This window comes from Dasypus novemcinctus, chromosome 23 (genome assembly GCF_030445035.2).
Source record: "Dasypus novemcinctus isolate mDasNov1 chromosome 23, mDasNov1.1.hap2, whole genome shotgun sequence".
In the NCBI taxonomy this organism is placed as follows: Eukaryota; Metazoa; Chordata; class Mammalia; order Cingulata; family Dasypodidae; genus Dasypus; species Dasypus novemcinctus.
Genome location: NC_080695.1, coordinates 64,798,384 through 64,941,373, shown reverse-complemented (window position 1 = coordinate 64,941,373; position 142,990 = coordinate 64,798,384). Strand labels below are relative to the sequence as shown.

Here is a 142,990-nt window from a genome sequence, read left to right as displayed (position 1 = left end):
ACAGAGAGGTTACAAAGAACAGTTAAGAAAAGTATAAGGAAGAGTAAAGCGGGGTGGGAGCAGGGGACAATTGCTCCCTTTTTTGAAAATAAGAATGCGCAGGTTTTGCGGGATTGACGTTTTCGTGGGGAGGAAAGATGGGGGGGGGGTGAGGGGAGAGGAAAGGAACGAGGAGGGGTTACCGGCAAGGGGTGTGGGGGACACGAGGGGGGCGTGAGCAGAGGGGAGGGCGGCCGAAACGCCCGATTCCCCATGCGGAGGGCAGAGAACCCGTACCCACAGCTCGAGGCGACCACGATGGGCCCTATCGATGGCCGCCTCTTGCCACCTTCGTGAGCCACACCTGTGCGTGCCGGGCCTCCTCGGGAAGGGGAGAACTTTGGGAGCTAAACATGGGAGGTGTAGCGCTGGGAGGGACGGGGGCGCCGAGTGGCGCGTGGGCGTGGAGGGTCGGGCTCTGAGGTGGCTAGGCGTTGGTAGTGGACTTGCACGAAGGAGCTGAAAACTGTGTTTGCTTGATCTTTGGCGAGGCGGACTATCCTTCGGACAGCCCAAGGCCCCACTGTAAGGGCCAGAATGAGGACAATGAGTGGGCCTAAAAAGGGGAGAAAGTACGGGAGGAGAGTGTGTAGAAGGCTAGAGGAATAGTTGGCACTCTCTCGCTCTCGGCGGCGCTTGTCAAGTCCCTCTTGGACCTTTCTTAGATTGTCTTTGGCTAGGCCGGTGGAATTGGCGTAGATGCAGCACTCTTCTCCAAGGGCGGCACATAGGCCCCCTTCCTTAATATGGAGGAGGTCAAGGCCACGACGGTTTTGGAGGACTACTTCAGAGAGGGAGTTGAGGGAGTCTTTGAGATATTTGACTGCGTCTAGGAGGTAGGTGATGTCTTCGTCGACGGCTTGTCTGAGCGAGGAAAGGGCAGAAGACTGTGTGGCAAGGGCAGCGATGCCAGTGCCTGCCCCTGCAAGACCTAGGATGAAACCTACTGTAAGAATGGCAGTGATAGGCTCTCTTTTTTGGATATGAGCGGGGAATTTATGCCGTTGAAGGGTGGAAAAGAATTCGTCGTCACTGTGAAAAAGGACTCGGGGGGTTAGGAAAATGAGTAGGCAAATTTCATTAGTGGCGTTGAGCGTAGCGACGCTGAGGCAGGGGGTTAGTCCGGTGGAGGTGCAAAGCCATTGAGAGGTGTTATGAGGGATTAAGAATTTGGCAGTGGTGCTGGGAGAGGAGTAACTAGAGCAAACACTAGGGGAGGAGTGAGGGCCTCGATGAGAATGAACACAGTGTCCGGTGGAAGAAACAGACTGGAAGGTTAAGGGGATAGAAGAGACGTTCCAATTGCATTCGGTAGGATTCTGGTTGGAGGATTCGGTAAAGGAGAGGTTGGTGGCGATAGGTTCATAGAGAGGAAGAGAGGGGGAAAGGCAGAGCCAACAGTTTTGAGTTAGGTTGGGGTGAGACGCGTTTAGAGAGGCGTAGGAGGCATTGATTAGTTTAATGAGGGGATTAGAGTATCGCGCAGGGGGCAAGCGAGGTTTAGGGGCATGGGAGCTGAGGGGGGCAATGGTAAGGGGGGTACCGGGCGAAGGAGCGGGCGAGGTGGAGTGGGGTGGAGAAGGAGGCCGTTGTGTCTTTGGAGGATTGAGAACCCGATTTGGGCCGACGGCGGGGGGGGTGAAGTGGAGGGTGGTCTTTTCATTATAATAAAAAAGGCACCAGGGTCATACTCGGTCATATACAGACGGATCCCCCAAGTGCGGCCTGTGAACCACTGATCTGAATTAGGGTCTTTGACAGAAAGTGTGACGCGGTCCCATCGATTTCCATACTTGAGGGTGAGATATGGGTCCTTGTCTTTTGGGGTTGTAGACAGGCCGTAGGCTATGGTTTCACAGCCCCAGGATGGGCAGTAGTAATGTGTTGGATCATGACAGCCTCTCACTGAAGGGGGGCATATATAGTAACCGGAAAGAGTTCTTCCGTAGGGGCCAGTAAGACCACTGCTAGGGGTGCCTGAGCACTTGGGTCGGGGTGGCAACCTATTACTGATGTATCCCATGTTAAATGTATTTATAACAGAGCCTGAGATTTTAGTATCCGTGTGATCGTATCCAGCCAGCCGGCAAACGTGCAGCGTGAAGGAGGGGGCTCCAGCAGTCACGTTGAAGGCGAGAAGTTTTTCAAACTGCCAGAGGCTGAGGGTCCAATTGAAGGGCTGGTGATTCAGGTTGGCGGTAGCAGAGGAGGCTAGAGACAGCATGAGGATAAGGAGATGAATGAGGTGGGGGAGGGTGGGGGGACGGGGTGTGGGCAGCGCGGGCTCGATGGAGGAGCTGGAGAACTTGCTGCTCAACGGGGTCATCATCTTCAAGGGAGAGACGGCTCAGGCGGCGGGCAAGAAAGCGGCGCCGACGCCGCTCGCGGCGGGAGAGGGCTGGTGTGGTCCCTGCGGGTGATGGCGCAGGAGGGGCAGACTCAGGCGGGCTCGACTGGGCAGCTGGAGGCATCATCTGCAACGACAAGAGGAGAAAAACCTCACGGGGGGGGTGAGGTGCGAAGAGGGGCCATCATTACGGCAGGGGGAAGTCATCAGGGGGAGGGGGGTTGGGAGGTGGAAGGTCGGCAGGGCCGTGTGGGGTGAAGGGCTTAACGAGACGAGCAGGGATCCAGACAGGCTGGGGTGCGGATTCCGGGAAGACGCAGGCAAATCCTCGCCCTTGGGTGAGAAGGGGCGCTGGCCCGCTCCACTTGCTAGTGAGCGGGTCGCGCCAGAGGACGAGAGGGGCTGGAGTGGGCCGGTAAGAGGGCCCCCAGTGCTTGTGGACGGGCGAAAGCCCCTCAGAGTCAAAGGTCATCAGGTTGTGCTGGATGAGCACCTGCGTGACTGTTTCATGTGGGGTGAGACGGGGTTGAGTCTCTCTAGTCTTCTGAACGAGGGTCTTGAGGGTTTGGTGAATTCTTTCAACAAGTCCTTGGCCTTGTGGGTTGTATGGGATGCCGAAGTGGTGGGTGATGTTGTAGAGCTTCACAAACTCGGCAAAGGCAGCGCTGCGATAGGCGGGGCCATTGTCTGTCTTTATGGCCCAGGGAACTCCCATGAAGAGGATGGCTTCCCGGAGCGCTTGAGTGGCATACTTGGCAGACTCTCCCGGGAGGGCGACAGCGTAGCAGAGGTGTGAAAACGTGTCGATGGCAACATGAAGGAATTTCCATCGGCCAAAGGAGGCGACATGAGTGACATCTAATTGCCATCTAGAGTTGGGCCGCAGTCCGCGCAGGTTGACACCCTGGGGCTGGAGTGGCCCCAGGGGCAGCAAAGGCGCGCAGGAACGGCATGCACACACTAGATGTTTACATGTCTCGATGGGAAGTTCTGGGAGGAGTCGATGGAGGGCGGGCGCACCAAGATGGAAGCGCGCATGCAAGGTCTTTGCCTGGTTGATAATGTCTCCTACGGCAGCTGCAGGGCTGAGGGCATTGATGGAAGCACCTTGGGCGGCCTGGTCAGCGAGATGGTTGCCGCGAGCCAAGGGGCCTGGGAGGCCTGAGTGGCTCCTGATGTGGGCAATGAACCAGGGTTGTCGCCGCCTCTCTAAGAGGAGTTGAAGGTCAGCTAAGGCCAGGTTGATGTCCCGGTTGCCGATGCTAGCAGGCGGCAGGAAGGCCGCAAAGGCAAGGATACGAGAGACCTGCAGGCAGTAGAGACTGTCTGTGAAGATATTTACTGGCTGGTCCTGGAGGTATTGGAGAGCCAGAGTAACGGCTTTCAATTCAGCCACTTGGACAGAGCTGCTATGTTGGCGGGTGTGGCAGAGGGGTTGTGTGGAGTTGGGCTTGTAGAGGACTATAGCAAGGCAGTGCTTGGAGGCGTCCGTGAAGGCGATGGCGGCGTTGGGGAGTGGCTTGGAGGACGGGAACGGGAAATGGTCAGGAGCTGCGACGGGGAGCGTGCTGAGGCCTTGTATGAGGCGGTGCTGGGGGAAGTGATTATCGAATGGGCCGGGGAATAGGAGGAACAGCGCCTGCATGTCTATAGAGTTTTTCAGCAAGTGAGTGACCTGCTGGGCTGTAAGGGGCCAAATGATGACATCTGGATGACGCCCGTAATGGTGGGTGGAGCGCTCAACAAGGGCGATGGCGAGCTGCGCGAACAGGACGGATTGGGGGGTGATTTTGCGAAGCTTGCTTTTGGCTAGATGGACCCACAGGAGTGGACCGTCCTGCCAAACGAGGCCAGTGGGTGTTCCACGGGTGGGAAGGACGAGTCCTGCAAATGGCTTGTTTGGGTCTATTCGTTGGAGCAAGCAGTCCATTAGGGCAGAGTTGACACGGCCCAGGGCGCATTCCGCTTCATACGACAGGGTGATCTTCTTGGTGGGTGCCTGTGATGGTGGGCCAGCGGCCTGAAGGAGCCGGAACAGAGGCTGCAGCTGATGTGTGGTGACGGGTAGCGACGGGCGCAGCCAATTAAGCTGGCCACACAGTTGTTGGAGATCATGGAGCGTCATGGTTTTGGGGACGTTTATAAGCGGCGCCATGGGCGTGATTGTCTCTGAGATTTCAAAGCCCAAGAATTGAAACGGTGGGTGGAAAACAGCCTTTTCTATGTTGACTTGAAGACCAATATCTTCTAAATTGGAGAGAAGACTGGCAACTATAGCTTGTAGTTTTGGCTCGCTCGGATGGGCTACAAGGATGTCATCCATGTAATGCACGATAGTGGCCTCGGAGGTTAAGGGCTCAATAGCAGTAGCCACAAACAGCTGGCAGATGGCAGGGCTGTTCTTCATGCCTTGGGGGAGGACTTTCCACTGATACCATTTGGCAGGCCGGTGGTGGTTGGGCTGGGGAACAGTAAAGGCGAACCGCGGACGGTCAGCTGGATGCAGGGGGATAGAGAAGAAGCAGTCCTTGATGTCGAGGACTGCCACATACCAATCTCACGGGAAGGCCGAAGGGTGAGGCATGCCGGGCTGAGGAGAGCCCATGGGTTTGATGTGCTTGTTGATCTCTCGCAGGTCGTGGAGGAGGCGTGGCTTGCCGGATTTTTTGATGATGAAAAAAATGGGAGTATTGTATGGACTGGTGGAGGGCTCAACATGGCCAGCACGGAGCTGCTCTTCCACGAGGTCTTGAAGAATAGCCAGTTTTGGGGCAGTCATAGGCCATTGCTCCACCCAAATGGGTTCCTCTGTGTCCCATTGCAGAGGAACGGGTGCTGGAGGTTGAACGCGAGCAACGGCCAAAACTATTGGGGGGACGGCGATGGTTGCGGGGTGAAGAGAACCGCGCCAGATTGATGTAGAATGTCACGCCCCCACAAGACCTGTTTGATGTCTCTAAGGACTAAAGGACGGAAGAAGCCAGATCGCCCCTCGGTGTCTTCCCAGGAGAAGTCTTCTGCCGCCTGTTGCGAGGTGGACTGGCCGGTGGCACCTATGACCACGGGCCCAGCCATAAGCGGGAAGTCACGAGCCTGGGAGAGGGGGATGCAGGAGATTTCTGCGCCGGTGTCAAGAAGGCCGTCCATCCACTTTCCATTGACTTTGATGGTAATGCGCGGCTGTGAAGCGGGCGACATGGGAACGGACCAGTGGATGCCTACGGGCGAGGTTGGCGCGGGGCGACTGGAGCCTCTTGGTGGCGGGGCTGAGGCTTGCCCCGCTGCCCGTTTAAAGGCTGTCTCGGGACACGGCAGTCGCGGGCCCAATGGTACCCTTTTCCACAGCGTGGGCAGGGGGTGGAAGGCGGCCGGGCGGCAGGAACAGGGCGCGGTGGTGGCACCATAGGCGGGGCTACGGGTTGCGGCGGAGCCGGAAGGTTGGGGCACTCGCGAGCGAAGTGGCCCAATTCGCCGCAGCGGAAGCAGGTGTTGGCTGTTTGGACTGCCGCGACGATAGCCGCTGCAAGCGCAGATGCTTGCCCAGAAACTCCGGAGCATGCGAGGACCCAGTCTTGGAGCGGCTTGTCACGAAGGGGACGAATGATGGCTTTGCAGGCTGGGTTAGCCCTCTCTTGCAGGATGTCTTTAACAAAAGACTCGCGAGCTGCGTTGCCGACAACTCGCCTCTCTGCAGCGGCCTGCACACGAGCTACGAACTCGTTAAATGGCTCTTCGGGTTTTTGGAAAAGCTTCACGAGGGGCTCTGGGGCGGCCGCGGCGCACGAGCGGAAGGCTCGGAAAACACAGTCACGGAGCTGGAGGAAAAACCCAGGCGGGGTGGCAGTGTAGGCGCTGGGATCGCCGTAAGGACCGAACCCAAGAAATGCGTTCGCAGGGTAATGCACACCCTGACGCGCGTTGTCAGCAATCTGATTGTCAATTAGGACACCGAGATGGGCTCGCCAGTCAATGAATTGCCCGGGGGAGAGAACTGCTCGGGCTAGGGAAATCCAGTCGTAAGGGATGCAGCGAGGGATGGCCATACGCTCGAGAATGTCTTGGGCATGAGGGCTGGCAAGGCCATCCTCTTTTATTGCGTTGCGGAGCATTTGGATGTCTTTGGGGGAAAAGGGGATCCACGCTTGCGGGTTTTGCGGAGTGCGAGCAGGATTGAGGGGGAACATCTGAGCCAGAGGCGGAGTGGGGGAGGTGAGAAAGGTGGTGTCGTACGCCGGCGGAGGGGGGTTCGCGGTGCTACCGCTACTGCTGGGGCAGGCGGGGGGTGAAGCAGGCCATGGAGGTGAGGCATTGGCGGTGCCACCGGGCGCCGGCCAGGATGGCGCGGCGGCAACTGTGTTTTTGACTGGCCAAGATGGCGGCACGGAGACGTCACGTCTGACATCACTTCCGGATGTGGGCCAAGATGGTGGAGTGGCCACGTCACTTCCGGGCACAGGCCAGGATGGCGCCGGAGGCTCTTCCGGTTTAGTGGAAAATGGCGGCCGGCAGGCATCCGGGGCGGGACCGGATGGTGACGAGACAGGAAGAGGCGGGTAAAGGCGGGAAGAGGGCGCAGAGGAAGAAGAAGGAGGACGCGCGCCATGTTGGCATTGTTTGCAGGGCGCGGTCGGGGAGGAAGAAGGCGGAAGGTCGCCATCTTGGTTGGGGTCTGGATCAGAGGCTGTGGGGGGATTCAGTTCAAGCGCGGCCTCGAGCTGGGCGGGCAGAGAGCGAGTATCGTCATCTCCATCAGGGTCGCAGGTGAGAGGGTGGCTAGGCTCACAGGCGAGAGCGGAGGCAGGGGAGGGCACACCTTGGAGACAGGCGCGGATAGCAACGAGGGCCGGGATAAGGCCAGGGGGAAACTGCTTGTGCTCGTGCTCCATAGCGGACGTTACCCGCTGAATTAAACATTCATAAGTCTCTGGGCTCCAGAGAGCACAGGTGACGAGCCAAGGGTTAAAGGGTAGGAGAAGGTCCCAGTACCGCTGTAGCTGACGGAGAGAGACTTTGACGTGGTGAGTCTCTAAGAGGGCAGCGAGCAGGCGGACTTGAGGAACCTGACGGGATGAGAGGGAGGCCCCCATCGCGGCAGTGGGCCTAAGAGGGGGGTGAAAGGAGCGACGCCGGAGAGTCCCTACCTTGAGCGGCAGCACGGGAGGACGGCATGGGTCCCGTGCGGGGGTTCAGCAGCGGACTGGCCAAGCGAGGGGCCGTAGCTGGGGTCCCTGTTCGGGCGCCAACTGTGGCCGCCGCTGCGGGCGGGTCGCTGCCGGGGGTCGGGCCGAGCCCACGGCCGGACCGGGGCGGCAGCGGGCGGCTCAAGGCTTGGTGGGGACGCGCGGTTTGATAGAAGAAACCACGGAGACGAGGTCTATGCGCAGGTCTGCTTTATTGAGGAAGTACACTTGGCTTTATAGTGCTGGGTAGGGGAGGGGTTGGGGCTAGGGCGGGCTAGCTACGGGGTGATAGTGGATAGGTGGGAGTGGGCGGATGGCTATGAGGTAGGCAGTGGCTAAGGAAGAAGGCAGATTATATGTTGGCAATGTGGGCGGGACTGGCAGGAAGAACAGCAAGGGCTGCAGGGGGAAGATAACGGCTGGGGGGAGGGGTGGAGGGTGACAGCAGCTTAAACTGTTGCTGAGAAGGGCCAAAATACAGAGAGGTTACAAAGAACAGTTAAGAAAAGTATAAGGAAGAGTAAAGCGGGGTGGGAGCAGGGGACAAGACTTGAAGTTCTGGAGAAAACTATTGATTTAAAACTGGAAACTTCCTTTAGACCTTGATTCCAATGGAAAAACTTTATTAGCCTTCACTAGTCTAGAGCTACGTTGTCATGTAGACAGCAGGGAGTTTGAAAAGTTGTGAAAGGGGGCTAGTGTTTGCCGGGATAAAGTTGATTGCCTCATAAGCTTGTTTGGATTGGGGCTTGTGGCTGGCTTTGTTTCCCACTTCCCTGATGGGAAGCAGGGGCAGTGCCTTGCTCTTCGTGGTGGCGCGGATTTTTTTTGGATTTTGGTGGGCTTCAATCAGCAGGCGCCTACGCCCGCGCCTGCGGAGCGCAGGGAGGGTGCCACGGCCGGGAAGGCTTGGGCCGAGTGCCGCCTGCTGCCCGTTGCGCTCCCCCCAGCCAGCGTCCGAGGCAGGGCTAATTTCAGAACAAAGCCTGAAGTAACCAGACAAGTTCTCCTACTTTCTGCAAGGTCTAACTGCTGCCTGATAAGCTGCATTTGCATTTACAAAGGCAATTTGCTTTACAAAGTCTGTTTCTGTGTTGGTATGCCAAACAGTTTTTCTGCAGCCATGCACAATTTGCCTACCAACTTTGAAAAGGGTTATTCTGGCCCCTGCTTAATATTAGTGAGGGAGGAGGCAGGGCGGAAGTGAGAGCAGTTTAAGATTACAACTTACATCTTCATTGGGAGTTTCTGGGTTATTTTCACAGACCTCATCCTCGGGGGAGGGGGTAGAAGGAGTGGAGGGTTTGCTATCAAAGGAAATTAAACTGAGGGGTAAGTTTGAATGTAAGTTATGGGGTTGCGAGTGATGCTCAGACTTTTTACTGCAACTCGAAGGGGGTTGAGAACCTAATTTTAAAGCAGTCTCCCCTTCTGTAACTAAATTCTTTATATCAGGAGGTTGGGGCTGATTCCTAGTACATCTTGTACTAGCCGCCAGTAGCTAAAGGCGGTGACGGGGGACCCTTCTTTTTTACCACAATTCCTCGCGCCTTGAGTGCTTTCTTTATTTGATTAAGAAATAGATAGTGTTGAGATTGTTCCTGTCCCATGATAAGAAAAGCTTTAGTTTTAGAAAAGTAAGGAGAATAAAGAGACTGAAAGAAATTTTACCTTAAGTAGGTCTTCCCAGGACTCCCTCCTGGACAGGATCCTTCCCGGATGCCTGGACTTCTGCGCCGCTACTTTCGCCTCTGCATCGGCCGTAGTGAAGAGAGCTCTCTATCTTGGTGGGTGCGGCGGTTCCCTCTCACACGCAAGCCAATTGCCCCACGTCGGGCGCCAGCTGTGAATGCCCCGGCCAGCGGGGCAGTAAACGGGGGCTCGTGGTTGCGTGGATGGGAATGGTGAGACAGGAGACGCGAGGAATGACAGCGAGACAGAGTGAGGATCAAGCTGCAAATTTTATTGAGGGGAACAAAGCATATATACTCTTGGGAAGGGGAGGGGTAATAGGCGGGGGTGGAAGTTAGGGATTGGTTATGGTTGCTACTGACGTGTAGGGTGGGTTTCAGTTTCCCCGCCTTACGCCTGCGCACTGCCTTATCAGTCTGGGCAGTGGCGGGAAGATGGACAACAAAGACCTGAAGGGGAAGAAGAATAAGGAAGTGACAGGGCAGATTTGGATTCTGCCGTGTTGTGGAACCTGGCATATTGTGAGGAGCTAATTATAGTTTGCTTAATTGAGAGGGTTGGCTCTTCTCTGGCAGCCGTGCTACTGACTCTCGCTGAGTTCGGCATACATTCTTTTTATCGCTCCCAACACTGGGGGGCCCAGGAAGGGAGCCTGGAGAAGATGCCAGGGCTGAGCCCAGTCTCCACGGAGGTGGGCACGGCATCCCAGGTCGGGGCCCGGCCTCGGCGAAGGGCCCCTCTCCCTCCCCCACCAACTCAGAGGGGTGCTGCCAGCCCCTAGCGGGTGTTGGGGGAGGCGTTGAGCGCTGCCCCAGGGACGGGCGCACTCCTGGCGTGGAGACAGAGGGGCAGGGTGGTGGAGGTGCAGGGGCGGTCCCACCTGGTGAAGACTCACCCCACAGCCGCACAACTTCCAGCACCCCCACACGCGTCCTCTGCGGAGAAAGGTCAGAGGCCAGACCCTGCTCCACACGACGGGAAACCTCCAGTTTTCTACGAACGGTTCAGTGTGGTAGCGTATAGAATGTATATGTAACATAGGGTTAGCTATAAAGTTTTTTTAAAAATTTTTAACCACTTTCAAGCATACAATTCAATGGTATTAATTACATTTACCACCATCCATTCACAGAATTTTTCCGTCCCCCAGACAGAAACTGTCCCTGTTAAGCCATTACTCCCCACTCCTCCCCCCTCCCCTCCCAGCCCCTGGTAACCTCAAATCTACTTTCTTTTTTTTTCCAAAGATTTATTTTATTTATTTCTAGCCCCCCCCCCCGCCCCCCTTTCCCCCCGCTGTCTGCTGTGTCCATTTGCTGTATGTTCCTCTGGGTCTATTGTGTTCTCATTAGGTGACTCCGGGAACTGATCCTGGGACCCTCCAGACCTTCCGGAGTGGGAGAGAGGCAATTACTTTCCCGTGCCACCTCAGCTCCCTGTTTTGCTACTTCTTTTCTGTCCTCTGTGTCTCTTGTCGCGTCACCTTGCTGTGCCAGCTCTCTGCATCGGCCGACACTCCTGCGCAGGGTCACATTCCCATGTGGGCTGATGCTCTGCGTGGGCCGACTCGGCGCACGGGCCAGCTGGCCCTCACCAGGAGGCCCTGAGCATCGAACCCTGGACCTCCCGTGTGGTAGGCGCAAGCCCAGTTGTTTGAGTCACATCCATTCCCCTGAACCTACTTTCTGTCCCCATGAGTTTGCCTATTTCGATGTTTCATTATAAGTGAAATAATACAATGTTTGCTCTTTGCGCCAGGCTGCTTTCGTGTGGCCTAAGTCTTCAAGGTTCTTCCACATTGTAGCATGGGCCAGAATTTCATTCCTTTGTACATCTGAATAATCATCAGTTGTGTGAGTTTACTACATTTTGTTTCTCCACTCATCCAGCGAGGGACACCTTCTGGCTCTCGTGAGCGGTGCCGCTGCAGTGACCAGTGTATTTGTTTGAGACCCTTCTCTTGGGTGTGTACCTAGGAGGAGAATTGTTGGGTCATACGGCGACACTGTGTTTAATTCCTTGGGGGGCCTTTTGGGCACAGTTATAACACACTCTGAGTTTTCCCGGGAGACAAGTATCGCCTGTACTTGGACTGCCCAGGACTACACCAAGAGGCCACTCGGTGAAACCGTGACCCCAGGAGTCACACCGACGTAGCGTCAAGTCACACACACCCGAGCTCCCCCGGCATGTCTGTGTGGGTCTGCGCTTGCAGCTGGCACATCCCAGGGAGCCTGCAACTACAGGGAACTTATTTCAAAATGCCAACGACGAAGTGCCGACAATATTTGGTTGAATATTGTCTTCCGCCTGTTTTTAAAGAGCTTCATCTGCACATACAGATCTGACATACAGTCAACGGCAGACATTTGACGTGCCTGTGAAAACGGCACACACTCCAGACAGTGCAATACCGTCACCCCCAAAACGTTCCTCGTGCCCCTGGCAACCCCTCCTTCCTACCTCTCTCCGCCCTCCCCATCATTGATGCCTGTCACATAGATTGCATTTTCTAGGATTTTACACAAGTGCACTCATTTGGTGTGCATTTCTTTTTTGTCTGGCTCCGTTCACTCCATGTAATTATTTTGAGATCCACGCACTCTTTTGCCTCAATAGGCTTTTCCTCTTCATTGCCGCGTAGTTTTCCATTGTGTGGCCGTACTGCAATTGGTCTATTCGTTCCCCTGCCAATAGGCATTTGGGTTGTTTCTAGTTTGGGGCTATTACAAATAAAGCACATGAGAAACACATACGTACAGCATTTTATAGGGACGTGGGCTTTCCTTTCTCTTGACATTTGTTGCAGCTAGAGGGAGTAAAACACATTCAAAACGTGGCGAGTGTGTTCACGTGCCGTGTAATTGGACTTTACGCTGCTCTTCCTTTATTCTGACGTGCTACAGCTCGGGCCTCACTGCAATTGTTTGGTTTTGTTTTAAATTGTGTGTCTGAGGCTCGGTAGCTCCATGAATTTCACTCCAGGACAGAAGAGGAGTGCTTTCAAGTATCTCTTAGAGAGCGGACGCTGGAGCCGCGCCGAGGGGCGAGGGCAGTCGGGCCGGCGGGCTGCCTGCCCCCCGGGGGACAGCGCGCGGGCCGGTCCCCGCCTCTCCCCGCTTCCGCGTGTCCAGCCTGACCAGCTTCTGGGCTTCTCCCCACCGTCCCGGTCAGACAGACGTTCTGCTTTCTTCCAGGTCTTCGACCACCTTGAGAAGCCGCTTTTGTGTCTTCTGGAAGTTACTTTGGTGAGTGGGGTAAGGAGGGGCGACAGCCGGCTGCGCTGAGCCAGGAGCACGGGCGCTGGGCGCGGGCTGCGGGGGGTCTGGACTCTGCCCCCCAGTTTCCCCACCTGTAGAATGGGGCCACCGCCAGCACCTGCCTCCCTGAGGCCGTTGTGCCGAGCGGATGCGGGTACCTGCCCAGCACAGAGCCGGCCTGTCCGGGCCACGGTTATTAGCTGCTTCTCTAAAAGTCTCAGGCTAGAATCTGGCTGTGGCTCCAGCAACGACAGTCACGGCCACGTCTGACGCCCCTCCGTGTGCCAGGCACGCTCACACCTGCTCCCCGTCACCTCACAGCTCGGCACGGCTCACCTGCGTCCTCAGCACCACCAGAAAGCACCCCGTTCCAGGGACACAGAAACGAGGCTCCGTGAGCAGTGCGACTTGCCCGGGTCGAGCCCAGCCCATCCCACACCCCGAGGTGCCACCTCCCTGGACCATTTAGGACAAAGCCCCCTCCCCAGGTGTCCCCTGCTCCCCTGTCTGAGTCATTTCTTTCTAGATGGTCACCTCCTGTCCTTGGCCCGTCACCGGCCACTGGCCCTCCGCACAGCAGCCCGTGGGGGTCTTTCTAGAACATAAATCGGACCTCAGCACCCCATGCCCAAGCCCGTGCCCCTCTGCTCACTGCACTCCAGGCCCCCCTCGGTGCCTCGGGGCCTTCGCACGTGCCAGGAACTCTGTTCCCCCAGATCTTCCCAAGCTGCCTCCTCCTGGTCCTTACAGCTCAAACATGCCCTCCCCAGCGGAGGGGACCCTGTGCCCATCCTCAATCCAGCCTGAAGCCCCCTCGCGCCTATCCCGTCCCCCGTGGTTGTTGTAAGAACCTGAGCATTCGTTCGACAAGTCTTTATTAAGCACCTACTATGTGCAGGCATGTTGCTGGGGGTGGAGGCTGTAGCCAGGAACAAAGCCTGGCAGAGCTGACATCGTAGGGGGCGAGGGGCAATATTACGTAAGCTGACACGTGAGCCCGGTGACCTGTCGCCCGGGGGGCCACGGCGGGCCTCCGTGGGGTGGCGCATGTGTGAGCTGAGACCTGGGCGATGGAGGCCAGGCATGGGATGGCTCATGGTGGAACATTCCAGCAGGCGGGGACAGCAAGCGCAAAGGCCCCGGGGCAGGACTGAGCGGAGCAGAAAAAAGGAGGTGAGGTTCAAGGTCAGCCAAGGTGAGACTCACTCTTAGCAGGAGGTGTTATCGTTGGACCCACTTTGCAGAGGAGGGAGGTGAAGCTTAGACAGGTGAAGACCCCCTCCTCGGGGCACCTGCAGCCCACCCCTACCCGCCTGGCCTCCGTCGGGCCTTACGACATGGGTGAGCCTTGACGACATGGTGTGGAGTGAAATAAGCCAGACACAAAAACACGGTCATAATTAGAATGTGCCCGTCTCTGGAGTCAGAAACTAGAATACAGGTTACGGGTGGGACTGGGGAGAGGGCTGGAGAGTTACTGCACCACGGGTGCAGGGCGTCTGGGGTGACGGAAGAGTGGTCATGCAAGTGGGGGTGGCAGCTTAGCAATGTCAGTGCGATTAGCACCACCGAATTGTGTACTTGAAAGTGGCTAAAATGGTTAGATTGTATGTTGTGAATATATTATCAAAAAATGTATAGAACTGTTAAAAATAAATAAAAGCTCCCAGGAGCCCCCAAACTGGAAGACAACTGATCCTCAAAGCAGAGGGCCAGGAGGAGCGCCTGGCTCCCCGTGGGAGTGGGGGGGGGCCCCTATGTCCTGGATGGGAGGGGCTGGGGTGCCCCACCTTGCTGTGGGACTTTGGGTGGGTCTCAGGCCTCGGATGCTCTGCATTCCTTCCAGGCTGGACTCTGGGGTGGGAAAAGAGCCCTCAGCCCCTAGGCAGCGTGCGAGCATCAGACCTGCCTTGAAGGGCTGCAGGCAGGGGCGGGCGCCCCCTCGGGGCAGTCCTGCTCCCCGGGTCTGCCGGACCCAAGGTCTGAAATCTTGGTTAGTGCGGAGCCTGGTGGCCCAGAGAGAAAGCGAGGGTGACTCACGGCAGCCTGGTGCTGCCCCCTGGCGGCCATGGCTGGGGTGAGCAGAGCCCGAGGGCGACGGCGGCCCAGGAGCTCCTCATTCATTCATTCATCCATCCATCCATCCATCCATCCTCAGGGCCCCCAGCTCAGACACTGCTGCTGGGAGAAAAGGAGGCAGCCCCATCCACCCCCAAGATGTGGGACTGCCGGTCTCTACAAGGGCCGCCCGGTGCGTGACATCCCGGGAGTTTCCGGCGCGCGGCGGGCGGATGAGTGGAGCCGTGGCGCCCGCACTCCCCGCTCCGCCGGTTCATTCGCTCGCAGTACTTCCTGAGCAGCCCCCGAATGCCCGCCCCTGGGGGTACAGGCCCCCGCGCCTCGGGGAGGGGCAGAGGCGGGACCTCAGACCTCCCAGGCCGCGGGACGCCCCGAAGGGCCGGGGCGGCTGTGGGCGGGGCGGGCAGCGGGGCGCGCAGGCGCGCGGGGCCCAGGAGGTCGCGGCTCCCGGCTGGGGGCTGCTCTCAAGGGGGGGTGGGGGGCGCTGGGAGGGTCAGAGGCGCCCGGGGTGGCTGTCGGCCCGGGAGGGGTCCTCAGATCCAAGGGGCTCAGCGGTGGGCCCGCTCGCGCTTCTGCCCGGGGGGCGGCAGGCGGGGGGTTCACGGAGCAGGAGAGGAGGGGAGGCGGGTGCGGGACGAGGGCCGGGAGCTCGCCGCGGGAGAACCGCGCGGCTTTGCAGCCAGACCTGCGCAGCTTGCGGGGTGAGCACGACCCAGCCCCTCTCCAGGCCCAGCCCCGCGCACCACCTCAGTTACTCACTTCATACTTTAAGGTTTTTTTTGTGGCGATATATACATATAACATTTGCCCTTGTAAACATTTTTAAAATATACGATTCAGTAGCATTAATTATATTGCCAATATTATACTTCCAGTACCACCCGCCATTATCACCCAACACTCACCCCCAAACAGAAACGCCGTCCCCACGGAGCACGGGGTCTCCACCCCCAGCCTCTCGCAACTTCCCATCTACTTTCTTTCCCTATGAATCTCCTTATTTTAGATCTCTCATTTAAGTTGTATCATAGAATCTTTATCCCTTTGTGTCTGGTTTTTTCACTGGGCATGTTCTCTGGCATAATGTTTTCAAGGTTCATCCATGTTGCAGCATGTTTCTGAACTTTCTTTATGGCCGAATAATATTCCACTGTATGGCTAGACCATCGTCTATTTCCCGTTCACCTGTCGAGGGGCCCCTGGCTAGTTTCCCCCTTTTGGCAGATGTGAATAATGCCGCTGTGAATAGTGGCGTACAAGTGTCTGCATTCCCGCTTTCACTTCTCTGGGGTCCACACCTAGCAGTGGAATCGCTGGGTCCTATGGTAATTTTCTGTTTAACAATACATTTTTAAAGCTATTTTCTTTTTAAAGTTAAATGCATTCTTTTAAAAGGGGAAAATTTCTCTCTCTGCCATAAACAGAAGTCCAGAATCATTTGCCAGAAAGAGGGTAATTGTAAAAGTAAATATGCACCTATTACTAAAAAACTGTTTATCCATAGACTGTCAAGTCAGAAGCTCCAAGGAGCACATATAATTTGTTTTCCTTCAACAAACATTGACTGCCTGTTTGGTGCCAGAATTGTTCTAGGCACTGGGAATAGAGCTGTGAACAAAAGAGTAATAACCATGAGTTTTGACAAATGAAAACACTTATGTAATCAAGAGAGAGAACATTTCCAACATTCTGGAAAATTTTCTTGTGTCCTTTGCAGTCAACACCCTACTCCTACCCCAAAGGCAACCACTGTTGGGATTTCTATCACCGTGGCTTAGCTTGGCCTGTTTCAGAACTTCAAGTAAATAGAATCACAGGATAGGTAGTCTTGGACGTCAGGTTTCTTTTGCTCAAAATATAATTGTTTTAAAGATTTATTCACATTGCCAAGTATATCAAAACCTTTTCTTTCTTACTACTGAGTAGTATTCCATTGTACAAATATGCATACTTTATGTTTATCCACTCATTTGTTGACAGATATTTGGGTTGTTTCCAAATTTTGATTGTGAATAATGCTGTATGAATTTTCTCCTACAAGTTTTATTATGGGCATGTGATTTTATTTCTCTTGGTAAAAACCTTGGTGTGGAATTGCTGGAAACTACCAGTTTTCCAAGGTGATGCCATCTTCTGCTTACCTACCAGCAGTGGGTGAGTTCCATTGCTCCACATTCTTGCCATCACTTGTCTTCTGTCTTTTTAATTCTTAACTATTCTAGGAGGATGTGCAGTGCCATCTATGGTTCTTGGTGTGGATTTCCTAGGTGGCTGGCGAGGCTGAGCGTACTTTCCCGTGCTCATTGCCCATCCATGTATCTTTGTGTGTGCGAAGTGTCTGTTCAGGTCTTTTCTCATTTTAAAAACTGGATGGTTTGATTTTTTATTATTGAGTTGAAGGAGGTCCTTTACTTTCTGGATACCTGCCCATTGTCACTTACATGTGCCCCAAATTTTTTCTCCCAGCCTGTGGCTTATCTTTTCATCTTATTTAGGTATCTTTTGAAGAGTAGTTGTCAGTTTTGATGAAGTCTGATTTTTCAAGTTTTTCTTTTATGATTGTGCCTTTTGTGTCCTGGGTAGGAAATCTCAATATGCCAGCAGGTTTGTTTTTGTTGGGTGTTCATGGTGAGAATTGCTTTTTTTTTTTTAATATTCTACTCCCAAGTAAGAACAAATCTGTATGATAACATTTTTCCCTCTGGACATAAGACATTGTAACAGTAACATATGCTGTACATTTACAAGTGGTCTTATGTACATTTCCCAACAATCTTTTTAAGGCAAAATTGTGACCATATGTGTATAATTAAAATCGTTTTTAATCCTTTGCCTATGAAAATATTTTGGGAAAAAACTTGCTTTGTGTATTTAGTTTCTGAAAGATAAAGATAAGTGCTTTGTAAAGAAAAAAAAGGATTGCTTTTTATTCTTTTTGAAGTACTTCCTTTTTAATTAGTAAAAATAATTATATGGTTCCAAAGTCAACACTATAAAGAGGCCTCACTTCCATCTCTGACCTTGTTCTCTGCCCACATGAAACATTTTTACTAGTTTTTACAAAAATTTATCCTATATTTCTTTTTGGAAATTATATACCCTTCTCCCCTTTTTCTTATGCAAAAGGTAGCACACCATATATCTTGTTTTTGTTTGTTTTTTACCAAACTATCCTGGAGCAATTACTCCATTCGAAGATATAGAGGTCTTCCTCATTCTTTTATTATTTATTTTTCAGTTTTAGTTTATTGATCTATGTAAAAAAAAATAGGTCTTAAAAAGTCAGAACAGTAAAAAAATACTGTTTTTAAATACTGTTATGCAAAAGGGCATTTCTGTTTCTGGAAAGCTATACAAATATGCAAAATGGAATACAGTGGAATATTTTTTGCATGTCTTTTTTCTCCAGTTTTTTTTTTTCCAAACTTCATTTCTAATGATACAAATGATTAAGGACCAGTTTAACAAATCATCTTTATGTATGTTTTACATGTTTTGGAATATATAGAAAATATTCCCCAAAATTGTTCAGAAATGTCCTTTCACAATATGAGCAAGAAACCTGTATAAAAGGGGTGAAAGGAGCACCTTTTATGGAATTCTGAAGCAGAATAAAATGACAAAAAAGGATCAATCTGGACTATGGAAATCGTTTGTTCTAAAAAAAAAATCCTACAGTAAATCATAGCTAATTAGTTCCTCCCAAGGAAAATATGAGATAGTTTTAACCTCACATTTAAATTTATTGCAGGTTGGAGTATTTTTTTTAATACTGATCTTATTTTTCTCACTTGGTGACTTAGAACTACCTGTGGAATCCAGATAAAGTTTCATTTTCTAACTTTCACCATTTTAAGATGCACGATTCATCTAAAATGATGTGGTTTTTGCTTTGTTGTTTTGGGGTTCCTTTTGTATCACCTTGAAATACTTTGTCAAACGCGTAATGACTTTGCACACCCAGCTTGCCATTTCAAATGACAGCCAGGGAGGAGTGTTACCAGCCTAGATAAAAACAGCCCATTGTACAATTGGCATGAAAGATAAAAGGACCTCAGTGATATTGTACCTTAGAAAATTCCCCCAGCAGAGTTTGCCAATTACTCAATGGACTGCTTCCCTCTCCCCAAACTGCTACCATAAAGTTATATTACAGGATGCTACAGCAGTGAGTCTTCTAAGACCCATTTTATGGAGCTTATGAACAACATCCCTCTTTGTAACATCCTCAAAACGTTTACACTCATCCAGAACTTCTCTCTTCAAGTACTTTTCCAATACTGTCTAATCTGTCCCTGTGCACGTAGAAGTAGCACGTTGCTGAATGTCAGCTCACGGATTCAAATGTCTGGATGGCGAGCCGTGACGAAGGAGCTTCTCTCCTCACTCTGAACTTGAGCTCTGAAATCTCCCCTCTCCTTTCATCCTGCTGGAAACCCTACCCATACTTGCCACAGTTGCCAGGTTTGCCTTCAACAGCTTTTCTTCTCTTAAAAAGTGCTCGCTACTCCCAGCGCCTTCAGACAGGGTCCACATGAGGTCAGAGCTCGCTGTAACATCAGTGGCCGGAGCGTAAAAGGCGAGTCACCGTCCAGGGCCTTTGTGCTTTGTGTGAGAGTCACTTCCAGGCCCACTTGAGTCTTCTCTTCGACCTTTGGTGCTTGTAGATGGCCCACGGCCGTCTGGGAAGAGGAACACATTTTGGAAGGCCAGTGTCGAGCGCAGCACTTGCTCAGGAAGTCCGACTGCAGATAGTGTTCCAGGCTCTGAATCCTCATGCCAGAAGAGCCTGCGCTCCTTCCTCTCCCGGCTCTCTTCCAGCCGGTGTCCATCGTACCGTCCAGTGGACTGGACCCGGGGACTGTCTGCGTGGAGAGGGAATGGACTGAGAGACTGCCAGAGCAGCCGGCAGAGGCAGAGCGCGCCGGGCCCTCGTGTTCACACGGCCCTGCGGTTATCTGGGTCCCGTTGGCAGAAGGCACTGAAGAGCAGGAAGATGCTTGACCGCTTGGGGAACAGGGAACCCGCGGCCCCGCCAGCCCCGGGCGTCGCCGCCATCCCTGTCCCGGGCGAGGCTGGTCTGCCGGTGCTTCGCCCGGAGGCCGCTGGTACCGAGGCCTCGTGGATGTCCGGGTGATGTGCGGTGCAGTGGCAGCAGCCTTCCTCAGCAGTCGGAGGGGTGCACATGGGTTACGGGGCACCGTCCACCTCATCTTCACGTCAGGACCTTCTGCAGGCTCTTGGGCGGTCATATCCACAGCGGGCTGGGGACCAGGAGGAGGAACTGGCACTGTGCCGCCCTTCAGCGTCATTTTCGTGGACAGAGCTGCCACCCCACGCAGGCTCACCCTCGCCACGTGGCGGGTGCCCGGCGGGACGCTAACTGGGAGACGGCTGCCCCGACTCTTGGAGTAGGTGCCGTTCCAAGCGATCCTTGGGGGCTAGGCTGGGCATGCTTCCTGATCTTGAAGTAGAAACATTCTGCTTTCTGGACCTTCTCCGGCCCCTGGCACCTGTGTCCAGAGTCTGGGTGGCGTGATATGGGTAATTGGTGTCACACGGCCATATCCTGTGCTCGACTGGCTGGCGTAGGACCGGTCCTCCAGGATTTTGGGGCTGCTGCTGCTTTGGGATTTGGAGAGGGAGGAAAACGGCTTATCGTTGTCCATCGCAGACAGCAGATGGGGCGGGGACTGACGCTTCCGCCCCGCTGGCAGGGGTGCTGAGAGGAAGATGGGTTCCAAGTGGCGGCTGCGGCCCCGCGGCCACCTCTGCAGGGTTCTGTGAGGGCTGCTGTGGCCGGTCGCATTTCTCGGGACGGCCTGGTATCCACGGTCATCGGCGGATGACTTTCTGAAATGGACTCGCTCAATACCGAGAGACGCGGGGGAAAGAAGCCTTGGCGCACGAGGGAGTGGACTTGATCGCAGCCCCGGCGGCGGGAACGAGTCATGAGGACCATCGCAGGTGGTAGTTCAGACAAGGAGCTGCTCTCCGAGGGTCACATGCCTTCTGGTAAAATAATTGTGGCCTTCTGGCTGGGTTTCTTCCCACCTCAAATTCTACATGCATTTATTGCATGTTCAGTGTCCTGAAGCTTTCACGGCATCCCTGTGATCCTGCTTTCGTTCTGCAAAGGTCTGGCCCATTGGCAGGTTTTTTTGCAGCCTCAACCAGCTTTTGCTGCATCAGGAAGTTGCTCTGCAGGTCTCGCAAAGCAGGGTCCTCTTCAGCAAGTTGTCGTCTCACTTGGACACAGCTCCTGCACGTCTTCTGACCTCATGTTTCTCACCTCTTTTCAGGAGATACTCCTTCAGCATTTTGCCAGCTTGCCTAGCTTCCCACACACAGATCTTCTTAAGTTCTTCGACTTTTTTCAGTTTTTCCTGCGATAGCTCTACCTTCTTCTTGAGTTCAAGGATTCTCTCTCCTGCTCCTCACTCACCTCTGAATCCTGAGAACCTGAGGAGAGTGAACCCCCGTTGCTTGCGGTGAGGAGCCGCCTTTCCCCCTCCCGGCTCATGGCTTAAGACCTTGGGGGTTCCTGTCTGTCAGATCCATGGCAGCACCCTCTGCGCTCCGGGCTGAAGGAACTTTTGCTTTGCTTCGCTTCCAGTCCAAGTACTGATGTCGACCGCCAGCATCAGTACCCAGGCGGGCTTGACGGGAGAAGAGTTCACACGCCAGGTTTGCACAGAGCCACTGCCCAAAGGTTCTTTTGGACCCTGAAATCCTTTGTGGATCGTGAACTTCAGCAGCTAATTTCTTCTCCCACAAATGCATGTAAGTTCTCCTGCTGTTTCCATTGGAATAATTTCCAAGGCTCCACCTTGTCTTGTAAACCATACCGGCCGATTCCTTTATAGCCGATGCCAAGCCACGGAGGAATTCCTTGTTTATCCTTCCCTGCGTAGTCATGGACTCCGTAAGTCAGCAGAGCTTCTACTATTTTCATGTCCTGGACCACTGCTTGACCTCGAGTCAGACCTGTGATTTTCAAATAATGCTCGTTTATTAGGTCCTCACAATAAGCAATGGACGGGTGTTCCTGAAGGGTTTGGGTTGGAAAGGCTGGTCGTGTGTCTTTAAATCTTTCCTGGCATTTTCATCACAAAGAGTCTGCAGGGAGGTGGTGAGAGATCTAGAGGACCAGAGGCGGATGACTCCTGGCTGATAGTTGGATTATTTTTAAAAAGTTACTGGACAGCTGGAGTAGCTCAGTGGTTGAGCACCTGTTTCCCACGTATGAGGCCCCAGGTTCAATCCCTGGTACCTCCTAAAAAAAGTTATTGTGGTAACACACATATATAACATAAAATTTGTCATTTTAACCATTTTAAGGGTAGACATCGGTGGCATTAATGACCTTAGTGGGAAGTGGAGGTGACTCAACTGATAGGGCGTCCGTCCGTCATATGGAGGGCCCAGAGTTTGATCCCCAGGGCCTCCTGACCCATGTGGTAAGCTGGCCCACGTGCATTGCTGCTGCATGCAAGGAGTGCACCCTGCAAGGAGAGCCGCCCCGTGTGAAAAAAGCACAGCCCGCCCAGGGGTGGCGCCGCACACACGGAGAGCTGACGCAACGAAAAAGAGACACAGTTTCCCAGTGCCGCTGGATAATGCAAGTGGATGCAGAAGAACACACAGCAAATGGACACAAAGAGCAGACAACTAGGGGGAATGGGACAAAAATAACTAAAATCTTTACCAAAAAAAAGACATTAGTAACATTAATGACATTAATTAATTACATTAGTTACCAAATTGTGCAGCCATCACCACCATCTGTTGTCAAAACTTTTTCATCACTTTTTCATCACTCCATCATATCCTTCTGTAAAAGGAGGGGCCAACTCCATAATTCCCTTTTTTATTGTTATTTTTTTAACTTCATTTAATCATTGAAAATATAAGCAACTAAAAAGAAAACAGTTGGGAAGCGGACTTGGCCCAGTGGTTACGGCGTCCGCCTACCACATGGGAGGTCCATGGTTCAAACCCCGGGCCTCCTTGACCCATGTGGAGCTGGCCCACGTGCAGTGCTGATGTGCGCAAGGAGTGCTGTGCCACGCAGGGGTGTCCCCCGCGTAGGGGAGCCCCACGCGCAAGGAGTGCGCCCCGTAAGGAGAGCCACCCAGTGGGAAAGAAAGTGCAGCCTGCCCAGGAATGGCGCCGCCCACACGGAGAGCTGACACAAGATGACGCAACAAAAAGAGACACAGATTCCCATGCCACTGACAACAACAGAAGCTGGACAAAGAAGAACACGCAGCAAATAGAACAGACAACTGGGGCAGGGCGGGGGGGGGTAGAGAGAGAAATAAATCTTTGGAAAAAAAAATAGTTGAATAAAAACATATATTTCTCGGGAAACGGACTTTGGCCCAGTGGTTAGGGCGTCCGTCTACCACATGGGAGGTCCACGGTTCAAGCCCCGGGCCTCCTTGACCCGTGTGGAGCTGGCCCATGCGCAGTGCTGATGCGCGCAAGGAGTGCCGTGCCACGCAGGGTGTCCCCCGCGTAGGGGAGCCCCACGCGCAAGGAGTGCGCCCACGCGCAAGGAGTGCACCCGTGAGGAAAGCCACCCAGCGCGAAGGAGGGAGCAGCCTGCCGAGGAATGGCGCCGCCCACACTTCCCGTGCGGCTGACGACAACAGAAGCGAACAAAGAAACAAGACACAGCAAAAAGACACAAAAACAGACAACCGGGGGAGGGGAGGGGAATTAAATAAAATTAAAAAAAAAACAAAACATATATTTCTCATTAAATGTACTAGGTACCTATAAATTTTTTTTGAATCCTACAATATGTTACACAATATATTTGGTTCATAGTTTTATTTGTTTTGTTGAGATAAAATTCACATAACAAGATTAACCACTTAACCACCTTTAAAATGTTCAATTCGGCCACATTCAGGACCTTCACAATATCGTGCAACCACCACCTCTATCTTGGAATAGATAACGCCAGGATATTTTCATCGCCCCCCAAGGAAATGCTCGTTGAGCAGCGCCTCCCGTCCCTCCTCCCCCCTGCCGCTGGCAGACCCCGTTCACATTTGCCTGTTCTGGATGCTTCGTGTAAGTGGAATTGCAGCACCTTTGCCTCTCATCTGGCTTCTCCCACTCAGCCAACTATTGTCAAGGCTTGTCCACGCTGCTGCATGATTCAGAGCATCACTGCTGCTCACGCGACAGTCGCCCGTGGGGCGGATGGCCCACGGCGTTGCCCGTGACCCCGGGGCTGGCCCAGGGCCGGCCCCTCCTTTGGCCTGTCCTGGACAGCGCAGCTCTGCAGGTATTTGCCGAGTCCACACTTTCAGCTTTGTGGGGCGTCCACGTGGCTGAGAGGGAAGTGGGATCAGGGGCAGGACCCACCTTCAGAGGTTCCTTGGGGCCAGCCCCCCCCCCCCCGCCCTCCTCCTGCAGGCCCACGTCACAATGGCTGTGTCACCCGGGCCGGGGAGGGGCGGGCCGGGGGCCTTCACTGCTCCCACCGGGCAGCCAGGCCTCACGATGGGAATTACTACAGGTGAGCGTCCAGCAGCTCGGACCTTGGGAGCTGAAGCTGCCCCGGAGCCACCGCTGGGACAAGGACGGCACCGTCCCCCGGGGTAAGGGCACCCCCTAGTCCAGGCGCCCCAGGCCAACAGGGGTGGGGTGGCGGGAGGAAAAGCCTCTGGGGCCCCCCGGGAAGCAGAAGAGATCGTGGGTCCCTTGCTGAGCTGGGAGCTGATCCCAGTCCTCCCCCACGTGCCCCCCAGCCCCGGACCGAGGGCGGGAGGGGGGACCTCGGTGCCCTCTTGAATGGTCACGAGGAACTCAACCCAGAGGCTAGTGATTCCTTCATCAGGTGTGCAACCAGCCCCCTCCCCTCTTCCCTCCTGTCCCGTGCCCCCGCCATCCCTGTGTGGCCAGAGAGGAGCCAGACTGCTGGGGTGGGGGCTGAGTCCTGGCCTGCCCTGTCCCGTGGATGCAACCTTGGGAAAATTGCAGAGGTCCCCAAACCCGCTTCCTCTCCTGGAAAAATCCCTGTGGATTTAAAGAGATGATCGACGCCGGTCGGGGCAGTCGCTGACCCGGCCGAGGACTGAGCCCAGAGCTCAGGCCTGCACTCCAGGGGGTGGCCCCGCGTCTGCGCCTGGCTTCTGACCTTTGACCTCCTGCACCAGTGGGCTCGAGTCCAGCGTGCAGCCGGACATGGGGCGGGCTTCCTGCCGCTTGGTTGGACCCACTGCAGGGAGCCCTTGGCTGCCGAGGCCGGGTGCTTCCCGCCTGCCAGGAGCTCCTGTCCCAGGAGGGCAGGGCGGGAGCTCTAGTCCTGGTGGCTCCCGGGGGGACGCCGCGAACCCCTGTCCACACGCAGTGAGGTGCTGGGCCCTTCCCGCTCCTCCCTGGCCACGCCAGGGCCCGGGGACCCCGTGCCTTCCCGGATGGCCTCGAGCCTGTGCAGTCTCTTCCTGGCTCCTGGGGAGAGCGGGGGCGTCCACACGCAGGGCCAGGGGCCGTCCTCGTGGGGCTAGGGGCTCAGCAGCACGGCTCTGGGGGGACCCTCAAACACCCCCTGGGCTCCCCCAGCCCCCCCATCATAAAATTGGAGTCATGCCAAATACCTGTCACTGGGAGGACCCGCCTCCCAGGCCCCTGGCCCCCTGGCCCCTGGCCCCTAGCCACATTCCTCCCAGCCTCGGCTTCCTCTTGTCAGAGGGGGTGTCCCCCCGCCCCCCGTCGGGCCAGGTAGGTGGCGCAGCTGCTACACCGGAAGCCCTTAGGAAGGCCTGAGGGTGTCTGTCCTCCCTCTCCCCCAAGAGCCTCCGACGGACCCTGGGAAAGCAAACCTGAGGACTCAGGCCCCTCCCCGCTTCTACGTCCAAAGCCCGCAAGGGGTCCACACGGGTGAGCCGCCTCCTGCCCGCTCCTGGGGGCTGCACGAGGCCCCGCCAGCCGAGAAAGCCCTCCTCCCTCCTCCCTTCCAACCGCCCCTCCTCCCTCCTTCCCCTGCCTCCTCCATTTCCCCTCCCCCCGCTCCCCTCCTCCCTCCCCCCTCCCCTCCTCCTTCCTCACTGCACCCCTCCTCCCTCCTCTCCTGCACCCCTCCTCCCTCCTCTCCTCCCTCCCCTCCTCCGTCCTCCCTGCTCCCCTCCTCCCTCCTCTCCTGTGCCCCTCTTCCCTCCCCCCTGCACCCCTCCTCCCTCCTTTCCTGCTCCCCTCCCCTCTCCTCCATTTCCCCCTCCGCCTGCTCTCCTCCTCCCTCCTCCTCTTATTGCTGCCCACAACCATCTCCTCTCTCCAATGGTGGAAGAGGTACACAGTAGGTGCTCAGGAAATGTTTGTGGGGTGATGTCCCTACCTCCCCCCTGCCATGGCACCAGCCCTAAACCACAGAGGGGGATGCAGACCCCCAGGACCCCCCTCACCCTACCCAATCGGTTTTTTTAAGATTTCTCCACCCCCCCCGCCCCCCCCCGTTGTCTGCTCTCTGTGTCCATTCACTGTGTGTTCTTCTGTGTCCGCTTCTATTCTTGTCAGCAGCATGAGAAATCTGTGTGTTTGTTGCAGTCATCTTGCTGTGTCAGCTCTCCGTGTGTGCAGCACCATTCCTGGGCAGGCTGCGCTTTCTTTCGCGCTGGGCAGCTCTCCTTACGGGTGCACTCCTTGCGCGTGGGGCTCCCCTACGCAGGGGACACCCCTGCGTGGCAGGGCACTCCTTGTGCGCATCAGCACTGCGTGTGGGCCAGCTCCACGGGTCAGGAGGCCCAGGGCTTGAGCCCTGGACCTCCCATGTGGTAGACGGACGCTCTATCTGTTGAGCCAAATCCGCCTCCCCCCGCATCCCTTTTACACGCCCCCGCCCCTCAGGCTGCCCCGCACCCTCGGAGGTCTGGGCGCTCCCGGGTTGGACTGTCGGCTCCCAGAGGGCCGGCCCGGGGTGGACAGGAGTGAAGAGGCCAAATCCACCACCGGAAGCCAGCGCCGCTGTCCCTAGAAGCCCTGTGAAGCCCTCTGCGGTGCTAGGGGACCCCACGGCCCATACACTGGGTCCCACTCACCAACCGCCCCACAAGGGATACCGATGGGTAGGAAGTCCCGGGCACCCGGAACTGAAGGGCTGCGCTGAAACCCTGAAACCCGAGCCCCAGCAGGGCGTGGCGTTGCCTGGCCTGGGCGCCTGGGGGCGCAGCGGGGTGGGGCCGGGCCGGCTACTGAGCCTGACTGCTCCCGCCCCGCCCCAAGCCCTGCCCCCACAGGCCCGGGGTGGACAGGTGCTGCTCGAGCATCCCGGTGATGACCACCTGCAGCTACTGCGGCAACTACGTCCTCACGGTGACCACCCCCGTCCCGGGACCCTCAGCTGGCTGCTGTGCTCCCTCTTCTTCCTGTCTGGGTGAGCGGCGGGCCCCGGGCCCCTGCTGGGCTAGGGTGGGCTGGCACCTGGCAGGGAGGGGAGACCGAGGGGGCCACTCCCTAATGCATCTTGAGGGGCAGGAGACACTTTTGGAGATGGGGCAGCACTCAGGACAGAAGGCGGGAGGTCCCAGTCCGGGATGGGCACCTGGGGACACTGGGCAAGTGACGCTCTGGTGAGGACGGCCACCGGTGGTTGGTGCTCCCCAGGGCTAAGGACTATGAGGGTCTAGTCACCTGGGGTGCGTTAAAAAGTACAGGTGCCCAGACCGTACCCCCCCGATTCCAATTCACCAGGTGAGTCCAACGTGAGCAACACGGGGGCTAGCTCCTGGGCTGGGTGGGCCTCCAGAGACGCCCGAGGGTGGACCTGGCTGGCGGACCCCGCCCTCATGGTGCTGCCGGGGCTGCAGGTGCATCCTCGGCTGCTGCTTCATCCCTTTCTGCATCAAAGCCTTGATGGACGTGAAGCACACGTGCCCCATTTGCCACCACGAGATCTACCGCTACCAGCGCCTTTGAGCTTCGGAGCTTCGGCGGAATCAAGTATCAGCTAAGTGACCTTCGCGTGTCTGGTGTCTGTGTCCTGTTTGGGGTCCCTCTGGACCCAAGGGATGGGGAAGGGCCCAAGGAGGATGCCAGGGTGTACCCGCCTCCCCTTCCACCGCCTGTCATAACGGGGGGCAGCTTAGCGCTTAGGACAGTGCCTGGAACCTCGCAGGGGCTCGGCGTTTGTTGACTGACTGACTGAATGCATGATGGACTGCCAGCAGCCCAGCACTCCCTTCTCGGGCCCCATCTCTGGCTCCTTCCTCAGAAGCCACACGTCACCTTTCCTGACCACCTCCCCCCAGCTCTGCATCTTGTGAAAATCCCCCAAACTCCCGAGAATTCCTGCTGTCCACATCCTCACCTGCCGTTCATTCATTCTCCAACCCACTCAGGCTCGTACCTGGCCCCTGCCCCTCCAGGCCAAAGGTATCTCACCTGGTTGATCCCGATGGTCTCCCTCTTCCAAGTCCCTCCCCTCCCCTGCAGCGAGAGGCCTCAGGTCCCCGGCTCTCCCGGCACCTCCACAGGGGCTGCTGCTGCTCCAGGCGGTGTCTCCGCCGTCTCTTCTAAGACAACGTCCTCCTCCCCAGAAGGCCCTGTCCCTCCCACGGGCCTGCTCACCGGTGGCCCTGGCACGGGGGCGCTGGCACCACCTCCTGGCTGCCCGCTCTCGTCCCGGGCCCCTGCCCTTCCTCAGCCCCAGCCGGGCGGGCCCGACCCCTGCGGCTCTCTGACCTGCTGTGACGGCCGACTTAGGTGTCGCCGTGGCTGGGTTCCGGTGCCCCAGCGGCTTGGCCCTTTCCTGGTCTAGAAGTGGCCGTGGAGGTCTGTGGCCGTGGTCAGCACCTCCAGCCGGCGGGCTTGGAGGAGAGGAGGTGACGCTGGTAACGCGGGGCCCTCGTCGATCCACTGAAGGCCTTGTGAGCCAAACCAGCTTTCGAGAAGAGATCTGCCTCCAGACGGCCGGGTCAACCCCACCCGCCCTTCTAGGCTGCTGTCAGCATTTCAGATTTGCTGGGCCCCACGGTCCTGTGACCCGATTCCTTGACACGAACCTCAATACGTCCGTCCATACGTGTCCCCCCCCTCAGTCCTGCTGGTGCTCGACCCCTGAGGGCAGGCACCGAGCTGGCTCCCCGCGCCCAGCCTGTCCCAGGAGGGTCCCACTGCCCCTCCCCTCCCAAGCTCCGGCAGGGGCTGCGGATGGCTCCGGCCCTCTCTCGCGCCCTCACTGGCCCTTCGGCCTTCTCATGCTGTCACGTTCGCCCAGGCAGATCCCAGGCTCGTCCCAGGACCTGGGGGCGGCGGGTGGGGAAGGCAGTGGGGGGCCTCGGCCAGGTCTCCCCATGCCTTCGTCCTGTCCCCAGGGGCGGGAGCCCCCAGCTCCTGCCCAGGTGCCGCCCAGGGCACTGCCCCAGGCTGCGGAGGGGGCTCCGCGGGAAGGGAGCCCACGCTCCTGGGTCAAGTGGGACCTGCCACAGCCTGGCAGCGGGAACAGGGACAGGGAAAGGAAAACCCACGTGGCGACTGGGGGATTTTTTTATTTTGCAAAGGATCTTGTTTGGCCCGTCACCTAGTCGCTAACAAGTGTCAGCCATTGGCACGGGCACCACTCCACCTGCCGATAGAATCCTTAAAAGCCCCTGCTCCCTGTGGTTTGGGGAAGGCAGATTTGAGACACCCTGGTCTCCTGTCCATTGGCCGATGTTAATAAACTTCCTTTCTCTCACGATAAAAAAAAAAAAAAAAAGTTTCAAAGACAAGGTGGGAACACGCAGAGGCGGGGGGGGGGGGGGGGGGTGGGGGGGCGGGGGGCGGCGTCTGCTGTGTAGCTCAAGGGCTGGGGACTCGCTGTAATCCTCAGGACCTCCCCAGGGGGGCAGTGTGTCCCCAGCCCACGGCCCTGAGTGGCCGCCCAGGCCGCAGCAGCCTCTGCCTGGGACGCATGAGTCCGTGGGAAAGGGGAGGCGGCGTGCCCGCGACTGCGCACATGCTGGTGTGCACGTGCACGGACGGACAAGCACGTCCTGCAGGCAGCAGGGAAGCCCCAGGAAGCACGGCCAGGAGGGTGCGGGGCACCAGCCGCATAGCCTGAGCACCGGGGTGGCGGCCGCCCCCTGCCATGCCCCCAGGGGCCACTTGCTCCCGGAGGGCACCGAGTCGCGCTAGCCGCCCCCATGCCCACATCCGAAACCCGGACTGGTGTCGGCAGGAGTTCTGGGGTCAGAGTGCCTGAGGTGGGGAAGGTCGTCTCACCCCCAGCAGGCCAGGACGGAGGGCAGACGGGGCCCCAGCGGGGCAGACAGGAGCCACCTCTGCAGTCGGGCTTCGGCCCGCCCGTTCCCACGGCATTGCCCGACCTTGCCTCAGTTTCCCAGAGGCACTAGGGCCCCGGGCCCCCCAGGCCTGCAACCAGTTTCTCAGGCCAAGCCACCGGGCCCTGCCCTGGCCGACACCGCCCGCCTTGGGCGGCTGGATTTAGGCCCCCGGGCGTTGATTTCGGCTGCCAACTCCCAAAACGAGGGAGAAGTCATGCCGAAAACCCAGGCGACTCCACGTCTTTTAAAAACCCCAGGCCCGGGCCAGCCCGTGGGCTCAGGGACAGCTCGCCTCACTGGCTCTGGGTCTTCTAACACTCGAGGGCTCACTCCGAGGGCGGCCCCCGGCCCCTCCCCAGGATCTAGCAGTCAACGAGGCTGGGTGCACGGGGGCAGGGGGCAGCCGCCCCGAGAGAGCAGCACTGGGGGTCCCAGGAGAGAGGCCCGAGACCACAGCCGGGCTGCTCGGTCCCCGCGCCCAGGTCCTGGTTGGCTCCAGGGGTGCCCAGGGGCCTCATGCCCTCAGCGTGCTGCCCGTGCTGCAGGGCACGCGCCCTCGGCGGCCGCCGTGAGGACTGCTCCCGGGCTTCCTCAGCTATGCTCACCCCCAAGCCAGGCCCAAGCCCAGAGACGCTGGGCGCCTGGCCAGCTCATCACGGTGGGTGGCAGTGTCTGGGAAGCCTGCAGGCGGGGGTGCCAGAGGGCGCGGCGCCGCCATCAGGAGCCACTGAGCACCCCCGGCTCCGCTTCCCAGCCCCAAGGTCTCACGGAGGCCCGAGTGGGCAGGCGAGGAGAAGCAGCCTCAAACACACACACGCCTGGCACGCACACACACGTGCACCTACACACACACCTCGCCTGGCACGCGCGCACATGTGCACCTACACACGCCTGCATGCGTGAACACACACACGCACACCACACCCGCCCCCCTTGCCTGACGCCTCTGCCTCCTCCCTGCACAACCCACTGGTAGAAATGAGGCTGGGGGCTGAGCGGGTGGCTGTCCTGGGGTGGGAGAGGGCACGTGGGCCGGGCTCAGGGGGGCGCCGGCTGCTCCATCTCCCAACGTCTGATTATGAAAAACTACAAACACGGCAAAGGTGAGAGCCGCGCGCGCCCGGGACGGTTCCTGCTTCCTCGTCCGGAGCAGGCAGAGGGTCAGTGCTTCCGAGAGGGGCGCGGCTGCCCCAGGGTCACTGCCAAGAGCCTTCCCCCATGAGCCTACAGAGAAAGTGGATTGGCCCGCGACCCCAAACTGCACCTTTTCACCCGAGACACCTGTATGTCTGGGTGAGCTGCCAAAACGGGCTCCTTTTCCCTCGACCGCGGGGCAAAGCGGGTGCACCTGGGCCGACGGGGGTCTCCTGGCACCTACACAGCGCCAGGCCGAGGTGCCAACGGGGAGACCGCCGCCCGGCCCCCCGAGTCAGAAGTTTGCCGAGCGAACCTCTAACCCGATGACCCCAAACCACAAGCAGGTCGGAGGCTTCTGCCGGCACCCGCACCAATTCAAGACGGCCGAGGTGCCACAGGGCTCCCCGCGACACGCGCTCCACCCGGGAAGGCGGTTTCAACCTTCTGTGCAATCGTGGCTCCCGGCACTGAACCAGCCACCAACACGTGCCTCAGAACCAGCTGAGGAGGTGTGCGCGATTCCAGGCGCCCTCGCACCGCGAGAAAGCCCCGTCGAGGCCCTTGCTGAGGGAGACCGCGCGCAGCCCCTTTCCCCGCCCGGCTCAGGCTTGCCGTCAGAGCACGGTGAGGGTGCCAGCCTCGCCCCCGTGATACACCGGAGCTGCACTTCCCCGAGTCACACACTTTTTTTCCTACCTAATTCCACATTTATTAAGACAGGGACACCCGGCAACCTCCTGGAGCCCATCCTCTCTCCTGTTGGAGGTGGTAAGGCCAAAGCTCTTGGAGAAAGGCCAACGACGCACTCCCGAAGGGGCCCCTCCTGCACGAGCAGGGCCGTGTCAGGAAGGGCGCCGACGCTACAGGGACAGGAGCACGTGCCCAGGAAACTGCTGTTAAAGGTGAAGATGCTGAAGCCCGTGCCCCAGGATGCTCTTCACAATGAGACTGGCTCCGCACGCGGCTTCTGTGACGTCACCGCGAGGGCCGCCAGCCCAAGGCTCCAACCAGCACCAGCAGGTGCCATGCGACCCCTTTTAGAGTGCTCACGTCTTCAGGGTGTAAGGAGAGCCACCTGGTAGGCAGCTGTGCCACTGCCTTTCATTGTAAGAGTCCACCCTTCTCCCCAGAGTCCTTTTCATGAACTCTCGCTACTGTCCCTGGGAGTGAACGGAAAAGGAAATGCAGTACACAGTGTACACGCTACAAAAGTTCTTTGTCCGAAGTCATTTAATAGCTTCAGGAAGAGCAGTTTCAGTAACCTAAGATGATCACCAGCCCCACAGCCAACAAATAAAACCAAAAATCAATACCTCACACTCATTCAAAGGCAAACATGCGGCGAATGCGTCACGCTACCCTGCCTGTACCTGCTCTCTTGGGGGGGTGGGTGGCGTGGGTGGAGGCAGCTCCTGGAGCACAAAGATACCTCGCTACAGTGGATGTAGAGACAGGTCATTCCAAGGTACAGGCTGACCAGAAACTCCGGGACCTCCCCTGGACTGCGCCTGCCATCCTTTTTTTTTTTTTTTAAAGGCGGTACCAGAACTTGAACCCAGACCTCGTATATGGGAAGCAGGTGCTCAACCACTGGCTACACCCATTTCTGGTTCATCATTTTCAAACAATAATTCCAGTCACCTTATTTGTACATGGTTCACTCCTGGAAAACCTTTTATTTTCTAAGTTCAAATGTGACTAGCTAGCTAAAGGCAAAAACAAAAACACCAAAACAAACAAACAAAAAACCACACACCATAACAAAAAACAAAAAATCAGGATTATTCATCAGCAATACAAAAGTGGGGGGTGGGGATACATCTCAGTAAAACCTTGTTGTTTGTAAATGAAAAGGTTCCCAAGCCTATTTCCAAGGAGAGTAGAAAACTCCTCAACTTCCACGTCACTCACTGAATTATAATTTTTATAGAAAATTTTTATTCAACATACAACATTTTCCAGCAAAAAGGCAATATACAGGAAGAGTTGGTGTACACTGCTGCTACAGAAACAAACAAAAAATACTGGAACAGGATGAAAAATAAGTGTGATTTGCTGATTCTATTTTACTGCACTCAAAACTAGACACGCAGCTGGCATTAGCTCCAAAATAAAAGGAAAACGAGGCTGGGACCGAAATAAAACGACACACAAGGAATATCGGCATCAGTGAAGTTCACTTGCAGACTCACCCAACAAAAGGAACCTCCTCCCAAGTGGTGAACTGTACACGTTCATTCATTAAATATACAATTTCATTTTTCCTTTTTTTTTTTATTTGAACTTTTTTACAAAGTCAACAGCTTACTAACCACTAGTGAGCATGCCCTCTTTGCTAAAAAGGCTCTCCTTTTTTTGTTCCATCTGTTCCATTTTAATGAGATTCTATTTATAATTCTTTCACCTGCTTTTATGAACTCTTGAGATCATCAAGTTCGCCAAGAGGCAGCATAGTAAACCTTAATTGTATTTAACAATGTTTTCAATTTAATAAAAAGACCCCCAAATGTCTTTCAGGCCTGTGCTCAGTGCATCCACTTTGCAAATGGGCTGCAGAAGAGTGTCTGACCGAAACGAGACGAGTTTATTAAAAAGACCCCAGGCAGCGGGAGGAGATGAACCCGAGGAAGGGCCGACACTGCACACGATGAAGGAGAGATTGCTATTTATTAGGTTGTGAGTTTCTCTGTTTTGCCTTTACAGATGCACAAAAGGTCATTGAAAATAACTGAAGGAAATGTCAGCTGAGCCCACACGTAAGGCTTCCTCGCTGCAGGGTTGGTGGAGGGACCCTGGAAGGCAGCCAGCCAGCTTACGCCACCTAGAAACAGGCTAGACCCCTTTTGCCAGCGACACGCGTCCTACTAACCGCTTCCCCCGTTATGCTGACGGTTGCCTTGCATTGTGGTTACCATAAAATAACTCTCATTGGCATCCAAGCTTTATAAAAACACCTTCATTTTGCTCAAAAAGGGCAGTCAATAGATAGAGAAGCCAAACTGAACAGCCTCAACAAAATAAAATTAACACCAGCAGCAAATCCTCTTGCTGAAGATTTCGGATAGAGGGCACGTGTACCAAAGTCCTAGGGCTGGTAAAAAGGGGCACACACCCGCGCACTGTCCCTCGCCTTGAACACGCCGGGTAGAAGGTCAGTTATGGATCTTAATAGCCTTCTCAAGGTAAGTGTAGCGACTCCTCTTTGGGGCTTTATTGAAGTGGTCAAGCCCTAGCCAAGGCCGAGGATGGGACATGTTACCTGAGGGGAGGGGAAAGAAAAACAATGGAGACCGAAAAGCCAGCCCCTGAGCCCCCGGGTCACCAGCCGTGGCCAACGTGGTCCTTCAAAACTCCAAGCGGGTCCACCCCCATGTGGCAGAGGCGGGGAATTGGGGGGGGGGATTCGCAGTGCAGCCAGGACTCCAGAGCTGCCCGCATCTGGACGTGACACCTGGAGGCCTTGTACAAGAGCACGCAGCACCGGCAGACGGCCTTGGCTGCTCGAGTCAGAGCAGGCCACTGTCTCGCGCGTGCTTAATGCACGCGAGGGCTTTAATCTTTAAAAGAATGAACAGGCTGTGGGCTAATACTGCTTCCTCTTGTACAGACGTGGTGGCCCAGCCATGGAAGTGGCAGAGTCAAGGCTCGCACCCAGGGCTGCCCACCTCCAGACTTAGACGCACCCTCAGGACACTGCCCTCCTGGGGAGTCTTACCAGGCTGAGGCTCAAAGTCTTTCAAGTTTACTTCATACTCATCTTCATTTATGTACTGGTGTCGGCCCATCATTACAATTGCAAATTTAAACTGAAAAACACAAACCAAAACTCCTTCACTATTTCTGAATGTCTCTGCAAAAAAAAAAAAAAAAAAAAAAAGTCTAAGCTGTTTGACCGGTCAAGATTTTAACATGCTGGCAGTTAAATTACAAGCATCAGAGGCATGTACCTTTTCAAACTCCTTTTCCTGGATGTCTAGCAGACTCTGAATCCGCTTCATTACTTCTCTGAAATGCTCGCCCTACGAACATTCAAGAACACAGTTCTTGAGCTCTGAGTTCACCGAGTTCGCGCTCCTTCTGCCCCAACCCCCACTGGCCCATGTAGATGCCACCAAAATCAGTTCTCAGACTGCAAAAGCAGGAAAACATTTTTAGCAACAACGGTGACTCAAAAAGTGATTTAAGCCTCCCAAGAGTTGACATGAAACGCTTGACTTACTACAGGAAAAAAATCTCACCTGGTGTATCCTCAGCAAAAACGGAATTCCAAATGTCCCAAACACTCCTTGTGGAAATGCGCCACCGTGATGAGCATCTCGTTTTCCTTGTCTATGTCCACCTGTCCATGGGGATCTCCTGTAGCACGTGTTAAGTGCAGTTAGTACAGGCAGAGCAGCCACTTTTCACTTCTGACTAGCTACACAGACAGGAATTTATAGGACAGACTTTCGCCAAAATGCCATACGTGTTTCAAGCTAGAATGATGAAAAGTTCAGAGGCAGCAAAAGAGCCAAGTTTGTACACTAGACAACACTGGTTTAAGAGACCAAATAGCAGCTCTAAATTCAGCAATGACCTAGAGTTTCTGCCCAGGCTTGTTTGTTGGCCCATGTTTTTAAAATTCTTAGAATTTGGAAGGGTAAGACCACATGCCAGGAATCACTTCAACTACTGTTACAGAAAAATAAATTGAGGCGACTTCTGTAATTCACTGTGACGTTCAAAGAGGATGCAAACGGGCCACCCCACACCAGAGGGTTCACAGGTTCTCGCTGGGGCCAGCAAGGAGACAGTTACCTCGATTCGAAACGTTCGACTCGTTGCAGGAGATAAACATTCTAATAGTTCATCTTCTTGATGCACACCGATAATTTTGTAGCTTACAATTTCTAGCAGCCTGAACCAAGAGAACAACACAAGGGAGAACAGTGAACTATAGGTATTCCCAGTGAAATCTGTCTGCTTGTTAACACAAAGTAACAGTTTTCCACAAGGAAATTTACATCCTTAGAGCTGGAAAGATTTGCTTGTTTCAAAAATGCCCTGTGCTTCTTTTCCAGTGACTGAAGTGTCAAAAGCAGGTAGAGGTGGTAAGGAGAAGACGCTGGCCAGGTGACGGCAAAGAAAAACAGCGGGCCCCTTAGAGAGAGGCACCACCTGCTATACTTTTCAGTCACTCTTTAGAAAATAGAAATGGTCTCATTCTTTTATTAATGTTACAAAGAAAACACTTTGGGAAACAGCCCCAAAGCACTTTCTGTCCCCTGAGCTGACTGTGAAGCAAAGTGATCAGAATAGTGCCCAATTCTCTGAAAGAAAAACTGACGGTCAAACCTGGGGCTTCTAATGGCCTGCCAGAAAAAAGCTGGCTAGAAGAGACTGGTGGTGACCTGATGCCTTAAAACACAATCAGTTTTAGGCGATCCCACAATTTTCATCACAACTCTCCTCTGCCTGGCTCTTCTACCTGAATCTCCTATTTTGGGGAGGGGGGGTGTGCATTTATTGTGGTTATCATATACGTAATACGTAAGTTCCCATTTTTGCATTTTAAAGCAAAAATCCAGTGGCGTTTAGTACCGTCACAATGTGTGCAACCACCGTGACTGACTAGTTCCAAAGTATTTTCATTATCTTCAAAAGGAAAACACCCCTCTCACTGACCACCTGGTCCTCTCTCCTAATCTACTGCTGTCTCTATGAAATCTCCTGTCCTTGTTATTTCATACAGTATTTCTATTATTACATGGGATTATGTAACATTTGTCCTTTTCTGTCTGGCTTCTTGCACTTAGCATAGTATTTCCAAGGTTCCTCCCTGGTATAGCATATCTCAGAACTTCATGCATTTTCACAGCAAGCAGTGCTCCACTGTTTGTGTATCTTGTTTGTCCATTCCTCTGCTGATGGACATAAGCTGGTTTTTAACTTTTGTGTGTGTGCCAGTGTTTTCCTTACTAGCCTGCAAGCTCCTCTTCCTTATGGAGATGATGTGAAATTAAATTCTTAATTTCAAGATTTCACTTTTTTCCCTGCCATAATGTCCAGTGTTTTTTTTTCTTTCTGTACTACATGGCTACCTTATTTTAGATTTGTTCAGTTCAGTGAATAAGTAAACTACCTTTCAATTATACTTTTTAAATGGTTTCCCAATTCATTTCAGCTCTCTTTTGAGAAAGCACAAGAGAAATTAATTTAGACCAAGCGGTTTTTTTTAAAGGGAGAGTAAAAAATGCCTTACTTGTCAGATATTTATAAACTGCTGCAAAGGATCTGCTGAAAGAGGAGTCTGGGAAGAACACTCGTGGGCTCACTGGCGTGGCTCATTTTGGCCTCGTCGCAGGGCTCCTACCTTCTACCTTTGGTCTTCGGGAAATACTTGCCTAAGTTTCCCTGATGCTTTCTCCCCAAGCTCCACAGCCTTTTTACATTCTTCCAGCAGGTCCCGGACACACCCGTGTTTGTCTGGATATAGTGTTATTTCCTAAGACAGACAAGATGAAATAAATGCTTTAGAGGAAACGGAGGGGTGCTCTAACAAACCACTTTCGCGTGAAGACAGAGGACACGCAGTCGTCCTCGGTCGTCTCTGGCTTGCCCGGCACCTCTTCAGCCCCACTCTGCTCCTGCCCAGCACTGAGGCGAGCTGGAGAAACGTTATCTCAGTTCCTGAAATGCTGCCATTCACAGCAGGGCTCTTGAGGAAATGACTCCCCGAAAGGCCATCCAAAAGCCTTCCCAGGGCTCCAGAGTGGGGAGAGGACAGCAGGCTGGTCCAGAGTGGACCAGAGGCCTTCTCTGCAGCCCCCCTTCTGATCACTTCCACAGGGAAGAGTCTCCGCGACTCAGGCCTCAACTTTCTCAATACTGGTGACATTGGAAAGGTGACAGATTTGGCATCCAAACAGGTGGGGTGACCTGGAGCAGCAATCCAACTAGATGAGATCTGGCAGCTCAAATTAAATTTCTGCCCAAAAAATCCAACTGGGAAGGGCAGGACAGGAACAGGGCTTAGCAGCACAGATTTAAAAATAATAGTAAAAAAAATTGTGGCTGAAGGAGTCTTCTGCTGGCAGAGGCAGGCCGGCTGGCCTCATCCGGGCCCGGCCAAAGCAGAAACGGTTCTGTGGCTTTACTTGAGAGAGACAATGCCCTGCAAGGACAAGTGGCAATGGATGAACTCCAAGGCCTCCCATTCAGTAAGAAGATGGTCCCTGCAGCATTTGGGCACCCCAGCACCACCATTCCCCGGAAGGCCTCCCTCAGCAGAAGAGGAAGGCGGGCGAGAGGGCAGGCCCCAGGCCCCGCTCTGTGGGGCCCTTGCTCTCAGGTTAGAGCACTTTCTTTCTGCTGTTTTAGTTTCCAAGGTCTGGGTATAGACGGAACAGAAAGCAAGCACCAATAAAAAACAAAATTTCATACCATGAAGGGGAACTTACCTCTTCCCTAAATTGGCTGTTTAACCATATACATTTAAAACTTCGCCTGTTTTCAAAGTCTGTGATTTTCATTTTAAGCTATTAAGAAAAGAGAGACTGCTTTTAGAGATGCTTCCATAAGAAACCCAAGCCTTCTCTTTATTACCCACAGTTACGTTAATTGGGACGCATACCTGCTGATAGTAAAGTTTCTTAGGTTGTCTAGGCTTGAAGAATTGTAGAAGATCTCTTAAAGTACCTTCATAATTATGTCTAAGAGGATTACCTGGGCCATCCCTATAACTACACAAGAAAACAGCATATAAATAAATGACTTGTTTATTGGCCTACAACAAATATCTGTGAGTGAGCATAAAAGCAAACCACTGGCTTCTTAGACCTAGCCTTGACACCTGGGCCTGGCACCGGGCTTCACCGTGAGACCCCCATTTCCAGAGACCTCGCCCCTCTTGCGGTCCCACTTTAGCCTTCTTGTCTACAACAGGGACACAGTCCGTGGAGGCGCGGGAGAGACTGACCCAGCCGGACACATGGGAGATGCGGTGATGATGTGTCTAAAGTGAGTCTGGTTTTAGATGAGGCTATTGGCTATCAATTATTTTGAAATCTTACAGTAGTGTGGTCAAGATGTGAGTGGTGACAATTCTATATTTGGAACTAAGCAAGAAATGGAATGTCATGTGAAGTCACTAGCTACTTATTAAAATTAGTTCCGAGATGTTTTGATGACTATGGAGAAAGCATGCAGTAAAGAGCAAATGACGAGCATCTATATATATGGCTTACCCTTGAGACTTGAAAAACTGGAGCAACATTGGGTCAGTGTTCAGTCTCTGTGCAACTGTCTTTGCAACCTGGGAGAAGGAAATGCACCAGAAGACAAAAGGGAGACACATGTTTTTGGCAAGAACTGAAACCTACTAGTTAGCGTTACACTTCACTGAAGTATTAAGTTAATAAAGAAATTAAATGAACAGCCTGAATTTAAATTCCCCTAGAAATGTACTATATATAGCAGGAATAAACTCAATTCCTTAGTCTATCACCATAGAAGTAGCATATTTTTGGTTTTCACTTCAACAATGAGGACTTTAATTTTCTGGTGGGTTCTGATGATTTTAACGGGAGTCTCAAAAGATCATACAGTGGACCTGTTACAACTATAATAAAGGAGCTATTAAACTATTACCTTTTAAACCAAAATATGCCAGGGGTAGAGTGATTTGGGTAACAAAAGCCCTGACATAGTACCATCTCCATGGGAAAGGAGTTAAAAAAAAGACAACTTCCCCTCAAATAGGGGGATCAAAATCAGCTCCTTCAGAATCAAATCCAGTACACAGGTTCTTTAACAACCACTTTAAGGAAGAAATTGATGTTTCTGGTATGGACTCTTACGGGAAAGGGGCATTTATTAAATACCTGAAAATAATTCATTCTATTTGATAACGTAACGACAAAACCAGGATCGTTAGGGATCGTTTTATCGCAGAAAATGACATCAACACGGTGGTAGAGGTCTCTGAAATATTCTTTTGCAGTGGGTAATTCACTGTTATCATTTTCTGGGTCATCCCTGAAAACAAAACAGTTTACAGATTAAATGAGAGTGGACACGAGAGGGTAAATGGTGAAAAAGGCATCATCTTCTACGTGACAATGACACCAGGATAAAGTCGGCCCACGTTCAGGCTGCTGGGGGCGAGCCCTGGCTAGCTCTGTGGACAAGGGCCAATCAAGAAGGAGAAATACGTACACAAGATGCACTGTGCTAAATGCCTCAGTACCAAAAAAAATGAAAAACCCCAGCTAACAGCGCCTCTCCTTTTTCACAGGCAAGGTTACAGCCTCAAGATGTGATGCCCTGCCCACCAAGCCGGCCCATGGATGAGCCCGCTCTCCTGAGCTGGAGTCTGGCTTTCATGTTAGCAGAGCAGCACTGAATACTCGCTACGTCTAAAATATTTACTTTGGCTCTTTTAGAAAAGCCTGTTGGTCCCACACGGTGGCCAGGGTGGCAGTGCCTGGCTCCTGCAAGACTATTCCCACCACGCTCACAGTAATCGTGTCTACTGTAGACACTTCTAGAAAATAAGGGCAGTAAACACTACAAAATGAGCACCACCCCTAATTCTAAAACCCAGGGAATCCGACTTGTCACACATTCTGAGATACTTCAAACAAAATGTGGCTCAGGGTCGAGACAATTTTGTTTCTTGGCTCTAGGACTCATGGAAAAAAGTCTGCTCTCAGTACAGTGATAAAATCCTTCCAAAACAGTACGTACTTCTGAAACACTATAATGTCACCATCCATCAGTTCATCAAGAGCTTTATCAAGAGACACATCATAGTCCTGAATTCTCTCTGTTAAATTCGGTTTAACTTCCTGTAGTGAAAGACAGGCAAGAGTTACAACGCAAGGTTTGGCCAATGCCTGATACAGCCACTGAGGATGTAATTTACTCTTCCAGATATTTTCTCTACACCCGAGTCTATCCACCCTACATTTTTAATAAGTTAATAAACTGCTACAGGAAAACAGTAATATCTACAAAGACGTTATACGCAGGATCCTGAACAGAGACCAACAATGTACATAAAATGGGGTGCTCACCCGAGAACGCCCATGGCCTCTAGGGGTCACTGTGGCCTTTACGTGGTAACAAGTTCCACGCTAGCAACCCGCCCCCCCGCCCCCCGACTACTAGGACATAATGATTGTGGAAAGATAAACTACCCGAACCTCATAGAGGATAAGGCTAGTATCCTGGGTAAATCCTGCTCTGTCACACATAACTGGGAGCAAGTCACCTAGGATAAAGAAACACATAAAAACATCCATCACTGTATAACCTCCGGAGAGACTTCTGCTAAAGCAGAATCTATTTCAAAGGTGAGTGCAGTGAGGACTTACGTATTTTACAGGATATTGGTGTATAGATATGCCCACAGTAATTCAAGCTCCGTGTTTTCGGATCATACATCTTCAAAAATAACATTACATCATCTACAAGGTAAACAGGTTTTGTTAAGATCTTAACACTCAACACAGTGCAAAAAATATATATATATACACACACACATATATAAAACAACACAGTTCAGTGGCTCAGTGACTATGAAAATGACAGGCTAAAGATCATTTCCGAACATCCAACCCAAGGGAAATGTTCATTTGGACAGTAGAGATAGTGAGGAGAACCAAGGAATCCTAGTTTCAAAACCAGGCACTAACTATAGCTAGTTAAGGATTACCATGGAATGTATGCTGATGGCTATGTCTTTGCCAGAGAAGGGACCACTGGTAGCAGTAAAAAATCTTTAGTTTTTTGACAAAGAGTAGAATCCACTGGCCTTTCTGGTTTAAATAAAGTTTTACTGGAACCCAGGCAGCCTGCTCATTTACATACTGCCTCTGGTCGCTTCTGTGCTCCAGTGGCAGATATACACCGTATGGCTGGCTCAGATGGCCTAAAATATTTGCCATCTGGCCTTTGACAGAAAATGTGCGCGACCCCTGCTCTTTATCATCTGTCAACCACACAGGAGACCAGAGTGATGAGCAAAACCGGGGAGGGGGGCCCGAGGTCAAAGCCGTGACATCTGTGACGTCTCAACCCAGCAGCTGCCGCCTCCTCGGCTCACGGAGAGTCTGATTTTGCTTTGTCAGGAAGCCCTCCCTGAGCACAGCAGGCACCTGGCAACCAGGATGGCTTTGCTGCAAGGGAAGCACTCCTGAACCTATCTATGCGCACAGAACGCCCATCCAGGAATCCAACTTGACGCTCTAAAGGTAGCAGGGCATTTTGTGGACACTTACGATCTTTATCAAACTTGGGTAATGTCGCGCCACTAGCGGCCAGCTCAGGATCAACTGTTTCCAGGAATATTGTCCAAGGGTTTTCATTATCACTGAGTTCAATCATCTATTTCCAAAAGAGATGCTAATTTTAGAAGATGTTTAATGGCTTAGGTGACAGGGTGAAAATTACACTTTGGTACTGCAGACAATGTCCAATTCTAGTTAACTGGACCAAAGGAAAACGAGTTACGCTAACTGCGGCGAGCAAAAAGCCTTCCACATAGTTCCAAATGAGATATGCTACCATCAACAATATTTACTGTTTTATTGCCGTCTGCTTCGTTATCTAACATGGCTGGCCGCTTTGTTCCATTACTCCTTGCTTGCATGGGCCATAATCGAATTTGATCTTGTGGAAATCCCTGAAAAAATTAACAAATTAATTATGACAAAACCAGCTAACATCCTAATCTATCACCGACAATTCTGTGAGTCTAAGAGAAAACGATCCCAGCTCTTGAAGCCGATTTGGATGGAACTCACGCTCTAGGGTGACTGATCTCTAAGTACCATTTCCACCCCTTCCCCAAGAAACACAATTCACATTCAACTTTCTTCTTTGCAAATTCTATTGCTAGAAAGAGACAACCTGCCGTTTCTGAAATCCTGTAGCTACACCTGTACGTAATCCAGAGCTCAGCATTTTTCTCACACACACGTGATCACTCTCACAACTCAGATAGGAAATGCCAAGGGGCCACTGTCCTCAACTTCCCCCTGGAGCCTGCAAACTCCCCACCACACAGCCCACCCAGGAGCCCCCATTTTAGTTACAGGAGGGAGCAGGGACTCGGGAACCAGAGCGGCGGCCACAGCTCGGCTGCACTCACCATGGTCTGGGAGAGACTCTGGACGAACTCTGCCAGAGAGGAGTTTTTCAGCACTTTGAACACAGTGTACTTCACTTTTTCTTCGTCATACATATCATTTCCTTGGTGTCCACAGAACTGGTCCTCTGCGACTATCTAAAGATATGCATCGAAACACAGGACCATTTCCAAGGGACATAAGAATAAAATGAGACCAAGACTGGGTTTGAAGAGAAAAATGCTAAAAATAAGTAGTCTTTTGTTTCAAAGAAACCTCTTCAAAAGATCAAAGTATCATAAAATGAAAAGAAAAAATAAATTACTAATTCAGAGACACAAAACCCTGTATTTTTAAGCTGTAATCTCAGCAACCACCCATTATCACCTATAAGCATTAGCTAAGCATCCACCTGCAGGTGCTCTCCAAATATTCTGAAGCCAGGATGCATGGCGTACCTCTTGTCTGGAGAATTCACCTTGCTAAAACGGTTGTCTCTTTAGTGTTTAATACGGGAAACTGAGAGGTGAAGCAACATCACCTGAAATGAAGCTCCTTAGAGCTCTCCTTCCTTCTCCAGTCTGCTTTGAGTGGCCCCTTCCACTCCACTTCCTCACCTTGCACCTGCCCAGCCAGATTCTGCTCTTCCTCCAAACTTGAGCTCATGTTTCCTACTTTATGCTTCCTTCCACTGAAGATCTCACTTCTCTAATCCCCTCTGCACTCTTTATAAACAGAACACGTTATCATTGCTCTGTCTCGGGGACTGAATTCCTGCTCGTACGCAAATCCTTACTCCTGAGCTGGCATGTATAAGTTCCATCAGGGAACTGGTCTTAGCGGCCCTCGGTAAGTGCCTGCCAGCTGCCCCAAGAGGCCAGGTATTGAAAACGGTAAGGGAGCTACCTAGAGACACTTGGGGTACGAGCACCCCAACCTGCCACCAGCTGCCCCAGCCCCGAGAGCAGCTCAGCCAAGCGCTGCAGCGCTTCCCCCTCCGGAGGGCCGGGGAGGGCAGCGGCTTACCTGCACCTGCATATAGAGATGGGCTTCCTGCCGCTCCTTCCGCTTCTGGGCCTCGATCCTTTTCTCTTCCTGTAGTCGTTCCACCAACTGCTGAGGAATATCATGGTCTGTGACAGCTTGTAAAACTTCACCTGCAGTGACAAATGTGGCTTCTTTCACCGTTTGTGGCTTCTACTCTCCCCTCACTAGAAGGCCCCAATTCTGTGTCATCACTGATACAGTAATCTATGTAAATAAAATTACTTGGTACCATGAGTCCACACTAGTATTCACAAGCCTGGTCCAGCCCGTTTATGATGTTGTGACTTAGCAGAACAGGCAGGACATGTATGTGGACGGGCTATAAGCTCCGGCCCACCGTGAGGTGGTACATAATGCCAAGGCCAGAGGAGGGACTCCAGGTTCACCTCGAAGAGCTCACCAGGGAAAGGAACACAAAACCCAGCTCTACTCACTCAGCTTTGACTCCCTGATATAAACTAACATATATGCATTAGTGCAGTGTCGGACAGACAGGTCGTCGTCGTGACCCCCGTAATTGTGCTCAATCGCCTCTTCTTTAGTACACCGCGACACCACGTCGTCATCAAATTTACACCACTGCAAAGAAAAGCAATGAGACCGTGAAAAGCGCCCGGCCCGCAAGGCGGCATTTTCCTACAATACATCTCCGATGCCCCGGACCCTTCGCCCGCCCACCCGCCCTCCCAGCAAACACATCGGCGTTGCCGTCTTGCCCATTCAACATTCTCTGGAACTGCTAGCACCCAGCCGCCGGCAGCTGCGGTAATTTACTCAAGCAGGTCATTTTCTCTCAGGCTCCATCTACCGATGCTACCAACTCCTTAAGGAATTAAGAGAGCCAGATGAGAGCATACACGGCTCGGCTGGTGAAATTGAACTTTAAGAGGGTAGTTATAAACTAAGTGAGATGTTTCTTCCTGCCCCGGACTCTGCTGCGCTGGCAAGGGCCTGAAGCACAGCTCGCACGCGCTAGTTATCTTCCAGCCTTTCCGCATCCTGGGTCAAGCCATTTAAACGGGACTGCCTCTACCCCACAGTTAGAGGTGCTCTGTGCCGCGTTTCGGAGCGGCCTGGGGCTCTGGGAATCTGTCCGTCAAATTCCCTCAGCAGGGGCTGGGCAGGACGCTGAGGGCCTGACACAGACCAAGACCCTCGCCTGCCAAACGGGCAGCACATCCTGGGCACTGCCCACACTTCCAGGGCTAGGGGTGCCAGACTGAACGACGAGGTTCATGTGAAAAGGAACAATGGAGCATCACACACAGCTGACCAAGGGGCATGCACTCAATCTCTACTCTACCCAGGCCAAGACTGGACCATTATTCTGTTATTATTAATAAGCTGAAAACAAGCACCTCCTTTCAGGTACAAAGGCATCCCGTAGGGCCCCAAGTTCACTACTCATAAAGAGACGCCCACATAACATACACCTCCCTGACTGGTTACTGCTCCGGTGTCAGCAACGACCAGGGCAGGAAGACAGCAGGTGGTTTAGCAGCCAGAGGACGCAGTGCCTACCAGGGGCCAGGAAGAACCCTAGAACAAGCCCGCCCGGCGGGAGGGAGGGGGCTGGCTTGCAGCTGCCACGTGAGCCCCGCCCCCGCCGGCACTCACCTTGCCGTCCCCTTTGGGGTTCAGGTAGACCACGTAGTGTCCACCATGGTTATCTCCACTGTGAACCAGGACCGCGTGGAGAATGTAATTTGCAGGGTCCTTAGGATCTGTTTTTTGCAAAAATTCATCCAGCGGTAACTGTTCAGGGAACTCAAACCTATTAAAAGATATTTTTAAAGAAATGCAGCTTTTATTTACATGAAAACACTTCACCTTTGGGCTTTACGTTGGCTAAGGCCTTCTATTTAATGGCTCTTCCTTACTGGGAAAAGTATGACCTGCCTTGGAGGCCCTCTCAACTATTCCTGAGTTAGCCCCTGCATAACAGAACAAGTTCATTAGTCACATGTCGATTTGGAATCTGAAGCTGGATTTTGGGAAAAAAGTCCTAGGAAACAATAGGATCTCTAACATGAGTTTTCAATTCAAGGACATTATATAACAGCCTGTCTTGTAGTAGACACCCTGTCAAATTTCTAGGATGAGAGTAATTCCCCGTGCGCTGATGACGGGCTCTGCAGCCCAGGAGCCAGCCAGCTAAGGGTGAGCCGCAGGCTGCAAACCCAGGAGGTGTCAAAAGAATCACCACCCTGTGGTTTCTAAAGAAATCCTGAGCTTGCCTTGGTTCTAAGTTATTTGCTTCATGGTCAACTTTAACCCTCAGGGCTGCCATATCAAAAGGCCTTCAGAGGTGAGCAAGGAAGGGGAGGCAGGGAGGTGGGGGCCACAGCCGAGTGCAGGTCACATGGCACCGCAGGAAGGGGGCACTCAGGGCTGACCCACCACCCTTGGGAGTTCTGGGGTAGAGCTGGTGATCTTCTGGTTTCCTAAGACATGCTGGAAACCTGGATTTTCATGTGAAATCCAGTATTTTGAAATAGTTGAGACTGCTTCTTACATATCCTTTAAATAAAGGACGAGAACAGGGGAGCACAGACCCGCTGGCATTAAGTCCTTTGATTCGGCCACACTCTCCCTGCAATTTGAAGGGTGACTGGCCAACATCTATCCTGCGCAACATAAGTGCATAGACTCCTCCGGATAAAACATCCTGTACTCTACGCCAGACAGAGTAGTGTGTGACGTCACTCCTATCTGGTATTTTTAACCACCTAGAATGTCAGCACACACGCACATCTACTTCGGCATTCTTGAAAATTCTAGCACATTCAACACCAACGGAAAGATGGTAAAAGTTTGGAGAATTCCATTTAAACAAATATAATGCCATCAATCCATGGCTGGACATGCTGGTAAATGAAAAATCTGTGGTGGAGAAAGGGCCCTGCTTCCACAGACAGCAACCTGCCACAGCGCAGAGGGGACTGGAGCAGGCGGGGCATCCTGCAGAGAGAGAGGCCACCTGGAGGGAGTGGCCTCTAGATTCACTCAAGTGAAATCATCCCTTCCAAATGACAATTCTTGCGAGACACCTAGGTAGTAGGGCAATCTAAACATATCAGAGATGGAAAATGTAGAGACTACACAAAGCACTGAGGTTAAACCCCCAAATCAGGATCAGGAGTAAATCCCAACTTGTATTTTTCAACATAGATTACCTGTCATTGATCTTAATATTTTGGTCCGTCTGAGGGTCATACATAAATCTCATCAGTTGTAGATGTAACACTGGTGGCAACGTTAGAAATTTCACACCTTTCTCTGCTTCCTGAACATTGAAAAAGAAACACAAATTTAGTTCACCTCTACTTATTACGTGAAGCAATGAAAGCAGCAGCGTTTCACCAAGTGCGGGACATGTTTGGGACCCTCTGGTGGGGGGAGGCCAGGGGGTTAAGTATTCGCCCAGGGTGCCTATAAAATGTTTTGTTGAGGGAAGATGTGGCTCAAGTGACCGGGCTCCCATCTACCATATGGGAGGGCCAAGGCTCTATTCCCGGGACCTCCTGGTGAAGGTGAGCTGGCCTGTGCGGTGAGCTGGCCCGTACCAACTGCTGGCGCAGGAAGATGACGCAACAGAAAGAGACAAAGAGGAGGGACAGTAAGTGACGCAGTGACCAGGGAGCTGAGGTGGCGAAAGAGATTGAGCACCTCTCTCCCATTCCAGAGAGCCCCAGGATTAGTTCCCGGTGCTGCCTAAAGAGAACACAAGCAGACACAGGAGAACACACAGAATGGACAGAGAGAGCACGACAAGGGCACGGGGGGGGGGGAAGAGTGTAAATAATTAAATCTTTTTAAAAAACCACAAAATTCTGCTGAGGTCTTTATCTGGTTTCCTTGGGTTTTAAAATAACGCTGTAATAGCATGCCTGTGAGAATTCCGCTTACTTGGAACTAGTTCTCTCTTGATGCCCAGAACAGGGAAAGATTACGTAAATTAAGATTTAGTCATGTGCTGTGGTCTCTGTCATTATATATTGTGAAGAAATAAGGAAAAATGCGCAAAAAAAAATCATTCAATGGAAAAGCCAAAAACAGTGACTACAACAATAAAAGTGCGATGAGGGACGCCCATGGAGCACCTGAGCGGAGCAAGTCCAGGTGAGTGGCCACGGGCTGGCAGCTCAGCAGCAGCAGCATCCTCCCCCGCGAGCTCTTCGGGACATTTCTATCAGAGCAAAACCCAAGGCGCACGCATCTTGGAAGCACATGCTTTTTGCTTACTGTTCACTGTGCTTCATGAAAAATGTTCTGACTGAGACATCAGTCAGGTCTCCAACCAACACGGCCTTTCTCCAGGGGCTGCCGGCCTCTGGGCTACTGGTCACCTCCCACCCTCTTCTTCTGAACAAAACCTTCTTGGGCCGGCACCTGCCTCTACCGCTCTCCATCACTCTCTTCACCTCTGCCCCATCTCGTCCAACTCTTTTTTGTTTATGAACATAAGCCCCGGGGGTAATCTCAGCCATTACCTGGCCACAGGACCTGATTCATCACACGTCTCATTACCAGCTGTAGTGCCAATTCCTGCCTTCCTCCTGAGCTGTAAAAACCCACATGCCCAGAACCTGCTGGAGGGCAACCCCCTGGATGACCAGCAGCTGTGCCAATGGGCATGAGCCCATTTAAGAGGACAATATTTCTGCCAAGATGAAAACAAAAACCCAGGAACCTACTCCAGACAAAGGAATGGTGGTTTTGTTGTGTTTTGATTTTGAGGTACTGGGGCTGGAGACTGAACCCAGGACTTCGTACATGGGAAGCCGGCACTCAACCACTGAGCCACATTACAGCCCTTGAGTTGTCTCTTTCCCCCCATTTGTTTTGCTCGTTGTTTGTTTTTGTTTTTTTCTAGGAGGCACGAGGAACCAAACCCAGGAACTTCCACGTGGGAAGCAGGCGCTTAACTGCTGGAGCCACATCTGCTTTCCACAAAATGGTGTGCTTTTAAAACAGTTCCCAAGATAAAATGATTCTTTTCCTTTACCACCATCCATGGAACGTACAATTCTAAAATATATATCGTTTACCCAGACCCCAAAATATCCAGAGTGGACAAGACAAGTTCCGGGCACTGACCTAAATAGCCTCCAGGCACGCCTTTCAAATCTATGAGGCCTGGTGTTCCCGGTGGTCCGAGCGGCACAACACCAGGTCTGTGGCTCCAGGAGAGTGGACCCGCGAGCCATCACCAGCCCCGAGCCGGACCACCTGAAGCAGCTGCCCGCGCTGAACCGAGTCCAGACGGCGATCACTGGGCTCGGCTGGCCTGCCGGACCCACGGCAGGGCCGCTCATGTCCTATCCCATTCTCGTTCACCAGGCTCACTGCTCTGCCAGGAGCCCAGAAAACAAGGAGGGCCACCAAGTATCCATGGAACAGAACCCCCATTCTACAAGCCAGGATCCTCAGAAAATCATAATTGCATCATTAAAAAAAAAAATTTAAATAGTGACTGAAGGGACTCGCTCACAGATCGCGCATAAGCCCGTGCACCCTGGCTCCCCCGCTTCTGCCAATAAAGCTGTCTACTTCTCCAAAAAAAAAAAAAAAAGTGACTGAAATTTATGTTATCACCCAGGGAACCTGAGGATGACCCCCAGCACCCACACCATGAGGTAAGGAGGAGAGACTAAGGAGGAAGCTCCTGCAAGGCCAGGACAGGTCCTCAGACCAGAGGACAACATTCTACCCGCAGAACAACTGCAGCTCAACTGTCCCGTCAGCGCCTCCCTGCTCCTTCCCATTCAACCAAAAAATGACAGAATCAGAGCTCTCGATTCATCACTCCAGACTAGGAAATAAAGCCCTTTCCTGTTCTGAAAACCAGAACATAAAATTTGGGACTGGGAAGAGGACTTGGCTCAATTGATAGAGCATCAGCCTACCACATGGGAGGTCCAAGGTTCAAACCCCGGGCCTCCTTGACCTGTGTGGAGCTGGCCCATGTGCAGTGCTGACGCGCACAAAGAGTGCCATGCCATGCACAAAAAAAGTGCAGCCTACCCAGGGATGGCACTGCACACATGGAGAGCTGACACAGCAAGATGACACAACAAAAAGAGACACAGATTCCAGGAGCCACTGACAAGAATACAAGCGGACACAAGAAGAACACACAGCAAATGGACAGAGAGCAGACAACTGGGGTTGGGGTGGGGAAGAGGAAATTAAAAATAATAATAATAATAAATAAATCTTTAAAAAAAAAAAAAAGGGACCACCGGGTTTTCAATTAGCTAATAGGCAAGAGATGTGAAAAAAAAAGGGAAACGATACAACCCTGGTACCCAACATCCAAGTTACCTGCAAGCCGTGCTCCCCGGCGTCGTACTTATTGTCGCCATCCAGTTGTTCTACTGCCACATAATCCACAAATGATTCAAATACTTTAAAGAGAGAAAGAGAGAGTCAGCCAGGGTGAGCACGAAAACTTTAACAGGTGACACAGGTATTAACTATCAACATATTTATCAATACTAGAGGAGAATGGAAAAAAACTGCAGCTAGAAATGCTCGCTCTTTGCTGCAGGCTAGTTCAATGTGCCATTAGCACCTTCACGAACCCACCTAGAGGCGCCGACTCTGGAAACACAAATACGGGGTTCTCAAGAGCGTTACAAATGGTTAAGATAGTTTTGATAACTTTAATAATTAAAGCCTTAATATCTTTTATCAGGGAATATTAAAGTAACCAAAACAAAGACCAATGGAACAGAATAAAGAGTCTAGAAATAGATGAAACACAAATAATTTAAAACAGACATTTTACAAAAGATACCCAAATCGCCAATAGGCATCTGAAAAGGTGACAATCTCAGATCTTCAGGGAAATGCAAATTAAAACTGCAGTAAGGGAACGGAGGTAGCAGACGTGGCTCAGTGGCTGAGCACCAGCTTCCCATATACGAGGTCCCAGGTTCAATCCCTGACCCCAGGTACCTCAAAACAAAAAACCCTGTATATAATATACCCCCACCCCAAATTTCAAAGCCTGAGAACTGCCAGTTCTGGTGTGGCCGTGGGAGACTCTCACACCTTTCATCACACCAGTGAGGATGAAACTCGTATGACTTTGGAAAATGTGTGGGCATTCTCTATGAAACTCAACATAAGCAAACCCTGTACTAGCATGTTCACGCCCAGGTGATCAACATAGACAACACCTGTGCAACAAAGAGGTTCAAGAACAGTCAGGAAGCCTTACACTTAACAGCCTGAAACTGAAAACATCCCAGGTATCTATTAAGATAAGAATGATTACAAAATACCTTCTGGGGAAGCAGATTTGGCTCAATTGATAGAACGTCCGCCTACCACATGGGAGGTCCAGGGTTCAAACCCCAGGCCTCCCGGACCCGTGTGGAGCTGGCCCATGCGCAGTGCTGATGCGCACAAGGAGTGCCGTGCTACGTAAGGGTGTCCCCCATGTAGGGAAGCCCCACACTCAAGGAGTGTGCCCCCGCAAGGACAGCTAGCCAGCGCGAAGGAAAAAAGCACAACCTGCCCAGGAGTGGTCCCACACACGGAGATCTCATGCAGCAAGATGACGCAACACAGAGACACAGATTACAGGTGTGCAGACAAGAATGCAAGCAGACAAAGAAGAACACACAGCAAATAGACACAGAGCACACACAACGGGGGAGGGAGGGAATAAATAAAAAAACAAATCTCTGAAAAACAAAAAAACACCTTGTGGTCTATCTGTAAAATGGAGTAACTATAAAGAAAAGAAAATGATGACACTATTGCTACATGCAACCTGGATAAACCTCACAAGTAAAATGATGAGCAAAAGAAATGAGACACAAAGACTAAAGACCCGCCATGGTTTCTACTTGAAAAAGTAAAACATGCAAAATTAATCTAAGCTGTCAGAAGCACAAACAGTGCTTTCCTCTGAGGAGGGGGAGGTAGCAGCTGGGAAGGGACAAGGGGGCTTCTGCTGTGCTGGTAAATGCTCTACTTCTCGATCTGGGTGGGCTGGACAAGTGTGTCCTTACTCGATGAACTCCTCATTTATGATTTGGCCACTTTTCTGTGTCTACATTCTATTTCAATAAAAATCTCTTGTTTAAATGAAGCAGAAAATCAAAGCAAATATTATCAAAAGTTCATGCCATTAGCAAACAAAACTTACTATTTTTCTTTCCTTTTATACTTAGCTGGATATCATAATAATCTTCTCTTCGATCAGATCGATAGTCTACTTCTTTACACTGGATGTAGGACTACGAATGTGGAAAATAAGATGTCTTCAGTATTAAGACAAAAAAATCAGCATTTGAAAATTTTTTGCAATCTTTCTTTAAAACTGGTGCTCACATACCACCATTTTGCCTCTGAATAATTTAGGTATGGTGCCTTCTACACACGTGCCTTTCATCTTATTCTCCACATTATCAAGCAACTGAAAGAGAAAGGTTTTGGCTTTAAAAAACTCGAAAGCAGTATATTTAGAAACTTGACTAGGAAATGTCAATGGCCAAAGAAATTCCAGACTATAAATATTATGACCCTTGGCATGCAATTATCAAAGACACATACAAAATCTTCCTCCTTGGTTGGGTATTTACAAAAGTATCTACATGCAAGAGTTGAGATGAAGCCCTTTACACAGCCTCTGGAATGCATTAGTAATCTGCAGTGCCTTCAGATGCACTTTACAGTCATTTTACCTCTGTGGAAATCATGTAAATTGGTCACTAAACTCAACTCGAATGGTCCACACCAAGGCATTAATGAGGCTGAGCCTGTCAACAGGATTGACTGGTTTGTCCATGGATATTTAATGCACTGGATTCAATCCAGCTAGTGCTGCAAAAAAGAAAACACACCTTGCCCAGCCAATCACCTTGAATAGCCATTTCATGTGCGTACATGTGTGTGTGTTTCTGAGAAGACGAATCACAAACGGAAGAACACAAATTTGCCAACTAGTGAGGGCACTGAAGAGCCACCAACATGGGTCAACCTCTGTGCAGAGGAAGGCTCAGAAGCCACTAACCCCAAGCGACTGAGGCCAATCAGAACAGCTCCCTAAGTCAACCCGTTTCTCCGACAACGCGGGTGTGTTTGCATGTCTGACAGATTAAGTCTACTACCTATTACCATTTAAAGCCAAGCCTCCATACTTCACTTCCAAAGTTATTCCTTTTCTCATCCTTTCTGGCTTTTAAACTAGACAGATCCTGCTTTATCTAACTAGCCTAGCTGTGGTCAAGAACAAAGATGGGTGTACTTGAATTAGAGTGATGTGAAGTAGGTCTGATAGGTTTTACTCAGTACCAACTTCTGATGTTCAAAATATTAAATGTCAGAACTACACAAATGATTGCTTGAAACTTACCACTCGACATAGCTCCTGAACATCGTGTTGCATGAAGCTGTCAAGTGTTTCCCACCTTTGAAAGATATTAAAATGAGCACCTACATTTAAACTTCCAAATTTCAAAAGAGAGTAAGTTAAAAAGCAACTTAGATTTAAAAACTAAACCTGAATAATATGCCATTATTCTTAAATTCATTTTTTATGTAGATTATTGGAGATAAACAGAATTTATCAGTGAATAGCAAAATGCCCACAACTTTTCTATCTTGTTCTGAAAATCCTACTGCTTGGGGCAGTGACGTCTGCAGTAAATGTACATGCAAGTGAAAAAAGTCTATAGATTCTTTTCTTGAAAAGTAAAAAACCGTAAGCAGTGAAGCAAAATTCTAAAACAAATCTTCTATTTCCAAAGAAGTGAAACAAAATACAACGGTAAAAACACTGATGTAATTAAATGGTCTCCCTAAATTAAATGCCTGCCTCATGCTCTGTGCTTCACTCATTCGTCCTTAAAAAAGAAAACAGAATGGAAAAGGCACATTTCTCATACATACCCGAATGATTTTGTTAGCTTTTTTGTTCCTACAGGCTTATCACTGTGTTGTAATTCATAGAACACTCTTTGTAATGCTAAAGGGACACTTTTAGATGAATCGTCACCCTCAGTTGGCATCATGTACACAGCCTAAAAGAAATTATTTAGAAATAAGAATTTAATTTCATGTGAAAGCATCATCTCTCATCTCTAATTAGGGATTTAGTTGCTCAGGCTTTGAGCTTTCCCCAAATAGGTCAGGAATTTTTTCTAACACTATAAAATTTTGGAAAATACAAGTATGTGTGTGTGTACATATATACACACACATATACATACATACACACACATACATACATAAACATACACAAACTAACCGCCAATGTAGTTCACCAAAGACAATCACTCATCTCATGCTACTTCTTAGAGTAACATTTTAAAGCTTACTATTATTTGTGAACAGATTTGATGAAAACCAAAATACTACTAAAATTATTCACATGCTGCTACCAATGGTTTTTACGTTTTAAAAACAACCATTATATCATAAGGTTATTTCTAGGACAGTTTATTAAAGTTACCCCTGTAAAACTGCATCAGTTGTAGTAAAGTTAGCCTAAAAAGCAGGTGACTAGTCTAAGCTCTGGGAAAGAGAAAGTTGCTAAGAGGGTTTTGTTTAACCCTTAATACACCTGAGAAAACAGAGAGGTGGAAGGTGAGGGGAGAGAAATGCCACCCGTTTACCTTTCGTAGTTGATTTGTGAAAAACAATGTCTGCAGCAGGCTGTTCATGTAACAAGTGGCTCCCTGATTCTTTAAACCAACATAGCCCGTGTGCTTCTTTGAATCCCACCTGAAAGACAAGTTCGAGGTGTAGGGAAAATAAAGGCCAGGTCTTATCACGTGGCTCCGCCCAATAGTCACCCATCCGCTTCTGTTCACCCGAGTGCCTGGACCAGTGCAAATTCAATCCCGGCATCTCAGGATTGGAAGTCAGCACAGATACTGATGAAATTCTAGCTCTGTGTAGTGGAAGCCTGCCTCCTAGGGCTGTTCTGCTGCACACACAGTAGAGGGCACACAGGGGCAGCTGATCCCCAGCTTTTCAGCAGGGAGATATGGACACAGGAAAAGACAGGCGTGTACACTTGGTGAGTTTCACCTCAGAGCTCTAAGCCCCAAGAGATTTTTTTTTTTGGTGGTGGTTGGTTTGAGAGAAAAGGAGATTTTCTGCTAGTAAATTAAAAAAAAAAAAAAAAAAGCTAAAAGGCATGCCACTTTAAAGCAGAACACTCTCCCCTCCCTTCAATCTTGTGCTGTATATAATGCAAAAGACAAAATCAAACACTAAAAGATATCGAGTATACACTTTGGGTAACTGAATGGTATGTGAATATAGCTCAGTAAAACTGCTCTTAAAAAAAAAAAAAAAAAACACAAACACAATCCCATCAAGTGTGCTCAAGACCAGAGAAGACAGGATTTTGAGGTTCAGGGTCAACAGTGCCCCGTGATTCCACGAGTTAGTCTTGGAAACACACTGAGGTACTCAGGCATATCAAACGGCCATGGTTAAAATGCGGTCTCTGTGTGTAAAACCCGAGAGTTCTGAAATTAGATAGCTGTTTTGAAAACAATCATCATCAAAAAAGGTTTAAGTGACAATGGCTGAATGGGATAAGTATCGCTGAAATAGGAAATGTTTTGATTGGGACGGCTGAAAATTCCAAGCCAGTTTTTTAGTCAGATACGAGTATCATAAGCACATGGAAAGCTTTTGGAAAAGGGGGTGGGGCATGATGATGACACACAAAAGAAGTAATGAGAACTACCGTGCGCTGGTCCGCACCCCAATATTCAAGCACAACCTACGCACATGTTTTTAAGAAACTACCCAAGGTAAATTCTGGTTTCTGCTCCCCAGTTAAGACTGATATGAAAGTTAACAAGTCATGTTTGGCATTTCATTTTCTTGGGTTCCAAAAAGAACTCTGAGGGAAAAAGAGTTGGTCTTGGGAGAGCGAGTGTAGCTCAGTGGTCGAGCACCTGCTCCCACGTATGAGGTCCTGGGTTCAATCCCCGGTACCTCCTCAGAGTTAGTTGCCAAGAATCCTGGGACACAGTGAAGGTGCTCCCTGGGGACAGCCTCAGGCCTCAGGAAGCCACATGGGACATTTCTCTAGGAATCTGCTGATAGGACGACAGGGCCCTTGGGTCAAGCTGTTTCCAGCGTCACAGGGCCCCACCTCCCAAGCAAGGAGGTACACATGGGAGAAAGGGAAGGGGGGTGGGGGGCAGGAAGTACAAAGCCATACCTTAAAAATTTCCAAAATACTTCACTAATTGCCTTTTGGGAGAGTGAAGCTCTCTTTTACACAATACCCATCAGAGGACATATCATGTTGTAAGTATCTTTTATCTCAAAAGGCTGCTTTACAGTCCACTCTGCCTCAGCAGGCCAGGAACCACAAGAACACACAGACTACCCGTGTTCACTCTGGATCCCCATGAAGGTCAACGTCAGAATCAAATGAACGCTCACATGGGGCAGGTGGGTCATCACAAGGGACTGCTCAGCAGAGCCCGGACAAGAAATGGGTAAGAGACAGAAACCTGCTGTTGAATTATTTCCGTAGACTAAATGAATTATGGGATCAAAAGACCTAAACCTCTACACGGCTCTCGCTTACTAACCGCCACATTGCGATCTAAAAAGGTCACTGTCGTGCACAAGCCTCTAGCTATAAAGGAAACGCCAGCACTTCACCAGGAGCCCCAGCGCAGGGTGCGACGCTACGGGCACTCCATGGCCCTCCATAGGGTTATCCAACTCCTTTAGTCCCTGGAAGATCTTCACGGCCGCTCTACTTGGTGGTCCCGATGGTGTGACCTTCAGCCTTCCTGGACTTCACAAGCAGCATTAACACCAACCCGCCCCCCCTTAACACAACCTCAAGTTCTCTCTGGCACAGCCTAGGGGCCCTGCCCAAGAGCCCACTGGTAAGTGAACACAACTCCTACACCCATGCACTGGTAAGTGAACACAACTCCTACACCCATGCTCCCTGCTTCCCCACCCTGAATGTGCAACCACCCACTCTTTCTTTTGGCTTCTGACTCCTCCGGCATCAGCTGCTGGTTCTGCAGGTTCTGCCTCTACGTCATCTCATAGCCCTGCTCTCCTCTTCACTCCTGGGGCCCCACCCAGACCACACCACACACGACCTGGACTCCACCACAGCTCCTACCGGGGCCGCCCCACTGCCCCCCACTCCATCCCAGCCACGCTCTACACTCCTGCCAGAAGGGGGAGGCTGTGTGGGAACCAAGAATAAAACAAGCAAGGCCTTGGTATTTGCCACTCAGCTTCTTCCTACCTGACATTTTTTTGTTGCACCTGTACACAATCACCTTAAAAAGCCTTAGTGTACAACTGGGTCCCACCTTCCTCACCCGCCTTCAGCTCCACTGCTCTCTGCCCCGCTGCTCAGCCCAACCCAAGCTTGCTTGCCGGGGTCCTTCCCTGCACCATTCCCCAGACTGAACTCCTTTGTCCCTCCTCAGTGCCCAGTGGCCAAGACCACCCTCTTCCCTGGCCCCCGTGATCAGAAGCCATGCCCTGCAGGTCCTCCTCTGACACTGATTTAGAACTTGCTAGAGGTTCCCAGCTCTTTCCCTGCCCCCACGCCATCATGCATTTAATGCATCCAGATTTTCCCATCCCAGTCCCCTTCAAATTGAGCACTCCTGCTCTACTTATATTTATACACTAGTCTTAACCAGTCTTTTGGTTGTCAAGTTCTGAGGACAGAAAAACAGTCTTGTTGACCAGAATTAAAGTCCCGTGCCTAGTTCAGTGTCTGGCATACACAGAGACGACTCCAGAAATCTGTTAACTAGATGAATGACCTTGTGAAGCAGGCATATTGTCCATGTATGCCAGACATGTGTTCTGGTGGGCAAGCCCAGGGAGGGTGCTTATTGTCGAACATCGGCATCTCTGTTAAACATGTGCAAATGCTATTTACTCCAGCACAAGACACTTCTTCGTAATGCCCAAAGAAAAACTTACGCAACTCCATGGGGTGCATCAGCCTGGACAAAGACTTCAAAAGTAACTTTGTCATCATCTATAAATCCTTTCTCAGGATCAGTCACTTCCTATAAAAGACAAACAAAAACAACAATATCCAACTTGCAGAAGAACAAATGAACACTCACTCCAAAAGGACTGTTACCCCAGTCCCTGCATTTAATGGATTACAATCGCCTACTTCAAAAAACATCTCAGTTTTGCCTCTAGTTTTCAAGTGCTTTGAGCTGACTTAAAAAGTGTTCTCAGAAGAGAAACGGGTTGAAGAGCCCCTGGGAGGGGGCTTGGGGCCACAGAAGAGCCAGAGGCATCACAAGGCCTGCACATCTGTGTGCAAGGGCTCAGGGGGTCAGGGAACACTCCTCAGTCCATCCGACTGGTTCCTCCTCTGGCGAGGAGCCCACCTGAACTGACCTGAGCATGAAGTATGTGAAACTGCCTGGCACTATGGCTGACCCAGGGAAGAGGCTCCACCAGCATTATTTCTCTTAATACTTCCCATCAGGAAAAGAACAAACTACCTTACAGTCTTTGACTCAAAGCTGAGATCTGATTCCAGATGCCTGCTAAAGAATCTAAGCTAGGAAATGAGAGAACATATTTTCACAGATACCTTTCAAAACATAAACATTTTGATTCTAGAATCAAGAGGGATTTGAAGAACAGAAAGAATTTGGCGAACAAGCAATAATGCTCAGATTATTCAGACTAAATATATACTGTTACTTACACTCCAGGCCATAAAATTAGAAAATCCCCAATCATTTTCTTTATGAAAGAACAAATGACTGATGCGACGGCTGAATGACTTTTCATCATCTCTGTAATTTATTATCTTCAGCACTGCTTGTGCGTGACAAGACCAAGACCTGTTTAAAAAAAAAGAATCTAAGCCTTAGTCAACACATTTAACTGATGTTTACATATATATATATATATATTTTTAAGATGCCAATACCAACAGGTGACAATTCCCATTTGCATGTTCTTTTAGGGTGGTGGTAGTGCACAGTTACCTTAAATGGAGAAAGAAGCTAAAAGGGTTTGGGCTGCCCGTGTGTAGTCTACTAATGAAGATGTCAAAAGCACCAACAGTTTTCTCTACCAGTGTTTAAAATGCTTCAAAACCAAAAAGATTCATCATGTAGTAAATCCATTAAGTTAAAGGTTTACAATTAAAATAGGGCTTTTAAAAATGTACCATGGGACTGCATAGCATAGTGTAACCTCATTTGAAAAATGAATATGGGTAATATTACATATATAAGACTGATTTTTTTTTGAAACGGAACAAATCAGGCAAAAAAACCCAGAACATAAAAAAAAATCAAAGTACTATGTATTACATGATTCCATTTATATAAAACAAACATAAATCAGTGCATAAAAATGGAATTAAATTAGCAGTTGCATAGGGCTGGAAGGATAGGGAGATAGAGAGGTGACTGCTAAGGAGTGTAGAGTAATAAAATTGGTCTAAAATTTTTTGTGGTGTTCATTATATTAAAAGCCACTGATCCTACCTTTTGGATAGAACGTATGGTATATGAATATATCTCAATAAAAATGCTTTAAAAAAAAAAAAAAAAAAAGAAATGAGACAACTGACCCCTGAAACGCTGTACCCCAAAGCTGGCTGGGCACTTTCTGAACATTAACTAAAAAGAGACAGCGAATGAACTGGGCTCCCCAGGCTCTATCCACAACCGCCGCTGTCCTCTGGGCAGCCTCCTGGATGAAGGGCTCCAGAAGGCAGCAGACTAAGGGGTGGCAGGGAGAGGCGTGAAGTGGTTCCCGTGACCTCCCCGATGGAAAGCCGAGAAAGTCATCCCGGTCCTCCAACCATCTATCCCTGCCACCCGGGCTCTTGCTAAAAGCTGAAGAGTTGTTACTGACGTGAAGGGGAGATTCATCAATGCTGATGGTCAAACGAATGGGTAGAAAGAATTTGAAATAAATGCGAAAATCTGAATCCCCTGATCTGTAGTTTCATGTGAATGAAAGACCAAGATTTTATCTATTTTAAGGCATTTTATAATATACTTTGTTTAAACCTTTTTTTCCTTCTAAAATAAACCAGAGGCCCAAGGTGTAAAAACTTCAAGGAAATGCAACCACGCAAGGGTGTCCAGCCTCAGGGCTTCCCTCTAAAACTACACTTTCCTCCTTGGGCAGTTGCTCTGCAGGCTTAAGAATAAGCGAATTAATAAGCAAGGTGGTCTGAATCATCAGCCAGTGCTGGCTGGCAGATTCCAACACACCAACGCCAGGTGTCACTGGCGAGGAGAAGAGTGCACTTTTCTGGTCTGGATATAATACCTACCAGTGGGTATGAAAGAGGGAAACATACTTACTCCAATTTAAAACTAAAAGGACTGTGGAGAGGCAGCAAGGGAATTCAAAAAAGGAACTGAGTTAGGCTGGTAAAGTTTGGCTTCCAATAATGTAACCTAACTATCTGTGGGTGTGTAGTTTCACCATGGAGGCCGTCTTACGTGGAGTCAGATTCAGCATTGCACTGGAGAAAGAATCCTACGCTCTTTTGGTGTGGTCTGTCTGGATAAAAGCGCGGCATCACCATAATCTTCCAGGGCAGATTTCGCACAAAACACGGAGGGCTCAGGACCGACTCACTCAGTCTGCTGAAGCGCTCCACAGTGAACTGGAAGGTGGCCTCGGAGCGCCAGCTGGTGTCTGCAAGAGAAGGCAGCGTCAGTCCCCGAGCCCGGGACGCGCTAGGACAAACCGAAAGCCTGACAAACACGGACTCACACCGTCTACACCACCCCACCGACTGCTAAACGTGAACTCGCTGGACAAGGAACTGCCGTTTCCCGTTATCGACAGCCTAAAAGCAGTGAAATGACAGTTTCTGTATGGATGGGTCCCTCTTCATGACTTCCAGCAGGCACGCCTGCCTTCCCTCTGAGGCAGTGCCTGCAGTGTCCACCCTACTACGTCCTACTTCCCAAGTCATCCTGGGCAGCGGGTGAGTGGAGAGACTTTGGAGAAAAGGAATGAAACGGCTCACACCAACACTTGTTCAAGAAGCAGACTTGGGGGGGTGGGGGGAGAAAGGACCTGACACTCAGTTTTAGCCTGCAGGGCAACAGGAGAGCAGCTGCTGAGGTCCAGGCACCTAAGGGCTTCAGGTGAGTGCAAACTGCCCCTGCCCTGGAAACGGCAGCTGCTCAGAGGCAAAAGGGTGGCTGAGGAGCTCACCTGAAAAGGAACGTTAACTCCATTAGCTCACCTTTTGTGAAATAACAGCAGGGGATAATTTTTAAAAATGCAAAAGCTGGTATTCCTTCTTTTCAGCAGGAATACTATAAATTTAGATGTTAAGACTCAAGGTCAAGTTAAGGCCTCAAGGCTTCCTCCTGGCACACTTTCAACTAAAAGTCACAGTTCAAAGCTCCACCTGCAAGTCAGCTTTGCTAATCCTGTGAGCCTCCAACCCCTCAATGCTTTTGTAACAAAACTACCTGCCTGAAGGAAGAAGGTCCTGCAGCCCACCTGCCTGCCTGGGGCTGACCAACGCTTCCAAACGCCCGTCTCCCTCATTCTGTACCTATCTCCTGGCAGACCAGGAACTGGTTTAGAATTGGGATTTCGCGCCCGCCCTGGCCCCCGGGCTCTGGAAGCACAAAATGAGACTTGTGGTCTTCGGGGACTGTGGTGCGAGCACGTGCCATCCTCACCCTCGGCCCAGGAGGCCGGACTCCCGGGGCTTCTTCAGCCTCCAACCCTCACCAACATCCCTCCTCGGGGTACAGAAGTGGCTCAAGTTTGTCACTTACTGAATTTGTTCTTAAGAAACATGTCCATCAGTCCTCACCAGAGGGTAGTATTCTTTACCAAAGCAGCCAACAGAAAGGAAAGTTATCACTTTACCTTTTATTTAAAAACCCTCAATGTCACATTTTTCTTACTGCAGTCACCCCGCTTAGCCATGTAAAACACAGCAGGGGCCTTTAGAAGGAAATCACCCTATTCCCTTCGAGGGGCAGGAACTTGTCCAAGGTAGCCACGCCATAACGGCGCAGGAGGGAAGCGCAGCACATTTTAGAGACAACCCAGACCACACCTGTGCAGCACTTAACTCCTGCACGGTAGCCGGGGCCGCCCGGCGTTCCACTTCACAGGGGAGGACACTGCGGCTCCCCGGTTAAACGGCTTCTCTGCAATGCTTTACAAAGTGAAGTGGGTTTCAATAACCAAGATTCGCTGCTGCTAAAAGCACAGTGATTCTCCTTTTTTTTTTTTTTTTAATGTCATTCCCTAGAGTTTGAGGTAACTCTTCATGAAACCCATGTCCCAGTAAAAATTAGAGTTGGCATGCCTGGTTTACAGACCAAGGACCCATAGAGAAAAGCAGCCAAATGAAAACCAACGCAGGGCCTCTCCTCTCATCACCTATTTTGCTTCTGGATGCAATCCCACCCTCTGCAGGATAAGGGATTTTTTAATATACACATAATGGATACACAGTATAAATGCTTTTTTCTGTTCAACTCCAAACTTCGGTTAAAGTCCTGAATTATTCTTAAGTTCGTGAACAGGGCCAAGCCAAGCCGCACCTCCGCGTGGCACTGCCTGGAGACACGGGGAGGCCCATGGAGGCAGGGGTGGCCTTTCCCCACCCTGTGCCCCACTGCCGGCGGCACAGGGGTACACGGGCCTCATCCCCATCCACTGAGTTACCACTAGGTTTCCACCCCATGCTCAAGGTACATTCTCGGAAGAGACTCAGGAAATAACGCTAGTCTGCAAATTCAGTATGAGACTTCATGGGAATAAAAGTTTTTCCAACTTTCTTTGAGTCTGTAATTATATCAAAAAAAAAACAAAACAAACACACTTAGGATTCCCAGGAATCCCCAGCATCCTGCAGAATTATACTGCCTGCCACCTGCCCAGCTATTTCTTCCCACTGCAGAGGAAGGGGTGATAGGCTGGTGCCAAAGGCTGACGTTCTCCTCTACCCAGACTTAAAACCCAGCGCCCACTCTGACCGCAGGAACCTAGAAGCAGCAGCAGCAGTAGCTACGGCCTGTCCAAAGCCCCTGCCGTGCCCACTCTTCCACTAACCCGGCAAAGGCCTACCCAGCAGCCTGGGCTTCAGCGACAGGCGCACAGCAGAGGAAGCTGTAACAGTACCGTGGGGGTTTTGTTGTAGCTTTAATTGTATCAAGACATATACAGCCCAGAATTTCCCACTTTAACCATTTTCAAGTGTATGCTTTTAGTTTTTGACTCACAAAAGTTAGAAAGTTGTTTTCCCAAATGGTTCTCTTGCAGACCCGACGCTTTATAAAATTGTTTCTTATAACACAATTCTTTTCAAGTCCTAACTAAATCCCCCCCAAGTTACTTTTGTTTCACAGATATCAACTAATCATCTACATCTAGATCCATCTAGAGCTGTAGCAGCTGCATTTGCTCTAAAAACTTCTCTTGGTCATCTAAGGACAAAGGGAGAATGAGAAACTAAAATCAAAGTAGAGTAACCAAGTATTACCAGAAAATTCTATGTAACAGGTTTTTTAACAAACACTCTCCACCTCAACCGCACATTTCTAAAAATCTGGGTTGCTAGCTTTTAAGTTCTTATACAAGAACTTTCCCTTACAAAGTGGATTTTTCTACATAACCAGTACTTTGGGTGCAAAAAAAGCTAAACCAGGGTTTCCCAGATATGTGTCCTTGTTTGATATATTAATAGGAAATTCAGGGAAAGTGGGTATCAAGTCAGCTTGGGAAATCATTAACCAAAAAGAAAAGTCTTCATGTTGACCTACTGAGGGGCTGAGAAGTACTGCAACGAAGAAAACTGTTTAACCTAACATTCCTCCACCTTTCCAGAACTCAACACTCTCCATAGCACGCGTACTGCATCCTGCAGTGCTCCACAATACGTACCAACTTGGAAAATGCTGCCCTTTAAACTAAGAATTCTACTCCTAGAACCAGAAAAATCTCCCTTCCACCCTCCCTCCCCAAAATGTGGGAAGAAAAGGAAAAACAACTGTTATATGCTGGGGGCAGGGGAGGATGTGCAAGCCGAAGTAAGTGACCCTTTTAGAAGGTCTGCCCTGCCACTGAAGTCGACTGGAACCTTTCACCCTCCACTCCTTCTGCCTTGCAAAAGACACCTAAAATTCCAAAGCAGGAAGAAGGGGGCACTGAAGACTGCTCAAGTGTTCTCCCACAGTAAGTTTTCTCCATCTGGGGAGCCACACAAAGGCTGTTCTACGCCCCGGTTCTCAACACCGCAGTTTACTAACTACTAAGATAGCAGGCCCTCCTCCTTGGGATGCTCAGCCAGGCCGTCCTGTCCCTTGGTGGACGTCTGGCAACACCTAGAGACATTTTTGGGTGCCATGGCTGGGGGTGGGGGGATGAGGCTGGCATCCTACGATGCACAGGACAGCTTCTGCAACGGAGCCATACGGCCCGAGATGTCCACAGGGCCGAGACTGAGAAGGCCCGCCATCTACCTATGCTGTATCTTATCCTAAGACTCGCATCCAAAGAACCATGCAGAAACATGAGCGTGCATCTGCCCCGTGGAACTGCGTGGGGAGTGCCCTGACTGGGTCAGTTACGGCTCCACGAGAGACTAGAATTGACCCCGACTTGCGCCTGGAGGCCCGTGCTGGCCACACCTCCCCAGGCGTGCCCTCGCAATCTCTCTTGGCATCTCTGGGGACTGAGCTGAAACCACCAAACACCCAGCAACCGAAGGGACCGCACCCACACCGTCGCCCTCGGCCTAGTGGAAAGCGCACTCCACAGGTAACAAAGCAGCGGGGTTTAGACCACGCCTCTTTACCTTCCTCAGATATTGCCTCAGCCAGCTGCCAGGGGGTAAACCGCACTGTGAGAGAACTCTCAACTACGGCTGCAGTTTCTCATGGAGGCTGAACTTTTGGCAGGAGGTCTGAACAGCAGTCCTTCTGGCGGTGCAGCCCGTGACTGATGGTTTCTTTCAACTGCCCCGTTACTCCCCTGGGAAGGACACAACCCTCGTGAGGATTGATGGACATGCTTTCGACAGAACATGGTTTCATATTACACTGCAAGATTCCAGGGGTGGCATTAAGTGATTACTGGCTGCTACCTTCTCAGGATTTTGATCTTGCAAATGTACGAGTCACGTAATCTGATAAATTACAGGAGAAATATCCTCAAAAAAAAAAAAAAAAAAAAAAACAAGACTTCCTAGGCACAAACGTTCATGCATGTGCATATGCTTCTACAAATAAAGGCTACAGACCAAAAGTCAGAGTGGGAGAATCAAGTCCAAAGCATGAATCTGATCTCACACCTAATGGGAGTGGGGAGGGATTAACAGCTACAAACAACTGATAAACACTGCAATAAGAATGGAATGGAAAGCCAAGTTCCAAAGTCTAGAAGTATCTTGCTGCAGACAAAAAGGAAAGGAGAGTAAGATAAACTTGTTCTGAATACTAACAGTGGCTGGAATTCCGCAGGAGTGAGTCAACGCCCATCTTTACACACTTCTGCATTTAAGTCGTCTGGCCTAGGCTGGGCAGAATCAACTTACCTGGAAACGCTAGGCAACCATGAAATTCAAACCCAAACAGGCGCCTAAACTTTCCTCAGCTACAACCTTAACATGTTTCCCTTAAGAAACCCAGGAGCACTCAAGGAGTAAGCACGGACCACACCCACCGGGCGTGCCACACCGTGCGCACTCACCATCCTCCATGTCCTCTTCCGCGGTGGTGTGGCCATCGCTCATGGCTACGTTCCCATTGATGACAGGGTTTTGAGTGATTCTTGGTGGGTCATCAGTATCTCCAGCTTTAAAGAAAACAAAGACATTCAAAGGCTTTTATCCCCATTCGTGGATTAAGTAAAATTATATTTGATGAGTTCCAGTCACTAATAAATTAGTTCTAATTATACCATGAAAAATACCTAATTCTAATCCAAAAGGTAGGTACTATGATGTTTACTAAACACAAACTTTTCCTAAATTCAGAATGCTAATTGAAGCTTGAAAACATGCTGTATCACACACTCTGCTCCATTTCCAATGACATTTAATGTTTTACGTGGAATTTATTTAACCTTTATTCTGCTCCAACTTTCTAATTCTCTTAAATTTAAAAACCTTTGTAATTCATGTGGAAAGTAGAAATTTCACATTATCCTGCAGTAAGTTTCCTGCACGTTAAAACTCAACTCTAGAGAAAATTTAAAGATTTACCAAATATATATCCAAAATAGCAAAACACTAAATATTTTGAACTTTTCACATTGGACACATATCGGTGTCTTTTTTAAGATTTTTATATTTTATTTATTTCTCTCCTCTGCCCCCCCCCACCCCCAGCTGTCTGCTCTGTATCCATTTGCTGAATGTTCTGCTGTGACCGCTTCTAGCCTCATAAGTGGCACCGGGAATCTGTTTCTTTTTGTTGTGTCATCTTGTGTCAGCTCTCCGTGTGTGCAGAGCCATTCTTGGGCAGGCTGCACTTTCTTTTGCGCTGAGCGGCTCTCCTTACGGGGTGCACTCTTTGGGTGTGGGGCTCCCCTATGAAGGGGAAATCCCTGCTTGGCACGGCACTCCTTGTGCGCATCAGCACTGCACATGGGCCAGCTCCACGCGGGTCAAGGAGGCCTGGGGTTTGAACTGCGGACCTCCCAAGTGGTAGACAGATGCCCTATCCATTGGGCCAAGTCTGCTTCCCTATCAGTGTCTTTTAAAAATTTCAAACAGTCACCCTCAAAGGGTCAACAGATAAGGAATGAAAAATTAAAGTATAAATCCATGCAAACACCAGGACAGAGTTTGTGGGGGGCACGGGGCATTGGTGAGAGATGTCACCATGAGTAGTGTGTAGAAAGCATCTGGAAAGGAATGACAGACTGTCGTTCTAAACGTTTGCCGAAATCTGGCTTGAAAAATATTTACATATAATCAGAAGTCAGGTGCAAAACTTTTAAGCGAAATTTGTACTGCAGATGTAAGATGTGAACTCTAGTTTTAATGCTCTCTTAACTATTTTGATTAGTCAATTTCAAAACACAAAATTCTCTTACACTGACCATAGGTTGATCAATTGAAAAAGAGAAAAACTATGGCAACACTGAGGATTTAAATAGGGTCTACTGGCCAAAAGGACTACACTTCACATTCCACTTCAAAATGCTTCCTCCTCACATTGGAATACCTTGCTTGTTAGAACTACTTACTTTCCCATTTTGCCTAGACCAGTTTTCCCTTGTATCGCAGGTGTCACACTCTCCAACAGCCATTAAGAGCCAGCTAGGGAAGCAGATGTGGCCCAAGCAATTGGGCTCCCATACACCATATAGTAGGTCCAGGGTTCGATACCCAGGGCCTCCTGGTGAAGGCAAGCTGGCCCGTGTGGCGAGCTGGCCCAAGGAGAGTGCTGGCCTGTGCCGAGTACTGCCCCACGCAGGAGTGGTGGCCCACGTAGAGAGCTGGTGCAGCAAGATGATGAAACAAAAAGAGACACAGAGGAGAGAGAATAAGAGACACAGCAGTCCAGGGAGCTGAGGTGGTGCAAGAGAATGGTCACCTCTCCCACTCTGGAAGGTTCCAGGATCGGTTTTCAGAGTTGCCTAATGAGAACACAAGTAGACATAGAAGAACACAGAGAGCAGACAATGGAGAGAGGAGAAATAAATAAATCTTAAAAAAAAAAAAAAAAAAAAAAAAAAGCCAGCTAAACGGGAGATGTGCTTTTTACGTACTAGGTAGATGTGTGCTTGGCCTCCAGTTTCAGAGCCTTTCTCCCGCCAGCCAGGGCTGGTGTGGTTCAGCACCATGGAGAGCGCCCTTCTCAGCCTGGGCCTCCAAATCCCCACCAATGAAGACACATAATAAAAGCCTCTCAGGTGCCTAATGGCACGGAAATCATGTTTCTCTCCCCTTAAGGACCTCAAAACCCTTTAGAAATCTTTTAAAGCCAAGAAAAAAGTACTGCCACCCAAATTTAGACAGAGATAGCTAAGATCACTTCCAATCCTGATCATTTATTTCTTTTATTAAATATTAACATACCCTTAAAAATGTTTTGAGAAAAAAATACCTGTGAAGGATTAAATTATGGCAATCCCAATGGAATATTATGCAGCAGGTTTAAGTTCTCAATGTACATACACAGAAAAAAAAAATTTTTTTTAAATTAAGACTTCAATCAATGTGTGTCATACGCAACCTTTGTTACAAAAAGGGAGGAGTACACTAGAATGAAAATCTATAAATTCTTATGTCCCTCCCCTTTAACTAAGGTGATACATGAAAACCTGTTATGAGGTTCTGCCAGACTAGCAGTAGTGAGATTTTTCACTACTCACAGATGCAGGCATATACTCATACCATGAATGTACTATAAATCTATATGTGTTTTAAGTGTAACTTTTAATTTAATTAAAAGTTAAAAGTTCAGTTTTCACTTTCCCTCAGTTCAAATCTGTCCTACAATTGATTTATAATAATGCTCCAACGCAATAATGACACAATTTCCAGAATATGAAACAAGGCACCACACCTAAAATAGGATATGTAAATGCAAGCAATCTAAATCACGGTGTGTCAATTCTACAACTGACCCCATCATTTTCTTTTTTATTTCTCCCCACCCCCTCGTTGTTGGGTTTTTTTTTTTAATTTGCCATTTCTGTCTGTTGCAGGCTTGTCTTCTCTTTTTAGGAGGGACCAGGAAACGAACCCAGGACCTCCGAACGTGGAGTCATCTCCACTGACCCATTATTCTTAGGCAGAGACAAAGCTTAGCGTTTCATGAGATCCAGTGAAATCAGATTATACAATCAAATGCAGGCAGAGAAAGAAGAAACTACCATTTTTGACCCTGCCATGTGAGAGAGGACTCCTGGTACACCGACAGCTGCAGAACGGCTGTGAAGTCTCTCTGAGACTGAGAGGAGGCCTGGACAGAGACGAGCCCTAGGCCTGGCCGCCCACACTCGGGAAGGGAAGGCAGAGACCTCAGCACAGCCGCCTGCCATCTTGCTTCACCACGTGGTAGCTGACTCTGGTGAGAAAGCATCCCTGATGGTGCCTCGGAACTGCAAGTTTCTACCCTAAAATAAAATTCCCATTATAAAAGTCAAATTAAAAAAGCAAAATCAAACGAGGCCCTGCCCTGACTAGGATGGCAAAGTGAGATGCTTCAGGGCTCCGCCCACCTACAGAAGTTTTGAACAACTAGCAAGAACCTGCAGAAACATCTTTCTCGAAGTTCCAGGAAACAGTAATCGGACTGCATAACTGGACAAGCTCTGAATCAAGAAAGCAGCAGGTGGATCTCCTGACTCCTGGCTGCCCCCACCCATCCCATCCCCTCAACAGCTCAGATCCTGGTTCCAGTTCCAGAGAGAGCCAAGTAACCCTGGTGTACATATAAGGTATACATGGCTCAATCTGTCTGGTGCTGGCCTGAGGGACTCCCTGTCCCAGAATTTGCCCTGCTTGTGGAAGGAGTGGGTGGGACTGTAAGAAAACTATTTGTTAGGAAAGAGGAAACAGTTCTATCCTTGTAAACAAAGGAATTCCAGAGCCACATGTGCATGCCCAACACAAATGGCATGTGCAGAATGTATCAGGGAGGCCTGGAGCTATCCTCTAAACTCATTATATGGATAAGCCCTGAAGGTAAGCATGTGCACAGGTCCATCTAAAGCAGGGGTTCTTAAAAAGGGGTCCCTGAGCTTGAACTGAAATTCAAAAAAACATTATTCTTGTGGGGACATGTTGGTGCTGGTGTGATGTATTTTATTAAATAATACACAGTATAGTGAGGACTTTGTAAGGGGTCCGTGGTTTTCACATGACTGGCAAAGGGATCCAGAGAACAAAAAAAGGTTAAAAAACCCTGATCCAAAGAGCCCTGGAAAGGTGGAAAGGTGTTTTGTTTTCTCTCTCTTTGTTAGCTCCAGGCAGTCAAAAAAAGCTCTGCCATAACATTAACTAGCTAGATATTGGATTAAGGAACAGGTGCCTGAGAGTCTAAATTCCAGTGACATGTTAAAATATCAAAAATGACCAGGTTTCCTTTTAATTGTAATCAAGTTTCAAGAAAAGATTACAATACACATAAAAAGTGATGGCTCAGGAAAAGGAGAAGACTGAAGAATTAGAAAACTCTGGTGAAGAGGATCAGATCTCCAACACAGCAAAGATTTTTAAAGAGGTAAAGGAAACAAGGACAAAGAACTAAAGGAAACCAGGAAAACGAGATGACCACAAAAAGAACATCGGTAGAGAAAGAGAAGTTATGAAAAGGAACCAGACCTGAAGACCTCAGCAAAAGAACCTGTGAGGGGTCTCAATAGCAGATTGGAGCTGTCAAAAGAATGAATCAGTGAATCAATGGTTGAAGAAACCATTCAGTCTGAGGAGCAGAAGGAGGAAAACATGAAGAAATATACACAAAGCCTGAGGAACCTGTGGACACCACCAAGCATACCAAAACACATTATGGAAGTCCCACAAGAAGAAAGCAAGAGGCAGAGAGAATATTCAAAGAAACAAGGGCTGAAAATTTTCCAAATTTAATGAGACATCCAAGATGCTCAACAAACTGGAAACATGATAAACCCAAATAGACCCACTCCATGCCATGTTATAATCAAATTGTCAAATGCCGACAAAAGAGAATTCTGTAAGCCACAAAAGAAGCAATGTGTCACACACAGGCTGAAAGGCCTTCAGACAACTGACTGCATGGGTAAACAGAAACACCAGTGCTGCCGTATTTTTTCATTTGTAACTCCACTTTTTAATTCCTATAGGATCTATAAGGCAAATTCATAAAATGTAATGATAAAATCAATGGCTTTAGACTCAATGTATAAATATGTAATAAAGGAGGAGGGGAGATGAGGTACAGAAAGAAGTTTATGTGTACTACTGAAATTGTCAGCATCAAAGCAAATGAGATTTTTAAGGTTTAGAATATTAAGTTTTATGGTAACCACAAAGAAAATATCAGAATATGCAAACTCACAGAGAAAGGAGAGTACTAGTTTCCAGGGTGGGGGGAAGGGGCAACGGGTAGTTAAAATAAACACAGGGTCTGTTTGTTTGTTTGGAGTGAGGGGAAAGTTCTAGCAATGGATGGTGGTGAGGATATTACAACATTGTGAATGTGATTAACCACTCAATGGTATGTCTAAGAGAGACTGGGATGAGAAAATATGTATGTTTCACAATTTTTAAAAAAAGAAACTAAAGTGATAATGACAAATGCAATACATGACACTGGATGGGCTCTCAAAGAATGAAGAAGGCTCAGAAGGACATTATTGGGTCACAGGAAAATTCAAATATAGAATGTAAGGCTTTAAATCAAGTTAAATTTCTTGAACTTGATTGACTGCACTTAGGGTGATCATGAAAGTGAATAGGGAAGGAGATGTGGCTCAAGCAACTGGGCTCCCATCTACCATATAGGAGGTCCAGGGTTCCCAGTGAAGGCAAGCTGGCCCACATGGAGTGCTACCCCGTACAAGAGTGCTGGCCCACGCGGAAAACTGGTGCAGCAAGAGGACACAGCAATAAGAGACACAGCAGAGGTGGCGCAAGAGAATAATCCCCTCTTCCCACTCTGGAAGGTCCCAGGATCGGTTCCTAGAGCCGCCTAATGAGAATACAAGCAGACACAGAACACAGAGCGAGTGGACACAGAGAGCAGACAATGGAGGGAGGGGGTAGAAATAAATCTTAAAAAAAAAAAAAAAGTGAATACTATCCTTATTCGTAGCAAATGTACATGGCAGTATTAAGTGCTCAAGGATATGCTGTGTGCAGCCTGCTCTTGAATGTTAAGAAAATAGACGGATGACTGGTTGATAGACAGATGCTATCCTATGGTAATGGTGACAAAATGTTAAAATCGGCGGACGTGGGTATCTGGGGGTTTGGGAGTTCTCTGTACAGGGGTCCGAATTATTTTCACAAGTGCCCTAAGAGTTTGAAATTATTTCAAAATAATAAGTAAAAAATTTTGAAATGAATGAATTCAGATTGTAGCTGGGAAAAAAAGTTATCTTTACAGGTTTGTGACTTCTCGATGTATTTTTTTGGTCAAAAGTTATGGCAAGGAGCAGATGTGGCTCAAGCAGTTGAGTGCCCAGCTCCCACATGGGAAGTCCTGGGTTCAGTTCTTGGTATCACCTGAAAAAAAGACAGAAACAAACAACAAGCAAAACAAACGAAAAAATACAGGGAAGCCAATGCGGCACAGTGGCTGAATGCCGGCTTCCCACATACGAGGTTCCAAGTTTAATCCCCGGCCCTGGTACCTCAAAGAAAAAGTTATGGCAATAATTTACAATCAATTCATGATATCTGTGGATATCTTACAGGGTAGATGTTAGAAAAATGAATAAATGCTCCCCAGTTTTGCTGGTAATAGGAGTAACTGCAATGTGGTGATGGAAGAAAAGCTCAGTATTTTATAAAATGAGGGATCTGGTTCAAGGATTAATTAAGACAGGATTTCTCTACAGGTGGCCCCTAAAGAGGCAAGGCAAGTAAAACTCTACAGCTGAACCAAAATCTGCCTAAGCAGCAGAGCCCCCTCCCCGGCCCCAGAAGAGGTTACACCTATGTGCTGGGGTGGCTCTCAGCAGCCCACCAGTGCATGGGCCCAAGGAGCTTCCGACCATCCAGTCCACCAAGGGACGTTGCAGGTAAGTTGGCAATTCAAGTCTGCCTCCTAGGGGACTGAGCACCCAGTTAAAAAAAGATATTCATAAATGAGTTAGTTCAGCAAGAGGATTAAAATTTAATTAAGACATGGTAAATCTCTGGACCAGAAAGAAAATGACAAAAGCGCAGATAACCACATAAAAGTTTGTACCAGGCTCCCAGAAATACCCTAAAAAATAAGGCAATAAAACAGCCTTATATTGTCAAAGACAGACGGGCAAGATTGCCATGTATGTTTATTTACTGCTATATGCAAGTTATGTCTCGCCTAGTTGGAATTTTCTCAGACATACTGTAATATGTCTGCAAGAACTAAAATTCTAACATAATCACCTCAAACAGAAGGCTGGAAACACATCTTGTGACAAATGCCAATCACAACAGGCAATACCTTCACTGGACCAAAGTCCGTGATAGGGAAGCTGACACGGCTCTAGCAGTTGGGTACCCGTCTACCACACGGGAGGTCCCGGGTTCGGTTCCCGGTACCTCCTAAAGAAGACAGACAAGACAGTGAGCTGACGTGACAGGCTGGCATGGGGAGCTGACTCAACAAGATGATGCAATGAGATGATTCAATGAAGAGACACAACAAGGAAACACAATGACACAACAAGGAGTGGAGGTGGCTCAAGCCACTGGGTACCTCCTTCCCACCTGGGAGGTCCAGGGTTTGGTTTCTGGTGCCTCCTAAAAAGATGAGCACACAACAAAACAGAGAGAGCAGAAAGTGAGCGCAAACAATGGGGGCAGGGAGAAATAAAAATAAATGTTAAAAAAAGTCCCTGATATATGAAATGTCTGTTGGGAAAAAATAAACACTCCAAAATACACATATCAAACCCAGAAATACAAAAGACGTTTATATTGTTCATGACTGGGAAACCTTTGAGAACAAATCTTGTGGTAAGAAGCAGAGACATAATTATATATGTGTACATTTTTTTAAAAAGACATGAAATACTTTTTAAAAGAGTAGATTTAAAGCCATAAAAAGGCTACCTTGGCTAGTTATAAAATCTTTATTTCCTCCCACTACTTTTCCTGAGGATGCCTATGCTTAAATGCAGATTTTTCTTCCCACTGACTTCCATTCATTTGTGATGTCATAACAGAACCACAAGCCTCAAGAACACCTGCCAACTGCTATGGAGATGATGGTCCTAGCACTAATCAAACACCTGAATCTCACTCGGATGAGATAACAGGAAACACAAGCAAAATTCCTATTTATTGGATTTTGATGGTTTTTCTGTCACTTTTCAAAAATTTACCAAACCTTCCCCAAAAGGCTGGGGGAACACCACCCTAAAGCCTCACAGGCCCTGACTAGGAGCCCTCCCGTGCCACCATGGTGGCGCCCTGGCTGCCAGCTCCCAGCCCTGCTCAGATCCAGAGGCGCCCAGTCAGCCCCCCAAGGCCCCCCGAAGCCTCCGACTCGACAGAGCCTCCTGGCCCAACCGAGCGGCGCACAGGGCCTGGCCTCGGAGCCGCCGGGGCCTACCCCGCAGGGCACACTTGACCCATGCCTCCTTCACCCCCAATTCCAAGTGAAAAGTCCCTGCTGCCTGCTCCGCCCCCTCCTCTTCCCGTCCCCTCATCCCCTCCCTGTCCCTGTCCTCCCTTCCACAGGCAGGGGCAGGAAGAGAAGGAAAGTGGTGGAGTGGTCCCCAGGGAGAGGCCTGCAGAGGAGCCCCACGAAAGAGGACTCCCCTTTGCCCGTCTGACCGCAGAGCGGACGCTGTGCACCTACTGACCACAGAGCGGACGCTGTGCACCTACTGACTGCCACGCCTCCCCCCACACAGCTGGTGACAAACCCTTCTTGCCAAGGTCTATATGTGTCTTCTTAGAATTGAGGCCATGGCACTTCTTTAACGATTCCAAAAAAGACTGTTTTCTTCACAAATCATAAAAATAAAATGTTTCTGAACCCGGTGAAGAACACAACTTAAAGCAAGGGTTAACAAGATAAGTTAGAAAAGCAGTATCTCCCTGCGTCTCAGTTTTAGCCCACTGCTATTTCTCAGTTAGCAATCCCAAGTATATTCTGGAAGGGCAGTTTACAAAAGTAGGCATTGGTCCTCAGTCTCTCTGGGCACGCCCCATCAGAACTCACCTTCCCGTCCCAGCCTGTGGTTCCCAGCCATGTCTGCATGGCTCGCCAGGAGAAGCCACTGAGCGCAGGGGGCGGGGCGAGGTTCTCAGCCCACATCAGACTCCCTAGAACCTCCGGAGGCTGACCTCACCATTCTTTTTTTTTTTTTTAAAGCTCCCAACAAAATTCTGGTGTTAGGACCAGACACACATTCAAGCCACCTCATCAATTTAGAGAACTGCCTTCAGAGGCAACACGGTCCAGGAACACAAAGAGGAGTTACAGAAAATCTGGTGAAATCCAAAGCGTGGAGTTTGGAGAATCGTGACGTACCAACATCAGTTCTCTAGGTGTGACAAAGGTTCCCTGGTGACGTAGGATGTTAACAACAGGGAAACTGAGCGAGAGGTGCACAGGAGCTCTGTACTAACTCTGCAACTTTTCTATTATTCCAACATTACTCCAAAATAAGTTTATTTTTAAAAGGAAAAAGTCAATTAAGAAAGCCCTTCAATTGAGTCTAGGAATAGGAAGCAAGGGAAGTAATTATATAAAACTTACTGATGAGGGAAGCAGACTGTGGCTCAACTGATAGAGCGTCCACCTACCATATGGGAGGTCCAGGGTTCAAACCCAGAGCCTCCTGGCCTGTTTGGTGAGCTGGCCCACGCACAGCACTGCCGCACGCAAGGAGTGCTGTGCCGTGCAGGGGTGTCCCCCGCGTATGGGAGCCCCACATGCAAGGAGTGCACTCCGCATTGAGCCACCCTGCGAGAAGAAAGCATAGCCCGCCCAAGAGTAGCGCTGCACACATGGAGAGCTGACGCAGCAAAATGATGCAACAAAAAGAGACACAGGGGAAGCAGGCATGGCTCAACTGACAGAGCATCCGTCTACCATATGGAGGGTCCAGGGTTCGATTCCCAGGGCCTCCTGACCTGTGTGGTGGGCTGGCCCATACGTGGTGCTGCTGCGCACAGGGAGTGCCATGCCACGCAGGGGTGCCCTATGCGCAGGGAGCGCGCCCCGCATGAAAAAAGTGCAGCACCGCACACACAGACAGCTGATGCAGCAAGATGACGCAACAAAGAAGAGACGCAGTTTCCCAGTGCAGCCAGATAATGTAAGTGGTCGCAGAGGAACACACAGTGAATGGACAAAGAGAGCAGACAATGTTGGGGAAGGGGAGAGAAATAAATAAAATAAATCTTAAAAAAAAAGACAGATTCCTGGAACTGCCGAGAATGCAAGTGGACACAGAAGAACACACAGCGGATAGAGAGAGATCAGAAAACGGGGGGGGGGGGGGGGGGGGGGTGTGTCGAAATCTAAAAAAAAATTTTTTTAAGGCAAAGCACTCAAAAGTGTAAAAAAACTGACTAAGGAAAAACGTTTCGTATTATCAGCCACATAAAATCCATCTTAACTTTTCAAGCAGCTACGGGTGGGGGAAAAGGCAATTTGAGAGCTGAGGCATGAGAAGCCTCCCCCGCAGGCACGCAGGGGCCGGGCAGCAGGGTGGGCGTGCTGTGGAGGGCGCTGCTGCGGGGCCGGAGCCGAGAACACACGACCCACGACAAGGCGCGAAGATGTGCTTCAAGAACGTGCATCGAGGGAGGCCGGGGCCCTACAACCTTCAGGGGAGGTCGAGGCCCCCAGGGGAAGGCAGGGCCAGGCACTGTCCTCACACATGGACACACAGGTGCAGCGATCCCGCCACCCCGGGGCCAGGCTCGGGCCCCATCAGCCTCTTTCCAGAGGGCAAAACCAACGGCCCCTTCCTCATGGAGGAAAGCTCACTTCTGAGGAACAAGGACCCGTTAGATGGAGGCCTCCTGTGAATCAAGAGGCCCCGGGCAGGAAGAAACCAGACACAAAATCCGTAGCCAAGGGGCATGGTGATCCCTGCACGGGACTTTTAAAACAAAAGTGTACTCCTGCACAATTTCTACTGTTCCCAGCCTGGTTCCATTTTAATTACGCTTTGTATTCTGCAAAAACTGTGCGGTCCCGTGCGGTTATTGCAATAATCCAGACAGTTTTCCCTCTACCCAGTTCCCCCAGTGGTACCACCCTGCAGAACCAGAGGACAGTAACACAACCAGGGCCCTGACCTTGACACAACCCAGCCAGTTTCCACTTCGATGTGCCCAAGTTTCCCTGCTCATTTGTGTGTCCATTTAGGTCCAGACAATTGTTATCACCTGGGGGGGTCCTGTGTCCACCACAGCATCCGAGATATGCAACAGTTCCACCCCACAGGGACCCCTCAGGCTGCGTTTTCATAACCACACCCGCCTCGCTCCCCTGCTCCCTCGACAACCCCTGACTAACCTGCTCTCCATCTCTAGAACTCTGTCACTTCGAGAATATTACAAATGCACACAGGACGTAGCCACACTGGCGCCTGCGCCAGCACCCACTCCCTTCCACGGACCAGCTCACCCCCCTGGACGCAGCGCAGCTTGTTCTGAACCATTCACATGTTGCCATCCGGGCTGTTTCCTGTTTGCTGGCTGTCACTAATAAAGCTGCTGACCACTGGTGCGGAGGCCCTGGCCTCTCACTTATATTTACTTTTGGATTTTGGGGGGAAAAGATTTATTATTTCTCCCCCCTCCCTTGTTTGCACTCACTGTCTGCTTTCTCTGTCTGTCTGTTGTGTAGCTCGTTTTCTTTTTTTTTGTTTTAGGAGGCACTGGGAACTGAACCTGGGCCCTCCCATGTGGGAAGGAGGTGCCCAAGTGCTTGAGCCACATCTGCTCCCGGCGTGTTGTGTCTCTAGTTGTGTCATCTTAGTGTGTCAGCTTGCTGTCTTGCTCGTCTTTACTAGGAGGCACTGGGATCCAAACCCGGGACCTCCTGTGTGGTAGGCAGGCACCCAACTGCGTGAGCCACATCCACTTCCCTCCTTTTGGATTTTTTAAGGAATGAGAGGTTCACAGCGTCTAGGCAAGGATGTCAGGATAAAGAAGTGAAGGGCCTGCCCCATTCCACCTCGGAGGGACAGGAAACCAGTTTCTCCTTGAGCCTTCTCAAGTTTCCTACGTACCAGTAGGCACAACACACACCCACGTTTCCTCACACAAACAACACTTAACATTCACAATACATGATCGAATTACAGCCATTTCACGTCCGCGCACACCGGCCCATGTAGGTAGCCACATGGAGTGCGTGTGAATAGCTCCAGACCTTAAAGCATGATTTACACCATTTCCAAACGATGCTACAACAGCCCTGGGCCTCTCCACACCACCCGTCCAGCCTTCCCAGGAGCCGCGCTCCTTCCAACGGCAACCCAACAACACCTCCAAGAACCAGAAAGCGCCACCCCCCACGCGGCTCCACGGCGCCACACCCAGCCCGCAGGCGTTCGCACTCTGCTCAGGGGAACTCCTGCTCTCCCTCACAGCCCACACCTTCGCCTGCAAGAATTCAAGCACAGTCCATTCCCCGATGCTCCGGTCCACAAGATCCTCCAAGTACAGAAATCCAGCCCTAGGCTGAGAGGAGAAAGAATGGGCAGCCGAGAACCCCACAAGGGAAGGAACAAGAAGTCATGCCAAGAACCACCTCCAAGCCCCACAGAGAAGGGGCTGCTTCCGTCAGAGGAAGGCAGGGCCAGGGAGCAAGGGGCAAGGGTCAGCGAGCAGGGGGCAAGTCCAGGGGCAGGGGCAGGTGCAGGGCCAGGGGGCAGGGAGGGGGCAAGGCTGGCGGGCACTGGGGAAGCTCACCCGGATAACTCATTGAAACCTTTTTTAAGACCCTGGTCCTTATCCTTTATTAAAATGTTTCTTTTTTAAGAAGAAGGGTAAAACAAAAACATGGGCATGTGCAGCAGATGTGAAGGGCTGGAGGCCTGGAGCCCGGTGGGAGGATGCCACTTTCCTGCGAGCCCACCCGCTGTCAGGGACACTGTAGCTCCGCTCTCTCTCTCTCTGTTCTAAACACCTCCTGGAGAGGATTTCCTGAAGAGGACACTGAAGTTCAGAGAGGTTCAGGTGATGGCTACTAAAGCGGGAGGGCCGGAATTTAGGTGCGTCCCTCTCCTGAAGCTGGGGGGCCTCGGGGCACCCCAGAGCTCTCACCAGCTCTCCAGCCCTCAACAGGGACAAAGATCACAGGGGCTGAAGGAGGAGGAGAGGGGACAGGAGAAGCTGGCCTCCTAGATAAGCCCTCACTGGCACGACCTGCCTGCAACCCAGGGAGGGTGGAGCACCAGGGCACCCCTGCACGGGGAGGGCGGGGTGGGGGGCAGAGAAGCCCCAGGGCTCCCACAGAACCAGGGACACTGGCAACCAAAGGAGGCTGCATTACCACGCTCCCTACCAAGTCAGAAACTCCGCAGAAGAGATGACTTCTGAATGCTGCTAGAAAGCACACAATTATGTGGGAAGGATCGGAAGCTGTGTGGTGATTTACAGTCCCCTTTGGGGGATTCTCCCTCTAAGACAAACCTGGGCTCAGGAGGGACAGTGGAATAACCCCAGTCCTCAGACGCCGGAGGTCACGAAGGAAAATGCTATGGTGTTTAAAGGATTAATTAGGTCAGGATCGCAGTGCTAACTGTCCCGGGTCCCCACTCCAGCCTGCTGGTCACCCCCTCCTGGACCCACCGGCTCGCTCCTGAAGTTACCAGGTGGAGAAGAGTGGGCGCTGACCAGGCAACATGAACCGTGTTTGCCAACAAGCTTGTAGTGGGGCGCAGACACAGTCCACGTGCCTGTGGGCCATAAGAAACACCCCGAAAGCCTCCGGCCCTCCGACCCTCCCTCTGTGCCCAACCGAAAGGAAAGCAAACCTCTTCCAAGCCAAGCCTCCAATCTCTGGACTTGGTTCCTAAACGGAACACTTCAACTCTGTTGGCAAAAATTATCGTTTAAGATCCTTTCTAGGAAAGCGGACTTGGCCCACTGGATAGGGCATCCGCCTACCACAAGGGAGGTCCGTGGGTCAAACCCCCGGCCCCCTTGACCCGTGTGGAGCTGGCCCACGTGCAAAGCAAGGAGTGCCCTGCCATGCAGGGGTGTCCCCCACGTAGGGGAGCCCCACGCACAAGGAGTGCACCCCGTAAGGAGAGCCGCCCAGTGCGAAAGAAAGTGCAGCCTGCCCAGGAATGGCGCCACACACACGGAGAGCTGACACAGCAAGATGACACAACAAAAAGAAACAGATTCCCGTGCCGCTGATGAGGATAGAAGCGGTCACAGAAGAACATGCAGTGAGTGGACACAGAGAGCAGACAACTGGGGGGAGGGGGAGGGGAAAGAAATTTTTTTTTAATTAAAAAAAAAAAAAGATCCTTTCTAGGCCGTTATCGTTATACTGCCAAGGATTTCCTCACACCCCCCTCAAAAGGTGGGTACACCCTAGTTATCTGCAATTACAGTAATACCTCGACGAATGAAGACGTATTAATACTCCTTGGCCCAATGCCTCTTTCACTAGGCAGGAGCCACGTGGAGGCCCCGGCCAGCCCTGGCCCTGCGTGCGGCCGACCCACTGCTCTGGAGCCTTCCAGCGCCAAGGGCTGCCTGGGGCTCAGCAGCGTGGGGAGCAGACAAGCTCCCCGGCTGCAGGGCGCTTCCCTTCTAGTGGGAGGAGACGAGTAAGGGCTTCACAGGGGCGGTAACTGCCGCGAGGGAAGGCAGAGTGCAGGGACCCAGCCAGCAGACCTGCACGTGTCCGCGTGAGACCTGCAGCTCGGCAGAGGTGCTGGAGAAGCACATTCTGGATGGACCCAAGACAGGCACCGGGGGGTGGGCAAGGGGTGGAGGTGGGAGATTAGGTTTCAGGTGGAAGAAGGCCGGCAGGGCTAAGGCTAGGGTCACACGGGGGCTTGGAGGCTGTGGCGAGGGGTGAATTTCATTCCACCATGTTCTCTCTGTCGCCAGCCGAACCAAGCAGCAGCTGCACACGGCCCTGAAGGCACCCCTCCCATCTGGGGTGACTGGGGTGCCCTCCCCATGAGCCAGAACGGAAGTGACCCAGTCCTCGGACGACTGGTGGCGATGGCCACGCCTGCCCTATTACCCCAGTGACTCCATGTATTCCTTCTGTCTTAGTAACAGAAGAACTGCAGCTTAATCACACAATTCTAAAATGTTACGGTTTTATTATTTCTATGACGTTGTGCGCTGATAAAACCCCACTCTGAGGCTGCCTGGGGCTCCACTTGCAGGTGACAGTCCTGCCCCACTACACTGGGGCTTCTTCGGTCCTTCCGCCTCCAGTAGGCCCTGCGGTGCTGGGGCCCACGCCTGCCCAGTGCCAAGCCAGCGAGGCTGCAGGCACCAAGCAGTACTGCTTGACTGAAACATGACAGCGCAACACTTCGAAATAATCCTGATTTAAATCAGACACAGGAAAAAAAAAAGCCCCAAAGAAGGCCATGTATAATTTGTGTTCTTTAAATAAAACTGTTCAGGGCTTTTGGTTTGGTTTATTATGTAAAAATCATCTGTTCCCTGGGGCATCATGCAAACTACCAATCAAGTCAGTTACAAACTGAGTGTCCATTTGGTTTCAATGTTGTGCTGGACACAGGAAGGGGCATAAAATAGCACAGAGTTTAAGAGCTTATAATTATGTCTGTCCTGCTGTCTTATACATGTGGCCCTGTTTCACCAAAAAAAAAAAAAAAGAGGAACAACTGCATTATCTGCTAAACTGAGGAGTGCAGTCCAAGTGCTGTGGGTGCACAAGAGAGCTGTTCCAGCATGCCTGGCAACAAAGACAGGGCTTTGTGGGAGCTAGCGGACGGTCTGGAGAAGATGACACAAAATACCTGCAACATGTAATAGCCAAAGGATTAATATCCAGAATATATAGAGTCCCTGGAATTCAAGAAGCAACCCAACTAAAACAAAGGGAAAATTTCTAAGAAAAGCAAACGACTAATAAATCTACTCTAATGCAATAGCATTTTTCATCTACCCAAAAGTGAAACACACGTGCCTAAAGATATACCAAGCATTGTATGTCCTACACTGAAGTACAAAAATTAAAACTTAAAAATTAAAACTTAACTCACATATCAAATGAGACAGTTGTATTTCAGAATAGACAGATCTTTAGAGACAGAAAGCAGATCAGTGGTTGCCAAGAGCTAAAGGAGGATGGGGGATTAGGGATGTTGGCTACAGGTGCACGATTTCTTTTGAGTGTGATAAAAATGTTCTAAAATTGATTGTGCAGATGGCTACAGAACGCTGAATGTACTTAAAAACACTGAGTCGTACATTTTAGGCAGGTGAATTGTATGGTTTGTGAAGTATATCTCAATAAAGAAAAAAAATGGGAAAGTGGGCGGACGGGGACAAGAGTCCCACATCACAATTATTCTTCAGGGTTTTGCATAATAGAGTTTATTATGAAACATCACTTAAGTCATGTGTTTCTCAAAATAATAAACATTTTGGTTTTTAAAATTACCTGGAAAATGTACTTAAGTATATAGATTTATTCTACACTAACGTGGTCTTAAAGAAAAAGTCAATAGAAATTTCACTGAATTACCGTATAAGTGCCTTAAAGAATGAATGCAGACCCAGAGATTCCATGCCTAGGTATACCCAAAAGAATTGAAACAGGGACTCAGATACTTATCACAACGTTATACACAATAGCCAAAAGGTGAAAACAATCCAAATGCCACCAACTGATGAAGAGATAGATAATATATGGTATATCCATATACTGGGATATTATTCAATGATAAAAAGGAACGAAGTTCTGATACGTTACAATATAGATTAACCCTGAAAACATTTAAGCAAGAGAAATGAATATATATATGAAATATTATTAAAAGGGAAATGTTAAATTGTATGTATGGTAACAGAAAACATTTTTTTAAATCCATGAAATTCCTCTACAACACAGTGAAGTCTAACTTAAACCATGAACTTTAATTACTAGTACAATTTTATAAAAATGTGCTATCATCAATTGTAACAAATGTTCCACATCAGTGCAAGATGCTGGTGGTGGGGTAGTATAAGGGAATCCTGTAATTTATGCACAATTGTTCTATAAACTCACAACTTCTCTAATAAAGGGGAAATTTTTTTTTTAAACATTGAGAAACTCCTTCCATAAGGAGCACTTTGCTTCTTGCTATCTTGACTTTAATAAAGAGAAATAAGAATAAACAGAAGATAGCGGTGGTTTTAATTTTTTACCCTTCTCCTGAAGGCTTGACCGCCTAAATATTCCCAAGGGAAACGCTGGCCCTGCAGCTGGAATTGATTTGCTTAATGTGTTCTTCAAAATAATAAAGAAATAATCCTTGCACTCTCATGTGGAAATGGAGTACCACAACTGGTCTTTATTTACCCATAAAGTGACTTCAAACACACAAATATAGATTCTCCATCATTAGTGAGAACAAAGAACATAGTAATCCAATCATTCCTTCAGCCTTAATGGAGGGGCCATGTGTCTGACACATTCCAAGTCTAGTTACCTGAATCAAGCACAAATTCTGTTACCATAGTCTCTTGCAACCACAAACTCATTTTCTTCCATAGAGTTGTAGCATCAGTATGATTCTAATGGGGGATTCTCATCTATCAATAACAAATTTAAGGGTCAAAAAAGAACAACCAACAAATTCCAAAACATACCTGCAGTAAAACATTTAAAAGATAATTTAACCAACTAAGCATAAGTTAACCCATACTTTAGCTTATACAAAGTGCTTTAAAAAGTAGCCAGTCCCAGCCAGCTAACAGGGAGGTGACGAAGGTCAACCACCACACCAGGGAGCCAAGAGTGCCTACAACTGCAAACAGGAGAACTGCATCCACCATCCAAGTGGAATCGAAGCACCCTCTCCATACAGAGGTGGAGTGGACATAACCATCACAGGGTCCACAGAATGGAGGAATAGAGTATGGGTTAGACTTACTGATACTCTATTCTGGAACTAACGTGATTAGTAATGGAAGTAAATGTAGCACTGAGATGGAGAAAGTGGCCATGGTAGCTGCTGATGGTGGGAATGGGAAGATGAGAAGTGATGTGGGGGCATTTTCAGGACTTGGAGTTGTCCTGGGTAGCACTGCAGGGACAGTTTTTGGACATTGTATGTCCTCCCATGGCCCACTTGGTAGACTGAGGGAGAGTGTAAACTATAATGTGGAACACTGACCATGTGGTGCAGCAGTGCTCAGAGATGTATTCACCAAGTGCAATGACTGTCCCATGATGATGGAGGAGGTTGTGGCTATGGTAGGAGTGGGGTGAGGCGGGTGGAGGGGTATATGGGACCTCATATTTTTTAATGTAACATTAAAAATAAATTAATTAATTTAAAAAATAAAAATAAATAAATTAAAAAGTAGCCAGTGTTGGGAAGTGGACTTGGCCCAAAGGATAGGGCATCTGCCTACCACATGGGAGGTCCGCAGTTCAAATCCCGGGCCTCCTTGACCCGTGTGGAGCTGGCCCATGCGCAGTGCTGATGCACGCAAGGAGTGCTGTGCCACGCAGGGGTGTCTCCCGTGTAGGGGAGCCCCACGCGCAAGGTGTGCGCCCCGTAAGGAGAGCCGCCCAGCGCGAAAGAAAGTGCAGCCTGCCCAGGAATGGCGCCGCCCACACGGAGAGCTGACGCAGAAAGATGACGCAACAAAAAGAAACACAGATTCCCGTGCCGCTGATAAGGATAGAAGCGGTCACAGAAGAACACATAGCGAATGGACACAGAAAACAGACAACTGGGGGGGAAAGGAGGGAAGGGGAGAGAAATGAATCTTTAAAAAAAAAAAGCAGCCAATGTTTATCAAGTGTTCAATAATATAAAGAGGATTATGTGTACAAATTCTGAGACTGATTTTCATATAAACACACATCAATTTTAATGAGTGAAAGATTCCAAATGTTGTGGGATACAATTTTAAAAAAAGAGATGAAGTTCTTATACATGCTACAATATGGGTTAACCTTGAAAACACGGTAAGCAGGAGAACTCAAGACATAGAAGGCCACACAGTGCATGATTCCGTTTATATGAACTATCCAGAACAGGTGCCTGTCTATGGAGACAGAAAGCAGAACAGTGCCGCCAGGGGCTGGGGAGGGAGGAATGAGGAGTGACTACTTATGCAGAGTTTCCTGTTGGGGTGATGGAAATGCCTTAGAACTACACAGTGCGGATGGGCCCACAACTCTGTAATGTACTAAAAAGCACTGAAATGTACAATTTAAAATGACTAATGGTTAATTTTATGTTTTAGATCAATTAAAAAATATCCAAGTGGCCATCCACAGATGAATGATTAAGCAAAAAGGGGTAGATCCACACAAGGAAATTATTATTCAGTCAGGAAAAAGGAATGAAATTCTGCAGCGTGGCTGAATTTTCCAATCATTAGGTTGAGTGAAATAAGCCAGACACCAGAAAAAGACAACTATTTTATTATTCCACTTAAAAGAAACTTCCAGAATGGGCAATTTCAGAGAGACAGAAAGTAGATTAGAGGTTCCTGGAGCTGAGGGGAGGGGGGTACTTATTACTTGAGAAGAAATATCAAGGGGGAGCGGCTGTAACTCAAGTGGGTAAGTGCCTGCTTCCCATGTACGAGGTTCCGGGCTTGATTCCCAGTACCTACTAAAAAAAAAAAAAGGGTTTCTGTTTGGGGTGATGAAAAAGTTTTGGTAATAGATGATGGTTGCATAGCACTGTAAATGTAATCAATGCCACTGAATTTAATACTTTAACTATGGTTAAAATGACAAATGTTATAGTGTATATGTTACTACAAAAAAATGAATTTACAAAATCATGGTGAAAATAAATCGCAGTAAGATATGATTACTAATACATTTTATCAGAACGTTAAGACTTGTTAAAGGTTAGGTGCATCATAATCCTTTTTTATATTGTTACTAAAGCAGGTAAAATTAAGGTTAATTGGCATTAACACTGTGGCACATTCCTGACTGAAAGTAAAATATAAGAATGCAGTGCATTTGATTATTTGGTTCTGAGTGGGGTGAAACCAAGGTGTAGAGAAATGACAGTCCCTTGCTCCCTCCAACCCCAAAGCCTAATGCGGGAGAAAAGCAAAGAAGTACGATACAAAGCAGTGACTAAATACAAAGGCTGTGCCCAGGAAGCACAGAGAGGCTTAGGCTGCCTACAGGCTGGCCACTGGCCCCAGCAATTCCCATTCCCCTAATCCAAACCCTCCCGTCCTGAAGGCCCAGCGCCAGCACCCCTTCCTCGGGGGCCTGCCTGCCTCCCCACAGCTCCGCGAGATCCCTCCCTGCCCTCACTCCCGGAGCCCCAGCTCTTCCTCCCTGCTGGTGCCATCACTTTCCACCCTGCATTAGGTATCTGGACACGTGCCCCATCTGCAGCCGCCTTTCCACCAGCAGACACCCTGCCATACCCCCACCTCTGTCCTCCCCCTCCCCACCCGTCGGGCCTGCTGCCAGAAGGGAGACCACCAGCAAGTACGCACCGAGGGCCGGGGTCCTTCCTCCCGGTTGTTACAGATGCCAAGTGCTTGGTTTTCCACCTAAACCATCCTGATGAGGCGGAGTTCCCCATTTAAACGAATACACCTAGAGAAGCAAGCTAAAACCCGCTTCACAGGCCGTCTACCGTCCCGAGAACTTTCTGTGACAGTGGAAATGTTCAACAGCGGCCTGCCCAATACAGCTGCCAGGAGCCACATGTGGCCGGTGTGCTAGAAAATGAACACTAAATCTTACTCAGTGTTCACTGCTTAAATCTGAATAGCACCTGTGCCAGTTAGTGGCTGCCACGTGGGACAATGCAGACCCTCTGAGTCTTGTTCTCATCACCTGTAGAGCAGTGGCCACAACAGACTCAAACAAAACTATGTCCAAGTGTCCCAAGACACTCACGATGAAAAAGAAAGGAAAAAAATCAATCATGGGAACATCAACATAGCAACTAAGCTGTAAATAATGGTCTCTGGTCTCCAAAGGAAATACAGCCCAATAACTGAACTTGTGGATGTGTGACCCTCACTCAATCTTCCTCGACTTAAATACCCCAAGGGAGTTAATACCCCCAACTCCAGAATAAATCCTGAAGGCGTGGTAGGGGCCATGCTTTTAACAGTGCACTTCCCATGGCATTTAATCCCGAAGGCGACAACTGCCACCTCGCAGACTCCTGTCGTCAGCGCCGCACTGCTCAGCGCCCCCACCCAGCACAGGAGCTGCCGGACTTGCGTGATGCGGGCAGGAGCCCAGGCGGCCACCTCAAGAACCTGCCCCTTTCCCCTGACTAGCCCAACGGCCACGTCACCCACACACACCTTCTCCAGACGCCCTGAATCAACTCACCTGAAGGTGTCACTATCTGCCAAGCCGCTGGCCAAGGCACGAACTGTGCATTCCTGCCCCTTAGTGTTTGTGCCAAGTAGCTCCTGACCAAGGTCTCTGAGGCCAGGATTTGTGCCTCTTCATCTGCCAGTTTTTCCCGCAGCAGAACCTCAGGCCCGATGGATGACCAGCGGCTCTGCATTCAGTCTACTATCTGTGCAAAATCACGCCCCTGACTGGATGTCCAAAGGCTGCAGAGACGCTTGACCCAGCAGCACCGGGGAACAGAGGGGCCACCGGAAAAACTTACTAAGACCAGAAGCCACGTTTGTCTAAGCTTTCTTGAGTCGGGGATTAAGAGGCAAATGCCTCAAGGGAACCAAGGACAGATTTCTGTACGTAAAACTAGTTTTGCTAGAGTTTCTAAATGCTACAGTCACGTCACAAACTAAACATGTTCCCAAAGTTACCTATGAAGCAATCCATATACAGACCTCATGTACCTTCAAATTCGCTGCCAGGGAAGGGGACCCAAGAGGAAAATACTCAAAATATGCTGCAAAAACAATAAATGCCCACAGCTAGCTGGAAGTTAATGAAGCAAGGAGACAGCCTCTTGAGTCACCTAATTTCTTTCAACTCCTGCCCAGTGAAGGACTCCCGAGGCTCTGGTACCTCTGACCCCATGTTCCGGGGTCCTTGTGAAAGCTGCTGTCTTAGGAATGAAAGGAGGTGATCCAGGACAGAGGCAGAAATGCAGCTGGCTCGGGGCGTCCACGCCGCTGGGGGGACCCCAACAGGGGTCTGCTGATGGGGAAACACAGCGGCCCAACCCCACACGCCCACAGGACAGGGCACTTGGAAAGGCAGTCCCCGGTGCCCCAACACCCAGGCCTTCTCCAAAGAACTTGCTCCATATGCCAGAGCCACCCGCAGCCCCGAAGACAACGGGTGTTTTGGGCGGATTGTTTCAGCTCAAGAGCACATGAAAGCATTACTGCTGCAACATGGATGAGCCTTGAAGACACCAGGTGGAGTGAAATGAGCCAGACACAGAAAGACAAATGTTGTGTGATCTCAAAGATATACTTAGAATAAGCAAATTAATAACAGTCAGAAATTAAATACAGGTTACCAGGTGCTGGGGTAGGGTATAGGAAATGGGCAGTTAGTTGCTTAATGGGTACAGAGTTTGTTTGGAGTGATGAAAAAGTTTTGGTAATGGAGGGTGAGGATGGTAGCACAACATTGTAAAAGTAATCAACTTCACTGAAATTTCATATTAGAATTTGGTTTAAAGGGAAAATTTTAGGCTGTATGTTACTAGAATAAAAAAATTTTAAAACCATAGGACTACACAATACAAGCAGTGAACACTAATGTAAACTATGGACAGTAAGTTAATAGTATGACTACAGTAATGTTTTATCAATTGCAACAAAGGTACCACACTAAATCAATGTTAATAATATGGAAAACTGGGAGATGAGGGGCATATATGGCAATGTTGTGTTTTCTACAGGATTTTTATGTTACCCTACAACTTCTCTAATAAAAATAAATAAGCAACACATTATGAATGCAGTTTCTATCCTGAGAGATGAAAGTTTTGGTAATGGATGGTGGAGATAAAGCAGAGCACTGTAAACATAATGCTCTGAATTTTAAGTCAAAAATGGTTACAACGAACAAATAGGACAAAAAAATTTTTTTAATGGCTAGAACTCAAGTTTTATGCCATGTAGATAGATATACCGTATATAGCCAGAGCTAAAAAAAAAAAAAAAAAAAGTACTCCTGAATATGTGGTGCAATCCTCAAAGGAAGAAGACACGTACTTTAAAAACATGTAATATTTCGTTCCACATCTCCTAATGCCACCAAATTCCACTTGCTGAACTCTCCGGTGGCCCCAGCCTATTTTGGCAGGCAACTACTTTCTATATTCAAAGCATGTGGTGAACCACACAAACGTTCAGACGAGGAAGCCAACTGCAGCTTACCACTTTGGGGTGGTGAGGTAGAAACGGGGGTGTTTAAATAAGAAAGCAGTAACCACTACTCCTGGGCGAGCAATGGTGTCCACGGGCTGTGATGAATCATAAATGGCTGTGACACCAGACGGTGTGGGTCCAAACCCCATCTCTGCCACTTGCTCTGGGTGACACTGGGCTCAGTTAACTTGCCTCGTGCCTTGTTCTGCTCTGCCATGGAACGGGGGCTCAGACGCACCTATTTCAGAGCTGTAGTAAGGGGGGAACGAGCCACCACACGTGCAGCCCTTCCCTCACTGCCTGGCACAGCGCGTCCTCGACAGAAGAGAGCTGGCAAACTCCACCCCACGCAGCTCTCTGAAGAGTTCAAGGCCAGCTCCACTTCCGGGACACCCAGCTCCTTGCACCTTTACAACACCTCGTCTATCTCAAGAGTCCGAGGTCTGAAGTGGGCCCCCTGGACTGAAACGAGGTGTCCGCGGTCGGCTCCTTCTGGAGGCTCTAGAGAGAACTTCCCTGCCTCTCCCGGCATCCCGGGGCCCCCGCCCTCCCGCCTTTCTCACGCGGCATCACCGAGGCTCCTCAGACACTGCAGGGTCATCTCCATCTCACCTACCGTACGCTGCAGAGCCCCTTCTGTCATCGTGACACATCACAGGTTCCAAGGACTAGGAAGTGGTCCCCTTTGGGGGCATATTTATTCTGCCTTCCACCAGCCCTAAACCTCTTGGGCACACCCCACACCTCTCCCCACTGTCCTGCCTCTGCTCATACCAGCCTCTCGTTTCAAACTCGGCCGGGTCACCTCTGTGAAGCCTCAGTGACCCACCCTTCCCCAAGCAGCCCCACCTTTGCCTTGGGCCACAGCTGCCCCCTCTCCGCTGTCCATCAGAGCCCCTGAACCCCTCCCCATGCTGCATGGCCCCTCCACTCCACAAGGCTGTGATGAGCTAAGCATGCGGGGCCCAGGCTCTGCTGCCCTCCAGCGCAAAGGAGCCAGCCTCCGGAAATCGGGCAAAAAGCCGGGGGGGAGGGGGGGCAAGTGTAGAAACAAAAATGCCCCCGCCACCCAGCACGACTCCAAGCAGAGTCCGCAAGCAGGGGACTCTCTGGGGAGCGTAGGGGAGGGGGCGCGAGCATCTGTACGTTTTACCGCAGGTGGGCTTTGCCCCAACATCCAAGCAAGTCACCGAGGTCTCCACTCTGACCAGAACAGGGACCACTTTGAGGGCTGACGAGGAGGCACGCTGCATGCCTGTCAGAGGGGGTATCTTTGGGCTCGTTTCACTGTAACCCAAAAAGATAGGAAACCCAGAATCCATTTCTTTCACTGGCAGACCCTTCAGTAATAAGAGTACAGGATAAATGGGTGAAGCTGGCTACAGAGGAAGCACTGGATGTAACTGCTGGAAGATCACTTTTAAAGTCTCTTCCACTCCCGTCAGCATGCCTCTGAGACTGGTGTCACCCAGTGGACACAGAAACAGTTTGGGGAAACACCATCCTCTTGGAGTAGCAGGGCTGCTGTCCAACCAAGCAAGAAGCCCACGTGTTCCTTTAAAATCTTCAAATATTCCTACATGCAGCGTCCACTCAGTGTACCCGTACACTTTTAACAGAATTACTACTTCACACAAAAATTTGGTGAGTTATGACAGTGGAATGACAAAATGTTACTAGTGAAAGTACAATTCTCTATATTAAATGTCTGCACACCTTCTTGTTCAGTGTCCTCATTTTTCCTATTATGTACATTCTAGATATAATAGTATGAATGTAGTTTCACAATCATTCACTTTCATGAAAAACTAGGGCTTGTGTTTTTTAAGACTTTTGTTTCATTTTTAAAATAATTTGTTTGCCCTCTTTTTCTACTGAAGTACTGCCCACTACCGACTAGAAAAACTGGTCCTTTACCACAAATATTTTAAGAAGCCTTATGGAATCCACCCGACAACCATATACCCACAAGTTCCAATGCTTGTTTGTACTCATTCAAATGTTGCTTTGCTAGGACAGTAGATCTTTCCAAAATTCAGTGACACCTTTGCTGCCAGAAACACCTTCTAACCAAGGCTCCAACCAGATAGGCTAGGGCAGCCCTGGCCAAGAGAATGCTCTGCATTGGGGACACATTCCACAGCTGCACTCTCCCATGCACACGTGTGGCTACTGAGCACTTGAAAGACAGCCCATCAATTAAGTCTTAATTCACATGCAAACTTAAATCGTCATATATGACCTCCATATTGGACAGAGCCAGGTTAGACCTTAAACGTCATCTTTCTTATCCCATACACCAAGAAAATGAGTGGCACTGTGGAGAAAAATGCATCTAAACTAAGAAAATGTCTCTTCTCAAGGCATGGAGCGCTTTGGAGAAACTGAAGCCTTTGGGCAAAGGGCAGGTGGGATACCACACCCATCAGGGCCGAAGCACATCTGGTACCCACTGCTTGGTGGCAAAGGGATGGGCAGGGGAGCACAGAGGCTGGGGCTCCCAAAGCGACAGCAACATTCAGGCCACAGCCACTTTACTTCTCTCAAGGGCATTCTCTAGGTCAAGCACTCCAGCCCTATTTGTTTGCCCTTATAGTCCTGACAAACTCAAGACACAGGAGAAAAGGACTGAGAATCTTTGGGGTAAAATTCTTGTGTATGCGATGGTTATAAAGCAGCAAATTCATGATTTTTTAAAAACTAATTCACACTTACTTTACTTACTAATTTCCCCCAAAGCTTTGATAAAACCCACCAACTGGAAGCAAGCCCTTGACAGTTACCTACCCTGCCCTATTTAAACGTAAGAGCTGGACTTTGTAACCAGGTTAACCTGTTAAGTGCTTCAAACGCTTGTTTTCAAACAGCAGCAAGACAGGGTCAATTATGAGACTGGAAGTATAATTTATTCCCCAAAGTCATTGATGAAATGTACTTGCAACTCCAGTAAAATGCCCATAAGCCTTTTCATAAGGGGCTGTCCAGGAGCAGGGGCTGCTGACACAGAGCAACGCCATGTGGCTTCCCTTAAAGAGACCCCTCAAATGTCTCCGAAAATACCATGAATGGGGGGAGAGGGGGCAAGAAGTTAAATCACCACCAGACACCTGTGGCTGAACCCTGGGGCCGTAATCCCACTCCTCAACCCCGGCTGCCCTAGGTCACCCTGATGCACCAGCAAAACCTGCTCCAGCCCAGATGCCAGGTGACTGGCAGCAGAAGTCAACCCGGCGACACAAGCCTGGGTCCAGAACACGGACCACGGCCTTCCCAGCACTAGATGTCCAGGAAAACCAACTTAGCTGCTGGCATGGACTCAAGAGAGGGACTTGCGTTTTCCATGTTGTGCCAGGCAGGAAAATCCCATAGAACTCACCGGCCACACAGGGGAGCCCCCTGCTCTACAGCTCCAATCTCAGTGACCCAAAATGAAGGTGGGACCAGCACCCCAAGATTTAGACATCACGCTCGCTCCCGCTCCTCCCTAGTCTGAAACGTTCGTTAGGTTAAAGCTCCTTGCATTCAGAAACCTTCTGCGCCCTGAAAGAACCCTGGGCACCTGCTAACAGAGGCCCCCTCCCCCCAATCTCAAGCGTGGTCTAGGGACTGAACGAGCTGTACCGCGTGCACGCCGCAAGAGAGGAGAGGGCAGCTCTGCTCACCCAGACCACGTGGGCTTCTCAGGCAGGTCATCCCAGAGATGCGACTCTCTTCCCAATTCGCTTCTTGCTCACCTCACTCTCAGGGGGTGTCATCCTCATGTTCTGGAAGCATCTGCCCTTGCCCGGGTCAATGCTGTTCCCCGCGGAAGACACTTCCTACTCACCCCACTCCCAACTTCCAAAGACAAGTTTAAATTACCAACCCTCAGAAGGAGGCCCGCTGCTCCTCAAGAGAATTTCAACACGTCTGACTTCTCATTAACCAAGGCATGTGTTAACTCACTAGGAAAATGGCATAACTTACTTTGTTGCCTACGCGTGACACTTAAAATCCTGCTTCCTCCAACATTTATAAGTCCAAATTAGTTCAGAACAAGAAGTTTATGAAGTAGGTGACATTTAACATTTAACTGTCATGGCACGTCAAAAAATACCTGGTTACAACTCTGTCCTCCAGAGTAAAATCTGGAAATCAAGCAAGGACATACAGGCTACACACTATGCACCCATGAAAACCAACACTGTAACAAAAAATAAAATTTAAACAAACTCAAAAGAAACCTTCAGTAATTTATGAAGGACTATCAAGTCCTTATCTGGAAAAGAGCCTTTCCTTCCCAAAGGATCAAAAACACCATGTGAAGCAAAGCTAAAAGCAATAAAACTGAATTAGCAGCTATCAAAGCAGCACCGGTTTATGGTTTTTGCCTCTCTGGTTCACCTGCCACCTGGCCAGCCGGCTCTACACAGTACTGTTGGCCTCGGAATCCAGAGCATTTCCTGGTGAGCAGCTCCCACAAATAAGTTTAACGAAAAAGGAATGTAAAGATATTCATCTTCAAAGCCAGCAGGGGGGACAGGTGCACCACTGGTCAGCCCACAAGGCTCGCAGCAAGGAACCACCATGAGGCGGCCAGGAAGGCGAGCGGGACCCGTGGCACCTGACCAGGGCTAGAGGCCGCTCTGCTGTGGTGCCTGGTCCTGTCTGTGTCCCAGAGGCTGCCGCCCCGGTGCGCTCAACCCCAAGCAGCACCCCATCCCCACGAGCGTGTGTGCCCCGAGAGCCCAGGGCCCAGGGCGGCCACAGCCAGCGAGGACCGAGGCCAGCGCAGCACCCCACAGGGAAGTTGGCGCCTCGGGCAGGACAGGACAGGGCAGCCCGGGGGGGCAGCCAGCTTGCCGAGGCACGGGCGCTCAGGACGGGTGGGCGCAGCAGCGGGTGCGAGGCTGCAGCTGCCAGCCCGAGCAGGGAGGCCTGGATCGGGGTGGTGGCTGGAGACCCAGAAGGGCTGGAAGCAGGAACAGGATGTGGAGGGAAGGCAAGGCCGCCTCCCAAGGTCCCGACTCCAGGCCCTTGGCCGGGCTTCCCTACCACACGATTCTCAACATCAGCCAACTCCCCAGGAGATGTTCCAACACTGACGGGAGAGCAAGAAAATTCTTATCAGAGAAGGCCACGGAGCAGGAGCAGACCCAACTTCGATATCACCGCAGCAACGCACCCCGCCCCCAGGGTCCCCAGCAGCCTTGGCGCTTTCCTCTTAAAATGGCGCACCTCACCCCTACCTCCCGGCTGCGCCCGCACCACCGTCCTGAGTAACGCTGCTGAACTGCGGCTGCTCCCGGCTTCTCCTAGCGCACACCCGGGGCATCACGCAAGGCGCTGCGGCCCACTACTGCGGGTCATCTCACCAGGGCCACCTGGGCGTAGCTGCCATGTTTCAGTCTCCCCCTACACACATTCACGCCTCAACTGCAGAGGTTTTCCCGCTGCCGCAGCTCCAATTACCTAACACCTATGCTCCGGGCCGTGTGCCTGGCACCCCACACGTCCTTCGCCACCTCACCCTCACGACAGCCCTGCCAGGTCTGGGTGACCTCCTTTTTAAGGCTGCAGAAGCTGAGGCACCAAGAGCTTCAGCCACTAGCAGGTCATCCTGCTTATTAAACGGCCGAGACCGGATTCAAACCCAGGCCTGCCCAGTACCCGCCCTGACAGCTAGCCCCAGTGCTGCCCACCAGCGGGTCAGCGCAGGGGCTCCTTCCTCCTTCATGAAACAACCGCCCCCCAAAAAACAAACAATAAACCAAGGAGGAAAGTACAGTTTTTTTTCTCGTATATGCTAGTAGCAAGCATTTATTTGATTAGAAAAAATCAGCAGCCTGAAACAGGACAGCTGATGGGTGTGGGAAATAACCTCGAATCATTAAAACAGACAAGCTCGCATCTGTCAGATGTTCCTAGGTTTGGTGGAATTTCTTCTATACTTGGGTTGTCTGAGTTGATGTTCCCTTTGCAGTTTTGCAAAAAATTTACTCTCTGCCAACCAAATCAATATAAGACAATGTAGTCTCAGATTGGGTTTTTTACCTTTTTACATACGGTGCTATTCAAAAAGGAAGTTTACATTTTAGATATAATAACAGCACGAGTTCAGTTTATCTGGGTGTGCAAGAGAACACACGTTCCACTCCCAAACATGCTTCAGCAGTTACTTGAAACATGGTTTACTCAGACAAGTTTGGAAGGAAAAGAAACCCACCTCCCACCCCCAAACCAAAGTCAGTTATCAATTCTCTTCAGAAACTGCAATTGACCAGGATTTGCTCAGAGCTGGGGTGCTGACAGCAATGGTCCAAGTGTCTTACAAAACTAACAAACTGCCCCCACTGGTCCAGGAGACCCCTCCCACAGGCAGATGGCACCAGGAACAAACATCAGGATATTTACACTTGTGCGAGGCAGAACTTGGGGAAAAACCTCCTGCTGACTGCGAAGGGCACAGGCCGACCAAATTATCACCTCTCCAAGCACTCCAAGGCCAGGGAGACCTTGAGCAGGGCCCTCCTTCAGCCCCCAGCCTCAGTTGTCGACAGTGACAGTGAATAAATAAAACGCCAAGCAAAGGTATTCCTGGCCAGGCCCAACGAGGCAACCCAACTCCACAACTTAATATGCCTCCAAACTTGGACCCTGGAGCCTGAGAGGGCGCAGGTGGTCCCAACCCCAACTGCCAACATGCCCATCTTCCCCCTCTCTGTCCTTCGTAACTCTTCTAAGGGCAGAGAACAAGACGTTTTTAAAGTAACTAATCCGGGACATTGTTATTCTCCAAAGGATATGCAAGGACTGTGCAGAATTGAGTCAAAAGCAAATGCAACCCACAAGAGCGGGCAGGAGGCAGAGGCAACGAGCACTGACCTATTGATAGGGAAAAAGCAACCGACCTAACCAGTCTCCCGACCTCCTCCGAAACCACCCACCCTGCCCAGGAGGGGCTGGGAGGATGCTCCCCACTTCCAAAGCTAATCGGCACCCTGATAGTTCGCAGCTGCTGATTCGAGGCAAATACACGGAACAGGTGGGAGCCACCAGCTCCGCCTGAGATCCCACTCACGGCAGATAAAGTGAGCCAGAGTTGTTACTGGCTAAAATCCACCCTTATGGCTTTTCGACTGGAAGGATTCCTTCACTCTTCCTGATGCTACGGCACCGTAGGTATGCCAAACACCACGCTGTAGGAATGGGAAGACTTAGAAAGGCTGGAATAAACTGCCTAAGACATAGGCAACTTTTTAAACCACACCTGTGGATGAAGCCTCACTGTGTGTTACTGGTGGACAAACACTGAAAACCCAACTAAGGCGAGGAACCTTCTGGATAATGAACCTGGAACAAACTCACTCAGGAAAAAGAAAAGTTTCCTATATTTAAGGAACCAGTCTAACTTTAAAACCTTTGCCACTCAATATGAGATTCAAGTAAATTTGCAGGTTAAAGATCTTAAGTGTAACTTTTCCAGCACAAACTGTAATAGGAAAATAAACCTCACAAAAAAGAAAATAATCTTGAAAGCAGGCATGGATTCCAGGGAGAAAGCTACTGAAAATTCTTTTTATCACTCCTAAACATTCTCCTGTCTTTTAGACAAGGCCTGAATCTTACAGAAATGAATTGTTTTCCGAGACATTTCTGGATCAGAAACAAGCTCTGCAGCGATGTCCTTATTTCATTAATTCCCATTAGTGCTCAAAAACACGTGGATATCAATATGCTCATATTACTGGATTTTGGTCTTGTTTTGGAGCTGTCCGGAAAGGAAACGGAAAAGTTTGTTCTATGTTTTAGACATGTTGCAAAACATGGCTTAAAAGACCCAAAATTCTCCCAGCCAGGCATTCCTTCAGCTATTTGGTTTACTCACACATGCCAGACTCTCTGCAAAGTTACTGCTTTGCTGGGGCCAAGGGAAACAGATGGGCAGGTCCCTGGCATGGCTTCCCTTCGGTCCCCCATTTCGGCCACCACTGAGTACCAGCAGCTTCTGCACACATCTCAGCCACTCTGCCTCTTGCAACCTGGCAAGCCATTTTATTCAGTGGCCATCCACTTACTGTGAGCAAGTCATTCACAGTGAGTGTGCCCACCAACCAGTGAGCAGCACCCCACACATGGAGCCAACCCAGAGGACAAATTCTGCATTACCTGTGCTCACTTAGTGCCTCCATTCATTTATGCAGCCCAAGATCGCGTGCCAGCAAGCAAAACTAGCCCAAAATATTCAAATGTCCGCCTGCTACTCTGACCCCTCGACTTAAGTAGTGGAGCTATTTTTTAAGACTTAAGTCCTCTGGGCCATGAGAAAGGGCGAAATGCCTTCCAGAGACCAACTCTGCAGGAGCTCCGTTAAGTCAGAGCCCCTGGCCTTAACAGTGGTCTTAAGGCAAACGTTCCTAACCAAGACTGTCTCAAACTTAAAAGTACAGGACCCTGGACAATTTCCGCCTCATGGGGAGAAAATTATGTTACCTTCAGTGTCAGGTCTGAGTCTCACGTAGGCAGCCATGTGTGGCGGGGCTTTTCACGCAGTTTCAAACACACACCTGGCCGGAAGCTGCCTATGACCCCTCCAGTCAGGTCCCCAACTCCCCCCAAAACAGGTAATGGAGAAAGGCCGAGAGCCGGAGGCAAGACTCCGGGCCAGGCAAAAGGCTGCTGTCTCCAAACCCAGCCCGGAGCCGGCAAGGGCTGTTCCAGAGCGACCCGGGGGAACACTTCGAAGCCCCCGTGGGCTCTCCGTGGGAGCGCGCGGAGGCAGGTGTGGGCGAGCCCCGAGGCCGAGGAGGTCTCGGGTTTCCCCCGCTCCCCGGCCGGCCCCAGGCCAGGAGAGATCGGGCCCCAGAGACACGCCCGGACCCGGGGCCGGTCCCCGGGGCCCGGCTTCCAACCCGGGCGCGGCGGGGCCGCCGGCAGGAGCGAGCAAACGCCCGCCTCCCCCTGCGGCCGGAGAGCCCCCGTGGAGCGGCCCGGGGCTCCGGGCGCTTTGTGCCGGCAGACCGAGCGCCGGGGCCGGACAATGCGGCGGCCCGGGGCGCCCGGCATGACGGTGCAGCCCGGGCCCGGGGCGGCCAGGCCGCGGCCCGGCGGGCGCCCCGGGCCTGCTTAAAGATGGCGAGCCCCGCGCGTGGCTCCCGCGGCTCCCCCCGGCACAATGGAAGGCGCCCCCCGGCCCCGGCGCGGCCCGCCCGCGGGCCTCACCTTCCATCTCCATGTCCTCGGGCTCGCTCAGCTGCTGCTCGCCCGCTTTCTGCTGCTGCTGCTGCTGCTGCTGGTGGTTCATGTCGGCCGCGGCCTGGGCCTCGCCTGCGGCCGGGGGCCGGGGCTGCGGGCCCGGCGGGCGGGCGGCGGCGAGCCGGGGCGGCGGCGGCGGCGGCGGCGGCGGGGCGGCCTCCTCCTCCTCCTCCCGCGCGTCGTCGGCGGCGGCGGCCCCGGGGCGGCCCGCGGCGGGCGGCGGCGGCAGGGAGACGCGCACGTACTTGCTCGCGATTCGCCCAATCTCGGCGCCGAGGCGGGCGGGCGGCCGGCGGGCCGGGCCGGGCGGCCTCGTCGCGGGCTGCGGCCGCCGCCGCCGCCGCCGCCGCGGGGCCCGCCTCCCGCCGCCGGGGCCGGGGCTGCGGGGCCGCGGGCCGGCCGGGGGCGGAGGGCGGCCGGGCGGGGGCCGCGGAGTCAGCCCCGCCTCGGGCCGGGCGCGGCGGGCGGGAGGCCTGGCCGGCCGCGGCGGGCCTGCGGGGCCGGGGGCCGGCGGCGGCGGCGGCGGCGGCGGCGGCGCGGGAGGGCGACGGGCCGGCCGCGCTCGGGGCGCTGCGGCCTCCGCCTCCTTGGCGTCGTCGTCGGGGCTCCGGCAGCGGACGCGGCGCCCGGCGGCTCGGCTCGGCTCGCTCTCAAAATGGCGGCGGCGTGAAATGTCACATCCGCATGGGGGGCCCGAGAGCCAGCGAGCGAGCGGCGAGAGCGGGCGGGCGGGCGCCGAGCCGGGGGCGGAGCGGGGACGGGAGGGCGGAGCGGGGAGGCGGAGCGGGGAGCGGCCCGCCCGCCGCCGCCGCCGCCCGCCGCGCCCCCCGCCCGCGCCCTCGGGCCCCGCCGCCAACGCCGCCGCCGGCCGCCGGGCTCCTCGAGGCCCGGGGTGGGGCCGGGGCCGCCGCGACGCGCGGTACCCCGGCCCCCCGAGCCCGGGGGCCGTGGCCCCGCAGCCCGCCCCGTCCCGGGCGCTGGCTCAGCCCCGGGCATCACGGGGCGGCCGGGGGGCGAGCCCGCAAAAGGTGGGGCAGGGCTGCCCAGCCCAGGGTGCCCGCGGCCAAGTCCTTGGGAATGGCCGTGGACGGCTCCGGGGAGGGCCCGGAACGGGAGGCATTTTCCTCTTGGCGGTGTCTTCCCACCCTTTACCCGAACTGGCGTTCAGTCACCCGGTGTCCAAGGAGGTGGGACTCAGTTTCTCGGGGCAGTCCTAACCGGCCAGCCCAAACTGCTCCTCTGGCCTGGAGGTGTTTCCTGAGCGAGAGCCCCCGTCCGGACTCTTCCGATCCTGGAGAAAACGCCACCCGGGAGGGTCTCAGCTCCTAAGGGTAACCAGACAGTGCGGGTGACTGAGAGAAAGGAGGAAAAGGCTGCCCATCTCTATGCAGCTCCACATCGAAGCACCTGTCTCCAGAGAAGGCGATTTTGCCCTAGAATGGCCAGCACAGGCTCTGGAATTCCTGCCCCACTCTCCACCGCCCAGCCCCCTTGGCCTCCATTGTTCTTCTCCGCTCAGTGTAGTGTTTTGTTAACTGTTGTGTCCCAAACGCCTGGCCGTGGCGAGTGCTGGAGGCACCTGTTGAAAGAATGCCGGCTTCAGAGGCGACTGGGCCCCCTTCACAGGCGGTTCACGCCCGCGGAGGCTCAGCCCACGGCGACCTTCCGGTTAGCCCACAGAGGTGGGCAGGGCACAGAGCAGGAGTTACTTCACCAGAAATCCATCCCATCCCGTGGGCCTCCGCAGTCAACCAGGGTGTTGTTATTCACACAGATTCTCACAAATGCTAATGAACAGTTCTCAGATGCAAAAGAATCCTTCCTTCCAGCTCTCCAGAGACTGGGGGAGGGAGAAAAGGATGCTTCAGGAGAGGGAGGGGGCGGCAGGCGGTGCTGTACCTGCCGGTCTTGTTCCACACCCGCCAACCTCCAGCCTCATTCCTGAGTCCCAAACCAGCCAGAGAATTCTGAGGATTAAAAAGGACATCTTGAACACTAGATGATAAAATGGGCTCTATCCATACAATGGAATACTATTCAGCAGTAAAAAGGAATGAAGTACTGGTACATTATGAGACACCAAGTATGAACCTTACAACTTTAGAGACAGAAAATAGGGGGGTGGGAGGTATATGGGGACCTCATATTTTTTTATGTAATATTTTAAAAATGAATAAAGACAAAAAAATTAAAATTAACCACAGGAGGCAGAGTGCAAACTCTCTAAGTAGAGAAACAAAAAATATTGGTGTGTAAAAAAAAAAAATAGAGACAGAAAATACATTACTGGGAAGCGGATTTGGCCCAACAGATAGGGCGTCTGCCTACCACATGGGAGGTCCAAGGTTCAAACCCAGGGCCTCCTGACCTGTGAGGAGCTGGCCCACACGCAGTGGTAATGCACGCAAGGAGTGCCATGCCACATGGGGGTGTCCCCCGCGTAGAGAGCCCCACGCACAAGGAGTGCGCCCCGTAAGGAGAGCCGACCAGCACGAAAAAGTGCAGCCTGTCCAGGAGTGGTGCCGCACACACCAAGAGCTGATGCAGCAAGATGACGCAACAAAACGAGACAGATTCCAGGCGCCACTGACAAGAATGCAAGCAGACACAGAAGAACACACAGCCAATGGACACAGAGAGCAGACAACTGTGGGGCGGGGAAGGGGAGAGAAAAAAAATAATTACTGACTTATAAAATAAAATTTTAAAAAAAGAAAAGAAAATACATTACTGATTGCCAGGGTTTGGGGGTTAGGAGTTTGGGGAATGACTGTTTATGGGAGCAAGGAAAGTGTTGTAGGGGAGCCGACATGGCTCAGTGGTTGAGCATTGGCTTCCTACACACGAGGTCCTGGGTTCAATTTCTGACCCAGTACCTCAAAAAAAAAAGTTTCTTTTGGGAAGCAGATGTGGCTCAAACAACTGAGTTCCTGCCTACCACACAGGAGGTCCCAGGTTCAGTTCCCAGTGCTTCCTGGAGAGGACAAGCAAGACAGTGAACTGGCACAATGGACAGGCACGACAAACTGAAGCAACAAGGAGACACAAAGAGGAAAGAAAATGAGAGACACAACAAAGCAGGGAGCTGAGGTGGCTCAAACAATTGAGTGCCTCTCTCCTACACAGGAGGTCCCAGGTTCAGTTTCTGGTGCCTCCTAAAGAGAAGATGAGCAGACAGCAAGCACAAACACAAAGCAGGGAGGGAATAAATAAAAATTTTTAAAACGAGTTCTAAAATTAGATTGACATGATGGTTGTATAAGTCTGTGAATTTACCAAAAGCCATTAAACTGTATACACTTCAAATGGGCAAATTGTATATGGTATCTGAATTGTATCTCAATAAAACTGGTTCTTGGTTATTTTGGGAAGCCATTGTGGCTCAATCAGTTGGGCTCCCATCTACAATATAGGAGGCCCTGGATTTGTGTCCAGGGCTTCCGTGTGATGGCAAGCTGGCTCATGCGCCGTGGAGAGCTGGCGCAGCAAGATGACCCAACAAAGGGAGACAAGCAGATACAGAAAAAACGTGCAGCGAATGAACACAGAGAAGAGACAGCAAAGAATGGAACAAGCCACAAGGACGGGAGTAAATAAATAAATAAACCTTTTTTTTAAAAAAAAAAAAGGTTATTTTGCAAAGGACAGGAATGAGTGAGGAAGACCAGAGAGGAGCCTACTAAATAGTCCAGGCCACAGATGGCAAGAGATTAGGCTAAGACCATGTCAGAGATGGTGACAGAAGACAGGATCAGTACATGTTGGCAGGTCAAGTTGGCTGGACTCAGTGATGAATTGGAGTCTGGTGGGAGGGAAAGAGGACTGAGCATAGCTCCTAGTTGCCTGAGTAGTCAGGTGGATAATGGCACATTATGAACATGGAAGGAAAATTAAGAATTGGGTTTGCTTGGTTTGAGGCTGTGTAAAGTTTGAGAAGCCTGTTTGGCTTCCACATGGAAGGGTCAAAGAGTCAGTGCTGTAGGAGTCTGGGCTGGAGAGTGAGATGTGCAGAGATGGTCTGAGAACCAAGGCTGGAGTCCACCAGGGAAGGTGACGTTAGAAAAGCCAGGGGCCTAAATATGTAGAGACTGGACCAGGAGGGATCAGCAAAGGACAGCCTCTTAAGCAGGCCCCTGGCCCATGCATCCAGTCACTCCGTCCCCTCGCCTGTTTTACTTTGTCATGATCCTGACCACCACTGGGACAATGGCAAGTATTTATTTCCATAGTGCGGTGTGCAGAATTCCAAGATGGCGCCCATAACCTTCACCACAGGGAGCAAGGGATTTTGCTGATGTAATTAAGGTTATTAATCCATTGACTTTAAGATAGGCAAATTATCCAGTTGGTCCTAACCTCTTAAAAGGAGAGTTTACACTGGCTGGTAGCAGAAGAGGGAGTCATATAGGAGGTGTTGAGAGGACAGGGGTTCTGTTACTGAGAAAGGGGACACATGGAATGACCCAAGGGTGGCCTCTCGGTGCTAACAGCAGTTCCCAGACCACAGACAGCAAAATGTGGGGTCCACAGAACTGAATTCTGCCAATTACCTGAATGAGTTTGAAAGTGGATTTTTCCCAGAGCCTCCAGCTAAAAGTGCAGCCTGGCCGACACCTTGACTTCGACCACCCCTCAGCAGAGAACACTGGACTTCTGACCTCAGAACGACGAAATCATAAATGGGTGTTGTTTTAAGCACTAACTTTGTGGTAATTTACTTTGCAGCTATAGAAAACAAGTGCACACAATATCGGTCTCCCCGTCTAGAAGCACTTTGAAGGTAGCAACAGTGTCTTGTTCACATTTTAACCTCACACCACCAATACAGTGCCTGGAATATTGGAGATGCTCAATAAATGTTTGCTGAATGAATGACTTCCCCTCACGTAAGGTTTACAACGGCTTTTTTGGAGCCAGGGGCTGTATAGGACACGAAGGTGACAAGGGCAGGGCCTGCCCGCTCTCAAGGCCTTTTGAGGGGAGTGGGTAAGATAGAGCTTCTCGGCCTCTTCCTGCCTTGCCCAGCTCTTTATCGTTTCTTCCATATCGTCGAGAAGTGGACCGGAGGTGGAGAGTTCATTTCTAGGCCACCATAGCTATCAGAAAAGCATCACCAGTGCCCTTCTGAGGTCCCCAGGAAGGCCCAGCCTCCAATATTCCAGAAGACTCTGCTAGCCTCTTTTCTTCTTCCCCTTGAGGAATTAGATCTGCATTAGCTCAAAAGCCCATTTGCACGCAGAGGGGGAGAGTTTGGAAGAACTCTGCAGAAGGAGCCAACCCGCCGATGCTGCCTGCTTCCTCGTTCCATGCCAAGACGCCTCCAAAGGGAACTTGACTTAGGCCACCACTTCTGATGACCACCAGTTTTTTTTTAAAACTCCGGAATCCCTGCTCTGGTTTGGAGACTGGGAACCCAGAGGAGAGCCGTAAAACCGGGGAGACAGGAATGGCCAGCAGCTGCCTTGTCATTAGGTTGAGCCAGTGAAGTGCAGGGAGGGGCCACCCTATCATTAGGCTTTGAGCAAAACATATTTTGCTGTTCTCTGGGCCTGTGCCATGACCTGGCATAAACAGCAGAGTTGGTTTTTCCTCTTGAAAAACGAAATATTTATCTACCTGGGAGCTACGTTGGTCAGGGTCTAAAATAATTTAATGAACATTTTGGAGACGTCAGAATAAAAGGCTTTGTTATCCGCAGGATTACTAAACTCTTAAATAATCCATACCTAGAAAAATAACCTCACCCCACACCACGAGGCTAGTAGGGACCGCTGGGGCATAGCATAGATCTGGAACATACCAAGGGCCTGCAGCTGGAAGCAGACTGGGGGGCCACGGGGGCTTCAGGATTCAGAGCTCTGCAAACCGCAACTCGGGAAAGTGGCTGAGCCTCTCTGAACTGGAGGTTCTCATCAGGGAAATGAGGGCGACAGCCTCTAGCCTGAAGAGGCTGCTGTGGGACTCAAATCGGAGATAAAACTTCAAACTCTTCAAACATCCTCTAGAGAGAGAGCGAGGTGTCGGTTATCATAGACACACGGGCAGAATGAGACGTGGTGCCAGCGCAGGATCCCGACCCACCACCTGCCATCATTTCACTCAAAACTGTTCGTGTGGACTATAGATAACAGTAATATTATGGCGATGTTCTTCTATCATTTGTAAGAAATGTGTCACGGCAATGTAAGGTGGTGGGGGCGACATATGGGACTGCTGTATGGTATGTATGATTGTTTCGTTAACTCACAGCTTCTCATATATATATTTTTTAATGTAAATATCGATACATTTATAGAAATGGGAAAAAAAAAACCTGTTAATGGGTTGAGGACTTACTTTGTGCCAGGGACTGTGCCGCGTCAAGGCTAAACAATAGCAAAAATGACAAGCACAGGGTGGCTAATGAAAGCCAAGTTTCATGATCATTGTTCATCTCAGCTGTTTTAGAGAAGGAGACACAGCAAAATGTTAGTGCAAACTCTGCTAGAGCAATGATTCACAGTTGGCCAGGTGTGCACAGAGATGTTGGGAGACTAGTTTACTTTCATAAAAACAACTTTGGTAGTGTGACCAGTTGACTCACAGTTTAGAAACAAAAATGCATGATACCAATGTTCACAGCAACCTTGATCAAAATAGCCAAAAGGTGGAAGCAAGCCAAGTGTCTGTCAACAGAAGAGCAGATAAACAAAATGTGGTAGTCTATAAGATGGAATATTACTCAGATGTAAAAAGGAATGAAACTGTGATATGTGCTACAATGCCGATGAACCTGAAAGACATCACTCCACTTAGGTGAAGTGTGAGTTTGAAGCTTTTTGTAGACCCCGGGAAAGAGTATATTCTTGGAGCTAATGCACTCCTGTGGATGTGGGACCCTTTGATTGTTTTGGATTCAGTTGGGGGCCTTTGATTGGATTACTTCAGTGAGGCATGACCCAGGGTAGGTCTTGGTCCTCTTGCTGGAGTCCATTATAAATGGAGGACTGAAAGCAGGGACACACAGAGAAAAAGTGGCAGAGACAGAAAAACCCCAAGTGGCTGAGAGAGACGAGCCATATGCCTGATTGCCCACCGCTGAGCCTAGGGAAGGAGTAAACCTGGAGGAGGAAGCAGAGCCCAAGACTGGCAAAGCCGCCATGGTGTCTTGCCCATGTGGCAGGGGTCCAGGTTCGCCATCTTTTGGTGAGACAGCTTCACTGATGATGCCTTGATTTGGACATGTTTACAGCTTCAGAACAGTAAGCTTTTAACCTAATAAATTGCCATTCTAAAAGTCAACTCATTGGGAAGCAGATGTAGCTCAACTGACAGAGCATCCGTCTACCCTATGGGAGGTCCAGGGTTCAAACCTAGGGCCTTCTGACCCATGTGGTGAGCTGACCCATGTGGTGCTGCTGCAAGCAAGGAGTGCTGGGCCACGCAGGAGTGTCCTCTGCTTAGGGTGCCCCACACATGAGGAATACATCCCCCAAGGAGAGCCGCCCTGCGCAAAAAGTGCAGCCTGCCAGGAGTGGCTCCACACACATGTAGAGCTGATGCAGCAAGACGACGCAACTGAAAGAGACACAGATACCTGTGCTGCCTGACGAGCATGCAAGCGGACACAGAGGAACACACAGCCAATGGACACAAGAGAGCAGACAATGGGGGAGGGGGGGAAGGGGAGAGAAATAAATCTTTAAAAAATAAAATAAAATAAAAGTCAACTCATTTATGGTATGTCGTTTCCAGCAGCTTTTAGCAAACTAAGACATGAAGTATCTAGAATAAGCAAATTCATAGAGACAGAAGGTAGATTCACGGTCCCCAGGGGCTGTGGGAGGATGATTTAGGGAGCTATCACTTAAGGGGTGCAGTTTTTCTTTGGGGTGATGAAAAAGTTTTGGTAATAGATGGTGGTGATAGTGGCATAATATTGGAAATGAAACTAATATCACTGAATTGTACATAAATAAGTGGCTAAAATAGGGAATTTTGTGTTGTATGTTTCCACCATAATTAAATATATATATATAAGTAATGAACATAGTAAGACTATGGTGGCCAGCAGTGCCTTTTCCTCCCTTTTTTGGTTTGGTTTTAGGAAAATTATGCAAGCCATTATCACTTCTCTTGGTCAGGCCTACTTAAAAGGGTAAAAGTACAGAACAATGGAAATTACCCATTATGTGAATGTGAAATTATATAAGTCTCCTCCCAACCCCCCACCCCCCATTTGGGGAGAAAATTAGTTAAGCCATTACCCGTTTTGGCTAGTCCATCTTAGCAGTGAGATTATGGAGCAATGGGCTATTTTCAATTATGTGAATTTGAAAACAAACAAACAAGGAAGTATCTACTTAGCTGGGGCCCTTTTAAAGCACTTCTCATGCAGTAACTCATTTAATTCTCACAACAGCCCCACCAGGCAGGGGCTATCGTTATCCCCACTTTATGGGTCAGCAGTTTGGAGGTGAAGTAACTTGCTTAAAGTCACCCAGCTAGTCAAAGGAAGAGGCAGACAGTCTGGTGCCATATAGAATAGGGAAATATTAATAGATAGTATTAATAGGTAGTAACTAATAGATAAACCATTAGTAGCTCATAATAACAGACAAATATTAATTTTAAAACTCACTTTGAAGCCTCCCTGAGAAATGGCCCGCCCCTACGGGAAGCATTAACCGCGCCTCCCATGTTTTCACAATCGTGTTTACCTTATTTCCTCATCTGCCTCTGCTAGAGAACAGATACGGGCCATTGTTCAGGAGACCGGCTCTTTTTTTTTTTTTTTTTTTTTAAAGATTTATTTATTTATTTAATTTCCCCCCCTCCCCTGGTTGTCTGTTCTTGGTGTCTGTTTGCTGCGTCTTGTTTCTTTGTCCGCTTCTGTGGCGGCGCCATTCCTGGGCAGGCTGCTCTTTCATCAGCACTGCGCACGGCCAGCTCCACACGGGTCAGGGAGGCCCGGGGTTTGAACCGCCGACCTCCCGTGTGGTAGACGGACGCCCTAACCACTGGGCCAAAGTCCGTTTCCCAAGGAGACCGGCTCTTGAATCAGGCAAAAGCTTCTTCAAGATCCATCCTTTACTGAGAATGCAACCACTTGGTATTTTTATTCGGCCAATACTCGCCTAGAAGTTTGCCACATTGCGGCCAGTATTGACAGAACTTTCTCAACACGAATTGTAAGCAGGTAGTAACTACTCACAGGTAACGTGCTTCAGGCAGGTTCTCTTATTTACCGCACTAGGTAACAGCAACGATAATAACTGCTCATGTTTACTGAGTGCCCTCCTCGCACCAGGCGCCGTTCCAAATGCTTTCCATTAATTCCCTCATTAAATCCTCTCAACGACCCTGTGAAAGCAAACGTCTATCAACCCCATTTTATAGGTGAGGAAACTGAGGCACAGAGAGAAAGGTGTTCCCGGTCTCAGAGTTAGTAAATAACAAGGTAAGGTCCTAGTAAGTTCAACAGAGAATGACCAGATGACCCAGCAAATCCACCCCCAAAAATTAAAAACAGGTATTCCAACAAAAACGTGTACGGGAACGTCGGTAGCAGCACTCTCGACAGCAGCAAGAAGATGGAAACAACCCAGGTGTCATCAGCAGATGAACGGAGGAACAAAATGCGGTCCATCCTTAAAACTAGCACTATTCAGCCACAGGAGCAAGCGAAGCTCTGACACATGCCACACCGTGGATGATCCTCGAAGGCTGACGCTGAGTGAGAGAAGCCAGGCACAAAAGGCCAAATACTGTAAGATTCATTTACATGAAGTGTCCACAACGGGCCAATCCACAGACGCAGAAAGAGGCTCCACGGCTGCTGGGGAGGGAGAAATGGGGAGTGACTGCCCGTGGGTACAAGGCTTCCTTTTGGGGTGATGGAATGTTCTGGAAATAGCGTGACGGTTGCACAACGTCGTGAATGCGCTAAATGCCACGACTGGTAACTTTTGCTCCGTGTGCTTTACTACGCTAACAAACAAGTAGCAGGGTAAGGGCTCAAACGAGGGTGTTCCTGCGCCACAGGTGGCCTTCAGCAGTGTCACACCTTACCTCGCAGAGGGCACTCCTACCCACGCTTTACAGAGGAGGAAACCGAGGCCCAGCAAGGAAACGGAAATGGGATCCAGACACAGGTCTGCCCGCTGCAGAGGTCCAGGCTTCACGCCTGTCTCCCAACCTCCCTCAGCGCCCTGCCTCGAACGGGCCACCCCAGCGTCTCGCCGCCTCGGCACTACCCGCACTTTGGACCAGACAATCCTTGGAGGGGCGTTGGGAGGGGGGCGCCGTCCCGTGCAGCGGGGGGCGTTTGGCAGCTCCCCTGGCCTCCACCCGCTGGATGCCAGGAGCCCCCACCCACACACCCACCCAGCGTGACAACCGAAAACGTCTCCAGACCTTGCCACTGAAAGTAAGTGACTCAATTTACTTTTCTATTAATAACTCTTCTAAAATAAACTGCTGACCTGAAAAATGAAATTATTTTCGAAGACGCTTGAAAATGAGGGTTGAGAATATCCACGCATTCAAAAGTAACATTCGTTTGAAACTTCTGAACGTCACACTCACTCATCCGTGCAACAGATACCGACCGGGTGCCTCTCTGGCCCCGTGTCCGAGTCGGTGTGCAGGGAGGCAGCTCCGCCAGGAGCAGGGACTGTGTGACGGACAAAAGGACAGGTTGAGTAGGGACAGTAAGGCAGGTGGGGGACCGCCTCTCATTTGGCTCTTTCTTAGAACCCCTCCTCCTCTCCCAGGACACTGGCTTCCAGGGAACAGCGCTGCCCCAGCTCTAAGCACAGGCCAGGGGCCCAGCCTTCCCGCCCGTCTCCACTGCAGCTCTTGCTCCGTATGTACTTTTCCCTGAATCTGTGAGCACACATGCTGGCAACCGTTCAAAAGGCAGATTTTTGCACCACGGTAAAAGTTCAGTGACTGCAGTAAGGGGCAAATGAATTTTTATCTGCCAGAGAGGAATTTATTTTTTTATTTTTTATTTTTTTTCAACATTTATTTATTTTTTATTTATTTTTCTCCCCTTCCTTGTGCCCTCCCCCCAGTTGTCTGCTCTCTGTGTCCATTCACTGTGTTCTTCTGTGTCTGCCTGCGTTCTTGTCAGCGGCACCCGGAATTCGTGACTTGTCATCTTGCTGGGTCAGCTCTCCATGTGTGTGGCACCACTCCTGGGCAGGCTGCGCTTTTTTTGCACAGGGCGGCTCTCCTTGCGGGGGCACACTCCTTGCACGTGGGGCTTTCCTACACGGGGGACACCCTGTGTGGCATGGTTCTCCTTGCATGCATCAGCACTACACGTGGGCCAGCTCACCACATGGGCCAGGAGGCTCTGGGTTTGAACCCTGGACCTCCCATGTGGTAGGCAGACGCCCTATCCCTTGGGCCAAATTCACTTCCCCAGAGAGGAATTTAAATTCATTAAAATGATGACATCCAATACTGGAGCAGATAGGGAAGGAGGCTTCAGGCGCAGCGTAAGGGCAGTGAGCTGCAGGACAAGACACAGAGGACTCTTTGGGGGTTAAAGAAAGTTATACAGGGAGGCGGATGTGGCTCAAGTGATAGAGCTTCCACCTACCGTATGGGAGGACCTGGGTTCAATCCCTGGGGACTCCTGGTGCAAAAGAAGAAAAGAAAGCGTGCCCTGCGGTGAGCCAGTGCCCACGTGGTGAGCCACATGGCAAGATGATGACACAACATAAGAGACAAGGGGAGAGTCAAGGTGAAGCGCAGCAGAGACCAGGAACTGAGGGTGCACAATTGACTGGGAGTCTCTCTCTCCCCATCAGGGGTCTCCAGGATCGAATCCTGGAGGAGAGAAAAAGAGAAGAGGAGACAACACACAGCAAAAACAACAGGGCGGGAGGAGGGAAGGGGGAAAAGAAAATAAATAAATCTTTTTAAAAAAAGAAAGTTATACATACACAACAGACAATGTTTTCTGTGCACTCACTAGGAGCAGGTACCCTGCTAAGCGTTTTCCTGGCTCATTTTATCTCATCTTTTAATCTTATCCCCACTGTATACAGCCATTCACCAACAGGCCCACAGGAGTCAGAGCTGATCCAAGCAGTCTGGCTCCCAGGCCATCCTTTAACCACAAGACTGTGCACAAGAAACTGTCAGCAGGGAAGCAGATGTGGCTCAAGCAATTGTGCCCCTGCCTACCACATGGGAGGTCCCAGGTTCGGCTACTAGTGCCTCCTGGAGAAGACAAGCAAGACAGCAAGCTGGTACGACGGGCTGGTGTGGTGAGCTGACGCAACAAGGAGACACAAAGAGGAAACACAATGAGAGAGACAACAAAGCAGGGAGCAGAGATGGCTCAAGCAATTGAGCACCATTCTCCCACATGGGAGAGCCCAGGTTCGGTTCTCAGTGCCCCCTAAAAAGAAGACGAGCAGATACAGAGAGCACACAGTGAACAGACACAGAGAGCGGACAGGGAGATTAAATAAATAAAATAAATCTTAAAAAAAAGAAACTGTCAGCAGCAGTTTCTTCTGAGGAACGGGAGTGGGAATTGGGGGTATCATGTCTATGTCTCACTTGTATACCTCTCTCTTCCACAGGGATAGGCAGATTACGGCCCGTAGGCCAAATCTGCATGTGCCTGTTTTTTGTAAATAAAGCTTTATTGGAACACGGAACATCAATTCATTTGTACACTGTATACCACTGCTTTGGGGCTACAACCGCAAATTCCAGCTGCTGTGATAGAGACCACAGACATCTCATAAAGCCAAAAATTGGATCTTTTATCTGGCCCTTGACAGAAAGTTTGCACAATTGTTTTAGCTGTTTACCAGTTGCAGGTAGTCCTCTTACAATTAATATAAATACGTGGAGAAAACAACACACCAAAACTTTAGCATTAGAGCTACAGGGGGGCCTCAGCGATGGTTCATTTTACAGATGAGAAAACTCAGACTCCGGGAGGTGAGAGGGGCTGCCCAGGGATTTAGAGTGCACTAGATAACCTTCACCAAGTGCTTCACCGCATGGCCGTTTTTCTCGGTTGACTCCCTGGGCTGTGTCGGAGCTGCCTGAACAAGCCCCTTCCTTTGCCCCTCTCCCCGCAGCGTGCGAGACCTGCCCAGCATTTTCTGATCCAGTGTTGCACAAATCATCCTTTTGCCACCATCCCCAGGAACGAGCTTGCAAAACATGCGGATTCCCAGTCCCATCGGGAGAGTCAATGTCACAGGCTTGGGGTGAGGCCTGGGATTGGCGTTTTTAACAACTGTCCCCAGGAGACGCTGGCTCAGGTGCTTTGCAGCCTGATGTGATTTCTGCCTTCCAGCAATCCCTGACAGGGCACAAGGCCTAGCCGGGGCCACTTAGGCGCCTTTGCTAGTTAGAACAGCTCTTGGTCGATAGGCACTTACTTTGTGCCAGGCCCTGTTCTAGTGCTTTCCGTGAAGAAATTCATTTAAAAGTCACAACAACCCTGTTGAGCAGAGCCACAGCCCAGTTATGTGGTCTGTGCATGGTACAAAAAGTGAGGGAGCAGGAAGCAGATTTGGCCCAACGGATAGGGCGTCCACCTACCACATGGGAGGTCCAAGGTTCAAACCCCGGGCCTCCTTGACCCGTGTGGAGCTGGCCTACGCGCAGTGCTGATGCGCCCAAGGAGTGCCCTGCCACGCAGGCATGTCCCCATGTGGGGGAGCCCCACGCGCAAGGAGTGCACCCCGTAAGGAGAGCCGCCCAGCGCGAAAGAAAGTGCAGCCTGCCCAGGAATGGTGCTGCACACGCGGAGAGCTGACACAACAAGATGACGCAACAAAAAGGAACACAGATTCCTGGTGCCATTGACAAGAATACAAGCGGTCACAGAAGAATATGCAGCAAATGGACACAGAGAGCAGACAACTGGGGGCGGGGAGGAGGTGGGGTGAAGGGGAGAGAAATAAATAAATAAATAAATCTAAAAAAAAGAAAAAAAGTGGGGAAGCAGATCTGGGTCGCCAGGGCTTGCCGGACAGGGCGTGGGTGACTGCAGGGCTTTCACGAGAGGGTTTCCAGAATGATGGGACTGTTCGTTTTGGTCATGGGGTGGGTAATACATCGACCTGTGCCTCTGTCAACCCACAGAACTGGCAGAGCAGGGGTGGTAGCTCAGGACGAGGTCCTGGGTTCAAGCCCTGCTAGCTCCTAAAAAAAAAAAATTAGAACTATACATAGCCATAAGTGAACTTTATGTGTGCAAAAAAAATTTTTTTTAATTTAAAAATCAGTAGGCTCTTGGGGGGCTCCGAGAAGGACAAATGAATCTAACTGTATTACAATGTATGACATAACCTCACTAAAGGAGAGAGGTGGAGAAAGGAGCTGACTTAAGTAACTTTGAAAAATTGTACTTTGCATGGAAACGCTAGTTAAAAACAAAAAGAACTGTACAGGGGAGTGGATGTAGCTCAAGCGGTTGAGCACCTGCTTCCCATGTACAAGGTCCTGGGTTCAATCCCCAACCAATTCTCTTGGGGAGTGGATGTAGTTCGGGGGTTGAGCGCCCGCTTCCCGGGTTCAATCGAAGGTACCATCTTAAAAAAAGGGGGGGGTGCAGGTGCTGAAATCCAATCCAGGATCCCCCAGCCAGGCTTGTTCCCCTCTCTTTTCCCTCCTCCCCCCTCCTCCCTCTCTCCTGCCCTGCTGTTTTTGCTGTCTGTGTCCATTTGCTGTGTGATCTTCTGTATCTATTTCTCTTTCTGTCTTCTCTTCTTTCTCCTCTGGGATTCACTGGGATTCGATCCTGTGGACTTCTGATGTGGAGAGAGGTTCCCTGTCAGCTGCACCACCTCAGGTCCTGGTCCCTGCCATGCTTCACCTTGACTCTCCCCTTTGTCTCTTCTTTATTTTTATTTTATTTATTTATTTATTTTTAAAGATCTTTGGGGGAAGAAGACTTGGCCCAGTGGTTTAGGGCGTCCGCCTACCACACGGGAGGTCCAAGGTTCAAACCCCGGGTCTCCTTGACCCGTGTGCAGCTGGCCCACGCACTGTGCTGATGCGCACAAGGAGTGCGGAGCCACGCAGGGGTGTCCCCCACGAAGGGGAGCCCCACGCCGCAAGGAGTGCACCCTGTAAGGAGAGCCGCCCAGCACGAAAGAAAGTGCAGCCTGCCCAGGAATGGCGCTGTACACACGGAGAGCTGACACAAGACGATGCAACAAAAAGAAACACAGATTCCCGTGCTGCTGGTAAGGATAGAAGCAGTCACAGAAGAACACACAGCACATGGACACAGAGAGCAGACAACTGGGTTGGGGGAAATGGGGAGAGAAATAAATAAATCTTTTTTTAAAAAGAAGTTAAAAAAAAAAAAGATCTTTGGTTTTCTTTTACTTGTTTAGTTTTTTTTTTTTTTTTTTTTGATTTTTGATTTATTTGTCTCTCCTCCTTTACTGTGTCATCATCTTGCTGCCAGACTCACTTGCGCGGTCACTCGGCTCGCCGCATGGGTACCCTGCCTCGCCACGCAGGCACTCACGCGGACACTCGGCTCGCCGCGCGGGCACTCGGCCGGCCGCACACGCACGCTTTCTCTTCTTTTTTTCACCAGGAGGCCCCCGGGATCGAACCCCGGTCCTTCCACATGGTAGGCGGGGGCCTTGTCACTTGAGCCACATCTGCTTCCCCCGTATCTTTTCTTGTTACAAAGTTTCCCCAGGCCCGGCAGCCAGGGCAGGAGGGCAGGACAGGGCCGGAGGGGCACCCCTTTCTCATTTGCACGAGGGCTTGGTACAGGCTTTCGAGGGTCCTGCTTATAGGCATGAGACGCTCTTATTACCTCGTTTTACTTTTAGACGATGAAGCCAAGGCAGCAAGAGGTGAACTTGCCCGAGAACTGAGCCAGGAAGAGACGGCCACGAGATTTCAATTCTGGAAACAACCCAATTAGATAATTAGATATGTAAAATATGGTACATCCGTATTTTGGGATATTATTCAGCTAAAAAGGAGCCAAGTATTGAAACATGCTGCAAACAAGGCTGAACCTGGAAAACACGATGCTCCGTGCAGGAAGCCGCGTATCGTAGGATTCCTCTTATACTGAGTGTCCAGAAGAGGCAAAGCTGTAGAGACAGCGAGCAGATTGGTGGTGAGGGGAACACGCGGAGGGACTGCTCCTAGCTAGGGGTTGGTTTTTCGGGGGGACGGAGGGTGGGAATGAAAACGTTCTAACATTGATTGTGGTGATGGTTGCACAACCCTGTGAACGTACTGAAAAGCGATTAAAGTGTACACTTTCAATAGGTGACTCGTACGAGGTGGGAATTATCTCAATACAGCTGTTATTTAAAAAAATATGAAAGCAGCCTGAGTCGGATGGCACTCCTGACTGTCACGCCAGGTTGCCTTTCCCCGGGCAGGCCTGTCGATATTTCCAAAAAATCCACACCCAGAGGGGACCCTGAATTAATACTTGGGCACCAAATTAATACAAACAGCCACTGTTCTCACCCGTCCTCTCTGCGCCAAGCACTTTTCTTCTATTAACCCCACTGATCACACCAGGGGGCAGGTTAGTTTTCTGACCTCCTTATTTCTTGACTTGGCATAACTTAAAGCTAATCATTCGAGACTAATCTTGACAAAGGAGAGCAGCAATTCTGTCTACCAGTCCAAGCAAAGAGAGCACATGCAGAGTGATACAGATCACGGGGTTCCACCCGCTTTGGGGTTCAAGAGCCTTGATGATGCTTAGCATGGGGGTGTAAGGAATTTGCACAAAGTGAGACTTGATTCCTATTTTTATTCTAAGGATTTCACATTTGCACTGAAAATGACAAACTCTATATGATGGTCTTTCCTTCATAAAGAGGTTCAGCAACTTGCCCAAAGCCACACAGCCAATTAAGCGCTGGCCACCAGGATTCTAAATTAAGGCTGCCTGACTCCAAAGCTGGGGCTCCTTTCCCTGCCTCCCGGGGCGCCAACTCCCTCTAGTTTTCCTGGACATTGGAAAATGTCTCATCCTCTCTGGAGTATAAAGAGGGTAGCACTGACAGGATCCAGTCCTGAGACAGCTACTCTGAAAGGGAAGAGGTAATCCTTCATTCAAGTATTTGCTCGAAGATGCAATCGCTGAAACCTCAGTGAGTTAGCGTTTAGAGTCGAAAACCTTGGAGAGCTGAGAGCTGAGTGGAAGCTGGTGGCTTTCCTTGGGCCTGTTTGCTGTCATTTTGTTTTCTCCTTTTGAGCATTCATGGGTGGCGGCGCGGGACCGAGCCAGACCACGTGGGCTCGCCGGCCGGTTCCGGAAGCTCATGTCTCTGGCCTGCTCCTGCATGGGTCTAAGGTGGAGAGTCAGGCCTCCCTGTCCACCTCCCCAAGCTCGAATGGGATAAAGCAGGGCTTGGCAGACTACTGCCCACGGGCCAAATCAGTCCACTTGCTGTTTGTGGAGCGCCCAGGAGCTAAGAATGGTTTCACCTTTTTTTAAATGACGAGGGGGGTCAAAAAGCACATTTCATGACATTTGAAAATTACGTAAAATTCACATTTCAAAGCCCATTAATAAACATTGGAATACAGCCAGCGCCACTCATTTACCAATTGTCTCGCTGCATTTGCATTAGAAAAGCAGAGTGGAGTAGTCGCAACAGACTGTACAGCTTGCAAAGTCCAAAATATTTACTATCTGGACCTTAAAAGAAAAAGCATGCCAGCCTGGGAAATACAGAATGCGCTTGGTAAAATTGCACATGGCATATAAATATCAGCTATTATTTATTCTTCCTTATTAAGAATGTCCCGGGAAACGGACTTTGGCCCAGTGGTTAGGGCGTCCGTCTACCATATGGGAGGTCCGCGGTTCAAACCCCGGGCCTCCTTGACCCGTGTGGAGCTGGCCATGCGCAGCGCTGACGCGCGCAAGGAGTGCCGTGCCACGCAGGGGTGTCCCCCGCGTGGGGGAGCCCCACGCGCAAGGAGTGCGCCCGTGAGGAAAGCCGCCCAGCGTGAAAAGAAAGTGCAGCCTGCCCAGGAATGGCGCCGCCCACACTTCCCGTGCCGCTGACGACAACAGAAGCGGACAAAGAAACAAGACGCAGCAAATAGACACCAAGAACAGACAACCAGGGGAGGGGGGGAAATTAAATAAATAAATCTTAAAAAAAAAAAAAAAAAGAATGTCCCTAATATGCACACCAAACACTTTAACTACCTATATATTCTTAACTATCAGATTTATTTCCGACCTTGTATTTTCTTCTCTAAGATTAAAAAAAAAGTGAACCTGATAAATAGGGAAAAAATTCTCACGGCATAGGCAAAGGAGAGAGATCCTTTATATGGAAAGAATATGTTTAGATAAAGATGACAAATATACTACAGTAGGGAAGTGGATGTGGCTCAAGCATCTGGGCACCTGCCTACCACATGGGAGGTCCCGGGTTGAGTTCCCGGTGCCTCCTAAAGAAGATGAGCAAGACAGCAAGCTGATGCGACAGGTTGGTGTGGCAAGCTGCTGCGACAAGATTTGGCTCAGTGAGATGACGCACCGAAGAGATCCAGCAAGGAGACACAATGAAAGACTCAACAATCAGGGAGCAGATGTGGCTGAAGTGATTAGGTACCTCCCCCCCACATGGGTGGTCCTGGGTTTGATTCCCAGAGCCTCCTAAAAAAAGAAGATGAACAAAGAGCAGACAGTGAATGCAAACAACCAGAGGGCAGGACGGTGGATAAAAATAAATCTTAAAAAAAAAAAATACTGCAGTAAAACTAGAGAAAAGCTTATAAACACTGATCTGGTCACTAGGGCATATAACAGTCAGTGAAAAAATGAAAAGACGGTCAACTTAATTAGTAACAAAAAGATTCAAATACAATACAAGATACTCTTTTCCCCTAGCAGACTGGCCTAGGTGAATTTAAAAATGGCTAATTCCCAGTGGGGGAGAGGAGGCAGGACCACACATGATACTTGGGACATTTCTCTGAATAATAAATAATTCTGTTTTACCTTTTCATTTAAAATGTGTTTAAATTGGCTAATATACAGGTTTGGAATATAGACTGAAAGCTTTATTTCAATAGTAAAAGTTCTTGAACTTGATAACGGCACTTAAGTGGTTACATCAGTGATTATCTTTGTTCTTAGGAAATGTACATGGAAGTATTGTGTTTAAAAAGCATGATGTACACAACATACTCTCAAAGATTTGAAAACTGATAAATGAATGGATACATAGATGGGTTGATTGATAGATGATAGATGGAATGATACTGCAACTGCAGTACAAACGGTAGATCTGGGTATGGAGGGAAGAGGTTGGAGTCTATTGTGTGGGTGTTATACTATTTTTGCTACTATCCTCTAAGTTTGAAATTATTTCAAACCAAATATATATTTTTAAGAATATATATATATACACTTGGAAACATACATAAAATATATATTTACATGAGTATGGGGAAAAAATGAAGAAGATCATCCATTATTTATTCGACAAGTATTTCATGAGTTCCGTGCCACAAGAAGGAGTTACACTTAATATAATTGCAAAAAGCCACTGGAGGGTTTTTTGTTTGTTTGTTTTCTTTTTCTTTTTTTCTTTACGCAGGACAGTTTTAAGCCAGGGAGTAGCAAGGTCAGATTTACAATTTTGAAAAGATCTCTTCAGCTGATGGATGAAGATGTGGCCATGGAAACAGGAAGAACAGTTGGGAGGCTTCTGCAGTGAGTGAGAAATGATGAAGGTAAATCAAGTAAAATATAAAAGCTACCAAAGAGCACCTGCTCGCTACCCAGCATTGCCTTCCCCTCCCCGACACAGCCTTTAGGGCAGCGGTTCTTAACCAGGGATCCGTGAGCTTGGATTGGAATTTTTTAAAAAATCACTATTCTTGTGGGGACGTGTTGGTGCAGGTGTGATATATTTATTAAAATATACACAGTATAGTGGGGACTTAGTAAGGGGTCCGTGGTTTTCACCTGACTGGCAAAGGGGTCTATGGAACAAAAAAAGTTAAGAACTCCTGCTTTGGCGTATAGTTTTTCCAACCTTTACCACAGTGCTCAGACCCAAAGTGAACACTGTAGACCAGCACTGTCCAACAGGCGTAGTCACATTTTAAAAAGTGAAAAATTAGTTCCTCAAAGTTAAACAGAGTCGCCATATGACCCAGCAATTCCACCCCTCGATATACACCCAAGAGAACTGAAACCACGTGTCCAAGAAAAACTTGTCGATGAATTTTTGTAGCAGAATTATTCACAATAGCCAAAAGGTAGAAGCAACCTAATGTCCATCAACATGAATGGATAAACAAAATGCGGTGCAGCCATGCAATGGAATATTACTTAGCCATGAAAAAGCACAAAGTACTAATTCCTGCTACAAGATGAATGAGCCTTGAAAACATTTTAAGTGAATGAAGCCAGACACAAACGGCTAAATGTTACATGATTCCATTTAAATAAAATGTCCAGAATTGGCAAATCTATAGACAGAAATTAGATCAGGGGCTGCCAGAGGCTGGCAGGAGCAGGGCCAAGGAAGGGGACTGACTGCTAATGGGTATGGGGTTCCTTTTGGGGTGATAAAAATGTTCTGGAATTAGAGAGTGATGGCAGTTGCATAACTGTGCATATTAAAAAAACCACTGACCAGTGCACTTTAAAAGGGTGAAATGTACAGCATGTGACAGATCTCGAATATATCTCTCTATATATATATACAAAGAAGCAGATTTTAATCTAACATAGCCAAGATAGTATTTCATATGTAATCAACATAAAAAATTAGATATTTCACAATCTCTTTTCCCACTAAGCTTTCAAAATCTGATGTATATTTTACACTTCCAGCCAATACCAATTCAGAAATACTTGCACTGCATTTAGATTTCATAAAATTTTGCCAAAAGGAGAACTGCATACCCAAGTTGTTCCAAACATACTTAAAGATTTTACAACAGAATCGAGCATGGGTTTTTAATCTTAAATTTAAGCTAAAATTACATTAACAGCCCAGCTCCAATGTGGCAGTAGCCACACTTGACGGACTCGGTAGCCCCAGGGGTCTTGAGGTTCACCTACTGGGCAGTGCAAACGGAGAACAAGTCCGTGGTCGCAGCACGTTCTATTGGGGCGCACGGTCTTAGGGGTGTGTGTGAGGATCGGCTGGGCTGCAGGACACGACGTGCTGGTGCTTCCTACTAGGGCAGACAGGCTTGGCACAAATTTCATCACTGAATCCTAGGGCAGACAGGCTTGGCACAAATTTCATCACTGAATCCTCAGGGGGGCCCAGACTTCTGCTGGGACAGTGTCACCGCCAGGGCCCAGGGCTGTAAAAACACCGCAGGTTTTTAAGATCGAGGTTCTATATGGAGGCAGAACCAGCTTCAGGAATCGGGGGCCCTGGGACCCAGTGTGCGGACCTGCCGTGCATCTTTCCAGAGCCTTCCTCCTTTTGGAAGGGCTCCAGGGTTACAGACCTTAACTCAAGTCGCCAGCCTGCGGCCAGGCTTTCCCGCACTCTTCCCACCTGGGCCCCATCCAGCCCCCCAGCAGCTCCTGGGGCGCCCGCCGCCTGCAGCATCTCTCCTACCACTCCTTCCCTTCCCCGTCTCTGGTTGGTCTTTTGCGTCCAGGGATGGGTGCCACCGATTCCTTGCAGCATCCCAGGTCTCCGGGGCATTCGCCACCTCTAGCCTTTCCCCACCCAGCAGCCAGACCCACCTTTAAAAATGCAGTTTGATGGGCGGGGGAGAGGGTGGGAAGGCGGGGGGCTGCTTAACAGGGAAAGGGTCTTATTTTGAACAGCTGGAAACGTCTGGAACCAGACAGAGGTGGCGGTTGCACAGTATTATGAATTTACCAGACGCCACTGAGGGTACACTTCAAAAGTTTAACCTCACATTCTGTGACTTTCAAGAAATTGGAAAAAAAAAAATGATGACAATAATCCTTCATTAGCTCATCAATAGGTCTTAAGTGCTTGGAAGACTTTAAACCAGTGTCATTCCAATTTCACAGCAAGAAACTTACGAGGTTCAGTTTGTGTACAAAACCGCAGCTCGACCCAGGAACCGCCTCTCCAGGCTGCCTTCCGCCTCCAAACCGCCCGCCCTCCCTCCCCACCCCGAATCCCAGCGCCTGAGGGCTGCAGCCCGGGTGCCCAAACCCTCTTCCCTCCAAAAACAACCTTCACCCCACGTGATTCCAGTCAATCTCTTGGGGGCTCCCCTTTGCACCCCATCACTGTACTTCCCACCTGTTACAGTTGGTAGCTGTCTGGGTGCCGGAGTAAAAGCATTGATCGGTCACCACGAGTTACTGCAGGTATTTACCTCCTTCAACTAGACAGGAGCTTCTGGGCAGAGGCAGGTCCTCTGTAATTGGGCACCCAGCACCCACAGGAACCCAATAAATGTAGATGCATTGTACTTTTTGTAAACTTTGATTTCAAAAAAAACTTTATCTTCTCCGTTAGAACGCATAAGCTCCACCAGACAAGCACTCCTCGATCTCCTTCAACCAAGAATCCCTAGGAAGTAAGTATTGCCTGAGGGAACGAACGGATTTGGGTGGGGGCAGGTCGCTTGGTGCCAGGATGTCTAGGGCACCTCCCAATCTCAAGGGTGTAGCTAAGCCCCCTCCTCAGGCACTCCCCACTCCAACCCCCACCCCCCACGGGCACACAAACCCTTCATCCCTCCAAAGCCCGGTTCGAAAGACGAGTGCAGATTCCACAGGTAGACAGAGCCAGGCGGACACGGCGGGTGTGCAAAGCTGAAGGTTTAACGGCTGCCCTCGGCCAGTTTTGCCAGAACGTCAATTTGCAAAGAAATGAGACTAAGGGCCAGCCGGCTTCGAGTGAAATCATGGGAGGGAAAACTCTTTGCAAGCTGAACGGAGCTGGACAAATGCTCAGTATTTTTACGGCTCACCTGTCACTTCAACTCTGGACTAGCATAATTTCCAGATTTAAGGATTTTATTTTGGGGGGGGATGATATTTCTAAGCAAAATTGTCTATACAGCAGTACTCAGGAAAGCCCCGACTGTCTCTACCTTGGAAGAGAATTGGATGACAAAGTCCACAAATGGTTGAAAGGACTTTCCAGGGTAATTTCTCACCAGCACCAGAGACCTTGGCCTCTTGCGACTGACTCTTGGAGGCTCTGAAGGGTCCTTTAGCTGTCATTCTGGCTCAGGCCACATCAGAACTCACCCTCCGCTGCCCTCTGCTAGCTCTCCCACACCCCCTCCTGCCAGAACTGTGCCACCAACTCCATTTTCCTCACTCCACCCAACTTCCAAGGAACCACTGGTACAACGCGAGCGGCAAGAGAGAGAAACGGAGGCTCCACCACTGCAGAGCAAGAGGCCAACGCTTATTTGCCAACGTCGGTGTCCTTAACACCTCCAGAGAAGAAATGAAAGGCTGTGGAGCCCATTCCAGACGTCTGTAAGGCGGGGCCAGTGGCAAAAGCTGCCCCCATGCAATCCATGGCCTTTAGCAGTGACGTGGAAATACTGTGACTTAAAAAATAGAGCATACCTTGCTTCCCGTGTCTGTCCCTCCAGATGAAGTGATCCAGCAGCCACAGGGCCTGGGAGCTGGTGCTGGGGACATCGAGGGCAAGCTCCAGCAGGGCCCTGGGGGGCAGCCGAGATTGGCGCTTGGGGCGCGGCGCAACGCCCTGGGCTGGCATCCGTTTCGGAAGCAGCCTCAGCTGCCAAGACGGCCTCATGGGACCGCGTCTTTGGGGGCTTCGGGAGGGTCCTCCATCCATTCGGAGGGACCTGGCAAAGGGACAAGCAGTCCGGTTCAGGCCTCGGCCACCTCCAGCCTTTTATAGACCGCCCCCTCCCTATCTGAACCCTGGATCTGGAATCTCCACTTCCATTGCGTAATTTAAAAGGTTTACTCAAGGCGTGGCTCCGGAACAAAGGAACCGACTGCCCCAACAGTTTTGAAGCCTCCGCCTTTTCTTTTTTTTTAACATGGATTTTGTGTGTGCGGTGACATGTGTACAACGGAACATCTCCCATTTGAACAATTGTCTCCACTCTGTTTGGAAGTACAGTGCAGGCATTGCCATGACTGGGAGTCAGTCTCCAAATGCCCACGGAGGCTTTGCAAAAACAGAAAACAAAGAAACCCCGTGCACGTTACTAATGGTCCGCGTAAGTGTCTGCCGTATGAATGTTGTGCGTTTATTTAATTTCGTCCACTCTTCTCTGGAAGGACACACCCCTTCATGGGTCCAGCGTGCGCTTCTGCCGGGTGCCTGGGGGCCACTGAATCGGGAGCACTTCTTCAGATCGTTTCCTTATTATCTTTAGCATGTTACTTCATTGTTTGATAACATACCTGCACAGGTTCTTTGCATTGTTTAAGGAACATGTAATCTGTATGCAAACAGCGCAGTATTGTTGCGCACCTCGCACCGCTCCTGCTGGTGAAGTCATCAATGTTGAGCTACACGATGCTTTCTGTTTTGCAGAAATCCTTAGTAGGTTGTTCATGAGTGGTTGCAACTGTTTTTGTTGTGTTTTGTTTTGTTTTTGAGATACCGGGGGCCAGGGATTGAACCCGGGACTTCTTAGGTGGGAAGCCGGCACTCAACCACTGAGCCACATCTTCCCTCTTTTGGTTTTTCTTTTGTTTGCTTGTTTTGTTTTTTTTGTTTTTAGGAGGCACCAGGAACGGAACCTGTGTGGGAGGCGGGAGCTCAACTGCTCGAGCCACATCCACTCCCTGTTTACAACTGTTTCAATAGATTCAGGATCAGCTGGAGATGCATTATTAAAAAAAAAAATAGTGGAATATACCAACGACCGAAAAATAAATAACTGGAACAATCCAAGTGTCCGTCAACAGGAGAACGGATATGTGTAGTATAATAAACAATGGGGTGGGGAGGTGGGGGGTATACAGGAACTTCTTATATTTTTTAGTGTAACATTTTTTTGTGATGTATATATCTTCAAAAACATACAATTTACAAAAATGGTGTGGTGGGGAGTGGGGAGTGGGTTACATGGGAACCTCTTATTTTTTATGTTTTTTTAGTGTAATATTCCTTGTGATCTATTAATTTAAAAAAATAAAATAAAAATAGTAGGGAAACGGACTTTGGCCCAGTGGTTAGGGCGTCCGTCTACCACATGGGAGGTCCGCGGTTCAAGCCCCGGGCCCCCTTGACCCGTGTGGAGCTGGCCCGTGCGCAGTGCTGATGCGCGCAAGGAGTGCTGTACCAACAGGGGTGTCCCCCGCGTAGGGGAACCCCACGCGCAAGGAGTGCACCCATAAGGAGACGCCCAGCGCGAAGGAGGGAGCAGCCTGCCGAGGAATGGCGCCGCCCACACTTCCCGTGCCGCTGACGACAACAGAAGCGGACAAAGAAACAAGACGCAGCAAAAAGACACAGAGAACAGACAACCGGGGGAGAGGGGGGAATTAAATAAATAAATAAATAAATCTTAAAAAAAAAAAATAGTAAAAAAATAAATAAATGATGGGATATTATTATGGCAATAAAAAGGAGCAAGTTATCGATATGTGCAATGACCTGAAGGGATCTGACAAACGTGTGTGATTATACTTACAGGAAGCATAATGAAAGGCAAAACTCCCACAAATCCATGGTGAGAGAACGTGGGAAATGGTTAGCATGGGGTTGGGGCTGGAAACACGCTGTCCCTCGGTGGGCCTGGTTGCTGCGGGATGTACGCATCTGTAAAAGTCACGGAGCAGGGCACTTAAGATTAGTGCACTGCATGCACTTTTCTGTATTGTTTTCCTATCTCGATTTTAAAAGTTTTTAAAAACAGAGTGTAGGTTCTCACCACTGGAAACTTGTCTTCCCAACACCTTTTCAAGAATGGTCTCCAGTGCCACACCAGTGCAGAGTGTTAGTAATGGGGTGGTTAGCTGGAAGCCTGTTTTTTTTCCCCATGAGTTTTCTGTAAGCCTATGTATGACTCGCTTGGTTGGCAGCCTGTTTGTTTGCTTAAGAGGTACTGGGGCTCGAACCCAGCACCTCGGACATGGTAAGTAGGTGTTCAGCCCCTGAGCTATATCCGCTCCCCTCCAGCCTGTTTTCAATTATCCAGCCTGTTTTCAATTTTTCTCTCTCCCCATTCCCTCCTCCTCCTCTCTCTCTCTCTCTCTCTCTCTCTCTCTCTCTCTCTCTCTCTCTCTCTCTCTCTCTATCGTACACTACTTCACTCTTTATTCACTCCACCAACATTTATTTATTGAGTTCTACCTGTTTTCCTATGAAAGCAATGACAGAATTCTCAGAAATGAAAAGCCAGCTCTTGGGTACAAGTCTTCGGCAGAATTGCTAGCTAATTTTTTCTTCAATAGAAATAATATGGGTGCCTCATTAAAAAAATAAAATAAGGGGGGTGGGAGTATATGGGGACCTCATACTTTTTGAATGTAATATTAAAAAATAAAGACAAAAAAATAAAAATAAATAAAAATTCCAATGGCACAGAAAGGCATGAGAGAAAAGTTACAGCTTTCTGTCCAGTCCCAAGGCAGCTCAAGATGGTGTTGAAGCAAGCGGGATAGTCGGCAGCCTGCCTGATGGAGGTGTCTCTGCTACTCACAAGCTAGGAGGGTTTTTAGAAATATGTCTTGGGCATCTTTCCGTCTCAGAGCATGTCGACACATAAATCTATGTCTGGTGGGCAGTTTCTTAGCTATCAGAGTCAACGCTGCATTCATTTCTTGTTGCACCCTGGCTGGCAAGGTATAAATAATAGGATAGTTATCCGCTACCCCTGTCTTCTACCGTATGGAGGTTTCAAAAATCTTGAGTCCATCCTGGGGAAAACTGTTCTCATCCCAGCTTTCCCTTCAAGGCAGGAGGCAGCTGTGTGAGTGTCCCCCACATGTTAGTGAGTTCCTACCACCCCTGGAAGTAACCCGGAGGGAGTCCACTTTCTGCCCTCCCTCCACTGCCCAGACATGGCTAGAAGGGGGCTCCCAGCTCCAGCTCTGGCAGACAGCCCACTCCTGCACTCCCTAGGGCTCTCAGCATCTCCCCAGGGCTCTCAGCATCTCCCAGTCACGCTTGATGATAATTTCTCAGAGTTCAATTGCTGACCATTCAGCCTCTAGAAGAGAGGGCTGATGATCTAATGGTGGGTGAGAAATGACAGCCAACGCTTATGCTTATCACGTGCCAGGCATGGCTGTGAACACTTGACTTGTACTAGAAATCATTTCATCTTCACAACAACCCAGTGAGATGGGTCTGACCGTTATCTCCATTTTCCACATGAGAAACTGTGGAACAGAGAGGTTAAGTAACTTGCCCAAGGTCACACAGCTGGGAAGTGGCAGAGCCTGGATCTGAATTCACTCAATCTGGCTCCCGAATCTGGGACTCTAAGCACTGTTATAAAGGGGAAAGTTAGAGGGCTAGAGGGCTAGCTTAACCTCCAAAGGCGGGCTGTCCTTCAATCAGACACCGTGGTTCCAGGCATCCTCCTCCCACCCCTTCCCCGCTGCCCTGCCCGTGATCCAGATACCCAGGCCAGGGGCATGCCCCAACTTGTCCAGCTCCTGCCTCTGTGCCCCACAGCGTTTCGCCATTTCTCTCTGAAACTACTCGGCCAAATTGGGCAGAACCCATCATTTTTTTCCCTCAGCATGTCTCTCATCAAGTTCTCCTCTGATCATTCGCTAATAAGTCTCTCTTGCTATGCGATTTCCCTCCTAAGGACTGGGGCACTGCTGTTCATTTCAAAATTTCCAGCACTGACTGCAGCACCTGCTACGCGGTAAATACTCAGCACGTATCCGTTATGTGGCGTGAGCAAAGCATGCGACAAAAGAAGATGCACGACAGGCTAAATGTATTACAGTCCAGAGGAGCTATCCCCAGATTTTAACAGTGACTTCACAGGTTCGGGGGATGACAGGTGAGTTTTATTTCTTTGGATAGCTGCCTTTTCTTAAATTTCCATCATGAACATCCATTACTCTTATAATAAGGAGGAAACCAAAAAATTCTTTTAAAATTCTGTTTGAATGAAAAAAGTAATCATCTTCAAGTCTTGTTTTTAAGCTAGGGACGCCAGTCCCAGCCAGGAGCGCCCCCCCCACTTGTGGGCGAAGCAGCGAGGGCCGAAAGTGGGGGCTGAAATCCACCTGCCTGTCGCTGACCAGCTCGCCCGCGGAAGGGGGCCTCGGGCGACCCCTCCCCCTGGAGGCAGGCCTTCGAGCGCACTGGGCGAGGCCCCCTCTCTGCCGGCTGCAGCCCCCGGGGGTCCCCGCCATCTCTTGGGGCCCCCTCTCGCCCACCTGCCCCCTCATCTGTCCTCCAGCTCTACCGTCTTCTTGAGTCCCCCTGAACTGTCCCTGAACGTGACCTGCCCCCCCCCTCCTGCCACGGGCACGTGCCCTTGACCGGACCTGACGGCGGCTCCCAGGCTTCTTCCCCCCGGGACTGACCAGGCCGCCAGGACCGACCGTCCTTCAAGTTTGAGCGTCTCAGAACCTCTGGGCCGGGTGGATGCCTCTCCTCCGGGCCCCGGAGCCCTAAGCCCCTCGACTCACCCCTAAGTCGGCCCCCCCCCCATCCTATCATCGCCCCTGACATCTGCCTCCGCTCAGGCCCAGGGACGCCGAAGGGACCGGACCGCGGCCCATCTGTGACTTCTCGCCAGCGCCAAGTTCCCACGCTTCACGTGCATTCCCTTATTCATCCCACAAACATTTTCTGAGCATCTACTGTATGCGGGGTACGGCTGTCAGTGCCAGGAGTATGAGGACAGCCAGTTCTCAGTCCCCGTCCTCACCCAGCTGCCGCGTGACCTCTGTCTTCCCGATGACCGCCTTGATCGAGAGGAAGGGGCGGCGGGCAGAGAGACAATTGCCACGCCGAAGGCACCATCTTCATCCAAACGACCGTCGTGGATACCATAGGAAAAAACACACCTGCTAACAAAATTACATATTCTATGCAAAACCTAAATAAGACTCAGGAAAAGAGTCTGGTGGTTCCTCAATTAAACATAGAATTATCATGACAGCCTCTCGCTTAGATATGTATCCCAAGGAATTGAAAGCAAATACTCAAAATGAGATACCTATTTTTTTAAAGGTTTATTTTTATTTATTTCTCTCCCCTTCCCCCCACTGTCTGCTCTCTGTGTCCATTCGCTGCGTGTTCTTCTGTGTCCACTTGCATTCTTGTCATACGGCACTGGGAATCTGTGTCTCTTTTTGTTGCGTCATCTTGCTGCGTCAGCTCTCCACGTGTGCGGCGCCATTCCTGGGCAGGCTGCGCTTTTTCCGTGCTGGGCGGCTCTCCTTATGGGGTGCACTCCTTGCGTGTGGGGCTCCCCTACACGGGGGACATCCCTGCGTGGCAGGGCACTCCTTGTGTGCATCAGCACTGTGCATGGGCCAGCTGCACACGGGTCAAGGAGGCCCGGGGTTTGAACCCTGGACCTCCCATGTGGCAGGTGGACGCTCTGTCTGTTGAGCCACAACCGCTTCCCTCAAAATGATATTTATGCCACAATGTTCAAAGCAGCATTATTCACAATTGTGGAAACAACCCAAGTATCCATCAGCAGATGAACAGACAGACAAATCGTGGCCTGTCCATACTACGGAATATTATTTAGCCATGAAAAGGAACGCAGGGTGGGTGCATGCTACCACAGGGAGGAACCCTGAAGGCATCACGCTAAGGGAAGGAAGCCAGACACGAAAGAACAAATATTGGGAGCAGATGGAGCTCAGGTGGTTGAGCGCCTGCTTCCCACGTATGAGGGCCTGGGCTCGATCCCTGGCACTTCCAGGAAAATAAAAATAAAAAGTAAATATTTTAAAAGAACTCATATTGTATGATCTCACTTATATGAGGTGTCTAGAATAGGCAAATCCATCAACAGAAAATAGATTGAGGTTGCCAGCAGTGGGGAGGAAGGAGTTATTGCTAAATAGGTGCAGAGTTCCTGTTTGGGGTGATGAAAAAAGTTTTGGTAATGGAGGGGGGTGATGGCAGCTCAACGTTGTGAACGCAATCAATGTCGTAGGCTCACACGCTAAAAAATGGTGAAAATGGCAAATTTCATGTTACATATACATTGCCACAATTTAAAAAAGGAGTAGAGTTCTGACACATGCTATGACATGGGTGAACCTTAAAAATATCACGCTATGTGAAAGAGGCCACCTATTGTATGAGTACATGGGTATGAAATGTCCAGACGGGGCAAATCAGTAGGGACAGAAAGTGGATTCGCGGCTGCAGGGGCCTCGAGGAGGGAAGGGGATTAGCTGGAAATGCCTCAAGGGAAATAGTGTAAACCTAGATAGTGGTGATGGTTGCACAACTGGGTAAACTTACTACAAGATCCTGGCACTGTACACTTAAGACGAGTTAATTCTATGATATACAAATTACACCGCGATAAACTTGTAAAAGGAAACTTCTCCCTGATCTGTAAAATCTGTTGCAGACAGTTTGATATGCAAGCTGTCTGAGGGACGATGACTTAAAAATGACTCCCCAGCCCCGGAAACTGCTGCTTCCTACAAAATCCCCAGGTCTGGTCCTGGCTGAGGTCCCACTGCACAACTTCGCCCGGCCACTGTCTGTCTCCAGTCTGCAGGACGCTCTCCCTCCACGCCCCGAAAGGGGAAAACCTGGCCGTTTTTCAGGAGCTGCTCCAGCTTCTGCCTTCCTGAGGCCTCCCCTACAGCCCAGCCCTCCAAGAGCTGACTGCTCCTGCCTCCGGCCTCGTTCAGCTCTAACCACAGCGCTTTCCGTGCTATAAGAAAGGGAGTTACTGAAAATGTGTTTGTTGAACCCACTGTTGAGCTCTATGTCACTTTCACCATTTTATTCCAGGCCCTAAAGAGGCGCTTGGGGGAAGTGGACTTGGCCCAGTGGTGAGGGTGTCTGTCTACCGCATGGGAGGTGCGCGGTTCAAACCCCGGGCCTCCTTGACCCGTGTGCAGCTGGCCCATGCGCAGCGCTGATGCGCACAAGGAGTGCCCTGCCACGCAGGGGTGTCCCCCGCGTAGGGGAGCCCCACACACAAGGAGTGCGCCCCGTAAGGAGAGCCGCCCAGTGCAAAAGAAAGTGCAGCCTGCCCAGGAATGGTGCAGCCCACACGGAGAGCTGACACAGCAAGATGACGCAACAAAAGGAAACACAGATTCCCAGTGCTGCTGACAACAGAAGCGAACAAAGAAGAACGCACAGCAAACAGACACAGAGAACAGACAACTGGGTCAGGGGAGGGGAGAGAAATTAAAAAAAAAAAAAAAAAGAGGCACTTAGCATCTAGCAGGGGTTGGGAGGGAGGGAAGGAAGGAGGGAGGGAGGGAAGAAGGAAAGAGGGAAGGAGAGAAGGGAAGAGGGAGGAAGGAAGAGGCAAGTGAGGACATGGTCCCCTTTGTGGTACAACTTAGCGGTGAAAGGAAGCCCTGAAATAGTTCCATTCATTCTCTCATTCATTCTCTCAAAAATACTTTTTGAGCAGCTATTATGTGCCTGGCGCCGCGCTGAGTACCAAGGACACAAGAGTGAACGAGGCAAGTCCAGCAACCCTTTCCAAAAATACGAGCAGTGCCAGAGGTGACACGGTTTTAAAGGGCTAATCAAATGCCATTTCTTTCTAAATCAAATTATTTTCGCCCGTGTGCATGATGCCAGCAGCAGGGGCCGGTTCATCTGAAGGTGCCCTTCGGCCTTGCGTCCTGGTGGGGGAGGCAGGTGGTAAGCTTATGAACACGTCCGTAGGCACGGGAGGGGGCAGCGAGCTGGGCCCGGGGCACCTTCCGAGAGGGGACGAGGTGCTAGGGTCAGGGGGCCCTGGGCTTGGCTGGCCACAGCCCCGGGACTCTGGGGCGAGAGCTCTCTCGCCTCCACGTTGGAATTTGGGGAGATGGGGACACTGGGGACCCCGGGGGCGTCACTGTGAAGACCGGAAAGGAGCAGAGCTGAGTGTTCGCTGGCCAGGCAGTGGGGACCCTGGGCATACTGAAGGAGCTCAGTAAGTGTGCGCCGAATGGGTGCATTCACGGGCACGAGGACGCAGCACCCCTGGGGCCCCGGGTGCCCTCTGGGCCTTGCTCCCTGGCAGCTAATTACCCCCCGGCCCGCCTCGCCCTCCCGGAGGGGAGGAGCCTGGTGGCCGGTGGGTGCCTGGGCTGCGGCGGTGAGAAGCCCCCGCAGGCTCTGCGCCCGGCCGTGATTCGAGTCCCAGCTGCGGAGTCCTTCATTCATTCATCAGGTCGGGATGGAGCCCCAGGCACGACGGCCCTGGGAGAAGGGGAGCCGGGGCAGGCCTTCCTGCCCGCACGTGGGGGAGAGGGACACCGAGTAAATACCTGATGATTACTTTTTTTAAAAAAAGATGTATTTATTTATTTCTCCCCCCACCTCCACCTGGTTGCCTGTTCTCTGTGACTATTTGCTGCATCGTCTTCTTTGTCCGCGTCTGTTGTTGTCAGCGGCACGGGAATCTGTGTCTCTTTTCTTGTTGCATCATCTTGCTGTGTCAGCTCTCCGTGTGGGCGACGCCATTCCTTGGCAGGCTGCACTTTCTTTGGCGCTGGGCGGTTCTCCTTACGGGGTGCACTCCTTGCATGTGGGGCTCCCTTACGCGGAGGGACACCTCTGAGTGGCAGGGCACTCCTTGCGCGCATCAGCACTGCGCATGGGCCAGCTCCACACGGGTCAAGGAGGCCCGGGGTTTGAACCACGGACCTCCCATGTGGTAGATGGATGCCCTATCCACTGGGCCAAGTCCACCGCCCTGCATGATTATTTAATTGTCGCTGTCCCACGGTGTGTTTAGGGTGAGTCAGTCGGTGGCAGCACCGCAGGAGGGTTTTGGTTTCCTCCCTCCCTCCTCTCCCCTCTTCTCCCTCCCTCCCTCCCCTCCCTTCCCCACAGTCCCCTTCTCCTCCCCCTTCCCCACAGGCCTCTGAGGACTTGACCCCGAGCCCAAGTCCTGACCCTGGAGGAAGAGGAAGGGAGGGCCCGGAGGCTCTGAGCACCGGGGCTGCGGGCCTGAGGTTCCCTGGCCCCACCCGCAGGAGCGGCGGGAAGGGCAGGGTGGACAGGCAACGCGCTCCGGGCTCGGCCCGGCGTTTCAGGAGCCGCTGGGCTGCTGCACAGAGACGGACCGAGGCTCCTGGCCTCCCCCGTGGGCCAGCCTCCTCCTGAGCGGTCCCACTGCCGGGCAGCCCTGGGCGCAGCGCCCTCCCACCCGCCCAGCCTCCTTGGCCGACTCCTGCTTGGCCTCGTCCCAACGGGGGGGTGACTCATTCATCCAGAGCCTGTTTGCTGAGCCCCCACGAGGTGCCAGGCCCTGTCGTGGGTGCTGGGGGGACAGTGGAGGGAAAACCCCTCGCCTCGAGGAGCTTTTCTCTAGCGGCGGCGAGCGAGAATGGGGGGCAAGGGGTCCCGACTTGGGGTTCCAGGACCAACAGGCCTAGTTGGATTCGTCCGACCAGGAGGGTCTCGAGGCCTGGAGGGAGGAAGGGGCGGGTCTTGTCAGGAGCAGGGGGGATGCTGGGACCCCTCCCCCAGGCTGCCCATGGGAGAGTGCAGCAGGGGGAGGTGGTCTTTCCTGGGCGTGGTGTCGCTCTGCTGCTTTAAACTCTCGGGGTCCCCCTTACTCTTAGGACAAAGGCAGAGCTCCCTGAGGGGCGGCCTGCCCGCCTGGCCTCTGCTCCTCTCCACCCTCAGCCCCTTCACCTCCCCACCAGCTGCGCGCCAGCCCTCCTGCGCCGGGCCTTGCGCCACAGGGCCTTGGCACACACAGCCCGCCTCCCCCCCGCCAATTCCCGCTCACCTCTCGCTGTGCAACTCCGCCACTTCCTCGTGGACACCCTCTCCACTCCCCTGACCCATCCAAACCCACTTCCACCCTTCTGCCGGGTTCCTTCCTTCTCAGCACTTGGGTGAGTGCTTAACGACCGTCTCCCCCACCTGACGGCAGGTGCTTCGGGCACAGAAACGGGGGCTGCTTGGCTCCCTGCTGCTGGTACCAGGCCTGGCCACACTATTTGGGGCACCACTCCTAGGATGAGAGGACGAGTGACGGGGTGGAAACAGAACAGCCGATGGGCCTCGGCATCCGGGACAGGGTCAGGCCCTGCGGTGGAATCCAGGCCAGGCGGGTCCCCACCCTTGACCCTGAGCGAGGCTCAGAGTCTGTGAACCTCAGCTCCCCTCACTGGCCACGCAGAAGTGGTCACAGCAGCTCCTGCCCTCTTGGGTTTTAGGCAGGTGATATCATGCGCCTGAGCTTTCAGCACAGGGTCTGATTTGAGAAACATTTGGAAGGCATTATTAAATATTCCTAGCAGTGTGACAAGGAGACCAATAAACGCAGACTTCACGCTCGCCCCGCCACAGGCAGTGCTCGGAGCCCTTGGCCCACGTTCATACTTCAACCCTCGCCCCGCCCCGGTGAGCTGCAGGTTCTGTGATCTTACAGGTGAGGAAACTGAGGCAAGCCAGGAGCAGTTCATTAAGTGCTGCGTGTGGCCCCGGGGAGCGGGGGATTGAACCTGGCTCTGCCTCGCTCTTCGCCTCCAGGCAATGCCAACCTCGGGCGTGGCCAGTGCAGCCGCTGTTCCCAGAATCAGGGCGGGGCGGCGAGTTCAAGTTTCCCAAGGAAAAACTGGGGCAGGGTTTCTGCTCGGCCGAGGTGCCACCAGGTGGGTGACACACCCCTGCTGCTTGAGGGGAGGTCCCTCGTGCCCTCCGCCCGCCTCCTCCTTGGGGCCCGGCCTCGTCCACCGCGGCCAGCGGCCCCGGAGGCTGCCGGCGGATGGGAGAGACCAGCTGCGCCACGGACGCAACGAGCCGCCGCCCCGAGTGCAGGCCACGAGGCACCCACCTAACCCGTTTAACCCCGGCGTGCGCGGCCGAGGCTGACTCAGGCCGCGGGCTCGACATCCTCTTGTGCCTCTGCCATCAGAGGGAAAAGAACCAGCAGCGGCAGCCGCGGGAGAAGGCCAAGGCACCGGCCTGTCCCCCGGCCTGTCCCCCAGCCTGCCTCCCGCGAAGGCGCTCGGGGCGTTGCCAGCTGCAAGTTGCTTTCTCGGCTGAGCTCCCCTACGAGAAGCTTCTGGGAGCGGGTTTCAAGGTGAGCCGGGCCCAAACACGCCAGGGAGTTTTTAGAAAGGAAGAGCCCTGGCGCCCACCCTCCCGAGATTCTGCGGGGGGGGGGGATCTACAGTCTCCACCAGGCCCCCCTCCCCAGCCACGTCCTCTCCCTCGGGAAATGCCTCTATAAGGGGGGTTCTGGGACTGCCCTTTGAGAAACCCCAGAACAGAGAATGGCATTTTAAGTTGAAACGGAGATGGTGAAACTAGGGGGGGAATTTTTTTCTCTGTCTTTGTATGAGCGGATGTGATCACCCAGGTCTAGAAAATGTAGGCACTCTTAGTTTCCTATTACTCCTCTTTTCCCATGCCTCCTAAAAGAGTAAAAGGAAGAGCAAAAATTTAGTTAGGACCTCCTATGCATATATGCATAGCATTTGCATCCATATTTGCATTTTTTAAAAAGATTAATTTTAAAAAAATTTCTCTCCCCTTCCCCCTCCACCCCGTTGTCTGCTTTCTGTGTCCATTTGCTGTGTGTTCTTTTGTGTCCATTTGCATTCTTGTCAGTGGCACCAGGAATGTGTCTCTTTTTTGTTGCGTCATCTTGCTGCATCAGCTCTCCATGTGTGCAGCGCCACTCGTGGGCAGTTCTCCTTGCGGGGCACACTCCTTGTGCATGGGGCTCCCCTACGTGGGGGACACCCCTGTGTGGCCTGGCACTCCTTGCGCACATCAGCACTGCACATGGGCCAGCTTACCTCACGGGCCAGGAGGCCCTGAGTTTGAACCCTGGACCTCCCGTGTGGTATGTGGACGCTCTATCTGTTGAACCAAATCTGCTTCCCCATATTTGCATTTTTTACCCTCCCAGCACTCCCAGGAGGCTGGTGCTATAATGACCTCCATTTTTTCAGAAGAAGCCCAAGAACCACTCCAAAGCCACCCAGCCAGTGAGTGGCAGAGCTGGGATTCAAACTCCAGTCTGGGTGCTTAGCCACCACCCCATGCTGCCCCCACGCGCCAAGAGCCCTGACTAGGGTGCAGATTCCTGCGCACAGGAAGAAGAGGACGTGGGGACACTCTTAGGGGCGTTTCCCACAGCACAGGGCTGGCAGCAGGACCTCCCGGGCCTTTCTCTGCAGCCCCAACAGAGACCTTTAGCAGATACCCCTTCACCCCCCAAAAGCACTGGTGGTGGCTGGGAAGGACAGTCGGGGAATCGGTGCATGGGGCTGGGGGTGGGGCCACAGTTTGGATCCAACAAGCTATGGTTTTGCTTCCAGCACGGCACCCCGCAGAAGAGGATGGTTTTTGTTGAAAAAACGTTCAGATGTGTACGTCAGGATGGTCTAGGAACTCCCTCAAGCAAACCAAATGCATTAGGTAACGCAGGCGGTGGGATCAATACCTGAAAACCAGCCCCGGGTCTCCTCCGCGGAGCTCAGGCTTGTCTCAGGAATCATGCCTATTTTCGTCTCATTTGGTTTGTGAGGGCCCCGTGCACTCTGGGTCTCAGGGTAGCTCGTGGCAGTAAACAGAGCCTGGACTGTCTCACTGGAACCAACAGAAATAAGAAGACCTGATAGCAGGGCCGTGGTGCACAGCTTGGCCAGCAGAGGAGGCGCTGGCGGTCAGAAGCCCTTGTGCAGTGCAGAACCTGCTCAACCACACATGGCCACCCTGGGTCCTCTACCAGGCCACAAGAGTGCAACTGAGAGAAAGACACGGTGCGGCCAGTTCTGAGAGGCAGTCCTCGGAGTGGTCTGCAGAGCAGAGGAATGGAGGCTGGAGAGAGGACAGATTCGATCTGTAGCAGAAAAGCAAAGCCAAGAGACTGCGTGAGAGCGGCCCAGCCTGGTTCTGATGGCATTGGTTTCTGGGCCCTCCTGGGATCTTTAGGTTCCGTGGGTGCTCCTGTATCCGGATGGCAAGCCCTGCCCCCTTGCCTAAACGAGCTCCACCCCCTCCCCTCGCCTCTCCCCCCACAGCCACCTACCAAGGGAGGGAGCATTTGGTTACAACTATCACTCCCCTGGGCTGTCGGGAGGAGACTTGCCGAACACCCCGAACACCCCGGGGAGGTAAGAGTTGGATTATACCCACTTTACAAAGGATGGGGGAGGGACGCCGAGCGGCGACAGAAGCAGCGATGAGACGTGACGTTTGATTCTCTGCGGCTGATGGATGAGAATATCCCCACCTCCGCCCCCTGAGCCGCCGCTATTCTGGGAACGAGCTCTGGTGGCAGGAGTTTCCACAAGGAGAAGGCTCTGTGGGCAGATGAAAAGAAACCCTTTGATGAAGTCTAGAAGCATCCTGCTAGACAGTGAGACTCGAGGCCCTTCCCATTTTCTGGTCCCTAGGCGCAGGATGGAGAACCGTGTCCAGTGGCCTGGTCAGCAGAGCGGGGTTTCCGTCCTCCATCAAGCAGTGTGGAGTGTGGGGGTGGGATATAAGACACCGGGCCCGTGATTTCATAATACTGATTGGCCTACTGTGCAAACAACCTTGTGCAAATCGAAATGTCCCCTCTCCGGGTCACAGTGCCCACAGTGATAACACAACGGGGATGGAGTAGGCGGCTGTGGTCCCTCCCTGTGCCGAGTGTGTGGTCAGCTGCCCACTGCCCTTCTCCGTATCCTTTTCTTCCCACGTGGCTCTGGCTAGCCACATAGCCCATCCCCCTGGCCACTGGATTGGCTGATGGGAGAGTCATGTGGCCCAGGCTGGGCCAATTAGAATCTCCTCTAGGACTGACAGATAGATGCTGGGAGGCAATAGCATTTGCCTATTAGGGCTCCTGAACTGGGAGTTTGAAGCCACCAGAGGCCATTGTTTCTGCTTATCAAAATCAAGCCAGGCAGCAAACTCACTGAGCAGAGAGTGCGCTAGCCCGGATCCACCGCTGGGGTTCTGTGACTTCCATCCATCAGTTGACCTTTGGGCTTAAGCACTTAGGGTTTGCACTCTCAGGAGTGAGTCAGGTTTAGCGGAACCTCCAGCTTTGTGATTTTGGAGGGGCCCTCCTTAAGGAAAAACAACCTTTTTAATAGCAATTATAAAATTGCTAAGAAACAGGCAGCCGGCTGGATTTGGCCTGAAGGCCATAGCCTGCTGACCCGTGATCTAATGCATAACAAACGGGAATAAATGACCTATAAACAGGATGCCTAAAAAAAATGTTTAGGGCCCCTCTTTGGGCTTTGCAAGAGACAAGTTAGGACTTCAAAGCTCAAGTTTTGTGATTCCCCCATGCTAAGGCCCCTCTGCACCTCCTAGGGTTGGTCATTTCATTGAGTTTCATCTGTTCCTTTTATTCTGGAGGTTATATCAGACTAAGCTCACGCACTGCCTCCTGACTTCACTAATCCCTGAGTCTGTTTGCAAGGCACCTGGGAACTGACAAATGGCTAAGAATATTTATACACTTTCTCTTTTCACAGTACCAAAAAGAAAAAAAAAATCAATCCAGCTAGTACTCTCCGTTCTCTCCTTTGGAAGCCAATTTAGCAGTACCCGTGCACTCAATTCAGCTCCTACTAACAACACAGATAAGCTTAATCATGGGTGTGAGGCACTGTGCTAAGTGCTTTAAAGACATTTCCTTATTTAATCTTTTCGAAAACCCTGGGAGGCAGTGTAGGGGCACTGTCGAAACTGCCTGCTCCGCATCCAGGCCGGACTTTCTTGAGGACTCCATCTGTTTCAGTTTCTCAGCTGCTAAAACAAATATCGTCTAGTGGGGCTGGCTCCACAACAGGAATTTACAGCTTAGGGATTCGGAGGCCTTAAGGCCGGCTTCCTCCCGGGGTCGGTATCTCCTGGCCGGCCCGTGTCTTTGGGGTTGGCGTTCCGTCACCTGGCAACGCCGGCGCAGCCTCTTCTCCTTTCCGGGTTTCCTTCCCTTCCGGCCGCTCCCGTGGCCTTCTCTCTCTCTGGTCTTCGCTCTAAGGCCTCCCGCTGGAGATCAGGACCCATCCTGTGGGGTCGGGCCACCCCTTCACCGAAGCCCCCTCGTCAGAAGGGCCTACTTACTCCAACGATTCACACCCATGGCTCCACGCTGCCCCATGTGACCGGGGCGGCCAGCCCCTTCCCCAGCGCCAGTGCGCTCTGATTGGTCCAAGCGCCGGCATCCCATTCTCCTGCTGCTGATTGGTTCAGAAATGCAGGCCTCAGCCAATGAGCTTCAGGCTTTACCCCGGGGACTGGATTCTCAGTCCATGGCGGGGCTGGGACTTACCCATTAGAGTGAAAGGAAGGACTTTGTTCCAGGCCTGGGGCGGGGGCTCTACTGCTCCCTAGAGATGAAAAGACAAAGCCTGTAGGCTTGAAGCCACCCAGCACCAAGAAAACATCCAGCCTAGGCTGAAGCTGAACTTGGGTGAAATGTTAGGAAGTTTCAGGGTCCTTGATCAGGTTCAGCTTCTGGATTTGCCATTCCCAAGGACCGCCCTCCTCGGCGCCCTTGCCGTGTGAAATGGTACCTGCTGATACAAGTAGATAACATCACCCCCGTTTAACAGACCAGAAAACTGAACTCAGAGAAGCTACGTAACATAAACGAGTCACTTAGCTGGTAAGTGGCAGACCTGAATCTGTCTGCACTCTGCGTTAGGGGCGTTAATTGTGCCAGCATGAGGATTCCCCATGCTCTGCTGTCTCCATTTTTGCAAGACAACTAATCGTAACAACAGCAGCAGTGATAATGATGATAGTGAATAGGTTTTGAATGGCTGCTGCATGTCTGGCACTGTTCTAAGTGATTCACTTGCATTCATTCTTTTTTTTTTTTTTTAAGATTTATTTTTTATTTATTTCTCTTCACCCCCCCAGTTGTCTGTTCTCTGTGTCCATTTGCTGCGTGTTCTTCAAAAATACGGAACGCTTCCCAAATTTGCGTGTCATCCTTGCACAGGGGCCATGCTAATCTTCTCTGTATCGTTCCAGTTTTAGTGTATGTGCTGCCATTCTTTTAAGTAGTTGCAATTATCTCCATTTAACAGATGAGAAAACTGAGGCCCAGAAGGTTTGAGTAATCTGTTAGTAAGTTTCCAAGGTTTGAGCCATCTGTTAGTAAGGTTTCAAGTGTAATTGCACTTATTCATTATGTTAAACAGAAAAATGTACTTCAGTATTGACTTCAGTTGGCTAAGCCGAGGAATTCTTTGCCACAGACCCCACGAGGAATTCTTTGCCACAGACCCCACTATACTCTATCGCTTACACTCAGACTGTTTTGCTTGTTTGCACAACCAGCCCAGCCCCTGCGGGCATTTGAATTTCCAAACCATGGGGCACAGCAGGGAGCCAGAATTTGGTGGCCATTATTCTTCTGTGTTCATGTCTTTCCTGGTTTATTTTTCTTGATGGCTAACTTTTTCCAGTTGCTTTGTATCTGCGCTGCCACCCACTTCCTTATGTTGTGACTTTAAATGAATTACACTCTTGGAACATTCGCCTCCCTTCTTCCCTCTCCAGTCTGAAGCTTAGTAAACTCAGTTGGCTACAGATTCATCTCCTACTTGCTCCTTCTTGCACATCATTAACTTAGGAACTGAAAACAATTCCAAGTCCTGTAACAATAGCCAGTGTCTAAAGGATGCTGACCACGGGCCCAATCTGGTTTTAAGTGCTTAACATATACTCCTTGCAACAACCTCTGAGATAAGTTGTATTATTATCATCCTTTCTTTAGGGGTGAAAAAAAACATAGACACAGAGAGGTTAGGCAATTTACCCAAGATCACAAAGCACTCTGAAACAGAGCAGGAATTTTCATGGGGAAAGTCTGATTCATCACTCATTGTAGGGTACTTTGCATACTAGGGGCAGAAAGGAAATTTGTACACAATTCAAACAGCTTTCAAAATATTAGTGAGAGCTGACCCCAGTTCCCTGCTAGGCTGATCTCATTTTTGCTAAAGATTCTATCAGGTGGAGGCTTAAACAGTACTCATAGCTGATCCTCCCCACCCTCGCCTTCTCAGTCTGCTTTCCTCAGCTTGAAACACTCTTCCCATCCTTTCCCCAGAGCTGCCCTGTCCATTACGGAAGCCACCAGCCACACGTGGCTACTGAGCACGTGCCGTGAGAGCAGTCCAAACTGAGATTTGCTGCGAACATAAAATGCACATCAGATTTTGGAGACAGTATGAAGAAAAGGGACAATAGCTCATGAATAATTCTTAATTGATCACGAGTTTAAATTAAAATATTGTGCATGTATTGGGTTACATAAAATATATGGTTAATTTTTAAAAAAATTTCTCTCCCCTTCCCCCGCCCCCGCCAGTTCTCTGTTCTCTGTGTCCATTCGCTGTGTGTTCTTCTGTGACCACTTCTATCCTTATCAGCGGCACTGGGAATCTGTTTCTTTTTGTTGCATCATCTTGCTGTGTCAGCTCTCCGTGTGCAGGGCCATTCCTGGGCAGGCTGCACTTTCTTTCATGCTGGGTGGCTCTCCTTACGGGGTGCACTCCTTGTGCGTGGGGCTTCCCTACGCGGGGGACACCCCTGCGTGGCACGGCACTCCTTGCGCACATCAGCACTGCACATGGGCCAGCTGCACATGGGTCAAGGAGGCCCGGGGTTTGAACCATGGACCTCCCATGTGGTAGGCAGATGCCCTAACCACTGGGCCAAATCTGCTTCCTGCTAATATTATTTTCACCTTCTCACTTTTTAAAAATGCAACTACTAGGGTGCTCAGGATGGAGGAATAAAATATGGATTAGAGTGGACTTACTGGTATTCTACTATAGAACTATTGTGACTCTAGCAATGGAAGAAACTGTATCACTGATGTGGAAACAGTGGCCATGGGAGTTGCTGAGGGCAGGGAGAGGGAAGAAGAGATGTGATATGGGGGCATTTTGGGGACTTGGAGTTGTCCTGAATGATATTGCAGGGAAGGATGCAGGACATCATATATCCTGCCATAACCCACTGAATGGACTGGGGGAGAGTGTAAACCACAAGGTAAACTATCATTCATGCAGTGCAGCAGTGCTCCAGAATGTGTTCATCAAATGCAATGAATGTGCCACAATGATGAAAGAGGTTGTTGATGTGGGAGGAGTGGGGGTGGGGGGTGGGGAGCGAGGCATATGGAAACCCCTTACATTTATTTTGTGTACCATTTTGTGTCATCTAAGTATCTTTAAATATATATATTTTAAAAAACCAAAAACAACAAAACAAAACAAAAAAAATGCAACTACTGAATGATTTAAGTTACATATGTGGCTCACATTGGACAGCGCTGTTCTTGAGCGTCAGCTTAAATGCTGCCTCCTCCATGAAGCCTTCCCTAACCACCCTACTTAAGGTAAGCCCTCCCTGCTTAGATGGGTTCTAACAACAGGTGTTTATTTGTCTGTCATTTAAAAGTTTGGAAATGACAGTGCAGGGCTGGTGCGGGGCTTTGTCTGGAACCCAGACTCATTCTACTGTGCTGCTCGGTCCTGCCTGGCCTTCATTCTCAGGATCAGATGGGGATTCTAGCATCCCCCTTTCCAGCCAGACAAGCTCCCAACCCCTTTAAAAAAATGTCATCATGGTAACATATAGAGAACATAAAACTTCCCACAATTCAGTGGTATTAAATAGATTCACAATGTTGTGCTACCCTCACCACCATGCATTACCAAAATGTTTTCATCACTCCAAATGGACTGTGAATCCATTAAGCAATAAATCCCATTCTCTACTTCCACTCCTATCCCCACTCCCTCTCCCATCCCCGAGTAGCTGCTAATCTACTTTCTGACTCTAGGAATTTGCTTATTCTGGATATCTCATGTAAGTGGGCTCATCCGATATTCATCCTTTTGTGTCTGGCTTACTTCACTCAATAGTGTTTGCAAGGTTCGTCCATGTCGTAGCACGCATCAGAACCTCATTCCTTTTTATGGCCGAGTAGTACTCCCGTGTGTGGATGGACCACGGCATGCTCATCTGTTTTTCTGTTCACAGACATCCCACACCCCCTCCAAATCCACTTCCTGTAAGGTGCACCCAACATGTCAGCTTTCATCCTGTTGGCCGGCACTGGGTCACATGGTCATGACTGCTGCAAGGGAGCCTGGGAAATACTGGCCGGCCATGCGCTTTGATAAAAAGTGGGTGATCTATTACTTTAAAAGAAAGATGAGATATCAGGGGACAGTTCACCTTCTCGGCTCCACCTCCTAAAAACAGCCTCCTGTTTACTTCCTAGCACCAATCACAACCTGTTAATTATTTTACTGGCTTATCTGTTCTCTTTGGGACATTTTCCCCTTTGCACATCAGCTCTTTGAAGACGGGACTTCTGTGTTCCGGGACCTGATGCGCTGCCTGGCACAGCCTAGGCACGGAGCAGATGTTTGTTTGACTAAATCAATTTGACTAAAGTCAAACCATTCCTAGCAGAGCCACCATGCAGGGAATAAATAGGGTTTACGGCATTTTTGCCCACCACAAAGTCTGTGTATTAAAAAGGTTTTCGAGGGGACTGCTGGGTGCCCAGAGAGCATGAACTCCACGTTGGCATGCTTGGGGCCCTTCACCAGGCTTAGGCACCTCTTGGGACATGCCCAGGAATTAGGATAACCCCTGGAGACTCTGAGCATCTGAGCGCTGCTGCCAAATCCATCATCTCCCGACACGCCACTCAGCTCCTTTCCCAAAGCCTCCCAGTGTTTTAATCTGTATGATCAAATCCAAATTCCCTAGACTGTCACAGAGCTCAACCATGTAGCTCAGTGGTTGAGCTCCTGCCTCACACGCAGGAGGGTTCTGGGTTCAATCTCTGGTACTGCCTTTAAAAAATATATATTTTTTAAAGTGGCAAAGTCCTTAGACTGTCATTTGGGGCCTCTTTTTTGTGGTTAGTGTCATATCTCTTAGCACACAGAGGATATGGCTGTGGCACCGCAGAGACCTGGCCTGGAATCCTGCTCTGACTAGCTAGGTGAATCTGGGCACATTACTCAACTGCTCCGGCCTCCGTTTCTTCGTCTGTAGAATGTGGAGAATAGTAGCCACCGCACAGCGGAACTGGGAGGGTAAGACGCCACCGTGACTGCCTTTAGCCCAGAGCGGGAGATGTCGTGGGCACTGGCCAGTGCTGGTCCATATTATGATGACTTTGGTGGAATTTACCCTTCTATCTGCTAGGCTGGTCGGGTGACCATGCCCGGAGGAGGAGGGGCCACTTCTTGCCAATGACAGTAATGATGATGATGATGATGATGATGATGATACAATCCATATTGGTTGGGGTTTATTCTGTGCCAGACATTGTCAGGGCCACATTATGGCTTCTGTGGGCCCTTCCTCCGTTAAAACCTACATTTTATGACTGCAGTGATGCACAGACAAATATAATGCAAGC

The 142,990-nt window shown here is 50.5% G+C and overlaps 2 protein-coding genes, 1 long non-coding RNA gene, 1 other non-coding gene and 2 pseudogenes across 6 annotated transcripts in view; 2 read left to right on the top strand and 4 right to left on the bottom strand.

The window, feature by feature from the left end:
- LOC105745919 (uncharacterized) overlaps positions 1-14,190 on the top strand; it is a 26,946-nt gene extending 12,756 nt beyond the window's left edge. For 2 of the 3 annotated variants that reach the window (XR_009183087.2, XR_009183086.2), the window contains exons 4-5: positions 12,456-12,506; positions 12,840-14,190. This is a non-coding gene — a long non-coding RNA (uncharacterized lncRNA). Of the gene's footprint in view, positions 1-12,455; positions 12,507-12,733 lie in introns of all 3 variants that reach the window. The other variant, XR_011647225.1, reaches the window with a different exon arrangement.
- A 4,912-nt stretch (positions 14,191-19,102) lies between these two features.
- LOC131275556 (FERM domain-containing protein 4B-like) lies at positions 19,103-19,909 on the bottom strand (annotated as a pseudogene).
- A 67-nt stretch (positions 19,910-19,976) lies between these two features.
- LOC139436187 (FERM domain-containing protein 4B pseudogene) lies at positions 19,977-21,120 on the bottom strand (annotated as a pseudogene).
- A 393-nt stretch (positions 21,121-21,513) lies between these two features.
- LITAFD (LITAF domain containing) lies at positions 21,514-29,287 on the top strand. The gene is given in 6 exon segments (XM_023589464.3): positions 21,514-21,522; positions 24,133-24,214; positions 25,410-25,496; positions 26,818-26,943; positions 26,946-26,985; positions 27,419-29,287. Coding segments are annotated over 6 exon segments (453 nt in total). The 3' UTR covers positions 27,528-29,287.
- Positions 29,288-33,953: 4,666 nt separating this feature from the next.
- USP7 (ubiquitin specific peptidase 7) lies at positions 33,954-98,637 on the bottom strand. The gene is given in 33 exon segments (XM_058286488.2): positions 33,954-34,271; positions 34,728-34,818; positions 34,960-35,031; positions 35,251-35,294; positions 35,297-35,353; positions 35,356-35,368; positions 35,810-35,909; positions 37,396-37,496; positions 38,452-38,529; positions 38,625-38,733; positions 39,238-39,305; positions 39,874-40,027; positions 40,739-40,839; positions 41,197-41,264; positions 41,368-41,460; positions 42,274-42,379; positions 42,576-42,677; positions 43,146-43,280; positions 44,149-44,279; positions 44,604-44,748; positions 45,787-45,943; positions 47,346-47,455; positions 50,497-50,579; positions 52,334-52,424; positions 52,523-52,603; positions 53,543-53,597; positions 54,079-54,209; positions 54,804-54,912; positions 58,132-58,220; positions 58,883-59,021; positions 60,648-60,846; positions 65,881-65,985; positions 98,492-98,637. Coding segments are annotated over 33 exon segments (3,306 nt in total). The 5' UTR covers positions 98,574-98,637; the 3' UTR covers positions 33,954-34,164.
- A 39,847-nt stretch (positions 98,638-138,484) lies between these two features.
- LOC111764710 (U6 spliceosomal RNA) lies at positions 138,485-138,594 on the bottom strand. Its single transcript, XR_002797257.1, has one exon. It is a non-coding gene; the product is annotated as a U6 spliceosomal RNA (small nuclear RNA).
- Positions 138,595-142,990: the final 4,396 nt, after the last annotated feature.